Source organism: Cygnus atratus, chromosome 5 (genome assembly GCF_013377495.2).
Source record: "Cygnus atratus isolate AKBS03 ecotype Queensland, Australia chromosome 5, CAtr_DNAZoo_HiC_assembly, whole genome shotgun sequence".
In the NCBI taxonomy this organism is placed as follows: Eukaryota; Metazoa; Chordata; class Aves; order Anseriformes; family Anatidae; genus Cygnus; species Cygnus atratus.
Window position 1 is genome coordinate 29,531,205 of NC_066366.1, and position 118,367 is coordinate 29,649,571.

General features: G+C 40.6%; 1 protein-coding gene and 1 long non-coding RNA gene across 7 annotated transcripts in view; both read left to right on the forward strand.

Annotated features, from left to right (window-relative positions):
- The first annotated feature begins 1,037 nt into the window (after positions 1 to 1,037).
- Positions 1,038 to 87,007, forward strand: PCNX1 (pecanex 1). Of its 6 annotated transcripts, XM_035539516.2 has the most exons (36): positions 1,038 to 1,353; positions 9,608 to 9,816; positions 15,729 to 15,834; positions 18,692 to 18,737; positions 19,638 to 19,727; positions 21,420 to 23,120; positions 34,542 to 34,674; positions 39,529 to 39,713; positions 46,781 to 46,871; positions 48,607 to 48,664; positions 50,775 to 50,992; positions 52,063 to 52,216; positions 52,769 to 52,801; positions 54,135 to 54,306; positions 57,346 to 57,456; positions 57,915 to 58,006; positions 59,199 to 59,308; positions 60,730 to 60,835; positions 63,145 to 63,237; positions 63,641 to 63,791; positions 64,382 to 64,523; positions 65,946 to 66,123; positions 66,511 to 66,619; positions 67,216 to 67,345; positions 68,205 to 68,263; positions 68,955 to 69,170; positions 69,567 to 69,820; positions 70,751 to 70,981; positions 72,279 to 72,379; positions 73,643 to 73,793; positions 75,823 to 76,053; positions 76,398 to 76,672; positions 78,300 to 78,541; positions 79,618 to 80,054; positions 81,476 to 81,616; positions 85,222 to 87,007. In XM_035539516.2, the coding sequence occupies exons 1-36, from the start codon at positions 1,201 to 1,203 to the stop codon at positions 85,360 to 85,362; spliced, it is 7,050 nt and encodes a 2,349-aa protein (XP_035395409.1). In that variant the 5' UTR covers positions 1,038 to 1,200; the 3' UTR covers positions 85,363 to 87,007. The 6 variants fall into 6 exon arrangements, with proteins under 6 accessions (XP_035395409.1, XP_035395405.1, XP_050566921.1 ...); XM_035539512.2 differs by lacking the exons at positions 34,542 to 34,674; positions 39,529 to 39,713; XM_050710964.1 differs by lacking the exons at positions 34,542 to 34,674; positions 39,529 to 39,713 and having other exon boundaries at positions 50,790 to 50,992.
- Positions 87,008 to 105,828: 18,821 nt separating this feature from the next.
- Positions 105,829 to 118,367, forward strand: part of LOC118244857 (uncharacterized) — a 19,050-nt gene continuing 6,511 nt past the window's right edge. The window contains exon 1 of the long non-coding RNA XR_004777670.2: positions 105,829 to 105,936. This is a non-coding gene — a long non-coding RNA (uncharacterized LOC118244857). The remainder of the gene's footprint in view (positions 105,937 to 118,367) is intronic.

Below are 118,367 nucleotides of genomic sequence, written 5' to 3' on the forward strand. Positions count from 1 at the left end.
ATGCAATATTTGAATAAAAAAGATCAAAATTGTTTGTTTATAACGGGGAAGAGAACCGATAGGGTTGGGGGTTTTGCGTCCATCCCTTCTGCCTACTTTCCTGCTGGGGAAACAAACAAACAAACAAAAAAAACAGATCAACTACATCTGTTTTGAGTCAGTCACTTCTATCTTCTGGTTTTCCAAGAATAGCCAGATGCTGCCATTGGTTAGCTAACTGTTGGGGAGGAAAACACGGGCTGTGCCAGTAGCACAGTCTCTTGAAAACACAGGTCCAAATGTGTGCTCACTGTGAGTCATGACTGGGTGTTTCGCACTGCAATTCCTCCTCAGCACAAGCCCAGAAGGTGATGAGCTCCCGGCCTTATACCTGTTGGAGGGGAGAGGGGCTGGGTGGGGTACAGGACAGAACCTGGGTGGGCTCCTTCTGCCACAACAGCGACGGTATAATAATGTACCCTCAAAGCTAGTTTTCCCAAAATATGACTGGAATCAAGTCGTTTAATGAAGGATCTTCAGCATTATATATCTGTAGGTTGTAAGGTGCTTGGCAGTGCTCTCAAAACCTCTTCCCTAATCTTTCTTTCCACCTGATGCAGGGCTTTGGGGATGTGCTTGTTTAGGGGGAAAGCTTCAGGAGCTGGGACGCAGTGAGCATTAAGGGCCCAACTCTGATTTTGTGTGTGCTGGAAACAGTAAAAGAAGCCCTGTGGCGGGGACAAGGCACTCAAGGTGCTTGGTAAGGTCTGGTATTGACAGGAAATGGAAGTGCTCTGAGAAGGGGGAGGTGGCTATTTTCCTGTAATTTTAGAGAACCAACTGTCCGCGGTCGGACACGGCGACCCCGAAGGCCTTTTCCAGCCAGCCTCATCCCACCGTCCCACATCGTCCCCCCGCCTGCTGACAGCGGCCGCGCCGCCACCCGCCCGCTCCCCCCCTCCCCTCCGCGCCGCCGGGGGGCGCTGTGTGAGGCTCCGCGCAGGCGCGGTGCGCCCCCCGCCGCAAGGGCTGCCGGGCTGCCGGCGGCGCGGGGGCGGGCGGGCGGCCCGGGGCCCGGACATAAGATGGCGGCGGCGTTGCTGGGGAGGCGGCGGCGGCGCTTGCGGCCGTGTGGGCTGTCGCGGAGCGCGGGCGGTGCGCGGCTCTGCCCGGGCTCGCAGGGCGGATAGAGCGGGGCCGGCCGGGCGGAGCGGGGCCGCCATGGGCTCGCAGGTGCTGCAGATCCTGCGCCAGGGCGTGTGGGCGGCGCTGAGCGGCGGCTGGTACCAGGACCCGCACCAGGGCGCCGGGGTCAACGCGCTGCACCTCTACCTGTGGCTCTTCCTGCTCGGCTTCCCCTTCACCCTCTACATGGTGAGCGCCGCCTCACGCCCGCACCGACCGGCCCGCGGGGGCCTCGGGCAGGGCCGCACGGGGGGGTGGCAGCGGGCTTCTGCCGTGGCACCTCGCCTCCGCGTGTGTCCCGGCCTCTGGGGTTGGCATAGCTGCTGGCCCTCGGGTACAGGCAGCCCAAGAAAGCGCCGCTTCTGTGCGAGCTGGCAAATAGCACCAGCATTTTGGGCTGGCAGCTACCCCCTGCTCTTTATCCCCCGGCTTCGATGCCCGGCAGGGATCTGCTTTAGGGGCCGTAACCCAAAAGTTTATTTGGCCGTAACGTAGCGTGCTGGCGCTGGGCCGTGTATTATTGATGAGATGGTACTTTGGCGTTTTGCTTGCCTCCGGGCTTTAGTGTGTCCGTTTGGGAGATTTCGCCTTGAATGTACCTGGCGCTTGGATCGCAGCAATTAAAAATGCTGACCTTTAAACCTAGGAGTTCTCTTGGTGTTTGGACTTAGCTTCAGGAAGGGTACAGTCAGCTGTGACAGAAGGAGGCTCTTTTCTGCTGCCCGTTCTGCGTTGTACATAATTTACGAAGTACTAATATTTCACTTCAGGTTTCTCAGTAGAACAATGTGGTCATTCTAGGTGTGATGTGACCCGTCCTGGGTGTGACACAGAATGCAGTTTGCAAGTCAGCCAGGTCCAGATGCTCTGAGAACATAAAGTAGAAACTGCCTTGTAAAAAATATGAGTTAGTGAATGACACCTTGGAGGAAAAACTGCATAAGTGCAGTTGTGAAGATTTAGAGCTCTTGGGTCTTGTATTTGCTTTGTGAAAAAGCAATATTTAAAACTGGAATATGAAATGCTGAGAATTAGCTCCTGTGGAAGGGGAGGTTACAGCCCTGTGCAGTTCTTAATTCATATTGCTGTGTCTTGGAAAAGGTAGCTCCAAGGCTTTTTGTTTGAAAACTTTAGACTGCTGGCAAGGAAACCGCAGGCTGAGACAAACTGCTTTTAAAACCAAAGTTGATGTGACAACAGCTAGATAAAACTTTCCACTAAGCAGATCCACCCGCAATAAAAACTGAGAGTCTATATCTTCTCAGAGTTCCGCTGAAGATGGGAAGAAGAGAGACCTTTTGGTCTCAAATGCAGCTTTTTCAGAAGTAGTGCTCTTCCGTTTCGGCAGAATAGTCTGTTTAATTAACACTACCTTGCTGTGAAGGCTGCTTATAAAGGTAAAGTGAACGATGTGCTGCATGCGTGGGAGACTTTTGAAGAGGGTCTGATTTATATAACATGTCAGTCTGCTGTCAGCTGATAAATCTGGACCAGTGTTTGGATCTCTTGCTGCTCTTGAAGCAGCAGTTAGGTTTTGGTTGCTCGTACTATGGGGTAAACTTCAGTGTTTGCTTAAACTTGTTTCTTTCCCTGTGCACAGGGAAAAGATGAGCAAAAGCAAGCTGCTTCAGGTTTTGTTGAGGTCAGAGAAATTCTCTTGCTTCATAGCTCTGGACAAGTTAAAGATGCAACAGCAAGTGCCAACTTCCCTGAGAAAAAGTAGGGAGATTAGTCACAAGTTGAAGCAGATTGAATCATATTTGGCTGTTTTCCCTCTTTCCACCCTCTGCAGTTTAAGTGTTGTCTAGACATAAACTAAACAGGCAGAATAGTGATGGTCATCTTAGTCCTTCAGCATCTCTTAACTTCTTGTCAGAATAAAATGGGGTAAATGTTGCGTTGCTGTAGGACATACGTAAATAAGCAGAACTTGCTAAAAAGTCTTAGGTAATCGTAATCTGAATTCTGAGTGTGGCTCACTGCTGTGTAGGAGGGAGTTCCTAAGCTAGCTTCAAATGACTTGTTGCTGGCAGACAACCCTGTGTGTTTGAAAAATAAAGTATATATAAAGTCTTAAAATTCTGGCAGGTCTTACATTCTGTATAAAACTACCTCACGTAAGGAATTCCAAGATGCTGCTTTGATGCATGAGGGCAGCAGTAAGTGTAGTTAGTTCAAGTAGAATCCCTTCAGCAGTAGAATTTTGCCCGTAACTGGTTCTCAAGACTGAATGCACCTTACACGAAGCTAATCGCTTCTTTCAGGTATTATTTAATGCCAAACAGGAACGGAACGTGATCTTTTTTGACTGTGGTAATTCAGATGCGCTTGTTGCTTAAATACTTGGTTTATTGTACCAAACGTTGGTAATCTTTCATCTGTGCATTCAATCGGTTGGTCCCCTATCTTCAGGATAGAATTTGGTAGCGGTTGTGGTTACCAAGCTGTCGTGTATCTGTGTGTTTCTTGGCTTGTATATGCCAGTGCTCATAGGGCTGATGGGTTTAATGCGTGGTGCTAACCAGTTGAAGGAATTAGCAGTTAAATTCAGCTAGCCTGTTTTTCCTTGCTCTGTGATCAGTCTGCCTTCTGAGCTTGGACACATGGAAGTCTGTGGTCTGTGCCCTCAGTGAAGGAGAGCAGACACATAGATGCATATTACAGATCAGGATGCTCTTCTTTTTCATGTGTGTCTATACCTGCTTTGGGAAGGCTGTAGATAATGAAGGAATCAGGGTGTAGAGGAGGAGAAGTGTCTGCCTGAGTGAAGCTGCTTAAGTGTGTACTCTTGGATCTGTGGCTTGGCAGCATGTGTACAGTAATACTGCTTTCTAGACTAGTTGAATGTATCCTGCTTTGGTAGTTGTGTTCAGTAACGGGTTCAGCTGCACTTGTTCTGCATTTCTGTCATAAGAGCCAATCCCTGGTTTTAGATGAATCCAAAACTCAGGCTGGGAGGAGAAAATATGCCACAACATGAGGAAACTGCACAACTGGGTTGCAGAATACAGTGGTAGCGCTGGAAAAAGGTGCCCTAAATCCAGAGGCCGATGTTGTGCACCGGTGTTGCAAGGGGGAGGAGAGGGGAGGAGGCTACCAGAGGCTTCCCCGGTCGGAATGCTGTTTTCAGCCCCACCACGTGTGCAGGAGGGGGCGAAGTCTTGGCTCCCGCACCCAGGGAACTTCGCCAGTGGCTGATGATGAGCCAGGAGTGTACCTTGCTTGGGGTGATGGGCTCGTACCTACAGAGCTTGTCTCTCAGTCAGGCACATTTACACAAGAGTTCACTTAATAGACTTCTGATTTCCTGACTTGTGTACATAGCTATAGCAGTAGGTCATGCAAATGTAGCTTCATGCGAAAGTCTCCTCAGAAGGTCTTTTCTAGAGGAGTTCCTGAGATAAGTGTTGTTTCTTAAATGAAGAGTTCAAGTACTTGTGTGTATGATGAGAACCCCCGGTATCTCGCGTTGTTCTAAGCTACGTCTAGGGTCTTGGCTATTACAAGTTTTGTTTGTACGTTCCAAGTTTCAGTCAAAAACTGGATAACTTGTAAGTGAACGTGCTTCCAGATACCAGCAGTTCTTAAGGGTTCTGGCTGTTCATAAACAAATGGTGACAGAACCAGATCTGCTCTTTCTGGATCATCTTTCCTTTTCTCCGGTATGATTGTGTCCATAAAATACTGGCCTTAAATGCTGGAACTTCAGAGCGTTTCACAAGGTAACTATTATTGTTAAATGAATACTTGATTGATGGCACTTACATAAGGGCTTCCAATCTGATTTAGACTGGGAGAGATTCCTATGAATGTTCTTAACAGCTAACACACCTCTATTCTGAAAGTAATTGGGAAACTTCATTGTGTCTGTAGTGTCTAGCTAAAGCTAGATGTCTCTTGAGAAGATCCATAAAGTTGTCTTTGATTCTTCATAAGTGTGCAGCACAACCTGTGATGAAGTGGAACTTCCTCTGTGTCCTGGCACTTCTGTGTTTGAAATGGTGACTCAAGATAAAGACACCTTTGCGGTTTAAATGGGAGTGTTTTTAGAGTCCTGTGACTGGTGGTCTGAGGCTTCTTTTCTGGTCTAGGTTGACGACTGAAATCTAGGAGTGCTCAGGTGTTTGCCACCCACTCTGCCACAAAGCGTGTGCTGTGGTACAGCTGAGATGGCCTTGCAGCCCGCTGTTTCCAGAAAGGACAGCCCTACTCCTCATAACTGTGCATTGCTGCATCTTAACTTTGTTCATTGCTGCTTATTTATCTGATCAACTAATTTTACCACCACTGCATTAAACCTCAGGTGTTTCAGGAAGCTGCAGCAGTAGACGACTGGTTGCCAGTTACAGGTTTCTTTCTAGCTGGCTGTAGGAGCGAGTAGCCTGCTGCAGAGAGTGGGACTGTGCTTTTCATTGACAATGAGGTGACAGTACAGCAGACTTGTAGTTTTAGTTTAAATCACACCCAAATAATGCCTTGTAATGTGTGCGTTAGAAAAGGAGAGAGTAAAAATGGAGTGCAGTTCTCTGCTTTCTGTATATAGTTTTTATCATATAGGGGAAAGATGAAGGCAAAGTAACCAGTCTTGAAATAACTGATTTTTTTTTTGAGATAAGAGTCCACATATGTTAGTATGCATTTCATAAGTTGTCTTGAAAGGTATAAATTTTGAAAGTGAATGCTGAGGGAAAGGTGTTAGAAAGTTGGTGTCTTCCCTGCTGCTTTCTTCCCCACCCCATGTTCTTGACAGAACTTGACTTCCCTTTAAGGTACAGGGAAATACTTCTAGCTTAGAGTTTATCTAATTTTTTATTTGACTTGTTCAAACACAGGATGGCTGATGTTTTCAACAGAATGTAATTAAAGCAGGCAGTTTTTGTATGGTCATGTCTAGCTCTCTTTTCTCCTATAAGAGCTTCAGTTGTGACTGGTGCTGTTTGCTGTTTTTTTCCTGGTGCCGATGAAAGTGTCCTTAGTGATGTGCAGTAAAATGAGAGTTTCTGTGAAATACTGTTGCAGGTACAGACCTAGAGCTTGTTAGCAGGCACTCACTAGTTATAACCTGAGGATTTTAGTGTGTTGGGCCCAATAAAAATGCTTGTGAAATTTCTCATGAAAACAACTGCAATGAGAGCTAGCTGGAGACTTGTAGGGCTTAAGCATTCCTATTATAATCTTGACAATCCTGTTGTATAGGATACTCAGTTACACTGGTCTCATCAAATGTGGTAAAATGTCACACACAACTTAAATTATACTACAGTTATATTAGGTTGGAAAGGATCTTCAGGATCCTCAGGGCCAACTGTCAACCGACTGTCACTACCAAGTGCCATCACTAAATCACCTCCCTTAGTGCCACAACCACACGTCCCTTAAATACCTTCAGGGATGGGGCCTCCACCACTTCCCTGGGCAGCCTGTGCCAATGCTTGGCCACCCTCTCCATGAAGAAATTCTTCCTAATGTCTGATCTAAACCTCCCCTGGTGCAATAATGTCACTTTAAGTCGCCTTGGCTTGTGGAGGAAAAACCCCAAATGGAAGCTGGATGTTTATAAGTTTGGCAGAGAAGAACAGGGAAGGCACCAGTGGTTTAGGTTGAGGTGAGGTAACACTACCTCTTGAGGCTGGGATGCAGAGAAGTTGCTGGTACCATAGGTAGTGCTGCTGTACCACAGTGCAAGACTTAACTAAGCCATGATCAGATAGCATGTCCAGCGTGCTTTGCTCAAATTTCTTCTAATTCCAGTATATACATTCTATCCAGAGAGGAGTAAGTCCTAATAAATACAAAGAATGAAAAATATTGAGTTGTTATATTGTTTTATTTCTAGCTCTCTGCAGTCCTGTGGAAATGGGATGTGAGGAAAAAAGCACCCTTTAATTCTTTGTTGGGTTTGATGCAAGTTGCGTTCATTTTCCACATTTTGTATATTGTTCTCAAAGCTTTCCTTTGCAGAACAGGATGGTAGATTTGACATTTCACAGGATAAACTGGATATAGTGTGTGACCTTGCCGCTGATGGATAGGAGGAAAGAAATTTAAGAGCTCTCCAGATAGTTAGAAAGTATAGGCTTGTCTCTTACAGACTAACTTTGGTCATCTAGTGTTAAGCTGATTGCAGAAATGGCTTCTGAGCAGTGGGCACTTGTAAAGGAGAGGCCAATTGAACTTGTGTTTGTGATTTGGTAGCAGACGGCTTAGCAGGTACAGGAAGATTAAACATTTTGCCAGAGTTAATGGGCTTGCCCGTGCTTGCAGAAAGCTAGCTGCCTCTGAAGCTCTCTGAAGCGTTGCATTTCTGGAGGAAACCCTTGTTGTGTTGCTCCAGGGGTTATGGAAGCCGTTAGCATCGTTGCGGCTCCTGGTTGCTTATTGATGCCTTTTTTATGTGTCTCTGTTTCCTCTTTCTTCTCCTGAGGTGGTGTTTGGTAAGTGAATATTTCCCTATCCATAGGGTCTTGTCCAGCTCAGCATGAACTACGGCAGGCAAAATCTAAGTTAGCATGCCCCAGCTTAGTTTGCCTGTCCCCTTTCAAATGCTGTATTAGGTGTTGACTTGTTTTAGAGGATGGGATGTGGGTTAAACTTGATCTCTTTAAGAAAAGAAATCATAATAAGTAACCTCCTTCCTGATAGATTCTAGACTCAATTATTTATACTTGCTTGGTTTGAGAAATGTTGTGTTGATTGATTGGTTTTGCTTCCTGCCAGAAAGTCAGTGGCCAGATTAGGGATTGGTTTTGTTCTGAAGTCAACAGTCGATGCAGTATTTAGAAATATTTATTCCTTTATCCCTTTTGTTACTACAGTATTTTGTATTTAGAAATCTTGTCAAACAGTGTTTTTGCTAAACTCCCAGCTCAAATTACTTCCAGTTCTTTCAGGACATTCTCTTGAATATGTAGAAATACTAATGTTTTAATCACATATCTGTTAAAAGTGACTAAAACTGGCTCAAGGTGCAAGATGTAGAGGGCTTTCTGTCTTACATTCTGGTCATGTTCCCTTTCTGCAGGATGTGCGTGGACCTTTGATCACCATAAAGGCCCCTCAGTTGCTGAGGGTTAAATAGGGAGGGTGAAGAGATGTATGAAACGAGCTGGACTTAACCTTAGAATAGGAGTCTAAAAAGGCAGTTTACTCATTCTTCTCGTCTGCTGAGTTCATGTTCGTGCTGGGTAACAAACGCCGTTCAATTCCTATTGTCATTTGTCTGTGTATAGACTTAATGTTCAGAATGTGATATGAAACTGTACTAGCAGCAGGGTAAAGGACAGTGATGTAGCAAAATATTTGAGTACCCAGCCTCGTGTTGCCTTTGTGAGGAAAATGGTGTGTTTGTGGGTGGTGTCTGAGAATTAAAATTCATTTCTTTTAGTGACTGGGCAAATGAAGTGGCAAAAGTATAAATACAAATAAAAGGTAGAAGCCTTGAAGTGAAAACCGGAGTTTGACTAGTATTCTGAACGCTTTTCAAACAGCTCTCAGGCTGCGCTTAGTATCTGCTGCTGAAGTGACTGATCTGTAAAAGCCTTGTGGGTCTCAGCAAAAGCTATATGAGAAGTCTTAATTTTAAGTGGAATTTCCTAAGTTGAATTTAGGACTGAGGTTATTTGTATGGCTTTTGGCCACCTCTGACACAGCTGAAAAGTTCTCTTCAGAAGGTCTGCATTGGCTGCCTTTCCTTGGGCATGTAATGGTCTAGTACAAATGTGCCTTGTAGCATGTGGTCTTGCAGGCTGATGTGGGCTTCTGCCTCAAAGCATGAGCCATGAATGTAAACAGACCTCTTTTGTATGCAGGTAGGGGAAAGTTAGCCTTTTGTGACTGATCCATATCTCGTCATGCAAGAGTAGCTGTTGGAAGCTGACAAGCTAAGTCAAAACATCTAGTTTGGGTAGTCGAGCAATTAACTCCCATCCACCATGTTGTCACTCACTTCTTTTTTTCTCCAAAAAATGGAATTGATGTTATGTGCTAGCCCTAAAACAAAGTCTCACTCTGTGCTTAGCTTAGTCTTGAAGCTGCTTAAAATTTCTTCGTCTTACTTACTCATAAAAAGTAATTGAAAATATGGTGACATAAAAATCATGCTGGCTGTAGATCTCCTAGTCTTGGTCCCACGCTCCAATAGTCTCGGGAGAAGGAGAATGAGACTTAAATTTGGCTCTCAAACATGAGTGGTTGGTCTACTTAGCAAGCTACCGTGGTGCTTTGGTATCTTGTAGTCCGGTGTTTTTTAAAATCTTGCTGGACTTCTAATAATCTCCATGCAGGGTTTGACTTTATAGTGTGTGTATGGCTTTTTAACTTTAATTTTTAGTAAGTTCAGTATCTTCCGGATGAAGGAAACTGTTAAACTCTAGGTAGCTGTATGTATTCGTATGGACGTTTGACCTCATATTCACTAACTCTTCTTCTGCTCTTCTTTTGAAAGGCCCTTCCTTCTTCCATGATGATAGTAGCTGTCTACTGCCCGGTAATAGCAGCACTCTTTATCGTTTTGAAGATGGTGAATTACCGCTTGCACAGGGCGCTGGATGAGGGAGAAATTGTGGAGAGGAATGCCACTGAGCGTATGGACAGAGGTGCAAAAACAGAACAAAGCAATGTTTCGGCCAAGAGGAAAGACAGCAATGGGCCCAGGTAAGGTGTCTGCCAATGCTTGTGTACTGCTGGAAATGATAAACAGTTACACTTTCATCAGGTGTGTAACTGGAATGGTGATTAAAATAAACAGGCTTTCAGAACCACAGAGGTCTGCATCTATATTCCTCAGTGCTTAAGTGCAATATTAAAAACCAGACTTTTTTTACGTATTGGGTTTGAAATGATGGCTTCATGTTAATTTCCTGGTTCTTCCCCCAGAGGAGTTCTAGAACAGTATTGAAAACGTTGGAAGCATTGAAACAACAGCATGGAAAATATGTGCTGATTAGGTTGCTAAATACTTAATGAACACAACCAGAACAAGTAATCTTATTTCAACAGTAGACTTGTTTTTAAAAATTGTGCTGTCAAAGACTACATGTTAATCATTTTATCACCAAAATTAATGTCTGATCTGGATTTAGTTTACTTAGTTTTACAAAAGCAAGATCAGATACAATGCTTGATTCCAGTTATAGGCTTTCTTCAGGAGAACACTGTCCTCTCTACTTAGAAATTCTGGAATTGCTCAGCTCAGTAATGAAGGTGATGATTCTGAAGTACTGTCAATAGGAGGTGATTCCTTTCAACAGATCTTTGCTGTTGCCAGCATTAAAAAAGAGGCTTCCCTCCTCTGACCAGTCTACGTGAAGAGCAAAAGATGACTCATCAGCAAGGGCAACCTAACCAGTCTGATCAGACTCCGGATGTGTTGTGAGCTCTGTTATCCAGGCCTCTGCTTGGCTGAAGTTAATTGAGGGCATCCTAAGAGTTAGACTATATGAAATAAATCAATCTTGAATTCTTAGCTTCTTAAAGACCTTTCTCCTTTCTTCAAGTTTCAGGTACTAGTAGCTATGAATTGTTTTCAGAGTGAGGGATTTGGTAGACTGTCCTGACTCTTAAAAGAGTTGTATTTCTTAATTAAAAAAAAAAAAACACCAACACACCTCAAAACCATGAAACTTTTGAATAGAGGCACTATGCTATAAGGAACGTAATTAAAAGAAGCCTCTTATCCTGTGTATTAGGAGGCTTAACGAAAGGAAGTGTTCGTGTAGTGTTCTTTAAAATCTTCAGCATAGAAAGGAGAGGATTTCACTGTGCACGTGGATAGCTTCTCTAGGGATGGGTCTTAAGTTCTTCTGTATCTGCTCTCAGCTTAGTATTGCTTGCAAAAACCATGTCTTCGATTCCTTTAAAGCTGGTATACAGTAACTTACTGTATCAATCTTTTATAACCTGACCCTTTTTCCATTGTGTGTTTGGTAACTGAACCTGCTGACTTCAATTGTGACTCCATTGAGGTTACCATACACCCTACTAAAACTGAATTAAGTTGTTTTGGCAGAATGCTTACCTAAATGTATACTAATGTTGATTCTGCTTAATAAAATTCATGGAAGTAAACTAGTGGTCTGTTCTGTGTGAATGTAACCTTGCTAATGTGTGTTTTAGATGTGATCCTTGGATTTTTTTTATAAGCCATGTAGGTTTTGCTTCCAAAACAGTTGCCAGGACTTGGCAAAGGACTTTTTTGTACTACTATTGTGAATTACGTTTTGGATATTTCAGAATCTCTGTTTTTTTCTGAGGAGCAGTGATTGTGGGCCAAGTTACTACACTAAAGCATTTGTGAGCTCAGACATAGAGGTTAGTTTTCTGTGTGTCCTGCTTGCCAACTAAAGTTTCATTAACTTTATATGATCCTTGTTCCCACTTTCAGGTCTCTTAACTAGAACTGGGAACAAGGTCAATGCAGAAATTACGGAGTTACTTTTTGGTAAGTGGGATGTGCAGTATATACTAATCTTTGCCTGGAAGCTCACAAGAACACTGGGGTAACATTCAAACCAGTAGAGGAGATATAGGGTGAGTTTTGAATGTTGAGCTATTACCTTACTATTAAGTTAAATCAGAACAGTAATGGGAAAAACTTTTTTGAAGAAACTATGTATAGGGTTTTGTTGTTGTGTTGTTTTTTTTCTTTAATTCTGCTTTACTAGCATAGGAAGGGTATAAGGGAGACAGGTAATACAGTCTGCAAAGATGTACTAGATTTTTCACCCCACACAGACCCTCCTAGGGACCACTTCAGATATTCCTATTGATATTTTTGAAGAATTAAGTGATAGACTAGTTTCTGTGCAAGAAATGTGTTGAGGATTCTGTTTAGCTTCTAAGAACTGCTCTTTTTTCTTTCTGAAGTTTCACTTATGTGAAATAGTGCTTTCAGGTATCTGACAAAAATGGTGTGCTGTCATTTGTAGGCTTACGTGGGCTGCTTGTTTATCATCTGTTCACGTTGGTGTCTGAATAGAATCAAACTCAGGAGGGTTTCTAATTTTTCAAAAAAAAGCCCTTTAGCTTAGTTAAGCAAAGAACAACTTGCTGTTTCTTAAGAGGTGATTCTTTACCCTTTCTCATACTCATACTCCTTACGAATTTGAAATTCTCTAGTTAATATCTCTGAAAGAATGTTGTGTGTTTCAAAGACAGGACTGAGTTGTTGTCTTGGTTCTGTAACTTCTAGTGCGATTGTTGACTTCATACTTACTTGACAGGGTGGTGTTAATTACGCTTCAGCTTGTGTGAGGTTTCATTAAAGCAAACAAATATTGGGAATACAGGCTCCTAATCTTGCGTAGAAGAAACAGTGTAAGTGTAATCTGTTAGATAGTATCAGTGGACCCAAACAGATGTCTTAAAACATTTAACTTGTAGTCTTGCATTTGGGCTTCTTGTGTCAATGACTACTATGACTTACAGCAGGATAAAGAAAGCATTAACTTGGAGACATTGCTGTCCTTGACATCAGCCAGTGTGGGAGAGCTGAATTTCACGTGTACTTCTCTAAGAAAACTGGCAGCTGGAGCATGTGGTTTCTTAATTCATTGCCTTGACGTTGCATACACTGCTTAAACAAGTAGAGCAAGGAAAAAATAAAAAATAAAAACTATAATCTCTATAACTCTTGCTTATATCTCTGCTATTTTTATCTCCTTGCAGTTTTCTGTGCCTGGCAGAGCTCTTCTTGATCTTGGAGTTGTTTTGCTTTTTTCAAGTTTAATATTACTACTTCAAGCTTTAAAGAAAAAGTCTCTTGATACTTGAAATTGTTGTGATCTAGCATATTCAGTACATGCTGTGATTCTTCTCATATAATAGCAACTTTACCTTTAGCCTGGCCTCGTTTTTCTAGTCAAGTCTGGTCCATCTCAGTCTTTAACTGGGCCCATTATGGGGCTATCTAAGTGCCTGCAGAAAACAGTAAGGTGAGGAGGATATTTTTAACAGTGAGGGTTTTTAACTCCCCTCACCCAGCTTTCCAGAAGATGATGGAGAATACTTTCTTAAAGACATATGATTTAGGATGATACTGCATTTCAAGTATGATTTCATGGGTCTGCAGGATGGAAGGAAAGGAGCTCTATGGGCACAGGAAAGTGTTCAAAAGAAAAGAATGAAGCCCTTCCTCTGCTTTGTTCTGAGATCAAAATTGTTCGTTCTAAATTCTCTCTGAAAGTTGTAGTCTGAGCATCAGATTCTTTAGCTAATCAGCCTAAGTCAGGTATTACACTGAATTGATTTAGGCTGGCAGCTTCTTAAGGCTTTCAGTTTGACACGCTAATAAAATAGCTGCATATAGTAAACATGCAGGCTTTGGATGCCTCCTCTGTAGCAGTCTTGGTTGCAGGTAGCTGGACATAATTTATTCGCTCTTCTCAGTTTGTGTAGTAACTTCACTTCTGTTTCTTTGCTATTCTTTTCAGTTTGCAAGCAACCATTTGCTCTAAGGTATGAAGTTAGCAAACTGTTAGAAATTGGTTATAGGACTTGATAGCAGGAACAAATAGCAACTATGCTGGCAGTGAAATTGTCTCTTAAGGATGTGGGCTACAATGGCATTTGGAATCTTCTGTGCGTACAATAGTTAATCCTGGAAATCTGTACTTCCTGCTTGTTCCTGCAGACATTTTTGTTTTGTTTGTTACTAACTTCTGTTAATCCTTTAGTTTCTGTGTGCTGTCACAGAACACAGCAGCTGTGCGTAGACTCCTCTTGCGTTGTATTGTTGCTTATGCTGATATCTGGTGGTTCCCTCTTAAACAAAATTGCCTCCTTCCCTCACCCCTAACTATCCTCCCTAGTTCTGTGCATGAAAGCTGATTCATGTTGCCTTATTTTGCTATTTCAGAGGATGACCTTTATTCATTTGGAGTGTTTCTGAATAAATTATTCAAATGAGGAAGAAACTTCATCTTTTTGTGACAGGCATTATATGCGATTTCTGTAGAGATCATAACATATGCTGAACTTACACATTAAGTAAGAAGGTTTTAGTTAAAACTAAACTTTTTATTATGCCCTTAAATGTTCTTAAAATATTTACTTAAGGCATACTCTGGCTACAGCTGACAGAAATTAAAGAAGCTGAATTCTAAATCTTGGTTTTTTTTTTTTTTACCTGATTCTCCTTTAGCATTATTGATAAGATTAGGTCAGAAAGGGCTTGGTAAACAACCAGGAATAAGAGCATGCTTATGTCATGCTGCTGAGCTGTACCAAAATGGTAATTTTTTTTGATTTGCCGGAGTTGGACCAGGACCATATTGTTCTGCTGACTCATGGCTGGTTGTCTCTTAAGCTGGCTTATTTTTTTACTAATGTGATATATTCCTAACTTCAGACATTATTTTTGTTATCCCTTTGATGCAGGAACATTCAGGTTGTAGAGTTAGGTATTGAGTGGCCTCTGTATGATCTGGAATGGTTTCCAGGGTTGTGCGCCAACATTGTGCTCTTCTCTCTGAGATTATAACAGCTTGAAATATACTATGGTATAAATTGTGTTTCAGGTCCTTTAGTATACTGACATTGTTTATAATATCCTAGCTTGATGTTCTTGCGTTTAAAAAAAAAAGTTATTACATGTCGGATTTATTACATCTATGAGACGAGCTGTATATTAAGTAAGGCCTGCTGTGCTTCCTGTTTGTTTCCCATTCTCCAGAGGTAACACAGGGTTACATCTTTAGCTTCATTTTTCCAAATTGAGAAGGATTAGACACGGATTATTTCTCCAGCACAATGCTGGAGTGGACTTGTCACAGGCCCAGCTTGCTCTTGTCAAAGGCAGGTATTTACAAAACAAACTGAATTATGGTGAATTATAATTTGGGGATGTTGGTCTAGAAGATACTTTAAAATCAATATTCGTTAATCTTGAAATGGTTAAATCGCTGGGACAATATAATATATGTACTGCAACTTAAAATGCTCCTTGGTAGGGCATGCCAACTTTCTGAAGGAGGATTTTTCCTGGTAGGAAGAAGTGGCTTGTGCCCTTAAGCCCTCTATCTTTGTGCCTTTCCAATAACTTTCACTGATAGTGTGTGGCTACTTGGTTAACCCATCCTTACTTTTGCTCCTAGGTCCAGTCTAAGGTAAACTTTTTGATCTGGGTAATGGCAAATCCCTTCAATTTGAGTCTTTCCCCTGCTTTTTAAAAGTGTTATTTAGGACTCTTTCTGACTTCTGGATATTCACTTTTGGATAGATGATCCAAAAGCTATGTGTGTCTGTGTGTAGACAGAGAGAGAATTTCATACGCCAGCATTTCCAAATACCTATGAGTTCCTAATTCTTCACACTTTTGTGCTCGCCAGTGACAGTGAAGCTGCATGAAAGCAAGCAGTTTCTGTACTAGGAAATGAGGTGTTCCAGCTCTCCTGGAGGTTTCTGTATCACATTGGCAGTATTTACCTAAGGAACTGGGATTTATTTGAGCTCCTGACTTTTGAAAAGTTTTAAAAAAAAAAAAAAAAAAGCTTTGAATTGCTACTCAGTGTAGACAGACTTTTTCTATGTTTAACTGGTAGGTTAATTATTTTTAATCTTTCTCTCAGTGACCCTGGTGGAGGGATTGAGATGTCAGAGTTCATACGAGAAGCCACTCCTCCTGTTGGCTGTAGCTCGCGCAATTCTTATGCTGGAATAGATCCAAACAACCAGGTAAGGATTAATGCTCTTGCAGTTGTTGTTTTAGTACTGCTGGCTTTGTAACCTGTAGTGTAATCTTTGCTGATATTTTTCTAATTTAGTTTTACTTTCTTTTTTGATTGTACTAGGATCAGCAACTCTACCTTTCTGTATTTCTTAACTGCCTTATTGGGATGGCACTCCATTCTCCTAGCTGCATAGTTCTTGCTCATTCCCATTTTGTGTTTGTTCTAGGAACAGCTAGATTTTATGTGGCAACATAGCAGAAAGTATTCTTTTTGCTCTGTTAGCTTTCTTCTGATTTAGTAGATCAAAATGACTCAGAGCATGGTCAGATATAAATACCAAGACCTGCTGTCATGGGATCCTGTCATCGTTTTGGTATCAGTGAGTTGCTGTATAGCTCAGACTGTAACTTCATCCATGTGTTCTTTGTTTTCCCTCCCTTACTTCTGTTTGATCTGTCATTTAGATACTTTATTGGCAAACTTCAGTTGCACTGGTTTCTGAGGAGGCTTCTCTTAAGTCTTAGAATGTTTCCACTATTGATTATCTCTTGCCATGCTAAATTGCTTTTTGAAAGTCATTATTCCTGGCAGTTCAGACTCTGCAATGTAAAAACGTTGATTTGATAGAGCATGAAGCAAGATATATTGGTGGAAATAGAAAGACTAAAACTGCTAGTTTTTTGATAGCCCTAGCAAAATCTTCACTATTTTGATAACTCAGGGTCAGTTAGAAAGCAATAAATAGGGGCTGCTGTATACCAGATGGAAGGGCTGGAACTTGGCCTTTTTAGGTTGCAATGCAGCTTCATTATGCTCTATTTGTCTTCAGTTTCACTGGGGAGGCTGATCTGTTTCCTTATTATGTCTGCTAGATGTATGCATTTGACTTGTACAGTGCTTCCTGTGCTGTTCCTTTTATTTGGCTTGTGATGTTTAGCCAGTTGTGGCATCTTTCTTCTACCAACTCCTCAAGAGGATGAGTTGATTTGACTGGCCAGACAGTAACATTATGTTGACAGTGAGCAGTGCAGTGTTGTATTAAAGATATAGAAGCTATTTTTGGATAAAGTGGAAATCCTTGGCTTGGTATTACAACATTGAGTCCATCTAATTAGCTCTGTGCTCAAGCAGTATATAGTGTAGTGTTATGCTGATGTTGATGTTTTAGCTGCATAAGGCTTTGTTATGCAGCATAGGTAGGCTCTAAGAGATTTTTCTCGCTTGAAATGAGTGTTCTGTAGTGTTCAAAGGAATAGGAGATGATGGTCCATGTGGGATGAGATGAGTAGGCTGAGGTTCATGTTTCTTTGGCTGGGCTTTGTTTGGAATAGCTTTTTCAACGCTCAACAGTTTTGATGTTAAAGTGTATTGAGAAGATCCATGTTCTTTGCTGTGTGCTTTAATGCTGATGCTAGAACACAGTTAAAGCTACTGATAAAAATTAGTGCTTGCTAGTCCCCTGTGACTGAATTTGCAGCATCAAAAGGGTATGTGAACGCTAAGCAGCTGAGTTCTGTTCAACTTTCATGTGCTGACGCATTGCATTCATCTGTAGCATCTGAAGGCAAGGCATATTACTGAAGGGGAAAAAAGTTGAAATATGGCAAAATGACTAACTAAAAATGTGCGTGACAGTGTAGTAAAGAAAACGAATTAAACAAACTTCTGCTGCTCTACTGTATTACACGTAGCAAAGCTGTTCTGCTGTAGTATGGCTGAATAAAATCTGCACACGTGCTCAGATTTCTCTAAGTACAGCAAATTTAAGGCAGAACTAGATATATGCTTTTTTTTCCCTGAGTCGCTTGAATTAAGGACTTCTGAAAAACAGCATCCTAAAAAGTATACAATCAAGTTGAATTGCCACTTATTATTTTGAATTTCTCAGGGGTTCATTGCCTGCCTTTGAATGCCCTTTGCTTATCTGCTTTCTGAGTGATTTAATTATCTGACAGTTATGCTGTTTTTCATGCCAATCAAAGCTCTTTGAGAGAGGTGATACTGGAAATACTATTAAAAGAGAGATGAAGTTCTCTGTATTGCCCTGCAAAATACTTGCTAGAGATTATAGCAGGTATGTAGAAAGGCAGATTGTAATCCTAAATGGCTAGTTAGTGTTTAAATAAGGAGATATATGCCTGCTGATTGGCCTTTGAACACGGCTAAAAATCAGATGATAAAAGTTAAAATGTGGTGGTAACTAGTATCTAAGAATAATTCAAGAAATACTGCAGTCTTTCACTAAGCAGTTTACTTGCCTTGAAGCGACTGTAGTCTGTGTACTCAAACTGCTTTCAAAAGAAAAAACTGCAATTTCAAGAACAAGAGGGAGAAACAAGATACCAGAAAAATTATTAGGTTAAAATGATCTAATTTACTAATGTTTAGTATTCTAAATAGATGGTATTTACTAATTTGAACAGAAGTTTTATATTCAGGTGATATTTCCCTTGAGTGTTTTAGGCAACCGTGGATACTGCATCGAACGTTCAGCTTCATAACAGCAGTTATTAGTGTATCACCACACTAGTAATTTTTTTTTCCCACACAGGGTATTTTCAAGAAAAACTCCCAGATTACAAATTGTGGTTTTTAAAATCAACATAGTAAAATCCCTAAGCAAGTTCGTCATAAAACAAAGTAATGGTGAGGTAGCTGGATGCATAATTAGATGTCTTGCCATGTCTGTTTGCAGCGGAAACATCCAGAGGCAGAAACAACCCTGCAATGCTGTGCTATTGGTGGAAGCTTTTGTGCCTTTGAAAATCTCCCTTAGGTGTATAGACAAATGCATGCATAATAGGAAACAGTTGGGTAATTCCTGTAAGTTTACAGCTTTCTACGTAATTCCCTGTTTCTAGGTTGGATCTGGGTTCTCTCGTCTGGGAACAGCAGCAACAATCAAAGGTGAGACTTTTGGCTGCTACTTAAAATTGCTTTGCGGTAGCATTTCAAACCAATAATGTTGTTTACTTTGTTTCCAAATACTGACTACCTTGTTTACCCTCAAAACTCTTTTGGGGAGGTAAGTACAGCATTTAATAAGTGGAAGAAATCTACCTGGAAGCTAGAAATAATGTGCCTAAAACACTACGAGAGAATATCCTAGGATATGTGCTGTTTTCCCAGCAAAGTCTTATTTTTCTCGTAAATGCTGAGCCAAGGGGGTGATTTAAGTGGAGTTCTTCCTACAGTTTTGAGTTCTGTTTAACCAGTGATCCTTCTGGTATTGAGGTTTCAATGACTTGATTATTTCTGATTACTTGGCATCAAGCAAAAGTATTGTCCAGGACAGACATTATGAACTCCTCTGAGAGGAAAAGATGAATTGTTTCTGACATGGAAAGTTGCTCTTTTGTAAACTTGCTAAGCTGATAATAAGACAAAAGAAAACAAGATGTGTTTTTTCCCACCTTCCTGATTTTTTTCCTTTACTTTTTTATCTTTACAAATTTCATTACATTCTACCCCTCGTTTTTATTGCCGACAATGCAAAAAGGAGTATTCAAACAGATAAATGTTTAAAGAAAAAGTACTTATTTCCATTGGGTTTTAAGATGCTTTTCCAGTCTTTCCATTGGAGTTCAAGTAGCTGAATGGAAACAATTCTTATACACAAAAAAAAAAAAGAAATACGTATGTGATATTTACCTCTCTAAGATGAGATCTTGTGACTCGTAACTACTGTCATTTACCTTCACGTGAAGATGTAAAGGTAAAAAGCTGACAGGTGAGGAACTTGCAGTGCATGTAGATGTGTCTGTCAATATTTTGAGCACTAGTACTCTTCTTTCTTAAAATTTACAGGAGATACTGACACTGCCAAGACCTCTGATGATATCAGTTTAAGTCTTGGACAGAGTTCTAGCCTATGTAAAGAAGGGAGTGAAGAACAAGGTAAAATTTCTTCTTCCTGCATATTAAGCGTGGTGTTTTGTTACAAATGACCCTTAGCTTAACATGCTAAATATATTCATGCAATTTCTTGATAGAATCTAAGAAAGACTATCTTGAAGCTCTCTGTTTCTTCTCTTAATTACTTTTGGTTCCTGGGATACATAGCTTAAATCCTTCAAACTTTATTCTTCGGCTACAAGTTTCTTGTTCTGGCATTTTCTAGGAGATGATAAATGTTTTGTCTCCTTTCTGATGAAAGATAGCTATCTTATATGTCACTCGCCTCTCTCTCTTACTGAAAGTGGCCTGGGATTCATGGACTTCACTGTAGACTAATTGCTTTGCTTTCCAGTACAGCCAAAGGATATTTTCCAAATAAGATATGCTTTTTCAGTGAAGCAAATAAGCCTGCACAGAGTTCTGTTGCTGGCGCTCTAGACTGCTTCTAATATGCAAGCTAACAGAGTTAGTAATTGTGTTCTCCTGATCTGTAAGAAAACTGCTAGCTTGCGTTCTTTAGTTGTCCAGTTTTGTTTCAGACCTCATTTTCTATTTAGCTTTATTGCCAGGAAAAAGTCTACTCATACTAAAATAGAGCATAAAGCCATAGGGAAATCTTTTGTTTGCTGATTTTCAAGTACCTGTTGATTAGCAGGAAGTTAACTCTGGAAATACTGTAGTTCATTTTTGGCCAGCCTAGTTGGACTGCTAGGTTCCTTAGGCGTATCCAGTGATGCCTGTGTGATCCATTGCAGAAAGTATGTTTAAGATAAAATATTACAGGTGGCAGTGCTATTATAATAGGTAGCTTCTTTTAGCTCAGTAATGGAACTGTTTGCAAAGTGTTTCAAGTTACACGTGGTAGTACACTCTATGAAAAAGTTTAAGAATTATAGTAACTTAACCTGACCTCCAGATCTTTCTTTGGTACCAGTATTAAAAAGGAAAACACAGCCTGACTTGACACTCCCTCCAGGTGGACACTTAAACAGGAGACATCTTGTGATGGATAATGGAAACAATGATTCTGAGCAAGAACTGACAGCAAATACTCTGGATTTGCTTTAATAGAGCCAGTATTAGAAGTAGGATATCAGTTTTGAAAGAGCAGCCAATACTTGTTCTTTTCAAAACTAGAATTCATCACTGTTCAGAGCAATCTCAGTAACTCCCTAGAGTTTTGTTATAGTCCAGATGAACTTTATGAATTGTGAGCTTACTTGGTATCTGTTAAGAAAGGTGGTTTTCTTTTGTGTTTTTTTTTGACTTCAGAGTTGATGGGGATTATTTTATTTAATCGTTAATGTTTGTGAAACAAACAGTTCACTGCATGTAGGAGGTGAAACAAAATGCAAGGTTTAGAGCCTCTTGTAACTTAAATGACAAAAAACAATAACTCCAGGATACATAAAAACAAGGTCTGAGGCACACAAACAAGAGAAGTAGTAGGTAACTAATCAGAATTTGTCTTTTAGTAGCTGTTGAGATTAAGCAGGTGTTATGGGTTCTTAAATTTAGTCACTTGTCAGGTTTGCCCAGGTGTACCATATATGTATATGGTTATGTAATGTGTAGTACTTGCAAAGGGATTTTTCAATTTACTTTGTCTGATATGAACAAGCAGTTGTAAAATAAATTGTAGAATGTTCATTTAAGTTACACATGAATATTTCTAAATGTATACTCCAACAGATTTGGCAACTGATCGGAAGCTTTTTCGTCTCGTGTCGAATGACTCGTTTGTCTCCATCCAGCCTTCACTGTCCTCTGGACAGGATTTGCCAAGAGACAACAGTGATAAAGTGTGCCTCTCGAACAACCAGCTTGTGGACCAGTCTAAAACTAGTGCATGTGATACAGAAGTAGCTTCGCTTATAACTCTGCATTCTCACTCCTATAGAAAGGATCACAGGCCACGAGGCGTACCAAGGACTTCTAGCTCTGCTGTCGCTTTTCCAGATGCTTCATTGAATGACTTCCCTCTCTATCAACAAAGACGAGGACTAGATCCCGTCAGTGAGTTAGAAACTTCCAAGCCCCCTTCTGGATCCAGAGAGTCCTTGGCTGAGAACTCTTGTATTTCAGGAGTTTTTCAGTTAGATGACATACTGAAAAGTAGCAGCCCTCAACCACTGGCTAAGAGTGGGAAGGGTAAATCGTTGAAAGCAGACAAAAGCGTGGACAGTCTGAGAAGCCTGAGTACTAGAAGCAGTGGTTCAACAGAAAGCTACTGCAGTGGGACTGATCGTGACACTAACAGTACCATCAGTAGCTATAAAAGTGAACATACTAGCTCAACACACATAGAAAGTGTGCTGTCGGAGCACGAGGAAGAGTCTCCCAGAGAAGAAAAAAAGGATGGTAAGAAAAAGGACTGTGGTGTTGACTCAGAGGATGACAGTAGTTCTACTACTGACAAAAGGACTAGTAGCGAAAGGACTGCTGTGGAAGTGAGCTCTAACAGCGGTGTTCAAGAGGTGAAGGGTTCTAATGGATCTGATGAGCTGCACGGTCAGAAAGGTCTTAGTGCCTCTGCTTCAGAAGAGGCCAATAAGAACCCACATGCCAATGAACTGACTACACAAGCTGACAGGACACCTGGGAAGGCTGCCGAACAAAGAGATGAGCAGAGTGAGAAACTAGCTGTGCTAGTAGACTCAAGAGCTTGTAAAGAAACTAGTGGGAAGCAAAAAGAAGGAGATGTTCGACCAAAGTCTTCTAGCTTAATACATCGAACGGCCTCTACCCACAAGTCCAGCCGGAGACGGACAGGAAAAAAACGGGCTAGTAGTTTTGATTCAAGTCGGCACAGGGAATATGTTTCCTTCCGAGGTGTATCTGGTACTAAACCCCACAGTGCTGTGTTTTGTCATGATGAGGACTCCAGTGATCAAAGTGACTTAAGCAGGACATCAAGTATGCAGTCAGCTCACCAGTTCAGCAGTGATAGCTCTTCCAGCACCACATCCCATTCATGCCAGTCTCCTGAGGGAAAGTACAGTGCTCTAAAGACCAAATACGTTGCTAAAGAACGTGGGGGCACAGACGCTGAAAATATTCACAAAGCCCACGTAAGCTCTGAAGGAATTAGCAAAAAGCGATCTACACGTCGGACTTCTAGCACAAACAGTGCCAAGAATCGTGCCAGAGTATTGAGCCTGGACAGTGGTACTGTAGCTTGCTTAAATGACCCAAATAGTCTAATGGCACCAGGTAACATAAAACAGTTAACCACTTCAAAATCTGATTTGGAAGCCAAAGAGGGAGAGGTGCTAGATGAGCTATCTCTGCTGGGAAGGGCTTCACACTTAGAGTCAGTCACTCGTTCTAGGAATAGCTTACCAAGCCAGGCTACGTTTCCTGAAGGGGAAGAGCAAGAATCAGCAAGTGGAGGTAAGTAAATGGCCTGCCAGAAGTAACCTTGCCTCTCTTTGTTAATGAATTTAAGTTACAACTCTATTTAAATGTCTTTCTGTTTCTCTATTCTTGCCCAGTAAAACTGACAAAGCATTTCCATCATCCCCTCCTGGAAGATCTACAGAAATGTGTTAAATTCAAACAACTGTTATGAAATATATAGAGAGGTGTTACAGATTTGTTACTGGTGGTCTTTGTAAAATATAGCTCTGGTTTAACAGTTACTATTTGCGATTGCATCAGACCTGCTCCATTGTATTAGTCAAAATTTTCAATTTGTGTACTACTTCAAAAGCTAACAATAAAATTGAGACTATTTTTGTTTAAAAGATTGTTCAGGTTAGAAAACCGAGAACATAAAACTGCTTGTTTGAAGTGACTGTTGCCTCTTAGAGGGCCTCTAGCAGGTGGATGAACTCTGTAGAGGTGGTATCAAAAAAAAACGAAAAACCCTTACAATGCTGTGTCTTGAATTGTGCTTTCTTATGATGGTCTGATTACGAAACTGAATTCTCCTAGGGGTTTGGTTTTCCTTAGCTTTGCTATTGTTCAAGTTGGCTATACAATGCTGTTTACTTTGAGATTTTTTTTTTGGTCCTCATTATGAGAACACGCTTGCCTTCCTGCCTCAGAGAGAGGAGTGTAGCTTCCTCCAACTCTCTGTAACTATTGCTTTGCTTGGTGCAATGTGAGGACTGAAGTTACTTGTAGTAGCTAGTATTAATATAGATTAATAAGGGCTCTTTAAAAATTTTACTGGAGCTCAGTAGTTTTTGTTTATCACTTGTAATGTTTCAGTCTCCTTTCCTGGTTAGTCAGATTGACTGCCTTAACTGGAAAGCTCTCCATGTGTCCATGTCATGGAAGATAGGAAGATGTAAATAAGTTTACAGAGTGATACGGGTTTGCTAACTACCTCAGTCTGTCTTTAGGGATTGTTTGTTGAGCGAAATACCTTTCAGAAAATCTAGGTCTTGTTAGCTAAGGATACAAATGCTTCATAAAATGGTTTTGCATAAAGACATAAATATTCCTATGAAATTGTAGCTAAGTTATTGTCCTTGCTGCTTAGGCTGTCTAAGTATAGTGACTCTTGTGTCTTAAGAGACTTCAAGCCTTCAGCCAAGGAGGTAAGACCGATGGTTCTTTTATTCTCAACACTGGCTGAAGAGCAAACTGTAATCAATACAATTACTTTATGGGGGGAAAAAAGTGATGTTGGAGTCCTTCTGTGTATTGATTACTGATCAAATTTGACTGGTTTATGGTTACCTCAGACCTATTTGGATGCCTTCACTTCAAACAAAACCCTTCATGTAGGAATACTTTCTGACTTTCTGTTATTGCTAGTAAGAGTTTTGTGGTAGCTTTAAGAAAAAAACTCAGGTTGCTAGTTTAGTGCTAACTCTGAGCTAAACACTTAGCACATGTTTTTATTACACCTTGTTTAAAATTATAGGTCTTTGACTCTGTTTACTAGGAGTAGTTTAACTAATAAAAAGTCTGCTTTATGTATTTTACTGTTTTGACTGTATGCTTTCCTCAGCACAAAATTAAATTTCATATTAGTTTATTACAGCTTAAAACTGTTAAGGTTCTTTACTGATATGCAGAGGAGGAATAATATACCCTATTTTGCAGAACATGGCAACATCATTCAGTCATCTGTAGTCTGAAAGCATCAATGCTTGGTTGATTGGGGTATATTGCCAAATACTTTGCTTGGTCTTTTAAAGAGTGAAATAACAGGGAAGAACAAACTGAAACCATCTAATGGTAATCTCACAAATACATAATCTGTAGCAGCCTAAGCAGGGAAGCTTTGCTGTCATTCACATCAGTACATTTAGATTGCCCTTTGAATAGATTCCCCTTTGAACTTTGTTTAGGTATTGGTTATTGTGAAGTTGCTAGTCTTTTTCATTGAAAGCACCCAACTATTACCTGCCCGTAGGCTTCAAGGTGTCTTTTGAGAAACCATCTGGGCTCAGGTTCTCCAGACCTGATGACATCAAATAACTAATAACACTTGCTTATCATAAGCTTCCCATTACCAATAGAATAGGGAACATTTCCTTTATGATTGTAAGAAATTCTGTTTTTTTTTTTTCCTGAAAGCAGAAAACCACCATTTTTCTTTTTTAGCATTACTTAATATTTATGCGATCATGTCTAGCATCAAGACAGTAATTACTTTGAGTTTATCTCTTCATGGTCTGTCTGAACAACTTTTTCCTGTTGTCCTTTGTTTCTACTGGTTTGTTTTGGGACTGTTCTTTTGTTCTAACAAGTTCTTGATTTAGAAGGGAGGAAAAAATGTTCTGTAATGGCTGTATCTTAAGTTGCTTTCATCTGTAGTCTTACCTGTGGTTACTGTTAATCAAAGAAAATGTTTTAACTTTTTATTCAGTATTTCCCACTACTGAGTTGTCTTCATCTTTTGAGAGTGTTTTTAAAGGCATGTGACGTAAATATATATCAGATATGTGTGTTTATATAGAAGCTATTTGAGAAAATTAAGAAATTATTTACGTGTAGTGGGTGTATTGCAGAATAAACTTGCTTCAGATTTTCATAAGATTAAAGGATATTGGTTGGATCAGATTCTTAGAAATTCTCTGGTTCTACCTCCTGCTGAATGGTTTATTTAATTATTTTATATAAATTTTTGAATTTCTGTGGGTTGCTTATTATAGCTTTCTGAAACAAAGTGGTTACAGATGTACACTGGGTAACCAAAAGACTGATACGGATATGCTTTTCCCTTTTTCAGTCAGTGAATTTGTTCCCGTTTTTCAGATATGAATTAGGTGAAATTATAGTTAGTGATTTTACATTTAAGTCTTCAGGGAAGTAACTAAAGTACATTTTTGCTTATATAATTGCTAAAACGTGTTTAGTAATGGGTATGGCCTTTAATCTCTTACTAAGCAGGGTGCTTTATGAACCTGTACATGTGTTCCTTCAGCAGATAGAACTTAGCAGTTTCATTTTTATCTTATTATTGTGCCAGGAAGTGGTGGTTGACTCATTTCTTAAACGATGATAACTTGTGCATTTGAAAAGGAATTACAGTTCATTAAAATGCAGCCAAACAGCATTTGAAAATTCTGTACTTAAATTCATTAAACGTGGTTGATGTATAACAAAAAATGAAATGGAAGATGTCTTAAAACAGGTGCTTATTTTTACTTAGCTACTCCTACAGGTTATTTAGTGGATTGATGGGTAGATAGATGATGTGTAGATGTCTAAAAGTTCGGTTAAATGTCTAATGTTTTGAAAATATCACCTTGGTGCTCTCCTATGTCTGGCTTCTGTGAGATGTGTGCTACTTCTGGATTGCTGTCTGTAAACATTTAAAGAACCAATGTAATGCTGTATATGGCAAGGTGATGTTTTGTGAAACTTCAGCTGCTCTGAAGTTGTGCTCTCCTCCAGTCCTTTAACTGTAAAAGATGCACCCTTTACGTTGCCGCTTGCTTTTACAGCTTGCTGTAATTTGACAGATTTATTTACTTACTTAAGTACTTGAGTTACATACCTTTTGGAAATAAAATTGCATGTAATAACTTTTCTTTCTGTACATTGCATATTGCCATTGAAGTAACAGCTCATCCTGTTCCATATTTTGTGGCCTACAATACATCCCTATAAACAAGCAAAATAGGTTTGTGTGAGCTTGGATTAGAATCTTGGATTTTATATGGCAAATGGAAACCTGTTCAGCTTCTCAGTCTGCGTGTATTTGTACATAGATGCTACATGTATCTGCTTGTAATCACTAGATAATATCTTGTCGAAAGCAAAAAATGTTATTTGAGATTAGTGCTTTGCAGCCAATGATCATGCCAGCTGTTACCAAAATATCCTTTTTCCTACTACACTTATGTTGCGTCAAGTTTCAGTGATCTGGAGTCATTACTTGTGTTGTACAGCTTTTCCATGCTTCTGGTGGGGTTTGGCTGATGGGTTTTCTGTGTGTGGAATTAATGCAGTTACACAGGCTGCGGCTTCTGGTCTGTCTTCTGGATTATCAGTCCACGCTGAAACTACTAAACCAAACAGTTTTCCATGGGAAAAATAAAGCTGAAGAGTTTAGAAATGGTAGTGAATGAAAAATGTGCAGTGTTAATATAATCTAGTGGTGTGTGTGAGCTATTCATGTGTTCAGCAGGACCCTCCTGTAACTGGATCAAACTAAGCAGATTAGCCATCAGATAGGGTTCTTCTGCATGTGGGGTTCTCTGATTTGTTTTTTTTAGATGTCAACTGGCAGTGTGCTAGAATGTACCCAGCATTTGGATCAAGAATGAAATAGAAGAAAATTGTGCTTAGAAAGCCAAATATTGGGAGGTACTAACATTAACGTTTCTATCATTGCTTCTGTGTGCAATGAAGTAAATACTGGGTCTTACAGAAGTACCTCCGAGGTTTTTTGGATCTTAAGTCCCAGTAGGGCTGAGATGTAACCCTTCAACGTTTAAAGATGAGAACAGCATTAGGAGTGATGCACAAGGCTGGAATGAAACTCTGCAGTCTGCAGGTCTGCCACTTGCCAATGAAATGGCGCACAGATGAATCGTGCATCTACTAATTAGTCCATCACTAACGACCAAAGTGAAATGCAATGTTAGTACATTGTGTATGGGATTTTGTCTTGCCTGTTTTGTTTCCTCTGTGGTATTTATACATAGCATGAGGGCTTTCATTAGAAGACTTCTGACCACAATAACTATGATCTTTCCTGATATTTTGTCCTTCCATAGGAGGGCGGGGTAAAAAAAACAAAACAAACAAACAAAAAAAAGGTTTTGTCCAGCTTGTAGCAGTGGCTGCTGAGAGCAGTGTAGCTGCTTGCCAAAAGCCCTGAATACTGCTGGTAAGAGTCTGCCTGTTACTTGATGGAAGTGTGCTCCTTCAGTGTATCATGCACAGAATAGCAGATATTCCACTTAGTCTGTAGGACTGCATAAGTATTTTGAATTTCCCTTGACAAAAATGCATGCTGCAGCATTAGAGCATATACTAAAAAAAAAAAAAAAGGGGGGGGGGGTGCAAAATAAACTTTATCTTTTGTTTGGTTTCTTTGTTTGTTTTCCCTTGGGAATAGCGCTCACAAAATTTGACCTTGGTTAAATTCTCTCAGACCTCCCAAAGAAACCAGAAGTAGTGGTTCTTTCAAAATGCTTTGCATTGCTGTGGGAGCGAGTTATTTAAACGTCTTAGGTTGGTGGTGTTTGTGCATCTACTTCTCACAATCTTAAACTTGATTTGGAAAGAATGGCTGGATTTTATTGATAAACAGCATCTGTTGTTGATACATTTTCTGAGTATTCATCTCAAACAAGCTGCATAAGAATTTCTGATAAAGTTAAAAAAACAAACTGCGTCTACATTGAAGTTAGTAATCCACTGTTTTTCTGTCCTTTCATAGATGTACCTGGATTTATTGCTAGGCATACAGCCAGGAACAGTTTGGAGAGCTCACTGTACTGGAATGAAGTGCTACACGCTTCTGCCAAACGTAGCTCTGAGGTGTAATTTGATGGTGTAGTTAATAGAAGCCCATTCAAAGCAAACATGCTTTTCTGTATATGATACACTAATGAATACCACTTAATCTGGAAAAGCTGTGTGTTCTAGGGATTTAAAGTATCTTTTCCTTAAGATAAATCCAAATGGAAAGAATCAAAAGCTTCATAAAGATTAATGTAGGATAAGAACACTTGTCTGCTGCCTGAATATACTGCTACCTATTGATACCCGGATGTAGGGGTTATATTGGGCAGGGGATCAGACTAGGAGATCACTTTAGGCCTTTGACCCCTAGTACATCAACACTAGAGTCAAGAATGCTGTGTGAATAATACCAACTGTGATTAATAATGAAATAATGCAAGTGAGGAGTACGGTGAAATAGAAGAACTGAGACTCCTGGTTCTATCTTTGGTATTGGTATGGAAATTTGTCTATCAAACATTTTTATAGACAGACCAGCTTGGTTCAGTATTCAAACCAGATGGTTTCATTGTTGTGGTTATTCTCTGCTTGACAGTGTGTTGTTGCTTTTTGGATTGTTGTAGTGACTGACTTGACATAATTGAGATAAGGCTGGAAGAATATTTACCAACTTTCTTCATACATTTCAGCCACAACACTGAAGTCTTGGACTTTACTTCCATTGCTTCTCTTTAACTTTTCTACTTTTCTTTAATTTTGTAACTCTTTCCTTTCTAAATAGTATGCTGTTTTCCTCTGCCCTGTTTTCCAGCAGAACTTTGTATCTGAGGTGTCCCTCTACTCTTTAGTGTTTCTCCTTTGCTGCCCACATCTACACTTTTGACTTTCTTCAGAAATTGGTATTAGGTGCATCTTTTGTTAAATGTCCAAAGTAAGTGGTAATACTATAAACCAGTACTCTGCTTTTTATTGGGTAGGTTTAAGAAATCCTTTAAGTTTAATGGTAGATTTAATAATGGTGTATAATCCATCGTGACTATTAACTATACACTGAAGTGTATAGACTGAATTAATTCCTTTCGTCTACTTAGGCTTTTAAAATTGTATTAAGGCATATGAGAATAAATTTGGCAAGAGCATCAACTGTGAGAAAAATGTTAGCTAATAAATGCATGTGTGTAGGAAACCAAGCTGTGTTACTGCTGACAGACACAGAATGTGTTAATCTTACCTCTAACTTTTCTGAAGAGAAGTGTGGCATTTTTTTTAAGGTTTCCAGCACAAATAAGGTAGAGGTGCTTGATACAGAAGGACAAAAATTCGGCCATTGGGTTTGGCAAAGTGTGTTCAGGGTTAGAGGACAGATTTCATTCCTTATGTGAATGCATAAGCTGTAAACTGTTGATTTCAGAACTTGTTGCAAGTTTGTAGGGTTGGTCAATACAATTAGTTGAAAAAAGTTAGATCACAACTTCCAATTGGATAGAGAGAAATGAAATGAGCAAATATCACTTGGGCTCCATGCACAAGTCTAACCATGTTTAATTGGAATAATGTTGAAAACAATCTAGATTTCAAGTGATGTATTTTTTCTTCTGAGAAAAGCGAGTAATATTGCTTCCATTATGTGTGTTTTTTTTTTTTTTTGTCAAACTTTGGTCTCATTGGAAAACAAACCCAATTGTTAGCCATAGAACTCTATGGCTTTCCATATCAGTACTTTACTTCTTTCTTACCTTCACATCATATCTTTTCAGGAATTTTCTTACATGGGAAGAATTTATCTGAGCCACTGGGTTTGGCATTTTTTATTAGCCCAAATGAAATGAGCCTTGTTAGTGCAGTAAAACTTGAAAGTTCTGCTTTTTCATCTTGTGCCTCATCAGTTTCTATCTTTAAGTTTAGATTAAGAGTAGTTATATATAAACTCAGGGAGATGTAAATGTCTGTTTCGGATGTATGCATAAATGTTCCTTTGCAAAAGAAAATATTTGCATGTTGGTTTCTTAAAGCTAGTTGTACATCATGGTGTGAAACTGAGTCTTCCCTCTAAAACTGAGGAATTAAAGGTTTACATCAAAAACACATGTAGTATAGAAGGAAATTTTGGAAAGGTATAGCCCGCAAACAGGGTGGTTCAACCTGTAGTCAGATATTCCCAGCTACTTGGCAGAGGGATGCGAATAATTTGGTGTTCTAGAGTTTTCTCCACAAGACATTTCTGCCCTTTTATTGGGAAAGTATCACTCCAAATGTATAATGATGAAGGGATGTCCTCATGTCTTTTAAGTGTGTATGTGTAACTGCTGGGTTGGCTTTTTCCCAATCAGAATTGAAGTGAAAGAGCAAGTGTTGATTTTAATAAGTCTGTGTTCGTGTACACAGTTGTATTATCACAAAAATCAAAACAAGATCTTGCTTGATATTATTTTATTGGGAATAAACATGGGAGGGTTAAATTTTGTTACCAAGTTGTCATTAGGCCCCCACCTTTTATCTTACTGATCTCTGGGAAGTAGGTTTGTGTTTCTAATGTGCATTTTGTGAACTTCACATCTGATTTATTTTTTTTCCTAGTTTGGAGGACAGCTAATGTTTTCGGCTCAAATACAAATGGTGATATGCAGAAGAAATTCATACTTTACACTTCAGTGAAGTCAAGAAATTTGTTTCAACAACAAAAAAAAAACAAACACTAGAATAAAGCAGAAAAATAAACCTCAGAAACATTCTGTAAGCTGAAAGGCTTAACTTTTTTTTTTACGTTAGAAAAGTAAAACCTATGTTATCTCTCCCTATTAGATCTAAGTTTTCTACGTGATATAGATGCTGGGTCTTACCTTCTTGGAATCTAGAATAAATGACCGTAAGTGGTAACATCAGAGAAGCATGAGCTGTAGCCTAGAGATATATTTAAAAAGCTACTGTCCTACTGAGATACACTATTTAGTTTTTTTAAACATCAAAACATGTTACTTTATTATAGGAAGATTGCTTATGTTAAAACAAAGCAATTTCCCTCATGATTAAACAGCCCTTAGAGCATGTTAGTGGCTATTTTAGGAGACTTGTATTGAATCCTTCTGAGCTCAGGAGCAGCTGTACTGCTTGTTCCTCCTCCTTAAAGACAAGTAGAAACACAAATAATCTGTATTAACATGGGATAAAAAAATTATACATGTAAACTATGTGTTCTTTAGAATTAGTTTACCCCCAAAAAGATGTTTGCTTAGTTTAGTGGCTTCCACGCTTTAAACAAACCGTAATCCTTTCTGCTCAGCAGGCTTCTTTTGGTTTTTAAGTCATGGCCTCAACATGTAGCTTCTTGAGGTGTTGCATACTGTTAGAAGACTCAGAGCTCCTGGGCTGAAAAGTTCTCCAGTCTTTTGAAAAGAACAAATAAACTTGCTTAGTGATCTGGGATGTCACCAGCTACATTCATGAGTTGTGTATGTAGAAGATGTGTATTGAACAGAACCTTTAAGATAAATCCAAAATTTGTTGGCAGATTATGTAGAAAGCTACACCAAAACCTATTTTTAAAAGCTTAAAGTCAAAAAATAAAAATGCTAGTGAATGCCAGAGTTGTTTGCCTGTGCAGGTTTAAATTTAATCTCCTAGTGGATTAATTTTGATTTTTTTTGTTTTTTTAAATCGTCTGTTATGCTTAATTTTTTTCCTTCTTCCTCCCACCCCCAAGAGCATTGCCTCAGTTAGGTTAATGTCTACCTCTCTTCAGGAGGAAAATTTTAGTGATGAATTGGAGCTGTGTAGGAAGGACCCCTGGTGTTTCTATAATCTATGCTTGAGTTGTTGCAGAAGCTGATGTGTTTACTGACTAAAGGATATCAAAAGAAAAACAGATGTCAATGTTAAGTATGCTGCCTTGAAGAATTGCAGTTGAATCCTGCTTTTGCTAAGGAGCTGCAAATGGTAATTGAGATGTAATGGGGATGGTTACCATCTTAATGGTAATTGAGATGTTTACAGTTCAGTTAAGATCAGTCACTGTTCTTTATTCTGTGGTGCTTAACCATGGCTGATTTGTGTAAATGCATGGACTTGCTTTTGGATCAGTAGAAACTGTTTTCAGTATATGAGTTTTTATTTCCTGATGTATGCTCTGGAAAAACTGAACTTTACAAATTGGCATCTGAAATTAGGGGGCAGTTCTGGCCTCTTGTGCATTGCTTTAATCCACCAGAAAGAAAAGTAAGGTTTCATCCTGTTTTGTTTAGTGTTTCATTTTTCCAGTACTTCAGATGTAAGAGTCATGAAGCAATTAGGCTGGATATTAAAATAAAGTGTAAAGGTTAACACTTCATTTTTATTGAATTCTTGCTGAAATACCCTGAAAAGTAATTACCTACCCATACTTGGAATGGAAGACCAGTTGTGGAGGTGTGAGGAGAAGTTGATCGATCCCGTGTTTTTCCTGAAAATACAGGAAAGGATTGAATTAAGGATGTTTTGGTAATGAAATACTTGTAACTTTAATACTGGTCTTAAGGTAATCTTTTCATGTAGCTTCTTTGCTTTTAAAGCAAATTACAGATTGAAGTTTCATATGCAGTATTCAATTGATAACCTGTGGTTTGTGGATAGGAGCAAACTCTTACTCCATGCAGTCTTTATTGCTTGAGCTGTGGCAGTAGTACATAGCAGTAATAGGTTGCTATTCCCTGTAGACTAGTGTTAGATTCTTTACTAGTAAATTTTGGAAGTTTAATGACAGGTATATATTGTAACTTGAAGTGTGCTTAAGTGAACATGGAATAGTCTGCCTGTGATTTTTCTGGTCCCCTTCCACAAAAAGTTCTTTGTTCCCTGTGTTTTTTCTTTTTGTTTTGGCCTGACATAATCATTGTTTTTCCTAAGTCTAGTAACAGGCTTTTTGTCTACCAAGTTATGATTTTCCTCTTAAAGATTTTAATTTTCCCTTGGAATTCAGTTCATGTGAGGTTGTTTTCCTCCTCCAGTTGCCTGCCAAAACCTTTGTGACCCGTCCCTCTGAGCTCTCTACTAACCAACTCGAATGCAGAGCATTAGCTTTCTTGGTTCAGGAGGAAGACTTTGAGATTGTAGGCACACTGTGAAGCAGTCCAAATCCAGAATTGCGAAGATAATCCTGTTTAGCCTGAACTTTAACGATCCTAAGCGGGTCGGGGGTGTGTGTGTGTGTATTTGCCAAAACAAACAAAAAATTACTCCCTTGCATACGTAAATCCTCTTCTTTTTATAGTGTAACTTTACTGCTGGACCAAATCTTTTTTTTTTTTTTTTTGGGCAGAGAGGTGTTGGAAAAACAAACCCACCAGTCCTTAAATGGAAGATACTCTTGCTCATTCTTACACACCTGCTCCTCCAAACTGTAGTGTGACTGCTGTAAAAGGAACAACACATATCTTCATGCTTTTGGGGGGACGACCACCGTTTTGTCAAATTGTCCCCTGAAGAGATGTGATAAAGTAAACCTCAGCCCTTCCTGTTTGGCAGAAGTGATAAAACTGAGATGAGAATTTTGTAGCGAGGGGTAATAGACAACATTACTAGGTTGTCCTTTAAGTTTCTCCTTTAATTGTGTTAAACGAAGGAAATGGTGAGATCAGTCTCTCTTCCTGCCCTGTGTAAATAGAACAGACTTGGGATATCGGACTTTTTTTGAAATCTGGTTGTTTGGGTTTGGGAAAAACAAAACAGCTAGCTGTATTTTACAGAACCCTACATGCACGCACCCACCAATTTTTACTAACAGTTGTGTTTGGTGATCCTGTCTTCAGGCACTTTATTTGAACAGTGGGTGCATAAGCTACTTTTCTTGTTGCAAGCCAGTTCTTTAACTTGGGGAGGGTCAGTGGGGAGAAAGGAGTCTTAAGTTACTTTGTACATAACTAGGATGGGTTCTTCTTTGACCTAAAGTCTGTCTTGATGCAGCAGCACAAGCCAGCGAGGAGACTGTCACATTTCGCCGTGAACGCAGCACATTTAGGCGTCAGGCAGTACGACGCCGGCACAATGCAGGGAGTAACCCTACCCCTCCTACATTGCTCATCGGATCACCCCTCAGGTAGGGTATCTAAATGTTCCACCATATTTAGCATGCATGCAGCAGACCACTTCTCCTCACACCCACCAGTGTTGCCAGAAAAGCACTTTTTACTTCCTTCCCCACCATAACCTCCTTGAGCTGTCACTGCATGTCACTGTGGGCTGTTGAATTGTGCATGTATATGTGGCACTATTTTCAAAATGATCAGGATAGCCAGTCTCTAACATGTCATAGTTGATTTCAGATAAATAACAAAGTGAACTAATGCTAACAAACTCCATGTTTTTATCAGAAGCATTAGAAGCTTTCAAGCAAGGAAAAAAAAAAAAAAGAAAAGATTATTCACCGCTCTTCATTTTGCTTTTCTTTCGTTTAAGAGAGTAAGCCTTAGGGACTAGCATCACTTTTCATGTATATAGATAGTGAGAGATAAGCACTTCAATGAAGATAAATAATAAACAACAACAAAGAACTAAATTGTATATGTAAAGCCTCCAAATTTAAAATAAATGCAAACCATTATGTGAACATCCTGCAACTTTTTCCCAAAAAAGAAAAATAATAAATACCAATGCCTTTGTTAGAGAATGCACAGCATTGCTCAGTATTAAATCTAGTTGTGTGGCGCTGCATGCCGCTGCGAAGCTTACAACGTAGTGTACACATACATCTCGGGAGTCCGTAACCTTCACTGGCCCATTTGGTAATGATACTGAGCCCACTGGTATGTTACCCACAGCAGCTCTTTGTTCAGCCTGTGAGCTTGAGCAGTAGAAACGGCAACCTCAAGCTGTTTTCAAACTTGCTTTCTAAGTCTTGCAGTCCTGGGGTTGCCTAGATGCTGGAGAATCTGGCAAGCAGAATGTTGCCTGTAGAGGAAAGAAGCATTTAGCCATACATATGAGAGTAATTCTTAAGGTTATTCCTGCGTATTTATCATGCATATGCTGTATGTTCTTAATAATGCTACTTTGAATGCTGAACTAACTTTTAACAATAGGAGCAGTCTGCTTTTATGTTTGAGGAATATTTGTGTAATTTTCCTAACTGGAAGAAGCTATAGAAACTCTTCAGATAGAAGGAAATACTTTAAAATAGAGGATGGGGAGGAATTTTGGTGTCTTCATGACACAACTGTTATAGTCAAAGACACGTTTTTAGATTTTCCTCGGGCAAGAGGTTTGCAAGAATGGTTCCTAAAATCTGATAAATAAAGGCTTGGCTTCTTCCACATCAAGTGTTGAGCTAAATGTGTTTTTGCTGGCAAGTGCAGAGTGTGGTGGAAGTTAATCATGTAATTTCAGATAAATTAGTTAAGCTTCTAGTCTTGCTGAATGTAGCTTGTTCAACACTTGTGAATTACTTCACAGCGAGGGATTTTTGGACTTCTTATTAGATCACTTCTGTTCTCTTGCATTCTCTTTCTCTTGATACACTTTACTTGTTTTGTCTCTCTTTAAGAGGAGGGTGTTACAGCTTTGTATGTTGGTCAAATGAGAGGCTATACAGACTAATGTGAGCTACAGAACTGTACATTAGCAAGAAGACAGCAAGTTTTTTTTCTCCTAGACAGGTAGAAAGCAAGTAAAGGATTTGGCTTTAAACTGGGCTTTAGAGCTGCCTCCTGTTTGCGTGGTAGCACAGTCATTGAGGCTCCCATCCTTGAGGTGGATGTCGGTGTGAGACCGTGAGAAAAATGACTTTGACAAAAACTTCTTATTCAGACAAGATACTTGGTGAAAAAGCAAAACAAATATTCTAGCCTTGTGTTTCTGCTATGCATATTCCAGTTATCTACATTTGCTCTTTTTTTCTAAATAAAGAAACTGTGCTTTGGCTGTCTGGCATAGAGATGCACGTTTATCAAAAATACTTAAACATATGTCCAGAATCTACTACTGAGAGAGGTTGCTTTTTGTGCAAAGTGTTGTTTGTGATACCAAATGACTGTCCTGTGGCATAGACCAGACCAAATTGTCTTAGGCCGACCAGACACTGAAGTGCTTTCAGATTTGACGTGTTCTATTTGACCTGCAAGCTGTGAAATGTATCTGGAAACTTGCATTTTTTTTTACAGTTGTGACTTCTAGATGAGCAATCTGAAAAAAAATTTCCTTTATATGGGTAACTCAGTGGGAATTTTGTGTTGCTGGAAGAAGGAAAATGCACACAGAATTTTTAACCCCAAATCCTTTCAAAATACTACAACAACTTTACTGGCATATACCTTAGTGGTGAGCTGCTATTGCTAACCACATGACTTCCTAATACCGTTAGAAGTTTAATATAGGTTTACTAATCTATAGTTGCCGTGATTATTTCTTTCTTCGTTACTGCCAGCAAAACTTTGATCATCTAATCTCCTAGCTCCTGGCGTCAAATTGGGTGTCATGGAGATGGCCCCTTAGAGACTGATTTGCATCTGATATTTTTTCCTCCCCTGTTACTGCAAATGCTTCCTCTGTGGAAGGAGAGTCTTTTTAGTAAAAGAGACATAGGTATATAATGCCATCGTGATTGGCAATGATGGACACTTAAATAAAACCTGTTCTGGTAAATTCTGATAGTTCGGTGCTAAATTAGATGTGTACCTTGTCTAGTTACTTAAGCAAACAAAAACAGCAGAAACAAAACAACCAATTACCCTAAACATCAATAGTGTTGTGGCCACTTCAAATGTATGTATGGATTGGCATCCTGTGTAGTTAATGGTGTATGCATGTGTGTCTGCTAAGAGAACTTAAGTGGCTGTATCAAGTAAAATTTTATTTTAAAAATAACTTTAATTAGGCAGAGAATGTCTCTCTGCATATTTATGCCATCTTAATGCCAATGCTTTGCCTTGTTTTTGTTGTGACAGCTATGGATAACCACTGAAAGGACAACTTACATATCTTTTGGTACTTAGCTACTATTTAATGGGAGGAAGTATTGGTTAGCATTGTTTTGGTGTTGCTGATAATGCTTAAGGGAGACAATGAAGGCTGGCAAGTCTGTGAGCTTCCTTAGGGCTTCTGTTACCATGTAGTTCACTTGGAGCCTTGTCTACAACATTGAAGCACTGAATTAAGCTTCAGATTCAGATATGTTATGATGATAATAACTTGCAACTTTTTTACCTCATCAGCTGTGTGCATGTCTGCTTTATTTTGCATGAGCTTTTCTTAACACCTATTCTTATAATTATTTTCTTGTTTTGCAGTGATGCTCTAACAAAAGAACTGAAAAGTAGATGTACTTGCTCATAATAATTTCTAGAACATCAGATCATAGAATCACAGAATGGTTTGAGTTGGAAGGAACCTTAAAGATCACCCAATTTTACACCCCCCACCCCTGCCATGGGCAGGGACACCTCCCACCAGACCAGGTTGCCCGGAGCCCCACCCAGCCTGGCTTTGAACGCTCCCTGGGATGGGGCATCCACAGCCTCTCTGGGCAGCCTGCTCCAGTGCCTCACCACTCTGAGTAAAGAACTTCTTCCTAACATCTGATCTGAATCTTGTTTCTTTTAGTCTAAAACTGTTCCCCCTTGTCATATTGCTATTACATGCTTTTACACTGCCCATGTAAAAAAAAAAAAAAATGTTGCTCTCCGTCTTTTTTTAATAAGCCCCTCTTTGAGTACTGAAAGGCTGCTGTGAGGTCTGCCCAGAGCCTTTTCTTCTCCTGGCAGGTACACCCCCTGAACCGAGCAAAGTCTTGCTTTTTGGGCTTCCTTTCTAACTGTGACATCACACTGTAATCAGGGACATGTTAAAAGCAATTGGTGGTAAAGATGGTATTTCAAAAGGGAGTAGTCTAATACATTTTCTATAAATTGTTAACATTTCTTTATCTTCTTTTATAAAAGGTTTTCTTAATCTGATCAAGTGTCCTCCAGCTAATGACTGATGTAACTTCTTTAAATGTAGAAAATGGAGGATAATAAAAACATTAGTCTTGCAAAGCATATATATATTTCATATATATAACATTTGCATTCAGGGACTTTCCCCATGTTTAATATTAAGCAGTTAAAAAAAAAAACAAACACAAACTATTTAACTTCGTTAAATGGGTTTATAAAATAGTTTTCCTGTGTGAAGGTTATGTAGAGGATTAACATTTTCAGGCATTGTCTATTTCTGTCTGTAAGCTTACACATTTCTGTGAAGAACAAGTTGAATTTTAAACCCTGTTTGTTTGGTGTAGGTATGAGTCTGGGTATAGAAGAATTTCTTTGTAGTAGGTGTACTGAGTAATAAAGCTGCTGTCAGGCTGGTACTGCCAAAATAACTTTAAAATAGACCTAAAACTCTTGCCAATTAATAAATTGGTATGCATATTCTAAATACTTAAATATAAACAAATATAAATCTGGATCTCCTGGTTTAGCTGTGGTCCATGAGGTCTGCGCCATTGTCTGGTAGCAAGAAAGGTGGTGTTCTGACACAAACAACAAACACAACAGTTGATGCAGTCACACCTCAATGAGCAAAAAGGACCCAGGTATTGAGAGATGACAGGAATAGCCACTTGTGTGTAGAGGTGAGATCTTGGCCTGCAGTTAGGCCAACCACTGGCAGCTTGCTTTTGCACCCACAAACTAAGACTTGTAAGAATAACATCTCCCCAGCTCACCCTTAAGTACAAAGATCAATAACACTTCCAAGAAGCAGAAAAGGAACCGCGTCTCTGTAGCTACTGGTGTAACTCGTGTCCAAATGTGTTGTACGGGATTCGTGGGTTATCTTAACCCTAATAAATGGCTACTCAATGCTATACTTTTAACTTTTCCTCTTCAAAATTAAAAAAGACTTGTTTTTCTTCGCTTCCAGCTATTTCTCTTTCCTTCCCGGTAATGTCTCCCCCATCCGTGTTCTCTCGTAGCCTTCAAGATGGTCAGCAAGGCCAGCAGCCCTCCACGCAGGCCAAAGGGCAGTCCCGCCCCCCCTCCCAGGCAGCTGTGCTCAGCGCTAGCACCTCCTTGCTGGTGAGAAATGGGAGTGTCCACTTAGAAGCATCACATGCCACTGCATCTGCTGTAGGCGGTAGCAGTTTGCACGATGGACTTGGTATGCAGGCCTTATGTAACCTTGGTGACATGGAAGTTTTTAATACGGCAGCTATCTCGGTAATAACGCGGGGAAAAAGTTAACCTTAGCTTTGTTTCTGAATCCTGTAGGTGTGCTTCATAGAAGGCAGCATTGCTCACAAACTCCTTGCCTATCATAATCTCCAGGCACTTTAACAAATGCATGACGGGAACCATTCTAAGGATGCACAAGTAGCGATGCTGTGAGATCTCTCATGATTTGAACAGTATAATGTGTAATACATAAGTTTTCCTGCATTATCACTGATAGTTGGGCAGAGTCATACCAACTTCTGGTTACTGAAAGGATGCTCGTTGCGGTAGCTAGGAATCATTAATTTTCCATTTTTTTAAATGAGTCTTGCCTAGTTGTTCTTCAGACAAGAAATTGCCATGTCAAGGAGGGATGTGCACCTTAAACTCGGAGATTGAGGTGGGAAGAAAATCTGGACTTTTTTGTATCAAATGCTATCGTTTCATGGAGCCTTATAGTGCCCCTTAATTCTTCATGGTCCATTTTATGTAATATTCTTAACTGTTTATTAGCTTCTCTGCAGTTAATAAAATGGCTAGGGAGAGGGAGGTTCAGGTGGCTATGGTTAGTGACTGATTGGACACATGCTGATGCAGGGGCCGATATGGAAAATTCCTGGCAGGAATCTTTGCATTTACCTGTAAGTAGCCTGAATTGATTATGACTTCAGCATTAATAGGGAATTCCTGTTCAGATTGCTATATTGGCCATCTTTATAGCTGATGATCACTAGTGGCAGTACGTTGAACAGCTGTCAGTTGTGATAACATAAAAGGGAAGGTTAGATCACAAAACTGATGAGAAACGATTGTTCTGTAACCTTACTGTAACCCGATACTAAAAGATAATTGATTTGCCGTCATCTTTAACGGGGAAGATTTCAAGTGTTTCAAGGCTGTTACCCCTTTAAACAAGAGTTTGGTTAGCAAGTTGCCATTCTTCTTTTATGTTGTAGCTAGGAGGTATAGAATTTTAATATAAGCAAAAACAACCCTGAAGTCCTCTAAGAGGTTGTAGAATTTAGCTACAGATGTGGCAAATGCACACAACCTACTTATCTGATAGTCAGGTTTTTAGTTTCAGATTCTGTGGTTGTAGTGCTTCTAGATAGAAAAATCAAGGCTTAGTGTGCGTTTTTGAACTATGAAAGCTTACTACATAAAACTGCAAGTTTCTTTATTTGATTTGGAGACACTTGTTGTATGAAAGATTCATTGTAATACAACTGAAATTCAGCGATACTGGTTGTATCTGTTCAAAGTTAATGTTAAGACTTGCTCTTAAAGCTGCCAATGTTGTATTTGAAGTTCTTCAGTCTGAATTATTTAAGTGCTTATCTTACTATGTTTTAGTGAAAATTGAAGTGAATTCTCTAAGAAATTCACCGTTGTATTTAGGCCCTCAGGAAAGCCACTCGGAATAGAGTGCAGTGTCATCATTGGAAACCTGCATAGCTGAATTTTTCTGAAATCTTGTGTGCACTGTATTATAGGGCAGCATATTGTCATTGTAAGGCACAAAACTGGCAGGGTCTGCTCGGTTAAAATCTGATGTGTATTAGGAATTTATTCTTGTTTTGGAGCTCTAAGCATCTCTTTAGAAACCTTCACTGAGTGAAGGCAGCTTTTGTAGCCAAGATTTGGTTTTGTTTTAGAAAAATCAAATACTTCAGTTTCTACAATAGGCTTTAAAAATTCAGTACTATGGACTAATGTCCTCAAAATGTATGTTTTGTGTGATGGATGCTTTCATTAGGGCAGAGTAGCTGACAAAATGGGGCAAATTTTCACATGCTGAGTTCTTCCCTCAGGATTGCCAAGGAGGGAGGTTATCTTTCTTTATAGCTGGTACATGGCTTTTATCCTTAATCAGGGGTGAAATAAAACTACTGCTCTATTTCCCTCAAGTCTACAGACTATTGTTTTTTCTCAGTTGTACCAAGTTAGCTCACAATGATGACCCTGTTACTTCTCTTTAAAGAGTTTGTATGTATGGTTGGGTAGCAGGAAGGTGGGGGGTGGGGAGTTGTTCTGTTTTTTAAATTATATGTTGATGCTAATCAAAGCAATGCAGACAATAGGACCAATTTCTTTTTCCACTGGAAATCATTGGAACTGTCCAGGGCAGAAAAATATTGAAAATGGAGGCTGGGAAAGGAGATGGAAAACAAATGTGATTTGCAGCAACTGGAAATATAAGTGCCAAATACAGTAAATGAAGAAATACATCTCTCTATAACACGTACAATAATTTATTTTATTACAGCTCATCTGGAAGACAGGTCATGTAAACACATCTGCTTTTTTCCACAAATGCAGTATCTGCTTCTACATTTTTCCATTTATGTGCTGATGTAAAGCTGCATCTCTTAAGATATACGTTTGTTTTGTTTTAAAGATGAATGTCTTGTAATTTGATTCTCTTGGCTTATTTTAGGGAGGATGAACCTTACTGGGTTATACTCAGTCTGGTAGTGACTGTACATTCTTTAAAAGTTGCTGAGTATTGTGCTGAGTGAGGAAAGATGCTTTGAGGCACTGTTTTTAGTCTTCTAGGTTTGAAGTAGAAAGATTTTTTCCAAATTATGCTGTTGCTTCATGAGTGGAAGGAACTAGAAAGAGTGGAGAAGAAAGCTTGATGTGGAGCAGTGAATATAAAGTGGACTGTAAGAGGAATGCGGGACAGAAAGGAAAGGTGTTAAATGAAATGTGATGATTATAGGCATGATTAATGTAATATGAGTACAGTACACAACAAAATGTATAAAATGACTTAAATGACAGTCTTCAGCGCATAGAGTGGCAATACAAATATCCAAGTCTTGAGACATGCAGGTGGTGGGTGGGATTTTCTGAGTCCTTGCAGTGAAGGCAGTTAGAGTTTGTGAAGTACTTTGTAATCCAAGTACTGAACTACTAGAACAGGTGCTCGGTTTTTGAAACTGGGATGAAATAACAGGTTATTTCTCTTAGGTCTTATTTTATTAGGTATTATTCTTAGGTCTTCTCTTTTTCTTTACTGGGTATATTGCTTCTGTGATTAGAGATCTAATCATCTAGAACTCTAGAATTGCACTGTGATGTTTGGCTCTTCTGGTTGTATCACATACATGCAGGTGATAGTACCTCAGATTTACTGAAGTATTTGAGTTTATAAAGGCAGGTGGATGGTCTTGTTGAGGATCAAAACTTCCCATGCTGCCTCTAACAATACATATGTATGCTGACCAATTATTTGATTGAAACAGTTTAAAAGTATTGAGAAACTGATTCTATAATTAAGTAGACTTAATTTATTTGGGATGGATGGGGGAATATTTTCAAAGGTATGAGTAGAAGGCAAAAACTCATTTCCCATTGCTCCTGTTGAAAATATCCCTGTTGTAGTTTGTGGAGTTGTGCATAATAGACAAATTACCCTTTTAACAAACTTCATATAGAATAAAAAGAACTGCTTTGAAATGTCCAAACTGAGAACTCGTAAGTTTCAAAGGTCAAAATTTACCTTCAGCTGCAGTACTGAAAATGTTACTTCCTTGCATGCTACAGAGCAATCAAATTCTGATGGCTTTGTTGGTCATCAGGAATAGGATTTAAAAAACATTTGCATGCTATTTATTACAATATTTTAATGATTCTCATGTAGACTTCAACATGTGCAAATACTGTTAGCAACATTCAGAAGTTGTTTGAGAGGTTTGAAACAGCCGTATTTATTAGCTGGAAAACCAGGAAACATGTTGAAAACAGACAGACTACCACTTCAGGCAGATGCTGAGCCACTTAAGTCTTCCAGGTTTCATCTTTGTCCATGCGCTCACCAGCCTGTTGCTTTCAGTGAGGCCTGTAACTGTGGGAACGTCAGTCTGTGCAGTGTGTGAACTGTTATGTGGTTGTCTGTGGACTCAGAGGTGGGACACCTTTGTCCTTTGAAACAAGCAAGCTTGCTTCAAAGGAAGTGCATTCACCTCTTCTTCACCTCATGTCAAAATGAACGTGTATTTCAGGGTTGTGTGCCTGAGTGTCAGTGACTGGGGTTTGTTAGTTTTGTAACGTGCTCCAAGCAGAACATTGTTTGGGTGGCTTAGGCTGGGAAGAATTCACAGCTCTCCTTTCAAGGGGGGTGAAAAGTTACAAGCACTTCAGTTTAGCGTACAAACCTTGGCTGTATTTCTTTATTTGTAAAATATGGCTTTGTCTGCCTCTGTTCACAGCTTGATAAAACTACAGTCCTTAGAAAAAGAGAACTTTAAGCTGCATCAGTGTGATGCTATCAAAAATATTTCAGAGAATGCTGTGGGAGAGAAATCACTAGGGTGACTAACAAATGCTGGTATATCCATGCATGGTGAACTTCGTGAGCATTGGGATCCCTCGGAAGAGTTTGAGATTGCTGTGAGGAAACTGCTGTTACCTCACAACATGATAGCTATTCCACTGATGGGACTTGGAGTTCAGTCACAGTCTGCTGTCACACCTTATGGCTTGGTAGGGCTTGCTTCCTCAGCACCACTGAGTAGTTCTGTGATCTCATCTGCTTTGGGTGAGTTCAGTTTTTCTGGAGTGTCTTCTGATTTTAAAAAAGGTGGGGGGCAACTTTGTTTTATTGAGGAGCCACACTTTCCGTGACAGTGAGACAACTTTCATTAGGACGTCTGTTTTAGTAGAAGGGTGAATTGCAAGTCTGGCCAAACCTGAGTCCGTTTTGTAGTTTGTAATGCAAGCTATCAGAACTGAGTTGTTTGTCTGTCTGGAATCATCTGCTACATCTCTATTAACCAGTTTTGTTTTATCCTACCACAGCCCTGCAGTATTTGTATCAGCAACATAAATGCAGTAAACTTTGATAGACTAAATGAATTGGGTCTGAGGGAACTATAGATACTTCCTGATGTGGATTTTTTTTTTATGCTAAACTTTCCAAGGTTTGAAGCCTTTCTCAAGCCTTTGATGTGCATGAGTTCAGTAAACTTCTTCTGAAACTAATATACCTGATGTAGTATCTCAGCTCAAGAGAATGGGAAGTTCTGTCTTGTAACTAATACAGTCTAGTTTCTGTGACCAGCACTTCATTATTATAGAAATCAATTTAATTTCCAGGCTCTCAATTCAGTAGTGCAGGAACATGAAGAATGTAAAGTAACCCAGACGCGATTGTTTTTTTAGGGACTTTTCCCTCATAGTTTATGTATAACTTTGTCCTGACTAGAATCTGAAGTGTGTTATCTAAAGTCTTTGTTTGCTGTTGAATGTTTTTTGTTTGGTTGTTTTTTTAAGTGATACAATTTAGAAAACCTCCTGTATTTTTGAGGCTTTTAGTTGTGGGGAGGAAGGTTCCTAATGTATTCTACTAGATTAATTGTAGAACTTCAGTATCAACTGTAAAAACCAAAGGACACTTAACTAGTCAAAGATAGAAACCCCCCAAATACCCTAACAAATGAATTTTCTACTTTGTGTTTCCTCACAAATATCTGTAGCAGATGTAACTAAATACTGGGGGAGAGCTGTTGTGTTACTGCGTTCTGTACATGACTGCTGAACTGGGTAGCTCTCGGGTCAGAAGGGTCTTTTCTTTCTTCTTTTCTTTCTTAGCACAGCTGCAGTATGTGTCTAGCTGGTCTACAGTGCCCCCTCTGAGGGAAAAAAAAACTGTGCAGGTGTTTTCGATACGCCAGTATTTTTCCTTAGTTTCACCTATATATGGAACTTAATTGTCTGTGGATCTGAAGAGAATCTGGAGTAGGAAGCAGTGTTTTTTCTTTTTTATAAAGAAAACAACACTGAACAGAAGCAGGTTGTGTTCTTACAGACAGTGGAAAGATTGGAAGCTCCTAGCTTGTTAGGTATTTCTCCTAGGACTACATGTTACCCCGTATCAGCAAGGGAAAGGGCTGCAGGACATGCAGCTGAGAGATGTACACGGTTTTCGCTTCAGATGCTCCGCAGTGGGATTTCTTTTTTTGTGTTGTGTAAGCAGTTCTTAAAATATTGCACACTCTGCATTGTGAGTTGAGTGAAGAAGGCTTTTGAGCCGGAAGAGATGAAGAAGTTGGCAGGGCACCACGTATGAGGTGATTACAACTTCAGAATCAGCTTCCTGCATTCGGAGCTGGAATATATTAAACTGACCTTCAGGGGAAATTGCAGTGCTTATCTCTATGATCAGACTGTTGTGGAGAGAAGGGCACTGTAAAAACATCATATTGTGAGTAAGGTTTGAATTATAATCACAGGGTACTTCTTTGTTAATTGTATATTTAGGAGTAGACTTGATGTGGTTCCTTCAAAAAGCTTTTAATGACTTTAGGAAACTTACAGTTTCTGGAACTCCATTAACCATAATGGTTTATCTCTGTAGTTAGTTCACAGTCTTCTGATCTTACACTAAAGTGTTTGCTTCTGGTTTTCAGAATAAATCTCTGCCTGTCACTCCTTTTTTTTTTTTTTTTAAAATATTTTTCTAGAGGTATAACTAATGAAGCATGCCTGGTCACTTTTTTCCTCCCTTTGTGTTTCTTTCCGAATAGACATGTACCTCAAAAGAATTTTAATTTGGACACTTGAGGAATCTCTGCTGCAGTTAAATGCAATGATTCCTAAATGCTGATTCACTGATTGTTCTCCTGGGGTGGGGGTGGGGGGTGGGGTGAAGGCAGTGATCACGGCAAGTTGTTTTTCTGCTTATCCTCTAAGGAGGGGTGGAGAGGAGGAGCTTACATTGCATTTCTGATGCATTAACGGTGACATCTTGTAAATATGAACTCTTAGTTGAATTCAACTATTGCAGTTTACTGTGTAATATGTCATGTAAAATTGTGTGAAAAAAGTCTGAGTAGCTAACATCTTGTCTGCACTGGTGACACATTCATGTGTTACCACATTTTATATTCTGACATTGATATAAATTTAAATATCTAAATTGATCTCTAGTAAGCTAATGTGTAGAAACATACTGCTAGTGGGATTAAACGCCATGAAATTTTGACCTGTTCTTGACCTTTTCTTTAATAGGTAAGTTCAGTTCTACGCTCTACGAGACAGGGGGCTGCGACATGTCACTTGTGAACTTTGAGCCAGCTGCAAGAAGAGCATCTAACATCTGGTGTGTGTGAAGCCAGTCAAGAGTGGTGATTCTTGTCTTACTGTAACAAAATCTTTTTTTAATTTTAAAAGGTTATTTAGTATGAACTACCAGAAAAAAAAAAGAGTTTTCCATGTATTTTTCCTTTTGAAACCTAAGTGATTTTTAGTAGAAGATGACAGTAATTGCATAAATAATCTTCTCCACTTAAGCAAATCCTGGAAAATGAAGATTAATATTAGTTTCAGCAGTAAATGTCCAAACTGAGAATTTGACAAATGCATTTTTGATTGGCTTAATGGGAGTCTTCCTTAAAGAATTTATCCTAGGTTTGTGGAAAGTAGGGAGCTATTAACTTATTTAAAAGTGAACTTCCAATTGTGAAGCAAATGTAAACTGATAAATTTGTTCTTGAGTTCATAGATGGCATGAAACAATACAGGGAAGTCTTAACATGCCTGTGGTTAAAATTTGATTTACAGTTGAAATAGCCAGCTATGTACTGGAAAGTTCATCTGCTCTTGGAAAGATACGCTTCCTTTCTCTGTAGGGACAGGAGGCAGAAGGAGGAAAAAACAAGCCAAAGCATTCCCTTCAAAATCTGCTTTACTATCTAGAACTGCTCTGAAACTATTGCATCATGCTGAATGTTTAAAAACTCCTACCACATGTAGGTGGAATAGCTATCAGATTTAAGGAGTAATGGATTTCAAAGCTCCCGTCTTCAAATCTTTCCTGTGAAAGTGTGCAAGTGCTTCCTGTAGAGTGGAACTTTTTCCTCAAAGTTCTGTATTCCTTGCACAAAGCTGCCAATGCCTGCCTCTGCTGCTTGCATGTTCCAGATGCAATGGCTTTGCTGATGGCTGCTGTTATGAAGCTGTACGTGCTAATGGAAGGAACAAACTGTTCACATCCAAATAATCAGATCTCTGTTTTAGGGAGTAGTTGAGTTTGAGTAAAATAAAATTATTAACAAAGACTTTTTATCTTATGTTAAGGTAAGGAACTGAAGGAAGCTTGCATAAGTTTGATACCAGTCTTACAGCCATGTAATTTATATGTAAAACATACAGCCAAAAGCTATACAAAATTGGGGAAAAAAGCAGTAGTTGGATATGGACTATTACACAACTAGAAAAATTTCTTCTCATTAACAAATGGAAGTTGTAAAGTAATTTTATTCTTCTTTTGCTTAAAGTTCTTTTTTTTCTAAAGCTATTTAAGTTTAAGTAACTTGGTATGCTTGTGTTAAATATGTATTATTTTTGGCAGTTTTAGGACTTGGTAAAAAGAGCATAATTAACAAACTGTCTGTGAATATACAGCAGACACCTCACTCCTTTAGAGGTACGTGATGCGTGTTTGCACATGAGTAGCTAACATTATAAAACATCTTTGTTTCTTTAAAGTGGAGTAATTTCCATCATGATAATCCGTGTAGACAACTAATGGACTACCTGGTCAAATCACGTGTTCAGTAAGTTATACCAAGCATAAAAGTATTCTGATCTATAGCTACAAACTTTATCCCAGTACACAAGGCCGTTATCAAGGTTTATTTTCTTTCTTGGTTGTGTGTTAGGCCTTTACAAACTGGATACGTGTATTTAAAATACATGTGTTCTAAGGAAAAAGAGGAACACATTTTGCTAAAATTTGCAAGTGGTCAAAATTAGTTTAGGAGACTAGTAAATTAGTGGCCTTTTGAAATCAAATGTAGTTTTATAATATGAAGTCTTTCCCCCTGTTCTTATAGTGACACGGACTCTCACGTATCGAGTTCTACCTCAGTTCGCTTTTACCCACATGATCTAGTAAGTTTTTCTTATCTATTTTTAAGCATGCCAAAAATCAGAAGACTTTCCAGTTCTATATATCACTGATTAATCATTGTATGTAGTAGCTCTTTGTTCTTAAGAAGGGTTTTTGCCTGGATTTCAATGAGATAAACTGTTACTGTTTTGCTGTCTTCGTATATACATGCAAATTCATCTTTCTGGATGGTAGTTTTAAATTTAAACAGAGATTGTTTCTTCTGATCTAAAGCATGGTAATTTGAATCTAAATCACGTGGAAATTGAATATTCTGAGATACTTTATCATGGTTTCTGGAGATTGCTGGACAACGTGGATGGAGTTGTATTTCTGTGCACTGCTAAGATATGCAGGTCGTGGAAAGAATAAACTTTGTGTTTGTGTTCTGAATGAAGGAAACATTAGCAATTTCCCTGAATGGAGTTTAGACATTTGCCACTGGAATCTGTGGTACAAAGTTTAATTCTAATAGAAGGAGTGATCGGGAGAAAAAAGGCGGAGGCTTACACTGTTTCATACTGCAAGTAGCTTTAGAAAGTTATTAGTTTGGTGATGTCAACCTTTTATATTGTTGCTGAGTCCAGATGTATATGTGCTTGAAGTGTGCTACTGCTCTGTCACGAAAACATTGCAAATGGTCATGATTCTTAAGGTTATGATTCTTAGATTAGGAAGTTAAAGTGAAGTATGTGGAAGTATCTAATAACCTAGTCAAGAGGGAAGATGAAATTTTTTAGTATTTCTCAGAAGAATGAGAAACTTCCATTTGCCTGACCATGCTTTTGATCAAGAATGTCTTCACCTAGTGCCTGCCAGAACTTTGATTTCCAGCCCCCAATGTGTACCTGTTGGTTTGGCAATGTGGTTCCATTTGGGGAGGGAAGATGGGGGGGGGGGGGGGGGGCGGATTCTGTATAAGGTAAATTCATGATACTCTAAAAATCTTAGCCCATATGCTTAAAGGGGAACTTCCTAAATTTATTGCTAGTGTGAGAAATGTCCTGTTAGAGTGATTCTGCCATTTAAGAAATGAGGCTTTTAAAATTAAAAAGTTGTGAAAAAAGCACCTGCTTTTTGACACAGCTCATCTTAAATGGTGTGGCTTGTATTTTTTTAAATGCCTGTAGAAAGTGAGTGTTCCTGCTTGTTTTTTATTAGTATTTTTCTAGGAAAGAAATCAGGGTGAGCATAGTTATAGTACATTGCTTTAAGGAGTTATGAAAAAAGCTTCAAAAATGAAAATGTTTAAGATGATCATAAAATATATAATGGTATAATTTTGACACTTAAAATATGACATGAGTATTTAAATTTTACTCTTTGCTTTAAAAATCATGACAACTTTTCATTGTGATGTTTTAATTATAGTACTCCTTAAGAATAAAGGTCATTGCATTAAGTAGTTTCTTGGCCTGTTAATGAGATGTATAAAAGGGTTAGACAGCACATACATGCACACCATACTAATTTTTTTAACTGAGTACTCTCCTTAAATGTCCTGTATGGTGGTTAGTACTACTGTGAATTTCAGAGAACTCTGGAGTAACAGACTACAGAATACCTGAGAAACTGTACTCAATCATAAATAGTACTGGACTAGTTAGGGAAAAACTTCTGTGTGTTTCAGTATATTCTAAACTCAACGAGTTGAAGTTTGTCTACCAATGCATGCATATGTGGCTTTGTCATGCAAAACCAACCATTCAGCATGGATGTGCATGCAGATTAGGTGACTATAAGAAATGGGCAATAATTTATTTTAATTCAGATTTTTGTTCTTATGCATTATTCCTGCTTCTGTATCAGTTTACTTGTCTTCAGATTTGGAGTTTTTAGAGTAAATGGGATAATGTGCTTAGTCCTTACTTCAGTTGAAATAAGGCATATGCAAATGCCGCTGTTGTGTTGTATGCAAACTATTGCTGCTATTGCTATTCACTTGCCATAATGAGGACAGGAAAAGTAAGTAGAAACCACAGATTTGATAGTGTTTAACATAACTTCTTAAAACTGAGGCTAAATAATTCTAGAAATTTCTTCAAAGCAATATTTAGTAGAATACAGTTATACAATAAAAACAAGATTTTGTTAATCCTGACTTTCTTTTAGCTTTCTCTTCCCCAGATCAGGTTGAACAGGCTGCTAACCATAGATACAGATCTGCTGGAGCAGCAAGATATTGACTTGAGCCCTGACCTTCAGGACCACATGCAACCTCAAGAGGAAGCAGCTCAAAAAGTCAAGCAGTACTATCGGTTTTGGATACTGCCTAAACTTTGGATTAGCGTAAATTTTGATAGATTAACTCTTCTGGCTTTATTTGATAGGTGAGATCCTTGTATGTTACTAGCCTTCAGAAAGTAAAGATTAAAAAATGGTAACTGAACTGTGAGCTCTCATTAGAGAATCATACTTCACTGTACTCTGAAAGATGGAAGAACAATACAAAATACATTTTTTTTCTAAAATAACAAAAGCTATTCTCCCTCTTTCTCCAGCAATGCTAAAAAGAAAAAAAAAAAAAAAAGCCCCCTCACTTTGTGTGAGTTGGACAATGACATTTTTAGTAACACATCATTCATTTTTTGACCGATGTTTAATGCTGGAGGATGTTTCTCCAAAAACTAACTGAAAGGTGCTAGAAACTGGCATTCACTTGTATTGTTTCAGCAAGTAGATGAAAACTTATTTACTGTTTCAAAGCATTTTTCCAGAGGGTCATATAATACTGTAACCTATTATCACTGCCCTGTTTACCTAGTGGAATAAAATCAACATGGCCCTCCAGTTATCAGCTTTTGGAGTGTATTGAATATTCAAATTTTGGAAATGACCTTCCTTGAGGTGATCAATGCAGTAGTAATTCTGTCCCAGCAGAAATAATTAATTTTTTTATTCAGTACTATCAATGCTGTATGGAATTCTTTTTTTCCCCACTTCATATAGCTTATATATATAGTTTGTTATTCATGACTTCATAATGTAGGAACTGAAAATACTGTAACTTTGCTGAGGTATCATGTATGTATTTTTACTGTCTATGTATGTGAGGGATGGGCTAGTAGTCATCCTTTGTGGGGCTTGAATGCAGATTTTACAGACCATGCTTCTTCTGATTGTTTAAATTATTTCTAAAGTAATCTGCTAAAGTTATATTCTGCTTTTTAAAGGTTAATTCTGTAAGAAAGTAATTGCTGTCAGATAACATTGGAAATCCTGGTACCTCCTAGCTTTGCCTAAAAGTGTGCTCATGTAGTCTATGTTCAAACCTACTCGTAACTACTTTGCTAACAGCAGCGTATCACTTCTTAAATTCTGACCTTAGCTGTTCTCTTGCACCTTTTTCTAAACATAGTTAGGTTTTAATGCTTCTTTTTTTTCCCTCCCTCTAAAACAGGAATCGTGAGATCCTTGAAAACGTGTTAGCTGTCATCCTGGCTATTCTAGTTGCATTTCTGGGCTCTGTACTTCTTATTGAGGGCTTTTTCAAGGATATTTGGGTCTTCCAGTTCTGCCTGGTAATAGCCAGTTGTCAGTACTCACTGTTGAAGGTATTTTAATTTCTATCTTCGCTTTCTAAAAACAGTAGAAATAATCTAGGTTGGGTGTTGCAGGCTAGCTGGAGCTTTAGGTAAAAACCTATTTGTTTATTGTTTTAAAAACAAATGAGCAAATTTCAGCTACATGGACAGTTTGATGGATAGTCTCACAGTCATTTTACTAGAATAGTTCTTCATGTGTTTGTTAAACAGCCTTTTATTTGTTGTTCTCATGCACTTTTTTTCCCAAAGAAGAACAGAATCTTGTTGGTTAAAAACAGTCTGCAAGCTGAACTTGAAGCTTTAGTGTGTACATTCTTCTTTTTAGTGGGTACACCTCAATGCATTCACATTAAGCAATTGCATCTAAGCATGTTTTTAATCAGAATTTTAGTTATTTGGCATTTTTATTAAGTACTGTTAAGAGTTGCATAAGTAAGTTAGAAAGAAAGAAACGATATTTCTAAAGCTGTGATTGGACTATTAAGATGGAAAAGAAGTGGTGGGAGAAGGGGGTAAATGCACTCACTATAGAGTGGATAACTTTCCTCTTTCTTGTTTCAGAGTGTTCAGCCAGATTCTTCTTCCCCTCGACATGTAAGTCATAGGCATGTGCTGCTTTTACTAATCCTGCAGATATAAAACTTCTAAAGAGAATTTGATCTTTTTGGTTTGTTTTGGTATTTCTTTGTCTTCTCATAAGACAAGAAGTTTGTTGTCTTTCTCTTGATTCCTTTCTCGCATGCTATATTTTTCACTTATATGCTTTCTGTTTGTATTTAGCAAATCCTGGCCTTTCTGTTTTATCATGGAATGGTTTGAGTTGAAAGGGACATTAAAGATCACCCAGTTCCAACTCCTGTCATGACACCTCCCTCTAGACCAAGTTGCTCCAAGCCCCATCCAACCTGGCCTTGAACACTTCCAGGAATGGGGCATCCACAATTTATCTGGGCAGCCTGTTCCAGTGCCTCACCACCTGTACAATAAATTATTTCTTCTGAATATTTAATCTAAATCTCCCTTCTTCTAGTTTAAAGCCATTGTCCCTTGTGCTATCACACACTCCGTGACAGAGAGTCCATCTCCAGCTTTAAACTTGGCTTGTGCTGTAGAGCTGTATCATGCTAGGTTTTTGGATGAATCTTTAGTATTCAAGCAATTATTCTGAAAGGTATTCCTGATGTTGTAATTTCCTGTGGTAGCGTGAACTGACATAGCTTTGCAGATGTTTCATTCTGGTCTTTTGTAAATCACTCAGTTGTACTAGTTTGCACACAGCCTTATTTTTTCAATTCTGTTAGGCTGAGTATGCAATGCTCTAGTGAGCATTTATATTTGAGCATGGAAATGTTAATGTGCCACTATTGAATAATATGTTTATGTTCTATTGTGCATCTGCTAGATTGCCAAAACAATATTTTTGTAAAGTCTTAAGGTACAAAAAAGTTTTATTTCTCTGAAGCCTGTCATTCAAAATATAGGTATTAAGGATGTATGCTTTAATGGACACACAAATATAGATTGGTTTTCAGCAGGAGCAGTATCTGAGTAATAAACTCAATTGATTTTTTTCAAAATTAATATATTTTCTGTTGCTTATGAAGCCTAGGCAGAGGTTTGATGACATTTGGTATTGTAAGAAGCATTCTTTGAAGCTCAGGGGAGAAATAAGGGTAAAAATAACTTAGTTTAACTATTGTGTACTCATTATATATATATCAGAGCCACAAAAAAAATGTTGCTTTATATCCTGGCAAGGCTTTTGGGATTTTTTTTGTGCTGTTACCTCACCAACTTCCGTTCAATGTACAAGTACTTCATGAATAGAAATTAATTTTGGTTTTGAAACTGCCTGTAACAGAAGGGCAACAATTACTTTTCTGCTCATAATGAAACAAACGTGTTTTGTTTTTTTTTTTTTAAACAGGGTCATAATCGTATCATAGCCTATAGTAGGCCTGTATATTTCTGTTTATGTTGTGGTCTTATTTGGCTGTTGGATTATGGCAGCAGAAACATATCTACAACAAGATTCAGGTTGTATGGAATGGCTTTCACCAATCCATTGCTGCTGCTGTCAGCCAGAGACTTAGTTATAGGTGAGTGACTTTCACTGACTTGAATTGTTTGCTTCTCTGCAGTAGAGTATGTTTGTTTGTTTTTTTTTTTACACTTTGCGCCTTGTTGTGACACTTGCATCATCATTTTCTAACAGCCCTTCATTTAGTTTTCTTTGGAAAGAGTAACTTTAGTTTTTTAAAAAGCTAAAATAGAAGATTGATTTGTTCCTGTATATAAAATATATTCATCCTCAGCCCTGAACCTGGTGTTCCTTGTTCTTAACTTGGACCAGGATATGCTACCCTGTGCCTGGAGCTAGCTGCTCAGTAATCAAATATTTTGATTTGGACTCCCATAGCCCCTTCTCTTGTAGAGGGGCTTGTCACAAATAAGCGGGAGTTCTCTTAAAAGCAGGTTATTTGCATTTAACAGTTGGGTAGGACAGTATGGACGCATTTCTTAAATACCTTAGACAGATTAAATCTTAATGGGTAACTTTGAACACACCTGCTTTTCCATTGCAGCTCTTCAACTGTATGAAAATATCAGTGCATGAAAGAATATAGTAGTTAACTGTTTCAACTGCTTGCTTCTAGTTTTGGACAGTCTTCTGTCCAAGAAAAAGAAAATCTTGGTCTTAATTTGGATTTTTATTTTATTTTTAACTCTTAGTTGATGAACAAAACCTATTATTTCTCAGAATAATAGGGTCAATATATATCATTTGATTAATAACATTCTGAATTTCATGCCTCATGCGGTTTTACTTTGTTAGTAAATCTATATTTAAATGGCCAGAGGGGAAAGGTCTAAGCCTTCTATTTAGGAACAGCATTGTCTAGATATTTCCAAAGGTGCTTTTCTGGAGGTACTCATGCACTGCCATTCTTCATTTTGTATCTGTTACAGAAAAAGAATTTAAGCTAGACTTTTTTTTTTTTGGTCGTTCAGCATATAAAAACTGTCCTTACTTTTCCTATGTTTACGCTCTGACTTCAGAAGTTATCTTTCTCATCACCTTGAGTCACTACCGTAATGTAGACCTGCATCTCCATATATATTTTTTTGCTTTTATTTCTAGGTGATGTGTTGTATTGTGAAAGCAAGCTATATGTAAAAATAGCGTAGTCTTTTCCAGTTTTAAGAAGATGTGCTGGCATTGTCACCAGACTGTGTTCATCTTGATTAGTTTTTAATAATACTTGGCTGAAGCATTGAAATGCTTTTTAATCTTTGTTTTGCTTTTTGCTCTTCTTTGGTTGGTACCTTGCACCAGAACAGCTCTCCTTTTTTATTAAAAAAGAAAAATAAAATAAAAAAAAAAGCTGTTAGCCCTGCCCAACAGCCACGTGCACACTTTTGAAGCAACTCTTTAAGTTGCTGAAGCAGTGTTTCAAAAATCTTTGTGTGTATTGCAAAGAATTCTGGCTGGTAGCAAACACGCTATGTTAGCACAAAGGAAAAAATTCAGCTGCTTTTTTCCCAGTTCTCAGGTACAGCAGTTAGAACAACAGAAGTGCAGGGCAAGGCAGGCTTTTTGTTTGGATAACATCATTGCTGTGTCCTTACCAGCTGACAAGTGAGGACTGGTATCAATTATTTTGACGTATTCCACAAATCAGACTTAATGAATTTATCAAAATCTGCTCCACATTTAAAACAGGTGTTTTCTGTTATCTTATGTGGTCCTCTTTAGAGAGCAGTTCTACTAGAAACTTGAAAAGCTATGAGAAATGTTGGATTTTTGCTGGGCTGTTCAAATGTGTATTCCCAGATTAATTTTTTATTTTCTTCACTGTGGATCCAAGACAGCTCAACTTGCAAGCCTTCACAAAACAGCTTTTTAACCAGTCAGATAGCACTGTACTGTTTTTGTCTGCTATATAGATTTCCTCGAGTCATTATTTGAGATAGGGGTGTGACTTGAGAATTCTGAAAAATATTTTGTTCAGATCTAGGACTAATCATACATTTCTTAATTTGGATCAGTAAAAAAAAAAAAGGCAGAACTTTTTCTTTTTTTCCAAGCCTTGAGCCTACATGCTTTAAAACAGCTTTTAGTTATTTAACTTTACAAGGTAGGACTAGGAAAAGATAATCAGTTCCTCGGTACTCATCTCACTGCAGATTTTGCTAATCGGATGGCCTTTGTTATACAATCCTTCTATGGATATCAAGTTAGAAACGTAAAATTGAGACTTGTGATTCTCTATAACATCGCTGTAAGTCAGTTTCTTCCTTTTGGTCACTGAAGCTACAAGTCTGATTTTCATGGTATGATCGTTCTATCCTTTTGCTTCAGGACTAAGAGCTTATTACATGTGGATCTAAACGTTAACAGTTGTCAGATGATTATTCATGCATCTTTTATTCCTTAAGGTGGAAAGCAAGGGATATGTACAGGTTGGGACAGATGATTCTGTGTTTTAAAATTGCATCATTCGTTTATCTTTACTGTTTTAAATCCTGTAATTTACGGAGATTTTAATGGTCCATACCAATTTGCTCACCTGCATTTTAAAAGGTGTCATTTAGGATCGGAACAACATGGATTATTTTTCCACACAAATTCTGACAAAACAAGTAAAATTGTCAGATGATATTAGTGGCAGAAAACCTAGAGGTGAAATGGTTGGCTTGTCTTACATCAGTGGCTGTTGTTTGCTTGTGTAATTAAAAACAGGCAGCTATGCTCATGGAAACCTATCGTACAATGAATGAAAATTTACCGGTTTTGTAATCCGTAAGCATACTTGTCTGATCTTTGCTAAACTAAAACCAAAAGCCTGAATTGGCCTGTATGAGTTATTGTAGTGATTAAAGCTGATGTTTAAAGCAAAACAAATTCTGAATATTGGTCAACGTAACCTCTGTATTCAGTCACTTTTGTGAGTTGTTGAAGTACAGATTTACATAATGCATGTTTTCCTTTAAAATTATGGTAGGAGCACTTCAGTGATGTTGAGTTGAATGGTGTGTGGTACCATAGAACTTAAACTGAAGAGTACATTAACATGCTATGTTTTTCATATTAACCACTTTTTCAATTATTTTTTCAATTATTTTTTCTTCCACAGTGTTTACACTATGTTTCCCCATAGTATTCTTCATTGGTCTTCTGCCTCAGGTGAATACATTTGTGATGTATCTCTGTGAACAGCTGGATATTCATGTCTTTGGTGGCAATGGTGAGTGTGTTTTTTCACATTAGCAGCAAAAGCATTACATTAGGAACTGCCATCAGGTTAAAAAGCTAGTTAAAAAAAACTTAGTGATTGTACCATCTGTATTCCTGCCCTATATGTATGGAATACTACTGTATTTTTTTAAAAGGCTAAAGTTCTTCTGATTGATTACTGAGAGAAAATTACTATCCTCGTTAGTCTGTTGAAAATTATACTTGCTTTATTGGCTTCTTTTGCAGCTGTTAACCTTTCCCATGATAATGCTGTTGAATAAATGAGGAGATAAATGAAGCCGTATAAATCATTCTTTTAAAAATATTTTCCCGTATTGTATGTATATAGATACTTATGAATACATGCTATGGTTTGGGTGCTTTATATCAGAGGAGAGCTAGAACTAGGGGGCTGACCTCTTTTATATTCAAACCTAATGACATTCTTATTGATATTTTTATATTCAGCTACCACAAGCCTGCTTGCAGCACTTTACAGTTTTATCTGTAGTATTGTGGCAGTAGCGTTGTTGTATGGACTGTGCTATGGTGCCCTGAAGGTGAGTGATATTACAAAAACAATATAGGTTAAAGTCTTGGATTTTGTTCTACGCTTCCTTTTTTCTTAAATATGCAGAAAGTGAATTAGAAATATTAGTCTGATTTGGTAGGATTTTATGCTTAGTTCTGGTGTCAATGAAAAGAGGGAAAGTAGGAACAAAGCAGGTTTGCTATGAAAAGACGTGACTTGTTTATGTGCTAACAGGCTGGGTTTTTGCCGAAAACTCTTCATATTCTGTGTTGATTCTTGAAAAACAGCCATGTAACTGGCTTGTTTCTTGTAGACTCTACATGTATTGATGTGTTAACCTCTCAAGAGGGCTCACATTTTTTTCCAGTGGTGTAAACCGTAAACAGTATTTTCAAATTAATGTTTACTTGAAAGGAAGCCAGGAATGGTTTGTAGTGTCAAAGTGAAGATGTATGCCTACCTAAAAAAAAAAAAAAAAAAAAAAGTCTTTCCTTCCTTAAGATGACATTGTTTGAAACAGTATGGTGTTGGTTCTGTGTTAGTTTCAGGTCTTTCAGTGATCAAATGATCTCAGTTCACAATTAACTGTAGCATGTGCTCCTTCAAATTAGCCATGGCCTCGTTCTCTTCCACTGTGCAGGTAGTAAAAAGTTGTTAGAGGAAATACTCCGGTGATACTATCACCCACAGATCGTTAGCTTTCTGTGAATTTGTCTATTTGTCTCATTAGCCATTTGTAAACACATCTGTTAAAGACAGAAACTTTTAGCTAAGGATCGCTCTCTCCTCTTTGCAGATCCAGTGCGGGTTATGAAAATAAAATATGAACACTGGTTTCATCTTCATACAGCCCATTAGGAAAAAAAAATAACTTTAGAAACAGCACTGGGAATTTTCAGAATAATTGATGAAAATACAGTTCTAAGGACTTATGCTCTCAAGAAATGCATGAACTTCTTCATGAGGTTTATGAAAACTCATGACTATTAAATGATTGAGATGGTGTGGGCTTAAGGAGCATATACTACTATGTTAGAGTTTCTGATATATAGTTAGGCAGAGGTAAATACTGAATATTTTTTGACTGAAATTTCTGTTTCACATTTGTGGAATTGTAGTTATTTTTTTCCATTCTCTTTTTGTGATATATATAACTCTTGTATGGCAGATAAGTGTTAAATACCTTATCTCATTTTTATTAATATTTCATTTGTCTCCAGGATTCTTGGGATGGGCAGCATATTCCAGTTCTCTTCTCCATATTTTGTGGTTTGTTAGTGGCAATATCATATCATCTCAGCAGACAAAGTAGTGACCCTTCTGTGCTTTTGTAAGTAACTGTGCCCTTTCCATAAGGAAGAAGCAATTATCAAAGAGATACTAGTTATGATGATAAATACTAATCTGATAATCATCAGCATTATCAAAAGTAGTGTATTGGTTCAGTAACTGAATAAAAATTCTCAATTTGCACATGGTTCCTCCTTTGAAGTACAACCTTTCTTTGTGACTTCTCATGAGTTACTTATATGCCAAAGTCTGATTTTCTTTAATTGCCAGTCAGCTGCCATCTTTCTGCTGCTGCATTGGTGCTGAACAACCTGTAACCTTTCTGTAATTAAAGAGGTGTTGAAAGCACTAGCTTAGGCTGAAGCCCACGTGGACTTTTTGAACTGTGCTTTTCTCACTTAATTCACTGCTGTGTTCTTCCATTGAATATGTGCTCAAAGCACTAATTCATATTTGATCTCGGATACAAAACAGTAAGAATCTGTTTTGGTGATTAGTGCTCCCATCTAAGGTGGGAAAACGGTCATATTGCTCTTCTGAGTTGGAGTATTGATGAGAGTACTTCTGATTGAATTACTAATAATGTATGTAAAACAGAATAGTTCTAGTAGGAAAAGCACCTCCCATAGAACAGCCAGTTGAGGTTCAGTTGTCATGTATTTGGATCAGGCAGAGCTTGAACTTGGATTTAAATTCAGCCATAATGCTGGATGAAATAGAAAAGTAGCAGTCTGGAGCAGATAGTCAGGGGCTTCTTCTGTGGATGGGGAGATCAGGTTTTTATCTGAGTGTTCATACAGAAAGGAGATGGGGGGATCAAATAAATAATTATTTGCAATAATTATTGCAAAAGTAATTGCAAGGGACTCTGAAGCATATAGGTATGGCTAGCAGTGCTGCATATGGTCTTCTGAAAACTTAGGTGCAAGTTTTTGGGGTTTTTCGTACCAGCAAGGTCTGCTAAGAATGTAGCAGTTTAGTCAGCATAGCTAATTCGTGAATTAATCAGACTAACACAAATAATGCTTTTTTTTCCCTGTTGGAATTAAATCAGGGAATTCTTTGTTCCAATTGGTGTTGACAAATAGGCTCAAACTTTGGAGTATGTTGGTTTTTTGTCAGTTGCATGCTGAAGTTTAGTTTCATGAGCAGTGTGATGTCAGTTTATGAATTCAGTATTTGTCCAGTCACCCCTGTTGGTACTGGAGAAACTGCTGTTTGAATAAGATCTGGCTACTCATCTAAGTTCTATCTCTGGGGCCATTGTGCATCCAGAGAACTGATTCCTTTATAAAACTGAGATCTCGTCTTTGTAAATTAGCTCAGCCGTGTGAAAGCACTAATATGCTATGATTGCTTTTATTGCAATAAACCTTTAACAGAACTTCTGACTTTGCTTTATGTATTTTTAAAAGAGTAACAATGCTTTCTTTTCAATGGGTTCTTTTTTGCTTTTTTAAGCTCTTTAGTGCAATCAAAATTTTTTCCTAATTCTGAAGACAAAAACCCTGAGGATCCTCTGTCTGAAGTGAAAGATCCTTTACCTGAAAAGCTTAGAAACTCTGTGGTAAGTAGACTTTTATTTTGTTGTCTAAGCCTTTACTTATGTTGATCAGTATAGCATTAGTCTGGATCTTACTTGGCTCACATTTGTCAGTTACCATGGTGTTGATTAGGATTGAATATCAGAGCACAAAGATAATATTAAAGTCTCAGTAGCTTTAAGAATTTTAAGTGCAGTATATATCTTTCTCACATAACCCACAACCCATTAATAATAATTTCTTGAAAATATTAGTTATTTCTAGATAAAATATTAGATATTTCTGTAAAATATCAGATAATCTGTATCAAGGGAAAGAAACCCATTTTATATTATGGGAGGGGTTCACCCTCCTTGATAAGGAGGGTGGTGCTCCCACATCAAAGAAGTTGCTATTGCACATAAAAGAAAAACAGAAAAAAGGACTCCTAGTCCATGCTGTGCTAGGGGGTCAAGTTCGCTCTGTATTACATGCACATGTACATGCACGAATTCACGTACAAGCCTGCACTCCTGAGCTGGGATTTTAGAAAGGCAACCCATGAACTTTATGCAAGAAAATGCAGTATACAATACTGGAGAGAAGAAATCTTTAAGAATGGAATCAGTTGTAATGTTTTTTTAATTAAAAATTTAGCATTTGAGAGAGAAACTGCAACTGTATGCCTGCTTTGACAGGCAGCAGCTCACCCAGCCTAAGGAATTGTACTGGGTCGATTTCATAGTCTAAAAATGCATGCATCTAGTTATTAAGCCTTGTTCACTACAAAGGTAAACCTCTGTAAGCAGAACTTCTTGTGCACTGTTGTACAATTTTAGTGCTACCTATAAAAGTGACATTTCTTTTAAATCTGCAAATGAACCAATATACTATACCAAGAATATGTTTATAGTGCAATTTAAGTTATTTAGATGGAGACATGGAACAACTGGCATTCCCTAGTGTTACATTCAGTGAAGGATCACTGAATTTTCTTCTAGCTCATGTCAATAACAAGAGGTACTCGCTTTTTTTTTTTTTTGTGGTAGTGCACTGGGAAAGATTAATGGGAGTAATAGTATAGTACCTCAGTATTTCTAGTAATTGTGAGCAAAAGCTGTGTGTTTGTGTTCCAGAAGGGCAAAAACATAAAATGGTGGAAAGGCTCTTAAAGAGCAGATGTAACCTCTTCCATTTACTTCAGCACATTATTCTTTTTTTATGCAATGGAATAGTAAGTAAAAGACATAGGAAATTCAATTGTACAAAGAAATGTCAAATGGCTGTTTAACCTTGCATGGGTCCTGTCTCTAGGTGAGTAACTGTATAGACAGGCTTCTTCTCATACAGCAGGCAAGCACAACAGGATCTAATGTATAGAAACTGCAAGTAGACATTTAAAGTAGAGAAACTGCAGTCTTTTTACCATTACTCTGAGAGACAGACCTTAGGAGCTCTAACTCTCAAACTATATCTTAGTTGCTTGGAGAGTGTGAGGGCTGAAGGATGATCATGATGTATTCTTTCTTTCAGTATTTTTAAAAATCAGGATTTCTTGTCTTCTGAAAAATAAGCTATGTGCCAAGAATTTAGGATCTTGAAGCAGTAACTGCTGCGTGTAACTTATTTTGCCAGTTTTAGAGCAGTTAATCCCATAATGCTTTCCTGGTATGAAAATATTAATGCTGTGTTTAGAGGGGGAACAGGTCTAAACTAGGAAGATTCTGACTTCAAGTGACCCTGAGTATGTATCGCCCTCTTGTGACTCAGTCTGGCACTAATCGGTTTGTTGTTTTCTTCCCATTCCCAACAAATAGTTTCCTCTCTTAAGGACAACAGAAAATTCAAACTCATTCCTCAGGGTTATTTTAAAGCTATCCTTTCTCCTTCTGTAGAGGAGAGGGGGGAAAACAGAGAGAGCATTATCGTTTTTCCACCAGATACTTAGCTTTGTCTAGGCAGCTGTCTTCCAGAGTTCTTAATTGCTCCATAGCAATTCATAGATCATAAATGGGAAATTTGGTTAGCCCTTCCAACTCTTTCTTTAGTGCTATAGAGGGGATCCTTACACCCCTTCGTGGTCCAGAATGAGAAGGAGAGAAGATACTGTGTATATTAACTTCTCTTGTTCCACTTTGAGTAGGTGTCTTTGTGGTTTTTAACTTCCTTGAACTAATGCGCTTGGCCATAAGATTTACCTTGTGAAATTTCTGATAACTTCAGTGGAAGTAATTAACACTGGCACCATTCGAAAATCCTTTAATCGGTTTCACTGCTATTGCTGGTGAGGATTAAGATTCTGAAGAGAAAAACCGAAGTTGGTGTTTCCTAAAATTTTGTTTTCACTTTCCAGAGTGAAAGATTGCAGTCTGACCTGATTGTGTGTATAGTCATCGGTGTACTCTATTTTGCAATTCATGTCAGTACAGTATTTACAGTTTTACAGGTAAGGTGTTTCATCAAATCTGCTAGTATTTTCTGCATACAAATGTTCTAATGCTATATAATACTCGTGTGCATCGTTCTCCTGACTAGTTTTAGATGGTCTTTAAATATGTAGTGTAGTGACAAGTACCAAGTACAGGACAGGAGATCGTCACATTTCACTTTTGTGTTTGAAATCTTCCTCCGTTTCTCAGGTGTGTGGGTTTTTTTTCCTTCTGTATTTTTGAGTCTCTAGCACACAAAATGCCCTCTTTCTTAATCTCTTTCTTAATCTGTCTCAGATAAGTTAGTGTCAGAATCATTTTGGAATGAGAAAAAAATGCTCAAAGCTCTTATGTTATTAATGTAAGATTTTTGTTTTTTTATAAAACACCTAAATTTTGTTCAATTCTTCTCTTGTTTAGCCTATTTTAAGTTATGTTCTCTATGCATTGGTGGGTACGGTAGGCTTTGTGGCCCATTATGTTCTGCCTCAACTCCGAAAGCAACTTCCTTGGCATTGCTTTTCTCACCCACTGCTGAAAACCAAGGAATACTATCAGTTTGAAGTCCGAAGTAAGTATCATTAATGATACCATTCTTGGATTTTCAGTTATAGCTGACTTAACTTGTATTAGTGGTTTATATACTTCATATTTTTGCTTTATTATTTGATATACTCTAGTGGAGCATTTCGTGGCATATGATATAGTTATGTCTAAGTTTCTCAGATCATCATCAGTTCAAAGATATATAAAATACCATGTAATATATTTTCCTCATGCTTTGATTCCATGTGCTTACAGTATTTCAGAGCAGTTCCACACAGTCTTCAAAATCTGAAGTTTCAAAGTTTGTGATAATGATTGCCTTAAATAATTTTTAGCTAAGTTGGATTGTTTGTTCACTAGGTATTTCTTTAAGATACTGAGTCTTCAAGTTTTTAGAGGATTAGATATGGTTAATGCTGTTGGAGACTTGAGCTTGACATAGACCTGATTCTTATTGATACTGTTCACAGGTTGAGCAGTAAAGCTGTACTCTATCTAAATGAATAGGTTTTTTCTTCATAGTTTAATCATAAACGACTTGGATCAAGAGTTTTGATTCTGTTACTTGAGTTTGATTTGACAATCTGATTTCTTCTTTTTAATATTTCCTGATAGATGCTGCACATGTTATGTGGTTTGAGAAACTTCACATTTGGCTCCTTTTTGTAGAGAAAAATGTTATCTATCCACTGATAGTCCTCAATGAGCTTAGTAGCAGCGCTAAGAATATTGCTAGTCCAAAGAAACTGGATACTGAGTAAGTAGAAAAGGCTATCAAGTAGTCTGAGTATGTCTACTGTGGTGGGAAATAGTGAGTTGTGGACTCAGTAGCAAGATAGTAATGCTATTGCCTTAAATACAGCAAGGAATAAATACAATTTTTCTTTATATGAAAGCTTATGTAGAACAGAGTCACCTTGCTGGCTTAAACTGAATGGAGTATTACAGTTTTAAATTAGGAATCAATGCAAAGATAAATTATTCAAATCATAGTGTGTACAATAAAAAAAATCAGTGTATACAATAAAGATTGCAAATTGCAGAACTATCTAGAGGTGCGACATCAGAATTTCTGTGTTGATCTTGAGAGTCTGCAATATAATTACACAGACTGCAAATTCAAGATAGTGACAATACATTTTAGGTATTTTGTCCAGTGTAAACACACGACTTGTGTAACATCCCATCAGTTGGTGTGCCAGCTTGCAGTCCCTGTGCAGCTTTCCACACTCATCATGAAATTCCCAAGACCTTCCAGCCCCTTAATGCAGTTTCTAGCCAGATGGAATTGCACACTGCCTCTTAAATTGAGACTTGATTATAATTCCTCAAGCGGTGTATCTGACTGTCTCAGCAAAGTGAGTTCAATAATAGGCCCTGCGGTTTTTGTATCCAAGAACAGTGACCAGGTGGCCTCTTTTGATTTGAAGTTCTGTTGATTTAAAATGGAAGTACTGTAGGGGAAAAAAAAAAACACCTTAAAACTAAACCAATTTTTTTAGGTATGTGTGGTGGTGGTCTTTATTGCTTTGTTTTTAGTTTAATCCCTGGTCTATTAAGTTCTTGCATTAGGTTAATTACTTTTGTCACTCTACAGGGCTTTGATAGGAATATTGCTATTTACATAATGTTTTTATAACCATCTGATCTGTCAGTAGCTCTGGGAGGCGGAGGCTCTGGGAGGCTCTGTTGTGTTTCTCCCAGTATAAGTTAAATCAGTATAGTTGTGTAGGAAATAATCCAGTATTCAGTAACATTCTCTTGCTGATTAGTCTAGAGCAATTCCAGCATTTTTGCATCTCTATATTGATGACCTAAATTTAAGGCCTTATGTTCAGAGTACAGGGATATTTTGCCTTTGATTTTCTTTAGCAGGACTTTTTCAAATAATGCTAATCATCTGAACCTAAATTGGCTTGAGAATGCTGATAAGAGAGGCTTGGATAGTAACCTCTTCAAAAAAAAGTCTGAAATTGTCTTTAAAGAATAAATAAAACAAATACAGGCACCACCACCACCATGCAAGACAAATGAACAAAAGCAAATCCAAGTCTAAACCTTGAAAGCCTAAACCTTGAGTTTGAAGAGATTGGCATTGTAAGACAGCAACAATTTAGGTGGTCTATAAACCCCTTCAGACAGCAGATAAATAAATGTTTCTTGTGAATTTCCTTTACAGGTTGGGTGCTTTAATGATCACAATAGCTGGCTTGAAGTTACTGCGTTCATCATTCAGTAGCCCAACGTGTCAGTATGTCACTGTTATTTTCACAGTGCTCTTCTTTACTTTTGATTACAAAAGTTTTACTGAGACCATGCTGCTAGATCTCTTCTTCATGTCCATACTCTTCAGCAAGGTAACTAACTTCCTGTTTCTGATCATCCAAAAGGGAAAACTGGCTGTGCTCTTAACTGATAACTGATCCAATCCAGATCCATAGTCCTATTGGCACTTTAATCAACATGCTATAAGATCTTTAAGACTTCTCAAAGCATTTATGTTGGCTTGATACAGTATATGCATCTTTCTAAAACTGTCACGAGTTTCTGTTAGTAGAACAATGTAGTGCATATTGTGTCACTTGCTTTCTTATTGCATCCTTTTTGTAAGTCTAAAGGCTTCTGGTAGACCTAGACCAGAAAGAACTCTAGGGGAACGAGTAAACTCAGGATATACTGCTGTGCTACAAAGCATGTTGATTTTTAGCAAAATTACTTATTTTTCTTCTATTTCTTTTCCACAGCTTTGGGAACTCTTTTATAAGTTGAGATTTGTATATACCTACATTGCTCCCTGGCAGATCACATGGGGATCTGCCTTCCATGCTTTTGCCCAGCCCTTTGCTGTGCCACGTATCCTTTAAAAATGCCGACTTTTTGTGAAGTCATGTCTTACAAATTCTGAATGTTGCATTATAATGGCTATGTATTATGAGCTATATCTACTGAATGAGCAGGCTTATCCGATGAGCATTAATGAAAAACTGTACATGCTTTCTACCTTGCTGCAATGATGTGAGTTTTACACTAGCAGATAAAGCAGGAACAGAATTCTAACATAAAAGAAACATAAAGCAGGAGTTATTTCATTCTGAAAGTGACATAGCTTTTCTTCTGACAGTCATTTCCCTTTTTCAAGAGTCACTAGCTATATGATTTGGGATTTTGAGTATTGTTTGCGTAGACTGGTTTGAATGGAATATTAAGTTAGTATTCTTTGTAGTATTTTCAGAAAATTACCAGCATGTCCAATGCCAAACTGTCACCTATTTCTGTTTGTAAAAGCAAGAATAATGCCCTCTATAGCTGGAGATTGTAAAAATGTTGCTGCACAAAAATTTTTGGAGAATGTTTTGCTTTTACTTGGTGTTGCTCTGTACTTAATGTACTATTATAGAAGCTTGAAAAAAGTTTTAGCTGCTTTGCCTTCCTTAATCCTTATTCTACAGATTCTGCAATGTTGTTTGTCCAAGCAGCTGTGTCAGCTTTCTTCTCTACTCCACTGAATCCTTTCCTGGGAAGTGCAATATTTATCACTTCTTATGCCAGACCTGTCAAATTCTGGGAAAGAGACTACAAGTAGGTGAAATAAGACCTTTAAAGTTTACGTCCTTTTGTTTTTAAACCTGGAACTGCGTCAAAATAAGTGTTCATCTTCAAGAGCTGCTATTTTATTTTCCCCAAAGAAAATTGTTATGGGCACCGAATGTTTTGAATGAACTTGTTTCTGAAATAGTGTAGAAGCTGATCAGTATCTACTTTAGCTTCGTAGGTAACTTGTGCTAAGAGAGATGCAATTTTAAGTTTTTTTTAAACATCACAATTACAGTATTGTTGTTGTGGTTTAGCCCGGCTGGCAGCCAAACACCACACAGCCGTTCACTCACCCTCCCCCCTCCCTCTCCGGGATGGGGGAGAGAAACGGGAAAGTGAAGCCTGTGAGTTGAGATAAGGACAGTTTATTAAGACAGGGAAAATAATAACAATAACAATAACAATAATAATAATAATAATAATAATAGTAATAATGTGTACAAAGTGATGCACAATGCAATTGCTCACCACCCGTTGACCGATGCCCAGCCTATCCCCGAGCAGCCGGCCCCCCCACCCCGGCTAGCCACCCCTATATATTGTTCAGCATGACGTCAGATGGTATGGAATACCCCTTTGGCCAGTTTGGGTCAGCTGTCCTGGGTCTGTCCCCTCCCAGCTCCTGCTGCACCCCCAGCCTGCTCGCTAGCAGGACAAAGCGAGAAGCTGAAAAGTCCTTGGCTCGGTGTAAGCATTGCTCTACAACAATTAAAACATCGGCATGTTATCAGCGCTCTTCTCATCCTAATCCAAAACATAGCACCCTGCCAGCTACTAGGAGGAAAATTAACTCTGTCCTACCTGAAACCAGGACAATTGTAAAGTGTAATTTGTTTTATTTCAGCACAAAGCGTGTGGATCATTCAAATACAAGGCTGGCTTCACAGCTTGATCGAAATCCAGGTAACCTTCCTAGTCATTTTTTTTAATTATTACATATATACCACACAGTTTCTCTCTCTCGTTCATGAGGAACGAAGATATAGGTGATTTTTATAGTAATCGTGTTCAATTTGCCACGTGATTCTTCTCCAAAACTATTCTGTTGTGTCCTGTTACTTTCTCCTCAATCATCTCTCCTTGCTTTATTCTTTACTTTCCTGTACACTTTCCCTGTTTCCCCACTACCTTTGTGTGTCTCTGCTTTACTTCTCCTTCATTTATAATCATGGTGTGCATTAACTTTTTTATTCTTAAGTAACTAAACAGCCAAACATTATTTGAGAGTGTCTCAATGTCATGGTGATGGGACCTCTACAACAGTCATTATGGAGCAGCTTCTGTGCTCATTTGCTTTTGAACGTAATTATATGGAATAGATTGATGGGAAATGCATGAGTGAAACTGAAATAATAATTTGGAAAATGGAGGAGTGAGGAGTAAGAAGGAAAAAATGTTGGTCAAAAATCTTAAGCTTCACTTGATGTTAATTTGAAGTAGTTGTCTCGCAAAAATTGGGGCAGGGCGAGGAGGAACAGGGAGTTGATGACTTGTGTTAGGAAAAACGTAGCACATGAAGTGAATTGATAATCGACCACCAAACTTGAGATTTTTCTGAACATTTAAATGATAACTCCAATGAATCTTTCTGCAGGCTCAGATGATAACAACCTGAATTCAATCTTCTATGAACACTTAACCCGTTCCCTTCAGCACAGCCTATGTGGAGATTTGTTATTGGGTCGGTGGGGAAATTACAGTACTGGGGACTGCTTCATCCTAGCCTCTGACTACCTCAATGCACTAGTACACCTTATAGAGATAGGAAATGGCTTGGTCACCTTCCAGCTCAGAGGGCTTGAATTCAGAGGTGAGTGTGTTACACATACTTAACTGCCTATGCCACAAAGTAGCCTTCTGCTCTGGAAACTTTAGTTATTTTCGGTTCCATCCTGTGAATTAATGGCTTTGAAAATGATCTTCAGGGTCTCTTCATGCCTCCCACCCCTTGTGAGGAAAACTAGCTCCCTCGAACAGAGTTGATGCTACATCATCTTCGATTTTAGTGCAGTGGCGATGATAATTCATTCATTGTGCGACCTAACTAGAATATGCTATTCCACCACTTGTTCATTGGTAGGGAGTTGACCTGTTGTTACAGAAACATAATTGGAGACTGTTTTGGTTCTAAACACTTTTAAATAGAAGTTAACATTAAAACAATTGTATAAAGTGTTTAACTTTTTTTTTTCTGGTTTCTCCTAAGGAACTTATTGTCAGCAAAGAGAAGTAGAGGCTATCACTGAAGGTGTAGAAGAAGATGAAGGTTTCTGTTGCTGTGAACCTGGCCACCTTCCTCACATGCTTTCCTTTAATGCTGCCTTTGGGCAACGTTGGCTGGCTTGGGAAGTGCTTGTGACAAAGTATGTTCTGGAGGGTTATAGTATCACTGACAACAGTGCAGCTTCCATGCTTCAAGTCTTTGATCTCCGGAAAATTCTCACCACTTACTACGTGAAGGTATAATTCAGTTTAGTACAAACTTGGGGGGAGGTAGTCAGCATTACAGCCAGGAGCTGTTTAATGCCTTGAACTTCTAATAGTTTTTGTGAGAGGATCATAGAATCTGATACAAGTTATAGTAATATAAACAGCTTAATCAAAGGACAGAGTTTACTGTACTGATAATTACTCGATATTTGGGTGTATGAGTAGGAAAATGACCATGTAGTCTTGGACAAAGAAGATGCTATTTCTAGCTGAGGCTTGAGTAGAAACTGAAATTATTACTCAACAAACTATTACTCAAATGCAATAGCTGTGTTGTAAATGAAAAGATAAGTAACTGGTATGTTTCTCTTAAAGCCAAGCAACTTCAGCGTTCAAAAGCTGCCCATAGCCATCTTTGTGTGTTTTCTGTTTAAAAAAAAGTCCGATTACATCCACAGATTTTTTTCTGTAGACCTCACATAATCTATTTACCTACTACTCATAATCTGTTGTAAGCTACCCTTTCAGAGCTGAAAAAATTCATGTTGGAATATTTCCAAGGCACGTACACACAAGTGCTTTTTTCCTCCAAATAGAAATGTATTGACCTGTCTTGTCTTTAATGAGTTATTTTGAAATTTACTATCTAAGCGTCAATGTTCACTAAATAAAAACACCAGTTTACTTGTTTTTCTTCAAAATTAGTGAGCCCTGTCCAATCCATTTTTCCTTATTCCCTTGTGCATGTTTTCGAACTCTTGGTAGTCTCTGAAAAATACGCATGTATACAAACCTGTATTGTGTTTTCTGTGCCACCAAACTTGTTGCATCTGTGAGCTAAATAAACGCTATTGTCATATTTGTTTGTTATCAAGGAAATACATGAATGAGTTGAAAAAATTCGAGATTAACTTTTTTATTGCAATACTGACGCATGTATTTTTTTTACTACTGTTTCAGGGAATCATCTATTATGTCACAACTTCCCCCAAGTTAGAGGAATGGTTAGCTAATGAGACAATGCAGGAAGGACTGCGGTTGTGCACAGACCGCAATTATGTTGACGTAGACCCAACATTTAACCCCAATATTGATGAGGATTATGACCACCGTCTAGCAGGGATCTCAAGAGAGAGTTTCTGTATGATTTATTTGAACTGGATAGAATACTGCTGCTCTCGAAGAGAAAAGGTAGGTATGAATGTGTAAGGAAAGGTATTTGCTCTTCGAGGATTCTCGTTTTTTTTCCTTGTTGGCTTGACTTACTGTTTTATATATACGCAAAATTGAAGTAATGAATATATAATTGAAACATCAGTATATGGGTTATTGTTTTTGATCATCTGCTCTTGAGATTTGAATGTAAACTACACTGTATACTGCTTACAGAAGTTATGTCCACTGACGCCTTTTATAGTTACTAGGTCAACTGAATCAGTTGAAACTTGCTCAGCCATTTATATGAATAGAGAAAAGTGTGTTTGTAGAAATGATGTTGGGTGTTTAGATGCCAATGTTTCTAAAATAACCCTAAAATAGAAACCTGTCACCAGATTATAAGATGAACTACTACTTTATTAGCATTCATATTATACCTCTACTTTGACCCACTGGAACTGTTGGCTTGTGAACGATCATCCCATATCCAATTCTTTTCCTCTCTCCAAATCTTCCCACTTTTTAAATAAGGACACTAGTATGTCAGTAAGAAGAATGCTTTGACTCTACAAAAAGCTGTATGTAACGTTTTTTAAGTAGCGTTGCATTTGAGAATGAGCAAGAATTGCTTGAGATTAAAGGACAGGAATGTAATTTGATTTCACTTGTTGAATGATCTGCCAGAGGTTTCAGAGTTGAGCTTTACTTTTGAAGTGAGCAGATTAAGTAGCCCATTTTAAAGAAAGCCAAAGGAAGTCTTTTCCTTCTATTAAGTGATTATCTTGTGAAGCATTTTGTGTAGGTATTGAAAATCAGGTTTAATCTTTTAGATACATGCTACTATTTTGTAGGTCAGTATATACCTTACAGAGCTACAAATAAATGGCTTTGGGCTGAGGGTGAGTGTCTCCCTGAATAAGGTGTAGTCTGGGGAAACTTTTGATTAACTCAGAATCAGATACTCCCAACCACTAAATGAGAATCCACGTTATTCACTGAAAATATTTTGTGTTAATGCCATAATCTTGCTAATCAACAAGTTTTCATACAATATACATGGTATCCATGAGAAAAGTTGCTTACATCTGTTCAGCTTACTGTTTCTTTTTTCAGATATAGTATGGGTGTCTGCCTTTGCAAATATGCAGAGTATTTGCAACTTTTTTAAAAAGAATTCCTAATTAAAATTTGAGTAAGAGTGATCGGTGGGGTAGGTACATGCACATAGATAAATTTTTGTGTGGTTTTCTATTCCTTCAGGCAGAAACAGTTCTATGGCAATTCTTTCACTCCATTCACCCTCTTTTTTTTTTCCCCTCCTTACTGCAAGCCACTGGATTCAAGTAAAGATTCACCCCTTGTTACACTCTGTTATGGACTGTGTGTTCTGGGGCGGAGAGCATTGGGAACAGCTTCGCATCATATGTCTAGGTAATAAAATCTTTTTTCTAAGCTTGCCTTTCTCAAATTCACTCTGGATTCATAGGTTAGATTTGGATAAATACCTCTTCATGAAAGAAAATGAAATATAATTTCATCCTTCCTTAAGCTGGACAGATATGCTACGTAGCCTGTCTTCATTCTAACAGCCAGCAAAACGTAATCGAAGAACTGCAAAAGGGGGAACTTGAATTCAAGCATTTTGTTCTATAGAACTGATGAAAGGTGAGAGTTCTGGTGTGGGTAAGCACCAGTAATATCTGATGGAAAAACTCAAACCAATTGAGTTCTGAAAGTATGCTCCTTTTTGCTACTCCAAGTGTGTACCCTATTTGTAAATAAGGAGAAGAGGATGGCTTGTTAAAATGAAGAACACACATATCTTGATGGAACTTAAAGCAGACTACTGTGATAAGCTTCATGTTTTAGGTGGCTCTGTAGTGAACAATTTTGTACAAATCTCCTTCAGCTCAGCTCTCTCATGTGGAAACCTCTGTCTTGTAGAATGACAGTTTCAACTTGCTTTAGAAAGCCAATGTAAAAATGTTGGCTTTAGAAAGCCAACTGTGTGTTTCATGAAACTGCAAGGTGATGGTTTTTAAACAAAATAAATAGGCACAATCAGATGTGGAAGCTACTGGTTAGCTGGATACTGACTTCAAACAAACAAAAATAACCACTATTTTACTTCACTTTCACGGAAATAGTTTACTGTTTCTTTTAAGTACCAGTGAATTGCCTCATGAAGGTCTTGCAGATACACAGTCGCAAGAATTTTTGGAGCATTTGATTTTTCACTCTGTTAGCTTCATAAAAGGAAATGATCCCACTGAGTATGAAGAAGCTGCTGAAACTTGTATTCAGTGCTAAAACCATCCACAAGTGAAGCTACGTCTCCATGTCCTCTTTGATTGGTCCACTATGGTATACTCCCTGAAAAGTTTCATCTTTTAATAATCTCCAGAATAAAATCAGGCATTTTTCAGAGTTTGTTTACTTTAGTTCATATAAATACAGTCTGTTGCATATACGGTTTCATCATGTGTAGTGTACATAGACACCTCATGTCCAGGCTTTGTTTACACATATGTTTATGCATATGTTCCATCTTCCTCCGGTCTTCTCTTCTCTCTATAGAGAAGAATTGTGTGTCTTTCTGTACAGCTTAGTATTTTGTGCTCTTGTCAGTGATAATTGTGGAAACGTTAGTATTTGTGTTAATATTTGGGCTGACTTTTCTCTTCCTCTCAACAGTAATCTGGAATCCTTCTTGTATGGCCTACATGCCCTATTTAAGGGCGACTTTCGTATATCATCAATTAGAGATGAATGGATCTTTGCTGACATGGAATTGCTGAGGAAAGTAGTAGTTCCTGGAATACGAATGTCACTTAAACTACATCAGGTGAGAGATTTGCCAGGAAACTTTCTTCGGCTCTTTTTTATTTCTGTATATTCTCTCTTTTAAAGGTAAAATGTTGAGAGAGATACTCAGGGCACTCAGCTCTTATTGATGGGCTTGGATGACCATTTTCCCCAAAAAATTAATGTCTAAAGATATGTAGGCGGAGGTAGTGCTGTATATAAAGACAGCCAGCACACTTGGTCTTGTATCATCACATCTTACCACTGAGACATCAGATTAAAGTTTCCAGGGAAAGTAAGGGGAGAAAAATAAAAATCTAAAAAAAATAAATAAAAAAGGGGGGGGGGGAACAGAAGTGCATGTTACAGAAGCAGACAATTGAAAATGAGTAAACATCCCATATTGTCCTTTGTTTTATTACAGCTCATCCGGAAAGTGATATAGAGAAAAAGGGAATGCAGTTTATGCTCAGAGCTTGAAAATTACGTCAAATGTAGATCAGAGAATATTTCATACCTTGCTTCATATCTGTCTAGAGATAATTCTGTTATGAACAATCTATCTGATATTTTCCCTCCCTCTTCCCCTCCCCACAAATATGTATCTGGCTTACAAGGTTATCATGCTATTCAAAGCTGCGTAGCCCTCTTCAGCTGTCCAATGAGAGTTGTGCTTTTAATTCTTCTTTTGAAGTGTTATAATAACAGGCTCTTTAGTGTTATTCATTCATTCTGTAAGTAAAGTTTCAGGTGAGAAGAAACAGCTTGCATTTCAATAAGCTGAAATTGGGGTTGGTCTTTTAGTAAGTGAGAGTGAAGTTGAACAGTCCTGAATTCAATCTAGTAAGTCTGTTAACTAAGGTTAACAAGTACAAGAAACTTGAGCAATAAGTTCTTGGAGGTGTGTGTGTGGGGAAGCGTTGGTACTCTAGAAGAACAATGCTTGAAAGTTATAGCAACCAGGTAAATATTAACTGTGCTTTTTAAATAGTAATTGGAGTTGCAGTTTTTGCCTTCATTGCACATTCTCAAAGTCTCCCAAAGTTAGCAGTGATTGATTCAACTCCTTCACATAACACAAGGAACTCCTTGAATTTAACAGAACGCATATAAGTGTTAAAAGTACATGCAGCAAAATGGAATAATTACAAAATCTTGGTCGAAGGCTGCAGAAGTACACCTGGAACAATTCAGAAATGTTCTCAGTATATTTGGGCTACTGTTCAGAACGGGCTTAGGTCACAAAATAAAATGAGAAATATACAAACATTGAAGAATAAAAACGACTCTTCTGAACATCATTTTATTAATCTATGATGGGATTTTATTCACTTGCAGTGTAATACCATATATTGAGGCTTCGGGCAGGGTTGGGAATTTAGCTATTAGCCCCTCCATTTTTATCTGAGAGTAACATGACTGAATACTGAATTGAACTTGCAAATTTTGTGGTTTTACTTGACTGTCAGTAATGCAAGTTATGTGATAGTATCTGTTGCTGAAATAGTCTGTCGTTAAGAATTAGTGTGAACTTTTTAATAGAAAATACAGATAAAACTTCACCGTGTTTCTTCCTGTAGCTATTTTCATATAAGTCTTAATAGTGCTTTATCTTGGTGAGTTTTGCAGTTGAATACTTATGAGTAAGCAAAAAGGCTGCCTGCAAAAGCATTTTGGTTTCAATATGAATATATGTAATATAAAATAGAATAGGTTGTCCGGAGAATTTGTGGATGTCCAGTGTCTGGATGTTAAAAGGCCAGACTGGGTAGGCCTTTGAGCAACCTGGTCTAGTGGGAGGTGTCCTTGCCCATGGCAGGGGGGTTGGAACTGGGTGATCTTTAAGGTCCCTTCCACCCCCAAATCATTCTGTGAGTCTATAAATCCAGTGTAAAACTGAACTAAAAACAAAAAAAAAAGTACTTGAGTAAGTAATAGGCAGCTCTTTTCAATCACTGTTTTTAAGTTATAGGAAACAAACCTTTGCTGAGGTGTGAGATGTTTTCTTTTTATACATAGTTACATCTGAAATGTCAATCATACTTTACCAAACATGTTCTTGGAAACAGGATCACTTCACTTCTCCAGATGAATATGATGATCCTTCTGTCCTCTATGAAGCCATAACAACCCACGAAGAAAATCTAGTTATAGCACATGAAGGGGACCCTGCTTGGCGGAGTGCCGTTCTTTCCAATTCTCCCTCCCTACTTGCCCTGCGTCATGTGATGGATGATGGCACCAACGAATATAAAATCATTATGCTGAATAAGCGCTATCTCAGTTTCAGGGTCATTAAGGTAAGCTCTGTGTACATTCCACAAAATGGCAGTATATCGTGGTACATCTTGATTATACTAAACTGTTACGTTGACTCAGATCATTACCTTACTTTTACTGGCCTGTCATTGCTGGGACAGCTTCGTCTCATATAGAAGTATTTCATCAGGAAATCAGTTCCTGACTTGAAATCTGTCTGTCAGTTCAGCCTTTTAGTGAATATGAATGGTTGTAGTTCTGTAGTGTAGTTTTTCTACATGTGCACTTGTAGAAGCCTGTAAAAGGCAGAGCAGTCTGCTCATGCTGTCCCTGTTTCACTTGGACACAGCCTTTTCACTTGGCTTCTGTCATTTTTCTTTTGCAGGTGAATAAGGAGTGTGTACGTGGCCTGTGGGCAGGACAACAGCAGGAACTTGTCTTCCTGCGCAATCGCAATCCAGAAAGAGGAAGTATCCAAAATGCAAAACAAGCTCTGAGGAATATGATCAACTCTTCTTGTGACCAGCCAATTGGATACCCCATCTATGTCTCACCTTTGACTACTTCCTATTCAGATAGTCATGAACAGCTTAAGGAGATTCTTGGGGGAGCAATCAGCTTAGGAAATATAAGAAACTTCATAGTGTCTACATGGCACAGGTGAGTTGAGGAAAAATGGTGAGTTCTCATTATGTATTCAGGATGCCATATGTCATTAACTAGTCTCATACATGCCAGCCCGGCACAATGTATAGTATTCAGTTGCATAAAAGCAAGCTTTGACTTTTATTTCGAGTACATCTGTAGAATATGATGAGTGGAGATTAACCTGAAGATTAACCCTGGCAGAAGGAGTTGATCTTCAAGGCATACAAGAATTAAGCTATAAACTGAGTGACAGCTTAGAACAAAACAGAGGACAAAAGTCTGGGTGCAAGAATTACAACTACAGTTCTAATGTCAGATCTGATAATGAGACAATGCAACTCGTGTTAATTTTGTTTTGGTACTGTTAATTTTACTGTCTAATCAGAAAAGCAGAATTTCTGCCTGGTAAACATGCAGTGTGCAAGTGCCAATATTAATGGTGTTAGAGTATGCCTATACGTAGTAACTCAAGCTTTAGTTACTGTTCAAAATTGTATGAATGCTTATAAATATCCTGTGTCAGAGCTAGAACAAGTAACTAGTAATAATGTAATTTACTTCCCATTCACCTCCTGGTAGCCCAATACAAACTCTTGCTGTGATGCATTTCATAGGCCATAAGAACTTTTACTTGACTTCTGGCCCCTTACGACAGTGGCTGCAAAAGCAACAGTGGCAACAGTTCTGATGCTGTTCTGATGGTCATATTTACACGTAGACATCTACAGCACATCAAAACAGAACATGCTGCTTCACCCTGGAATGTGCTATATTTATTGCAGTCTGAGGTGTATGTCTTCTATCACCATCTGCTTGTCTGACTGTGGATAGAGCAACAGGTGAAAGAGTAACACAGAACAGTGTTTGGATCCAAGCTTTTCTGGATCGCAGGGGCAAATAAAATTGGAAGTGATTTCTTGGTGTATTTTGAGTGGGACAGAAAGTAAGTAAGAGTAAAAAGTAGCAATTGAAAGGAAGAAGGAATATGCTGTGTTCTGTGTCCATCAGAGGTTTACTAGTGCAAACAACATGGTGAAAAGCCGTTATATACATGGAGGATGTTGGCTAACCTGTCATCTGAATGTTCAAAAGTCACAGAAGACTTCATGATTCAAATAATTGCAATATGTGTTTCAGGGACATTCTCACGGTTGTTTGAAAGTAACAAGAAACCAAATAAACTAAAACAAAACCCAGCAACAATAAACATTGTTTTCCTGCTCATCTAAATAGACAAAAGACTTTTGCAGTGTAAGACTGCATGTATGAGTGGTATGTTAAAGAGCATAAATTTACTAAACTAATATAAAATAACCAAGATGTTCTTCCAGCATTTTATATTTAGAATTTTATCACTTCAGAGTTGGCTTTTTTAAAAAGCTATTTTATCTAAACTCTTGGCTTATCATAACTGTTACTTGGATGGCTGTCATGAAGAAAATGGCAATCTCCTAGAAAGCAACGCTTATACTTACAAAGCCTATTCTGAGAAAATAATATTCCCTAAAATCAGATAAAATTGTCTCTACAGATTGTGCTGAGTAAAGCCTTTTGGTTGTCATTATAAAGCACTTTTTTTTTTTTTAGAATCCTGATGTTCAGGTGGCCTGACTTAATGTCAATTGCATTATGTTTTCAGACTAAGGAAAGGTTGTGGAGCTGGCTGTAACAGCGGTGGAAATATTGAAGATTCAGATGCTGGAGGTGGGGCTTCTTGCACAAGTAACAATGCCACCATCAATGAGTCGCAGAGCAGCATGTCACAAGGAGGAGGGAATGCAACTACGGGGCAGGGACCTGGAGCAGTACAGCACCCTCCTGTTGCACCTCATCCCACAGCTCTTCCTGCAGCTCATCCACCAACTCATCCATCTACTCTGGGTAACGTTAAAATAAAACAAGATAATTTTCTACAAGTACAATCCTCTAGCCAGAACTGGCTTTTCTGCTCTTTGAATCAGGCCTAGGCTAAAAGAAAAGACAACCAGCCAAACCAACCTTGATGATGTTATTAACACCTGCTGGATTCATCTCAAACTACAGTGCTGTTTTGTGCAGTGGAAAGTTCCCAAATGGAGACATAACCAAGAGGAGTTTATTTACACTGCCAAAATAGTTCAAGTAACTTTTTGCAACACATCTCTACAGCTTGATTGATCTCTTAACTCCTGTCATACTGTCTGCTAAGGTTAAACTTGACACTTTTTGTGACTCTTTGTAGTTCTTATTTACACAGTAGACTGGATTGTCTATTTCCATAGTCTTTTAGCTAATTTTAGCTGAATCTGTACTGAGATGAAGTTAGTGAGATGATAAGCAGTAAAACTGAGAAGAAAGTTTACAAATGCTGCCTTTGCTTAAAGAATAGAACTGTGTATGGAGCTGAATGTACTGGAATTTTTTGATTTTTACACAACGTAATACAGGTCTGCAGCTGTCAAGAGGTATATGCAGTTGCTTAATATAGGAATAACACTAATACTCAAACTATTTTTTCCACGTAAAGTGCTTTAAAGTTTTCTTCATGTTTAAAAACAGTTTTTTGCATTAAATTCTGATCCAGTTTTTGAATGTCCATTTGAGCATCTTAAAGATGCTCTTCGTATTTTGAAACATGAACCTGCTATACTATCTTCAGTATTGGGAACTTTAATGCTAACACTTAGAAAAAGTTGTTAATGTGGAAAGAGCAAGGCAGAAGCATTTTTTGAGCTATTTGTTTTGCAGGGATTGTGAGTAGAACAGAATATGGGATTCCAAGATGTGATGAATGAAATGTACTCAAATAATCTGCTCTATAAGTGCAGCAGGTACCCTTTTGTGCAGTACCACTGTTTCAGCTATTGATTCAATCCATCAAGTTTGTACCTAAGTGCTAAAACTTGTGTGTATCATAAATCTAATGTGTGTGGGAGGCTTTATCAAGCCCTGCTGATTCTGTATCCCTTTATTTTTAGGCACCAGTCACAGTTCTCACTCTGTGCAGTCAAGCCTTGTCAGACATTCCCCTGCCCGTGCCTCGGTAGCTAGCCATTCATCTTATTGCTACGGCAGTCGTCATTCATCTCTTCGCACGTCCACAACAGGCTTTGTGCCTTGTCGGCGCTCTTCCACCAGCCAGATATCCCTTCGTAACCTCCCGTCGTCCATCCAGTCCCGCCTATCTATGGTCAACCAAATGGAACCTACTGGCCAGACTGGGGTCAGCGCACAGCATGGCCTGCCCTCTTCTAGCAGCTCCAGCCAAAGCATCCCAGCCTGTAAACAGCATGCCCTTGTGGGCTTTCTAGGGACAGACGGAGGAAGTAATGCTACTGAAACTCAGTCAGGTGGTAATGCAAGCCCTGCAAATCAAATGCAAGCCAAAAAGGATGACGTTATTTACAGAATCCAGGTGAATAGCCCGGAAGAACAAGTTAATCTATGCTTCCTTAGCCGTGTGATTTTGTTAGTGTTATCTTGTATGGTGTTGAAATCAGTGTTTTTAAATACATACACAGTCTGGAATGTCTTAATATGCAACTGTTGTGCAGTTACAACTGGAGAACGAATGTAAGGAAAAGCTTTCCTGGACAAGCAGCCTTCCTGCATGCTTAGACATCCCTGTTGACATTACCTTTTTGTTTTCCTGTAGTACAGCTTTGAGAATATTAGCTGAACTCACTTTTGTTCCATGCTTAGTCTGTTTTTATTCATGACAACATCTAAAGCTAAAGACCTTCATCTTCAGGGCTGAAAGCAACTAGCTTTTTTCTTTCAAACCAAGTAGGTTTTCCACAAAAGTGTAAAAATGCTGTCACGTTCATTTTACGTACATGTGTATTCTTTGGTTATTACCACAAGTCTAGATTACTGAGCAGCAAACGGTACTCCAATGACTAAGTTAATTATTGACAGCCTTACTAGTTCTTTGAAAATCCAGAAGTGTATACTTGCCATTCTAGCTTCTATTAGCCCCACATACATGTCTTTGGCAGTATATTTAGCAGGGAAACACCAAGTAGTAGTATTTAATAAGACAGATTGTGGCAAAGTTGACTTCCTTGCTGACATCATTTTAAATTAAGCTGCATCCTTAGGCATAGTTAACTAAGTTAATTAACTTAGATTAAGTTAACTGATTTTACAGGTCTCTGCTTAGTAGTTTTTGTTTGCAGGCAAGGGCCATTTTATGAAACTGCGTCTTCCTCAAACAGAGGAACTAAACCAAGTTGACATATGCCCTTGTATAGTGGATGTTAAGCAGTTCTTTCTGTTCTTACTTTCTGTCCTTAAATAGGAAGAAGTTTTCAGGAGTTCTTTCCTGCTGCTCCTGTGGAAATGCTCATTTACTTCAAAACAATGTGTGGGTCTCAGCAAACCATGCTAGCAGATAAATAGCTTCTCAGCCTACCAGTGAATTCTCCAAGCCCACGTTTAGGATACCAGTCTCTTAGAAGTAATGAGCCAGTCCTAACAGCTTGCCGTCACTAAACTCTTTGCTGCTACTGGACCACATACTGCTGATAGTTATTTTGTGACAGTTCAGACTCTTTCATGGGCCAGTGTGACTGAAAGAAGGGGTGAGGAGGGGTGCCAGGCAGCAGTGAACCAATATATTGTCACCTCTGCCTGAAACCATAGCCTAACTCCCAAAGTCTCTCTTGCTCGAGTTTATTTTTTCGTAGTCTGGAGCTTGAGTTTGCAACGTTGGAATCAGAAATTCATTTTTGTGGGGTTAAGTCAGTTGTCTGGAAGTATGCAAAACGTTACAGTTAATCCGTTTCTTTTAAATTTTGGCTGAACTAACAGTCAAAACTCAATTCCTACTTATAGTTAATGGATCCCAGTCAAGTACTGGAAGGGATCAACGTGTCAAAAAGGAAAGAGCTGCAGTGGCCAGATGAGGTGATACGGCTAAAAGCTGGAAGAAACAGCTGGAAAGACTGGAGTCCTCAGGAAGGCATGGAAGGCCATGTAAGTTTTTTGTTTAGAAGTTGACAAGCTAATTTAAAAAAAAAAAAAAAGGCAGTGTCTTGATTACATGGCAGTCTGCCTAGATGTCAAGGCCAATGACGCATGTAGTAGTAAGCTGGATCAGTGGCTGTCTTCTAAGTCAATGTTGCTGGAAGAGCAAGTCTAGAATTCTAATTTGGAGCAGAGGAATATTTCTGCAACCGTATCCAAAAGATACGAGATGATTCAAATTTTCAGCCACCTCTCCTTCCTTGCCTTCTTCCAGCTCTTGTCATGAACTGTTACCTCAGGCATTGTGTTTACTCATCCAGCCTTCATTTTGCTTTCCTTAAACTGTTAATCCCTGAGCAAATACTGAGGGTCAATTTACCAACCAGTCCTTAATTGAATGGTTAACAGTATTTGGTTTTGAAATTATTCTGATGAAAATCGAGCCAAGTAGATTAACTTGAAATGTCTTTGTTATATAATGAGTATATAATAGGTGTTTCCTTTCCTTCAAGAAGGAAATACTCTATAACTAAAACTTGCAAAAGCATATTACTTGACACCTTTTCCCTAGGGAAGCTACATCTGCATAGAGAAATAAAAATTCACTGTTTAGTCTGTCTTTAAGCTTAAAAAAAAAAGGCAGCTCTCAGGGGATTTTTTTTACTGAGGCATACTGCTTTTAGACACCCCCTCCATAAGACTAGGATTTACTTGTATGTAACATCTAGGAGTAGAATGCTGTTGTGAACATTGATAGTTAAGTTAGGTTTAGACTAGGCTTCTGGGATTTCCTTTTTAGCTATTGCAGATAAAGAATGTCCTGAAGATGATGAATGTAAAAGGTCATACTGAAATGTGTCCTGGAATCATGAATCATGTTGCCTAGTACTGGACAACTGTTGTATGTTTTTTTAAGAGCTCAGTAGCATGTTTTGCAAACTGCAGCATGTTGACATGTACAGTGATTGTTACTGAAAGATTAAGCTACTGTTCTGGATGTTTCTTACCTATTTTTGGTGCAGTATACTGGCAGGATTTTAGAAAAACGTCTTTTAACCTAAGAAGAAAGGGGAAAAGCACTGGATTATCCTGTGTGTGATTAGGAGGAGCGGATTTAACTTGATGACACAGTTTCCATTGCCTGCTTCAGCTGCCTGTAGTAAATGTAGTATCAGTAAAGCTATTAGTTCTTAAGATGGTCTTTCCTTTCTGATCCTGCACCTTCTGCAAACAGGCAGAACTGATTGCTACCTGTTGGAATGCTGCTTATCAAGCAGTTTACCAGCCAGAGCATTATTATATCAGTGTTCTTCATATGAAGCTCGGATGCAGAAAAACACATTTCCTGGTATTACCTATGTAACAATAATGGCCACATTCTGAGTGGCATATATATTTTCCTGCTGCATAAAAAAGGAAAAGCAGCAGTAGTCGAAAGCAGAAGTAAGCAAAAGGAAGGGGAAGAGAATGATAAAAGGAAAATGGTTGAGAAGAGACAGCCACATTGTTTTTTTCATGGGGACATAGGATAGGGATTCAGTAGTTGAATTATGACAAAAGGTTGGGAGTCACAGCAGTAAGTTGTGTGTGTTCTGTATCTGGTTTCTTGAACTGTATTAAGTGTCAAAATGTGTTTTAACTATTGTGAGGAGTAGGCTGTGTTAGTGCTGACGGTGACGATAAGGCCCTTATTTAATACTCATCTATATCTATGGGTGATAATACAGGGGAAGCTGTAAATTTGTGAACAGTATGTAGTCTTTAAGTTATTTAAAACTTCTCTACATAGTAGAGAAAGCACTTCTCTTAACTTCAATTCTTATTTTGCTGAGCATACAATCTAATATATATACACTACACAAATATACAAAGTTTCTTCAAGGAAATTAAATTTAGCAGATGTCTTTGGATTGGAGCTACTTCTTTTTCCAGGATTTTGAGGTATATTCTGATTTATATTTGAGCTAGAGAGCCTTTTTTTTTTTCCTGACACTAGCATGCAACCCTCAGGAGATTCTTGTCCCATCTTCACTATCTAGTGACATCATTTTGCATGTTATCAGTCATAGAAAATATTAAAAATGTAATCTTCTTACTAATGTCAGAGTTGCTCCTTTTATCAGCATTAAATAAATGCTAATCATGATAGAACAGATGGTAAAACTGAGTGTGGAGGGGGATGGTTGTAGGGAGTTATAATTTATGTACAACTTGTGCATATACGCACTTAATTTTTAAGGAGTTTTTTTATATTCAAGCTTTTGGAGTTATGCCCTGACTATCTCAAAGGCACCAGTTTTAAGTTGAACAACAAGGATATAGTACTTGGACCTTATTGGGAAATGATTTATATATCTGGGGATGGAATATTACTTTATAGGACAGCATATAAAGCTCATATGAGCAGAATTTGATAAAGTCAGACTCAAATAGATTGCTTAAATACCATGCTGTTGCATCAAACAAGGGGCAACTAAAGATGCTGTGCTTCCCTGTCTGAAATGTTCTCCCTGTGGATGCAGTGCAGATCACATGCCAAGGACAAAGCTATATCTCCTTACTCACTGTCAGAAATCTGCAGCTGTCAGCTGGGTTTAGGGAGGACTGGGAGGGAGAGGGGGGTTCTTTTAGATTTTATCTTGGAAGATGTAGGTTACTTGTATTTTTGTCTTTTTTTCCACACCTGTATCATTAGAACTTCTGCAAATTGTGTTGTCCTGGATTTTGTTTTATTTAATGTAATATATATTTTTTGCTTTTTTTTTTTTTTACATTATCTTGGCTTGAATTTAGGGTTCTTCCCCCACAGCTGACAAACTCAGTGTTTCTATAGAGGTGGAAATACTGAAAGTCATGATACTGGAACATACTTCTGGTTTCTTTAGGACATCCAGACTTTAAGGATGTAAAAGAGCTGAGCGGGGAGTTGGTCATACAAGAATCTGTATGGAGAAGAAACCTTCTGATGGTCAGTATCAGGCAGGATCCTTGGAAGGAGCAGATCACAATACCTGAATTCTTTTGGTCCAAGGAATTACATGATAGTAGTTTGTGGCAGTGTTTCTGAAACCTTACCCCTTTGTAATACATAAGCTACTTGAAGATATTTTAAAATTAAAAAAAAATAATTATTTAAAACATCAACCTAAAATTCACAGTAAGGAACAAAATTACACCAAGGGATTTGACTTAGAGAAGACAGATTTTACACCTAACTACAGGTAAACTAGTTCTGTGCCATTATGTTTTGCCAGACACTGAGATGATATTATTAGCTGCGAGATTATTACTTCAAAATGTCATGACTCTGTATGTGTGCAGTTTTTCCAGTTGTTATTCACTTTGACCTGTTTGGCTCTGATTTGGGTCAAGTTGTTTGTGTTGAAATTCAAATCCAAGGCTAGCTGTTGTCAGGTAAGCTGCAGATTTCCAGCCAGACTTAGATGAGTAGTTTATCGGTGGGTATGTGGTTATTGAAAAATGAGTGGCTAAGTCAGTACAGTGGTTGTATTATTGCTCCCTGTGCCCTGCAAGGGCCCTGTATTATTAGTCACAACTTTGAAATGGCAGCTCTGCCTATGAAACTCATGTTTTGTTTTATTTGATTTTTCCAGGTGATTCACCGCTGGGTGCCTTGCAGCAGAGATCCAAGTAGTCGGTCCCACATAGATAAGACCATCCTGCTGGTTCAGATTGAAGATAAATACGTTGCTGTTGTTGAAACTGGAGTCCTTGAACTTGGGGCTGAAGTGTAAATCTCTGAGACTTAAACTTCCCCTTCTCCAGTGGTTCAGAAAAGAGAAGGGTCCAGAAGCAGCAGCTCCCAGGACATAAAACTTTGGTCCAGTTGTAGGAAAGGACTTGAAACACAGATTTGTCTAAGTCCCTTTCCCCAAATAAACAAGTGTAAGAAATTTTTAAGTTGTTAGCTGCTGAAGAAACATTTGCATGAAGGATAGATTTGTTGAGACATATCTTTTTGTTTATAAATTTTGTTTATGCATTGCGTAATGCTTTAAATCAACAAACTTTTCGGTTCTAAGATCAGAGCACCTCATATTTTTCTAATTGTTTTGCCAAAAATTGCCATGTCTTGTCACAGAGCGTGTGGAATTCATCCACTTTATTTTAAAGAAATTGACTACAAACCTTCAGTTTGGTGAAACACAGTGTAAAGGTTTCAGGAGTGGCAAGAAGAGACTGAACAGATGTATAGATTCTTATTCCTTATGAGCTAAAACATTAATGAGAACTGCACTAATTTTTTTACAGCAATGCACTAAAAACAACCCTGAGATTGCTGAGAACATTTATTTATATATATAAATATAAGTATATAAAATACCATTATTTAAATTGCCTTTGGGATTAATCCCCTCCCTCTCCATATACATGTTGATGGTAAGGGCTGTGCCATGGGTTTGGTTCTATGTTCTGTATTTCGTACAAGTGCATTTGCTGCATTCTCTTCACAATAAATGGTAAAATAACAAATATATAGAAATGTACTTGAGTATCCCTGTACTACATCAGAATCTATTGTGGTGGCAGTGGTACCTCCGATCTGTACAACACGTCCAGCTTTAAAGTGGGCCCCAGTACACTATCTTTCATCTGTCCTCCCTTAGCTGGCTTTGTCTACCTTGCTTCTTTATACCCAGAGCTGGCTATGTTCTTTCACTGGCTCTTCTCTGGCAGAGAGTTGTCTGAGTTTTGTAGGGGAGGTGCAGGTCCATGATGACCTTCATGGATACTTGAAGGTTTTTTGATTCTGTTCAATTAAAAATAAAATAAAATCTTTTAAAAGGCTTTTATAGAAGGCACAGCCCTAAACTTGTATCACTTTTACCACCTTGCCTTTTCTTTCCCTTTAGTCTTCATTCTTTTCTATGACTTGAATTTTATTTTCTGTGATTATATATTCTATGTAAGTGTAATTTGAGTATTTATAACTGTGAAGTTGAATTATTCATGTGTTACATATCCTAGGTTTTATTGTATTTTTTTAAATGTGTGTATTCAGGGAAACACGTAACTCAGAACTATCATGGGAGTGTGAGAGGGAAACTAGTTTGGTTTTGACTTGCAGTTCCTATGACTCACTTCTCTTAATCCATAAGAAAAAAATGTACCTGTTGTGATTGTTTCCTGTTTCTGATCTGTAATTATGTAGGATTCTGTGCAGAATCTGCACACAGTCCTGACTAGCTTTTGGGAGCAGCCATCTTCTTCCCAGTCACCTTCGCTTCTTTCTGAGTAATGTAACCAGAAGAGACTTCTGATGTACCACAGAGGTTATTGGAATTATTTCTCTGACATCAGAGAAACCACGTCCATTAAGTACCTAATGTAAGAGTGAAATTATATGGCATGAGGAGGAAAAAAAAAAAAAAAGAAAAACAGCTACCTAGAAATTACTGGTGTTCTAACTTGAGTCACTGTATGCTTTGTAGCCATGAAAGGGTAATGGTGTGTGCCTGGTAGCTGGTCCATTGTTAAACCTTCCCAGTGAATTACACTGGGGCCTTGCTTACATCGTACTCTATGCAAATTTATACTCCAAGTACTGTGCATTTTCCAATTGCATACTACTATTTGGCTTATGTATATTCAGTCGTATTTAACCCTGGTAGAAATGCACAGTTCTGGGTCTGCCACCACTGAAATAATCTTGCTGTTCTACATAGTTTATCATATGTGCACATGATAGTGTAGTTAAATTCACCTCCTGTGTATCTGAAAGTGTAGTACTGTAAATGAACCTTGGTCAGCAGTCTGGTAATTTTGCTGTCAGGAACAAAGAATATGTGTATGTTTTAAATTGAGGATGTTTTACTTAAGGTTTTGTTGTGTGTCCTTTCCTACAGGTAAATTACAGGGTTTCCCGTATCATTAGGAATATCGCTTCATAAAGGTTCTTTAGGAATGAGAGATTGTTTGGAAATAGGCCCCCACTTGATATTAGTTGCAGAAAAGTTTTTTTCCTGTACTAAAGCCTTGAGGTAAACAAATGACTGAAAAACAAAATAGACACTTGTTTTATCTCTTATAAACTTGACTGAAGCAACTTTCAGTGTGTTAGCCCTGACACTGAACAACCTATTTCATGAACAACCTATTTCACAGTCTTCACTGTGAGATGATGGCAATGTCCACTGTCCTGCTGGTAATAGATGAGAAGGGAATTAATGACTTGGTAATGTAACAATTCTAGAGAATATGTAACTGCCTGGAATTAGGTTAGCAAACAGCAGATGGGAAAAAGGCTTTTCCTAAGGGACGAAGAGAATTGATAGGTCTTTCTATTTTTTTTAATTCTTTAAGGCTTTTAGTGTGTTGCCTTCAGGAGATGTATTTTAATGTGGCCAGTTGCGAGGTTAATAGATTATTTCAGATATTCAGCAAACACCTGTTGTGAAGCAGTTTACGCAGTGCTCCTACCTGTTCAGGATCTGCTCAACGGAAGTTACCTACTTGCGATTTCACTCTTCTGTAAGGCTTTGGAAAATTAACTTCTTTTTTCCTAAGTTTTTCTGCATTCTGAACTCTCAAGATTGATATGATTGTATGTTGGTTTGTGCAAGGTTTGCATCTTGGTTCCATTGTGAGAGTGACAAAAACATTTGTTTTCTTCTATCTCCCCCAGGATAGATCTGTCTGTGGAAAACTGTTCTAGATGGAGATAATATTTTTGTTGTCTTTTTCTGTTCCCTGTTTTTTGTCTTCACACGGTATTTTTCTCCTGTTGTGGGTGTAGAAAGGATGACTATTTTCAAAGTAGTCCTGTCAGTCCAGATTGAGCTCAGCATAGAATGGGTTTGTTTTTTCGTAAGTTTTCATGAAAACCTTTTATGGATGGATGAGTGCTTTAACTCTGTCCACTTTCATTGTGTGATAATCTCTTGCCATAAGAACATTCCAGTTAAGTCCTGTAGTATTAGCTTTCAGATAGATCCCCATCTGTTTTTTCTCATTTTTCCTTAAAGGTGACATCTATGTATACATACATACTTACTGCTTCCTACAACAAATACTCAATTGCAGAAAAGTGCTTAAAAGCCCCGCTAATTGGTTTGTGTCCATCAGTTTAAAAAAAAAAAAAAAAGCTGTTTAAGCCTTTTCATACTTGCCTGTGAAATCCTTTTTTTAAATGGTGTGAAATTTAAAACAAAACAAAAAACTGAAATGTGTATGTGACACTATGGATACCTATAATTGTGCCACTTACACTGTATGTGATAATTGTGCTGAATTCTCTTGTGATTCAGCATCTCTGAAGTTATTTCAGAGTAGGCAGGAGAACAAGGAGAAATATATATACATATACATATATATATATATATATATTTAGTTCCATCTAGATTGAATGGTTCCTATAGCCACTTTGCTGGGACATCTGGCATGTTTCTGAGTGGTGACCTCAGTTTTCCCACCAGCTGTGTAACTTATCCCCAAGGCACTCCTTAGCACCGCATTCACAACCCTTGTGGGAACTGAAGAACTCTTCTGAGAAGCCTAGATGACTGGTGAGGTGAAAGATGAAAACTGCTGTGGCACAGATCCATGCCCTTGGCTATTTGGCAAGTGGCCATAAAGCTTTGCCTGGAATAGGGTGGGGGGGGAGAAGAGATGCCTTACAATTGGATCCAACTTCAGATCATTTCTTTGATAATACACAACATCATACAACCTAGGAGTGTAGATAGAAAGATCTTTAAAGCAGTGTTTTTCTCAATTACAGGACTCTCCATTAACAAAAATGGAGCAGGATAGATTTCATTTCTTACAATTAATATTACTCGAATATTATTCTACTTATATTGGATTTGGGGTTATACCACCACAGGTTTTATGTACTTAATTTTATTAAGGAGTTTTATACCTATTATATAGGCATCTATTCTTTTCTTGTCTGGCTTAGTATTTGATAACCTAATGCAGTACATTCAGTGAAGCTGGACTCTTTCCAAAGTTACACTGGTAATTACTGGTGCCTTAGTAAAAAAAGTGGGTACATAACACCTTGGTGGAAAGTAAAGCATGTGGCTTGTTTCACCCCAGCATGATGTGCATATTTCCAAAAGGTGATTAAGATGGCTGCTCCAAAAGAGTTCAGGAGTATACATACATCACTCACAGTCACAAACACCTGAATATGAGCAGTTTGTATGACTTCTGGTATGTACAGGTTCAAAAGATAATCCCCATACACTTAATCCACAATGCTGAATGATGGCGATCAAATAGCTGGATATGTTAATGACTTACATAAAGATCCCCCCACACCAACCCCCAAAAAAGTGACAACAAGCTGCTGAATAGAAGGGAGTAAGAGGAGAGCAGAGTGTAAATGAGAGGATGGCTTTGGTTTTAATGGACAATGAAAATATATGTATTGCCTCTACCAGCAAATGGATACCTTGCCAGGGATAGGGATATATGTACCTGCGTGTCTGTGAGTGTGTGTATGTGCCTGCGTGTGTTACTGGAAACAGCCTGTAAATATTGTAGCTGTTGAAAATGGTAAAGGCAGAGAGCTTTTTGCAACATGTTGCAGCAAAAGGACAGTGTTGACAGTGGAGAAACACTGAGAAATAAAAAACTTTTTTCAAGTGTTGTCATTTATTGCATGTTACATTCTCCTAAGATGTCATTCTCACAGATGCCCTGTAAGATCTACTGAGTTTACTCAAACCACCCTTTAATGAAAGATTCTCTTCTGAAATGATTTCTTTTGTAGCTGAAAGGAAAATCTTGGTTTGTAGGTTTTTTTCAGATGTTCCTTTTCTACTGCACCATCCCTGTTCTTATGCTCTTACATAAGTATTGAGTACCATGTGCACCCGTTCCTACAGTTAGTGTTTTTCTTGTCTGTTCAAGTGCAGCTTCTGTATTTACCATAATTTCCCTTCTCTTTGAGTCTTTTTTTTCAAGTCACAGAACACTTAGTACTGGTTTATGCTTAGTAATTTTCTATTCTTCATACATCCCAGGAAAATATTTTCCCTAGTGTGTTCTAAGGGGTGTGACTTCAGCCGTTCTGCAGTCCTTGATCTGATAGCCAAGTGCAGCATTGTGTGAAGTCCTGCGAATGCTATGGTTGCATAAAGCACTTGTTGATACAGTGATACTAATTTAAAAATACTCAGCTGCCATCTGTACGCTGTAAGGTCTCAGACATCTCAAATTGCTTCATGCTAGCGCAGAGAATTACAATATCATCTTCCTGCAAGTTAAAAGTGAATCTTTCAAAGACAAGTGATTTATTCATTAGACAGGTCCAGGTGTTACAGAAAAATAATATTAACGTTGCTTTTTTCTTTCTCTTTTCCTGAAACAAAACATCCTCTTCAACTGCCTGGAACTTGCTTCTGTTTGACTGTAGTAGATGAGGTAGTCTGACAACTGCAACAGGTAGTCTGACAAGTGCAACAACTGCATTAGGCTTCCAGGTTATCAATAAAAGGGGGGAGCACAAATGTGACGAGTGGTGTCCCACCTGCTCTTAAGGAAACATGAGTCCTTTCTAATAAAAACTAGCAAGCGTAATGAAAACTTCAAAAGATCTGTAACTGATATGCTTGCAAACAGCACCTGAGGTTTCAGCTGTATTTTTAACAGGGACGATATCAAAAAAGGAAGGAAGAAAAAGATGTGAGAAGCACTTCTTCCTTTCTGAGGTAGGTTCCAGAATGATTTAGGGGTGGCAAACAAGAAGACAGATTTACGCTGTGGCCTGGTGTTTCTTGCTGTCTATGTCAGCCTAAAGAATGCAACTGTTTAGATAATAATAATTGGTGGACTGGATCTCAGTTAGAGGTTGGAGCCTACGTCCCAGTTTAGTTTTCCATGAGAAGAGCCTGATTCATGTGCTGCAAGACTGCATCTCTGTGGGAGCCAAGGTACTGGGAAGAGGGGGAACACTGCTTCAAAAACATCCTCCTGGGCAGCGCTAGCATGACCCCTATCACATGCCTTCCTTGTGGTGCCAAAGGTCATCCTGTAGTTTCTGTGCAATCAGCCTTGCTATGAAAAATAACTCTTGTATAGAAAGGAGTAGGTGACATTTTTTAGCAGAACATTATCACCCATACTTTTAGTATTTCTTGAGAGCTTTCACTTTGGGATGAATTAGCTTAAATGTATTCTGACTTGCCAGCAGTGTTTTGTTGTTATTTTTTGTAATTTTTTTCTCCTAAACAGTGGTACGGAACACCTTGTCAACAGTGTATGGCATTGATGAGGGCAGGTTCCTAACTGCTGTTGGATGGAAACTCAAGTTACTGCCCTGCAGGAAACGAGCTCACACAGCTCAACCCCTCGTGCAATAGATCTCTTTTAACTTCTTCCTGGCGAGTCAGCCTGCTGGGCTTTGCTGCGTAGACGGTGCACCGAGTTATGCTGCGACTGTGAGTATGGGCAAGCCTTGCACGGATGTGTGTTGGTCCCTTTTGTCTGCCTTTGCAGTTCGATCAGGGCAAAGCCAGGTTATTTTTCATTACCCAGCTGAGGTTCACGCTGGGGCTCCTATCGAAACAGCGGTGAGAGCTCATCTGCCTGTCAGAAACAGGCCGGGCGCGGTGGGCCGGCCGGCCCTAAGATGGCGCCGGGCCGGGGGGCTCCGGCCGCGCTGCCCGCCCGGGCCCTGGTCCCGTTCTCCCGCGGGGCCGCGCAGCCGCCGCCAGGGGGCGGCCGGGCCCGGTGCGGCCGGGCTTGGGCCGGGGCCCGGTGCAGCCGCTGCGCGGTCCCTGGCCGTGCCTGTGACCGGGGAGTTCCCACCTGCCTTTGTGCTTGCTTATCCGTCTGATGGTTATTATATATTTTTAATGGCGCTGTTTTAATCCACCACCCCCCCCGCCACCCAGGCCTCCAGATGTTCCTGCTAAGCCCCGCAGCCAAGCTGCCGGCTGCGTTCGCACGCGAGCGGCTGGTGCAGAGCGTCCCTGCTAAGCTGGGGGAGAGGAGCCCGAGGGGCTGAGCCCCTCGTCCCCATAAGCTCTCGAGCTGGCCAGCCTCGCTTGCTGCCATGTCCTCCCCTGGTAGGCCTGTGGTGGATGAGTGCTTGGCGAGGGCAGGGTGAGGATTCTTCCCTCACTCTGTCAGGCCATGCCTTGCAGCCTCAGAGGCCCTGAGGTGCTGCAGAGCCCAGCCATGCTGGCAGCCCTGAGGTGTGTGGTCCTGACTGAAGCTCTCCGAGAGGCAGAGTGAAGCTAAGTATCCCCCTGCTTCTGGTATCACTGTGCCTGTAAGTTCTTGGGCAAGTCTGAAGTCCCGAAAAGGGGCTTCTGCCATGGGCTGCATTCCTGGGCCATTCTTTGTCTGTTCTCTGTGGCTGGGGCGCATTGGCTCTCTTCTGTGATGGAAGAGGTCTGGCTGGGGGGCACCAGGCATGTGGGGAAGGGTGGCAGGTGGTCCTCTGCCAGTTAGCTCGGTTATCCTTGTAGCCAGAGCAGGACCAGTTCTCTGACTGGCACTGATCCTGTGGCCAGGGAAGACAATAAAGAAGAGGAACAGCCAGCAAGAATAAGGAAGACAGATCTACTGGGGGAAGGGGACACGAAAGACAAGGGAGGACCGCCTTCATCTTTCTGGTAGCAGCAGGCGATAAAGTGAGGGGCTCCTGTGTTGCTTCTCAGCCTCTTTACAGTAACTCCCCTAAGTTTCAGAGAACTGGAGGTGCATTCTTCAAATGGGCCAATTAATTTTGAATACAATCCTGGTTTAGCAAACACCGGTCTTGGAAACTACTAAAAAGTTCATAATAAGCCACTTTTTTTCACTGTAATGCTTCCTGTATTTCATGGTGCATCATCGTTCTCCTCCAACATACTTTGTCAATACCACTCCAACACTTTGGCAGCAGCGCATGTGACACCTACAGGCAGGGATGTTCCCCAGTGACCGGGACAATTCCCGTTCTCCTCTTCTCGCCCTGGGAACATCAGGGCTTTGGAGCAAAGCAGCTCTCCCTCCCCTGCGATGTAACTGCCATGGTACGTTAACTTCTCCTCGTGCACTTCATATTTGCCAGCGCTCTGAGTGATTAGCCCTTATTGTTCCCTGACACCCACGGAGGGAGGAAGCCGACTCCATCCAAAATGTCTCTTGTTGCCAGCACAGTTGCGAGCACATTAGCTCAGATGTGAGGAAAGCAAAATTCTTCGCGGCTTATCCCTCTGTGCATTGCAAGGCGACAGCTTTCCCTGGAAGAACAAGCGCTCTGAGGTATATTAGGAGCAATTACAGGCTACAGCTTCCCCTCTTGCTGTCCTCCTTAGCTCAGCGTTGTTCACTGTTAAAGGAGCGTTTTGTTCTGGAAAACACTTTCAAGACCATCAGGATCCAAGCTGACATCCATGCCCTGTGCCTGGCTGCAGGGAAGAGCCTGGCACTTAGTGCTTAGCAGCAGCGTCTGCCATGAGCCTCCCCACACGCCGCTGCCTCCCCTGCCAGCCTGGGCTGAGCCTCCAGCACTGGCCTTGCTTTCCTCTCGTTTTGTTTTGACTGAAGACCAATGCTAAGCCACCAGGTGGGATCAAGCCAAATGGTGATCGGGTGAAATCCCTGCAACTTTCTGCCCAGGCCTTTGCCCCTGCCTGTGGCGCTTTGCGTTGTGAAACCCCTCTCGAGCATGATAGCAAGTGGAAGCGACTCGTGCAATGAATAATTGCCTCCGAACACAGCGTTGGCTGCGATTCTAAGTTCATCTGTATGTTATGCTATGCTGCGTGACTCCGTAACTATCTTTGACACACCTGCTTTTCATTACAGAAAATGGGTCCCCTGGATACAAACTGCAGCCCGTGCCTCATCACAGGCTCTGCACGTGTGGGAGCAGCAGAGGCAGCGCAGGAAAGCCGGGCTGGGGCAGGGGCCATGGCACAAGGACCATGGCATGGGACTCCTGGCCGGGCGCCCACCCGGGGCTGCCTGCTCGCCAGGGCATGCTGAGAAGCTGAGCTTTGTTTTTCTGCCCCAGGGCCGAGCGGCGGCTGTGCCAGTTATCAGCGGTAGGGGAAAAAACACAGCTGACTTTTGCAGTTCGGCGTGGTGTACCAGCACGCCCACACCGATGTTTCTTTCCCGACAGGAGCCAAATTGCACAGCTTTATGTAACCAGCTAAATAAAGCAAGCCTTGGAGGAAGGTGGTAACGCGGCCCGCTTCCCCATGCCCGCTGCCAGCCCCCTGCCCACCCTTGGGCTGCTGCTGTCCCCTTGTCCCCAGTGTGGGCAGGCGTCCCTATTGCTGGTGGCCATTCTGCTGGTGGCACTGGCCACTTACAGCCAACACCTGGGGATGAGCATGGCTTCACTACCTCTCGTGTTCTCATTCAGAAACATGCACCTGCCCACGTGCTTCTCTAAATGGTTTTCCTCACCAGTCTTGAAGCTGCAGAGGATACAAATGTTGGCAGCGAAGGGAGCCTACCTACAGCTGGGCAGGGGACAGGCAGGTGCAGAGAGCTGCTGGAAGGCTGGCTGTGACTCAGCTGCTGCACCCGGGGCTGCTCTGCTGGGGAGAGCGGCTGTGCAATGGCTGGAGTGAGCAGCCAAGCACCAGGGCCCGGACTGCAGCCGGCACTCCCCTGCCCTGCTGCCTTTTGGATCATTTTGGCTCTTGGCACCTCCGTTTTCATACCTCCTCGTAGGTGAAAACAGCTTTATCCACCTCATGGGAGAGGAGCACTGTGGGAAGTAATTTCTATGTGTATTTGTCATGCTGTAAGGGTTTTCACAGTAATGCTGCAAATGGGAGCTTCAGAGCATCTCATCCAGGAGGCAGGAAGGGTTTCTGAGCAACCCCAGCCCCTCAGCACAGAGCATGTGTGTAAAGGGACACAGCTGCTTTCTGGGAGTGCTTCTCCCCACCCTCGCCAGGCGTGCCCCTCTGCCACCCCTCTTAGTGCTTCTGAAGTGTGCCCAGGGTTGCCTTAGTTCTCCTTACAGCGTGCTCTGTTTTCTAACCAACGGCTTACAAATAAGCTGTAACAAGGCTGAGGGAGAACAATGGCAAGAGACAGCCGTCAGTCTGTCCCTGGATGCACGCACCCTCTGTTAACTAACCTCTGTCAGCTGTGCTGCGAGGTGGGGTATGTGCAGGTGCGTATGCATGTCTACGCTGGCTGCATAAGATGCAGATTTTGCAAGGCAGAGATTGGAAAAAATGTTCTTCTTCTGTGTGAGACCGCTCATATCGTTCTCCTAATGGAAAAGGTGGTTTTGCGTGAGTTCGGACATGCCATTGTATGACGATGTGTAAACAATTTATGCATGTTTTGTGAACAATTTAGATTAAGTACTGTATATAATACCTTATAACTGAAGGCAGGAGGATTTGTAAGGTTAACTCAGATACAACGTAAGCATAATGCAAACTGCGCAATGAAATAATACAGACTCTTCTTCCCCCAGATTGCACTGTAAATGGGACTTAGGCAAGCATGCATGTTTTACCTGATGGAAAGATTTTAAGAAATTCAGATGTCTTTGGTCCAGATAAGAAGGGGGAAAAGCTATTTTGTTCTTGGCGTGGTGCTTTGTAACACAACAGCACACTGCCAGGCTGCTTTGCCACGTCAGGTGTGGATATCTGTAGGAGCACCTCTGGGCATCTTTTAGTCCACGTGTGCAGGCTTCTGTCTTCCCTTGCCCCAAGGTGAGCGGCTGCGAGCAGAGCTCCATGTGGGCGTGTGCTGAGGGCAGCACCTCACAGCTGCTCCCTCCCGAGGGATGCAGCTATTTCCACCTGCGAAACCCCTGGCTGTGGCTCCCGAGACCCGGCTTTTTCTCACCAGCTACTGAAGAAGTTACGTGGGTGAGATGGTGATGAAAACAAAGCAGCAGGAAGGAACAGAAAATGCTCTGTTCTCCCTGCAAAGAGCAATGCTTTGCTCCTTGAGGGGAGGCTCTAATGAGTTTTTATCACGAGCTTTTCATCTCTCCTCCTACCCAGCTGAAGGTTCTCCCACGGGATGACAAATTTGTGAATGGTCGGGGATGCTCGCCAAAGTTTTTCCAAAGCAGCAGCTGAAATTTAGAGAGTGTTGCTTCTCTAGCCAGGCTGACATTATTAAGACATGTTGACCTTCACGAAAATCGCTGATTAGCTGAAACGGGCAGAAAGCAGGCAGGAACGCAGCTTCCCCAGTGCTGTTGGCCAGTTTTTGTGTCCGATGTACTTCCTTTATTGCTCCCAAGCGATGCAAAGAAATTGATTTTTTTTTTTTTTTTAACGCTTTAGCTATCCCTCACCACCTGCATTTCTCTTGACATCACCGTGCTGCTCCGCGGGCACCTGGCATCTGTTCGGTCGCGTGCTGAGAGCTCGCCTAGACAAAGTGCTGATGGAGGCACCGGGCAGCTCTGCTCATCAGAGCTGCCTTGTTTCTTCAATCAGCAGCTCGCTGTGCCCTGCGCTGAGGGAGGATGACGTTGCAGTTCAGCCTGAGCCTTCCCTTCAGCATGCGGCTACGCTCACTTTCTGGCCGGTGTTAGGCCAGAGCGTCACCTTGCAGCCGAGCTGGCAGCCACCACCAAGGTAATCGCTCCCAGCTGAGGCCATGCAGAGATAGAGGGGCAAGCCGTGGTGGCCACACCAGTGCTCGAAGGAGCAACGTGGGCACCTCTCCCTGTGCCTCCCAGCGCTGCTCAGGGTAAGCGCCTCTCCCTGGAAGCTTATTTCTGTTGTGCCACAAAGTTGGATGAGTGCGTCCGAGAGATTTGGACGAGAGATTTGCTGCCCGCCATTGCCTGCTTGTTGTGTTTTTCAGAAGTGGTAGTGGGGGTGATGAGGAAGAGGAGTGCTCAGACAGGAGGAAGAAAGGGACTGCCAGTTTCTGTTACTGCCAGTGAGGGTGTGCGTCTCAGCGAGCCTTGGTTCTAACAGGTCTTAAAAGATAAGACAGCGCTTGCTGCTCGTTGTAGAAAAATACTTCCATGAGGGATTAAACTGAAGGCTTTATCAAGGTCCAGAAGGGCGTTTCAGAGGGAATGATTATTCCATGTAACCATAACAAATACACTTTCCTAGACACAAAACAAATTCGTTGTGCTTCATTATCAGTTCTCATACGTGATGTCTGAGTGTTTGTGCTGATGGTTTCGCTCAGGCTTTTTGCTCCTGGTGGAGGCTTGCTGTTACCCTCCCGGCAGGGCAGGGAAATGACGAGACTGACAGAGTGATCCACCGGGTTTTCTGTATTCATGAGGCTCTGTGCCCGTCATGGGGAGATGGAAATCCTTGTCACCAGGGAAGGACGTGGGAGGCTCGAGGCAGATCAGTTTGCGTGCTCTTCCTAATAAGCGCCACTTTTTCTCCTGTGGCCATGCAGCCTCCCAGAGCTAGAGCTGCCTGAAGGGCCAGGTATGATGAGCAGAGCTGCCAAAACCTTTCTGTGTCAGTGGAAAGCCCCTGATTATCACAAGAGGCTCTAAACGTAAAGGTGACATTCAAAGGATCATTAAGATAACAGCCAGGATGAATTCCTTTCCAACTTCACTTAATAGATGCTTTAGTTTGAAATCATCTTTCCTGGTGACTTCATCAGGAAAGAAGGAAGGAAAGGCCAGCACGTGAGACCTGAAATACGCAGCCTACTCTTTAATTAGGTACAGGCAGCTGCTTAAGAAAGCAATAGCTTAGCCAGGAGAGGTAATGAGATTAATGGGAGAAGTAACAAGAATGCTAATATATGTGACAAACAAGTATTTTTTTTTTTTATCTTTCACCATGAAAGCCCACCGGAGAACACAGCACCACCCCCTGCTGGATGGTTTTCCAGGACAGCAGGTACAGACAGAACCACCTCCACCAGGAGAGCCAGCTCCCCATGCATGTGGCTCTGTGGAATCATGGGGATCTGATTTTTTTTTTTTAATTTTATTTTTTTTTACTGCTAATTTTTCAGTTGTTGTCTGCTTGTTGGATGGGCTTCCCGCAGCACGCTCTCCAGTGCTCTCAGCAGGCTGGGTTTGAATGAAGCATGAGCACGGACCGTGTCCTTTCTGTCTGGAAACTGTCCCACACCACAGCATAACAGTCTGCCCTGGTTGGCCAAGCTGTAGTCAAGGAACGTTTTGTTTTTCCTGTTATAACCTTGTGACTTTTCCCAGAAAGATATATAGATGTGTGTGCATGTGTGACAGGTTCCCCATCCTGAACGTTAACCAGATTTTGCTAAGCCCTCTTTGCTGACGTCCCTGTTCCTGTGCATACCTCTAATATTTACTGATAGCTGGGAGAGCATTGTTGGCAGTCCAGAGGTGTGCTTTCTGGTTGGGATGCTCCATGACTGTCTATTGTATAGTAAATTAGTTATTTCACAATACATTCATATAAATGCCCTTTCATGTTCTTTTCCACCTACTTCTAAGCCTGCCCTGACACACTATTTTAGAATTTCATTTTGTGTTGGATTTTCCTTGGTTTAGAATTGAGTGGAAATGCAGTCTTGGCACTTTTGGTTCTTCCTGTTCTTCATAAGATCTGTCTGAAAAAAGGCCTTAAAATTGCTGGACTTCGTGGTAGAGACTGGCAGAAACAGCCCTGCTAACAGTCAGCTGCAAGGAGCAGCCGATGAGAACAACCTGAGCCTGTCTGCCTGCTGAAGCAGAGCTGTTATCTTGCACACATTCATATTGCTTTGTCCAACTTAATTCTGAGCGTACCAAGTAGTGGAGCTTCTGCCACTTCACTCTTGAGACATAGTTTTGCATATCTCTTCCTCATACTTCACATTTTCCCCTCCTATCTTTAACCTTGAATGCTAATTCCACCCTGGTCCATTCTGCTAATGGGCTCCTTGCTCTTCATAACATTTAAACCCTCTTAGGTCTTCCTTGTCATCAGCTGACTGTGCTACAAGCAGTAACTCTTTGCACCTTGGTCTTTTCCTGCTTGCAGCAAATTAAAGTTTTGCCACTGCCTTTAGGAAGCAACGCTATAAATCTTTAAACCCACCTCATAGGAAGAGTGACGGAAGTTGTTCAACTCACTGTTTGGAGAGGAAAAAAAAGAAGTGCAACAAAAAAAGTCAAGGAGAAAAATAATTTCAGCATGAATAGAACAGTTTGCTTCCTTCCAGGGAATAATATTTTTAATTATACATGCATAAAGATCTGATCAAAATGTTGGGTTTAAGCAAAAAATAGAACCGCTTTGTTTATAGCAGTTTGCCTTGATCTTCTTTGCAGTCATTCATTCCTTACTGTTCACTTTGTTCGTCTCCCTCCACCGACTTGTCACTACCCGAGCCAAGGAAAGGCTGCTCGGCCAGGCGGACCTCTAAATGCTGGCGGTGTCTGCAAGTAGCCAGGCTAATGGCCCGGATGATTTTGCATTGGCAGCTGCCTACAGCACACAGCTTTTTTCTGCACCGTTTTCTCCCAAGAAGCCACGATAGCTCGATGTAAGTACTGTACGGAGGTGCATGTGGAAGGAGGACAGGTCCCTCCGTGGGCTTCTGGCAGCATTGGTGGGGCTGGGAGCTGGCAGCCGCATCGGTCCTGCCGAGCGAGCAGGAGGTGGGCGTCTCTGCCAAGCCCCTGACCCATCAGGAGGCAGTGGGACGCCTGTGGCCAGCAGACGAAGATGAAATTGCTTTTAATGAGTGAACCACTAAGCTCTTCTGGACTCAGGGCTTTCGGCTTCCCGGAGACAGAAGCTGGCCTGAAAGGCCTCAGCGTATGGGCTGAGCACTCTGACAAATGTGCGTTTGCCCCAGCAGAATGGATTTTAAATGAATCTACCAGCTAGAACTGCAAGCTTAGGAGATTCAGCGAGCATGTGATGAGGTGGAATATATTTGGGCCTCGGTAAAATGTTAAAAAGGAGTTCTGCAAAAATCATTCAATCTAACAAAGACTTACCATTTTAAAGACTGCCCAAAGCACTACTAATAAGGGATAGCTGGTGGCAAAATGCTGCTGGAGAGCACAGGAGGTGCTGTGATGTGTGGTGTGAAATAGTCAGTAGCCTGCATTCAGCAACATCCCCATGCAGGAGCTGGGTAAGGGAATAACTCTTAACCGATTGCTGTCCCTGGAGCGTTGAACAGGGAGCAGTGGGCTCCCATGAGCTCAGAGAAATGAAATAGGGCTGGGAATAATGTGGGGAAATTCGAGCCAAATGCAGCATGATCCCAAAGCACGGCAACTCACTGGACAGGCCTGGTGGCAGGAGCACTGGCTTAGGCTTGGCAGCAAGCAGCAACTGATGCATAAATCTGCAGAGCGACAGACTCCCCCAAGATATTATTCTTTACTTATTTCCATGGTATCTGAGCACTGCAGAGATTATATAAATAGATGCTTTCTGGAGAAACTCTTCTCTCTGCTAGGGTATGTTAGGAATGTTAGTTACAAGCTTTTTTACTTCACAGTGGATGGGTGGGCTACATTGAGAAGACCAAGGCTTGTTTTTAGGCTCAGTTACAGCAAGATCATCCCATTCCAGGGCAAGGCGAAAAGAAGCTGTGTTTCCCAGGGATAGCAGGAGCCAGCAGGGAATTGCAATGTGATTCAGTGCCCCAGGCAGCACTGGCTTTGGAGGGTCAGGGTCTACATTTGAGGCAGGAAGAGCTGCACAAGCCCTGTGCCTTGCACAGACCTAACTGGTGCCTGTGAATCGTAAACCCTAAACTGGTCTGCTGAGCCCTGTCCTGAGTGTGTGCCGAGGAGGACTGCCCGGAGCACAGCGTGCCTTCCCTGAGTGTTGGAGGGCAATTAATGCCAAGGGGTGTTGCATCCCCAAAGGGCCTCGAACTTACGAACAGAGGCAAAGAGAAACTGCAGCCTCAATGATCTATAGATGATAAACGATGAGCAATGGCAGAGTCGTCAGCTCGATCCATGCCCAGCACTGACTGTTCCTGTGAGTACCAATAAGGGAAAAAAAACGACGATTTCATGCTGCCCTTGGATGTTCTGCTTGTGCTGGATGAACACTGAATTGCATCTGACTGCAAAGGGATGCTTAAACCTCAGGAGCTGCTGTTTGTATGCAGCCTTCACTCTTGGTTTTGTTCCAGTGCTTACATGAAAATATGCTTTTCAGAAGTGCCCAGGAAATGGAAATCACAGGAAGTTCATACTGCAGATGTAGCTCTTTTTTCTTTTTCTTTTTTTTTTTTTTTGGTGAAGTATGCCTCACAGCCCTAGGATAACTACAACAAGGTGACACAATCTCATCAGTTAGTGGTGAGGATTCACTGCAGGTATTCAGCTGCAGGGAGCTGTGGAAACAACACGGACCATGCCAATCCACATCTCCCAAAGAACACTTCACCAGAGTGCGCAGAGCCCTGCATTCCCAGCTGGCTGATCTCTTTCATGGACAGGCTGTGGAAGGATGACAAATGGTGGTGGCTTCCCAGGGAGCAAGTAGACTTGCAGGAAAATCCTTGCATTGTACTCATGCAATGCTGCTTGCCAAGAAACTTTGGAAACCTTCCTTCACGTTGTTTGAAAATGCATGGAAAATAAATGTGTTTTTATTTTATTTTATTATTTTTTATTTTATTTTATTTTTTTCTTCTGGGAAATATTAGCAATATACTATTTTCCTAACTAGAGAATGTTTTCTTGCAAAATTTTTTGCTGTTTCTCCTCATGCTGGTAGGACTTTTATTCAGTTCTGATAGGAGGAAGAGGAACAGAAAACCAGATCCTTGCCAGTGTTAATTCCATGTGGAGCCGAATGAAACATGGAGGTGCCATCTCCACGTGAGCTGAGGCTGAAGCCCTGGGTGGCTGCAGGTGCAGGCCAGGACGAGGCCTCACACACGGCGGTGCTTGCAGACGGAGCTGATGCCAGTTCTAGGGCCGGACAGCAGCACAGAGGCGAGAGTTACCCTTCTGCTTTGCTGCCTGGCCTGCTGTCTGACTGAGCACCTGCCTGCGGCCGAGCTTGGCTCTGCTACCCAGACTTTTGCTCATAAACTCAAGTCTCTGCCAGACTGCTCCCTCCAGAAGGGCTGATGTGACATCACTGCTGAGTAAACAAAAACCAATATCGAGTGGATTAGCTGGAGAGCGCATTCAAGACCACAGCTATAATGCCAGATATCTGAGTCAATCGAAATCCCATAGATCTCCTGTGATTAATAACCACTGGGATATCTAACCCATGCTTTAAAGCAGTTATGGGCAGGCAAGGAAAGCAAGGGTTACTCCCCAACAGTGATACTTACCTATGAGAAAAGAAAGAAAACAAAATGAGGCAGCACACCAGCCTGGAAGCAATGTGGAGCCCTGGTACAACTCATGATACCTGTCTGAAGTTAGATGCAGCGCACCCCAAGGCTTGTGGGGCTGGTGGGGATACTTGTATCTGCTTGGGCTGCCTGGTCCAGGGAGTGACCATGGTGGTGCTGCTGTAAAACCACCGGGGAGAAGACCCAAGGGACTACACCAGCATCTCAGTGGTACTTACATGAGCAGGACGCAGCCAGTTGTTGTATTAGTGCTTCTAGGCTTTCCTTAGGCGTGGGGGAAAAGTTAATTGCTGTCTGAAAGAGGAAGCTGCATTTTGTGGTTGAAAGATTATTTCCCAACCTCGTGGTTAGCAGAGGAGTCCCAAAGGGGCCACACAGGCCAAAGGAGAAGTGCATGGCAAGTGCAGATGAATAGGGGAAGTTGTGTTTGATGAATGCGTTCTGCTGCTGCTGCTGCCTCATGGAGCCAGATATGCTCCAACATGGTTAAAAGATGGATGGGTGCTCTAGGGCCGATGTGGATGTCTGGGGACACAGCTGAGGTTTAGGTTCTGGGGCTAGTATGTGCTGGAGCTGTACAAAGAGAGGAGCTTCAATGTACTGTTGCTGTCTGGGCAGCCCCGAGTGAGCCACCATGCACACCGGGACTGCTGGCAGCTCTGGCAAGGGGCAGCGTGGCTCCAGCCTCACTCGTCTCAAGCTTGCTCCAGGTGCCCTCATGGCATTGCCTCTGCCAGCACTAGGAGCTTGTTCCAACACAGGAGCACCTGAGCACTGCAAGGCTTTTTGCTCTGGCGAAGCAGAAAAGAGTTAACTCGCCCTCAGTTCTCCTCCAGAAGAGAGAAGATGGAAATGTTTCATACCGTGCTATTTTTAAATCGTTCAAGAAATGTATTGCTAACAGAAGAACAGCATAACTGACGTTTCCCAGAATCAGCTGGTGAAAGTGCACAACACAGCTCCTCTTGGGCAGCCCAGGCAAGGTAAAATGACTCAAAATAGATTGCAAATAGAAAGAAAAAGCAGAAAACCATTACAGAGCTCTGTAGGCAACACCCTGAAGTCCATTTTAGCTGTTAGCCATTGTACTTAAGGCAATAGAGAGCAATTAAACAAGGAGACCACTGGAAGGTTTGTTTCCCCATTGTACCCCCAAAATAGCTCCAGCTCCTTACCAGTGCAAGGTATCACACTGACAGGGGCAGAGATCAAAGGCATCTGCCCAGCTGCCACAAAATGCTCTGTAATGAGGGTCTTCATTAAAGTGAGAGGGCCCCCAGCCACTCCTGTGGGGTGGACTTTTGGGTGATGCTGACCTCTCTCCACCATGAACAGGGCTGAGAGCCACCAACTCGCTTCACGGAGTCCACCAATTGACTCACATAGTTCCCCTAGGGAGGCAGCATGCGGCATTAATTAATGGACATAAAACTTGCTCGGAAGCAGGCACAGGTATGACAGCTCCTAATAGCTGTACATGAAGGGCTCTGATATGTCCGTGTAACCAAACAGCGACTGCTACGCTTCGACAGCAGACTTAGAACATCTTTCTGAGGGCTTATTATTTCAGAGGGCTGCTAAGTATAAATTTTGCAGTGGTTCTCCCAGACTAATTTTCATGTAGAATAAATTCAAGTGTGAATGAATGTGGGCTGTTGCGTGGCCTGCATTAGCCAGGAGGTCAGGTGAGGAAATTAGCCCGTTCTCTAGTGACCTTGCAACATGGGAAGGAGAGCAGCCCCTTGTCCAGGCACACCAAGAAGTGATGGAGCAGGCACTGCCAGGGGCATGCTGCAGCAAGTGTGAGGAGCCTGTCACAAAACACCCTTCTTGGTGGAGTGGATGGTGACATTTCTACCCAGACCTTAAATGCGGCTTCCCCGTTTCACCTGCCTCCAGCGCTGCTGAGGTGAGGGATGGCTGGAGAAAGGGTCTCCCCTTTCTCTGTGGGCTGTCAGAAGAGCAAGCTGATGGGTGTGTGAGCAATATGGGCACATCTAGCGTGTGACTTGTGGGGCCTTCCGCACTTACAAACTGTTGTTTGCAAATATTTGTGGTGACAGCTAGCAGCAGGCAGGCGAAATGCATGGAGGTGGGGACATTTCCAGTCACAAAGAAGCAGTGTCAGCGGGTACCGGTGATAGCATAGATGTGCCCTTGGCCAAAATACAGCTGTTAGGAACTGCCTGGGGACCTGGCATGGGTTATACAGTGAGCAGCTGCCGTGCAGAATGCAGCAGGTATGTTTTGATTCAGCCTTTCCCTGCAGGGCAGCTTTTAGGTATAAGGAGTCTACTGACTACAGGACAAGTACCGCAAGTTAGGTGGAAATGGTTGTTAGAAGATCACTAACGTGCTTTATTCTCTGGTAAAAACTTTGTGTTCATCCCTTGAAAGGGATCCAGAAGCCCAGTGGTGACGTTTTTGGTATAACGGTGATGTTACTGCATCTGCAGCACTCTTGCCAGAGGGCGTGAGATTTGACGCTCCCCATTCAGGAGGCTCATCTGTACAAAACCAAAGTTTTCTTTTGTGATGAGGTTGCCTAAACATCTGATATGATTCTATCTATTCTATTATATAATTCTATAGCATATGATTCTATAATCTGGCAGGCTTCTGCAGAACAATCGGGCCTATCTTTCTGTCTGCTTCTGTCCCACATGGATTCCGCAGGTGCAGGCCGCCGTGGCTCCCTGGTCTGGTCACACACCAGTGGTGGCATGACGCTGGCTGCAGTTCCCCAAAGGCAGGGCTTTTTCTCCTGTGCCCACAGCCGAGTGATGTCCTCTCCAGGGAGCCAGCCTGGACAAACACTTTGTGTTCTTCTCTTTGGTCTAACACCGCCAGCCAAGGGAGGCCGCAGCTGCTCTGAGGGCACTAGGCCGAGGAGCAGAGCGGTGAGGTGGGAGGACGCTGCTCATCTCCGTCTAAATGCAGAAGCTGTTGCAAAGAAGGGTTAAGAAATTTGTCCAGGGCCCCAAAACACGTGGGCGGCAGAGCCACGAGCTCTTGCTCCCGCTTTGATCTCATCACTGAAGTCCTGTGGAAGTAGCAGTGGGAGGGACAGCTGAGAAGGACTGGAGTGGGAAATGCCATGTGTAGGAAAAGAGCGGGTAAGTCCAATTTCAGTCTACATCTTGTGTGTGCAAAGGGGGCAGTGGTGGTGCAACTTGCGTAAAGGGTGGTTTCCACAATTGGAAATATTTAATTAAGTGAATTATTTTCCTAGTAGTACTTTAAAAGGTTATATACCCAATTAACTGTGCATTAGACTTAGCCTGAGCCCCATTTTGATATGCTCAGTGGACTGTGAGGAATGTACTGTCAGCTTAAGAGAGACAAAAAAAGGTAGAAGTCAAATTGGTGGCAAATGAAGTTTCTGGCTCCTTGTCAAAGCACCCGCATGCCTCATTACCTTGGTTTAAAGCCAACAGACTAGCTTAACGGGGCTGTTTATTACTCCCTCCCCTTCCATCTCTGCTGAAAAGTAAGTTGTAGCTGCAAATCCTCTCTCCTACTTTCACGGGCACATACCCTTCCTCAGCCCGCCATGCCCGTGTGGCACTCGCACCCTGCTGACGGAGCCATTTCGCACCATGCCCAGTCTCGGTGCCAGCTGTTTCTGCTGGCAACACCATGACGTGGTGCCACTGGACGTGCAGCCAAATGATCCTGGGGAGAGGGAGGGGGTGTTAACGAGATAATAGAAGCGCATGCCCGCTATTTTCTGCCCCAGAGTAAATGTGGCTTTCCCTTGGCTGTGAAGCTTGTGTATCTGTTGGAAAGTGGCTCTGTCAAAGAGAAGAGTTGCCTTCTTTTTTGCTCCAGCCCTCACCACATGGATTGTCACCCTTTCTTCCCCTGTTTTCTCCATGCCCCATGCAGCACAGCCCCCTGGCAGGGTGTTCAGCTCCCCATTGTGCTCTGGCCCCTAGCAGCGACCAAGGCCATGAGGACACCACAGGAGATGGAGGCAAATGCGGGGTACCTGTCTGTAGCAGTACCTCCTGCTGCTTGTGCCTGTGTAGGGGGTGGCAACAGTTGAATGGCAGAAGAGCTTAGATTTAGGAAGGGAATTAATTGCAATGTGTCTTAAAATTGTCTACCCATCTTGTGTACGGCAAATTTTCAGTGGGTAGAAAAAGGGCAGACAACAGTCTGCTATATGGACAGATACAACCTCAACATTTAATTGTGGTCCCTTGATTATCTTTCCGTACTTCTTATCTCGGCCTTGTGTCAGCTGTTTGCAGCAGAAGCTTACCTTGTACGTGCCAGCCATGGTGGAGCCCAAACCACAAAGTACTGAGAGGTAGTAATAAGGGAATAGTCACCCTAGAGCAGCACTGTTTACAAAAAGCCAGAACGAGGGGTGAATATGCAGATGATTTTGTATTTGGGGAAGTGAGGCCTGTAGGAATAGGAGGACTGTTCAGACATAAGCTTTGCTGAAGTTCAGTGTAGCTGAATACAAAATTGCTTGAGCACCTTGACTCAGCATTGCTGACAGACGGGGCAGGACAAAGGTGGCTTTGCCTTCCTCACCTATTTCCCTTCAGTTTCAACAGGGACTCATCACAGCTGCAGGCACCACTTCGGTTCTCCTGAAGCATTGTGAAAGAATGCGATGATGTAGCTTTATTATTTTTAGCCTGTTTTGCTAAGGGAGTTACGCTTACGCAACTACGTCCCTGCAGCCCTACCCTCCCTGCCCCTCACACACATGCACTGGTACCTTCTACATCTGTAAGACGATTTTAAACAAATTTGAGAGGGAGCAGAGGTCTCAGAGCTCGTGATTCGGGCATGTGGGTAGACAAGAGACTCACGCTGGTGGGACCGCAGCAAAATCTTGGCCCCAGCTGCTCTGGGAGGCTGTTCCCGGCTGTATCCTCCGAGCTCCCGTGCTGGGACTTGCCCTCGCAGGTGCGAAGGTGGATGGGTGTGTAAGGGTCAGGGATGGGACAGCAGGGAAGGCTGCAGGGCAGAGAGTGCGAATCCGTGGCAGATCAGACTTGAGCAGTGCTGGTGCTGAGGGAGCTTTGTGCTTTGTCTGAGGGCGATTGGCGCCTTTAGTACGGGTCTAAAGCAGTTTGGCTGGAACAGTTCTCAATAGGAATCGAGTCTGCTTGACTGGATCAAGGAAACGCTGGTGGAACTTGCTGTGGCATGTTTGCAGTCCCTGTTTCTAGCACAGGCAGGACAAAGGACAACCTGATCTGAGGGAACAGCGAGTGTGTGTGTCAGCCATTCTTTCTGAAGAAAGTGAGCCTGAAAGCATAAAAGAAAATCTGAAAGCTTAGAGTCCCAGGCTGCATCCTCCCAGGTGAGGTTGGTTCTCTCCTAATGTGCAGAGAATGCTAAAGCTGTGAGACATTTGTTAAAACACGCACAAAGCCCCGGCGGGGTGAGAAGTAATTTGCACAGTAATTGCAGAAGGGGACGAGCGAGTGTGCGTGTGCCTGCTGCCCTGCTGGGACTTGTGCAATGTGGCGTGATAATGTCCTGGAGCTGCCTTCCTGCTTCTGTCGGGAATGACCCTAAAACCCAAGGACAGGACAGGTAGCAGGTGCCAGCAACCGCCCTCAATAAGGAGCCCAAGCTGAAAATCATCTCAGCCACCTCAGCTCTCCCACAAACGAGAACGACTGGTCTCCAGGGTTTGCAGAAGGCTGGTGGTGTCTAGGTTTCACTGCGCACAAAAATGTGCATCAAACAGCCAAGCAAATAGGGAAAAAATGAAGAAAAAGCTTTTATAGCAGTGGAACATGGTAGAAACAGCCCCTGGAGAACTGGGATTGTGAGAGATTTCACAGAGAAAAGAGAGAACCCCCTTGAGAGCTTATCTCGGATTTGGGTTATTTGAGAGGAAGAGCAGAGACTCGGTAGGTGGAGGTGGGAGCTTCCCTGCCCTTCACACACCCCAAGCCCTCCCCAATATTAGGCCAGCCTGGTAAAGCAGAGACATTGCTGCATGTGAGGTGCCTCCCAGGGGCACCCACAACCTGTCTCTGGTTTCTGAGGATTCACAAGCAAGGACGAATGAGTGGTGGGACTTTCTGGATGCAGAAGCAGGGTACATGGGCACCTTTGTCATTGTCCATCATGGCCTAGGCATTTGATACTTAACATCTGCCAGAAGAGTGATGGTCATTAGACAAAAGATTCATTGCGAACAAAGGATGAAGAGAGAACTAGGTTCAGAAGCATGTGGTGAGTTCATGACAAAAATCATTCAGCATGCCTACATATGGTATGCAACATTTGTTTATTAACCCAAGTAACAAATAAGTGTCATAATTTTCTCTAGAAATGAACCAAATTAGGTATTTGTCCTGACTGAAATAAGGTATACAACATATTGTGTCTTAGTGAATGTGATCACCACTGTAAGCTGTTATACCGGGCAGCTGATGGCAGAATTACACCTTGTCTTTTCCTCCTGCTATCAGTATGGTATCAGCTGTGTGAGCAGTCCAGGGCAGTCCTTGTTCTTTCAGCGTGGGCTTCTATTTCTCAATCCATGCAACCACAGCAGTTCAGCTTCTCATTTTTGCCTGAATGCTTATTTCAGCATTTTTCCCAGCACAGTGGTCCTGCTGGAGAACGGGGCTCTTTGAGGGGGAATATTTCTTTGACAGTGTTGGATACAAGGTGATTTTTTAAAGGCAGAGCCACAGCTAATACTATGTCTGCTTGGATGGTGGCATTAAAGCCAGCCTAAGTGTTTTTGTCAATTTTATAACTCAGTCTCTTTTTTATTTTTTGAAGTTACTATGGCCAATAGCCAGTCTTTCAACAATCACAACATTATTTCGCTCCACCAAGCATAAAGCTCAGAGGAAACTCAATTCCATTTGAAGCACCATAGTGTAAGAGAAAGAGACTCCTACCTTGAAACCGGAGCACTGCTGATTGTCTGCAGACCCAAGCTGCTGTGGCGTCAGTATGCACGTGCCCTCGAGAACAGCACTTGGATCAAGCTCTTTACGAGTAATCTCTCATTTTGGAAGCCTTGGTATTGGCATGCCTCTCTTGAAGGCTCTGATCTCTGTTGTCGAGCTCGCTGACAATTTTCAGCTTCTATTATTCTTGGCTGCTTCCAAAAGTGTGGCGTGTGTATAATCCTCTTTTTCTTTTAATTTTTGGCTGCACCAGCTTTGTGTAATTGTGCTCCCATGAATATATTAGTTGACTTTTATAATCCTGAGAAGCTCATAATCAAAGACTAATGTAAACTTACTCAAATATCAGCTTAACTATTACTTTTAAAGTAAGGCAAGCAACTATGTGAGAAATGTACTTGAAAACATTCAACTCATTCTGACATTGAGATTTCACAGTGGGCCAGATCAAAACTTATTAGAAATCTATTTAAGATGACACCTCAGTAGCATGAAGCGTAAGTGCCATTTCTCAGTAGCTAAGTGGAGTTCAAAGGCAGCCCTTTATGCATTGAAATGCCAAAATCTGATACAAAAATATTTAGACTACTGATCAAAATAAATCAAATCCTCTTTCCTCACTGTGACTGCAAAATATAACGACTCTTTTATAAAATTTAGACAATTTTGATGGCAAACTGCAGCTACTGGGCAATGCCATTTCAAGGAAGACAAAATAGAAGCCACTTAAAACAATCAGGTAACCAATGACTCAGGCAGATAAAATCAAGACATTAACTGAAAGCACAATAGCTTCTAAAGCCATAAACCACCACGAAGATCAGTTTCAAACTATTGTAGAAGACGTTACAGGCTGATAATGGAGGTACAGAGGTACGTGCCTCTTGCTATCAATGCTTTGCAAGAGGGGCAGTGTCTGAAGCAGGCCAGGAAGGGCTGACCTGTGCAAATGGGATCTGCTGGGATCTCTTCAGGCAAGGGGAACGGTGGGAGGTGAGGGGAGCTGTGGAGGAACAGACCCTTGGCTGGAGCTTCGTTCTGCTGTACTGAACCTCAGAAGCCACCCGTGCCAGCTGAGTGGTGTCCAGGCATGAACAAAAGGCAAGCTGTGACTGCTGGATTGGGAGCATTTCTGGGCTATGCCTCTAAAAATCAATCTTTTAACGTGTAGGGAAAATATGACAGAAAATACATGTTCCTCTTGCCATGGTTGGTCCACCTGCTCCCACACGCTGTTGAGGTGGCACGGCCGGATCCACAGACACCGTTCATTTCAATGAAACATCACCTCTGAGAGCCCCCGTGGCAAGTCCTTTGAGACAGAGTTCAGCTTCCTCTTGATGAGGCAAAAGGATGTATTTCTTACTAATGGGGTAACTGCACCGGAATGATATGTACTCTAACTGTGATTGAATGCAAAATGAGAAATGAGAATGCAAAATGAGTACATCCCCTTACGGTCCTACCCCCGAGTCCTATATAACAAGTTTGTCTCCCTTTCCCCTCACAATTACAATCCTGCTGGTAAAGGAGATAGATGTAGGCTCATTACCTAGCTGCATAATGAAGTGCATTAGCAGGACAGATGGACAGCTGGCAGTAGAGGCTGAAACAGGCTAAAATCCAAAGTGCTCTGAAATATGCCCTTGGGCTTTCTCCAAAGCCTATTTATTTTCATAAGACAATTTGAACATTCGCAGGGAACTTGCCTGCTTCCAGGTGTCATCGCTCATGGTGTAGCAGCCCCAACTGCGAGACAGCATCACCATCAGTGCCCTTGCCTGGGCACTTCAGTCGCGTTCTCTGTGCTACCAGTGGCCCTGGGGACGGGTGGCAGGGAACCCCGCAGAGCCCAGCCACCCCCTGAAGAGAGCCTCCTCAAAACGTCCTGTGGCCCTCAGACCTCCAAGTAGTAGTTAATTTTTTTTTCCTTCTTTTCTATGGCAGTTTTGGCAGTCATGTCTGTGTCTTTGTCAGAGGGAGAGGAACGGGAGCACTGACAGGCAGCACAGGGCTGTGTACAGACCAGCCAGGGGAGCTGAGTCCTATCATCCTACAGACAGCCTACGCAGCCTACAGTCTCTTTCTTGCACTGATTTTTTTGTTTTCCCATAGCGCGCAGTGATTTACTTGTAGCCCTCAAGGTACACGAAGCATCCTTTCCAGTCTCTTTAATCATTAGATAGCGATGTTTCTCACCACACTGCTGTTACACTATACAGAAGGTGCCTTGTACAGAGACGTGTGAGGCACCCTTCCGCTGCTGGCAGGGGCAAGATGTGCTGCCTCAGCACGGGCAGCTTTCTGCACTGTGCGTGGCAGGCTGCTGCCTTTTGCCAGAAAAAAGTGTAGCTTGCTCCACCAGTGGCAGTTTCTGCTGTCCTGAATATAAACGCTGTGCTGAACCCCGTGAAGTTCAGAGGCTACAGACCATCAGGAAAGTAAAGGGTCTGGCACGTAGCAAAGACAAGCTGGTAGCAAAATGAGTGCTATCCAGCTGTGGAAGAGAGAAGGTAGGGATAAGCGCTGTTGCAGAACCTGAGGTTGTACATACAACTGTAAGACCCCACCCTCTCCTCCCAGTCTCCCATGTTACAGAAGGTGGTGTCCTGGGGTGCAGTTCCATCTTCTGGACTCACACAGCTCCGTGTCCGAGCCAGCATGAGGGACCAGAGGCAGTGGATTGTCTGCCTCTCATGCTGGAGGCTCCCTCACCACGCCGCGGTGCACGGGCTGGGAGGTGTTTTTGTGCTGCTGGTGGTGCCAGCACCTTGCGCTGAGGAAGTGCAACCAACATTTACCATTGCAGGGGAAGCAGAAAGCACCGTCAATTAAGGCTGCTCATGAGTATGTGCTGGCAATATTGAGAACAAAAGCAAGCACTGCATGTGCACCATTCCACCCAAAGGCTTCAAAAAGGTTTGCAAAGCCTGCATTGCTGAATTATCCTTCCCTAATTCCTTTGCAAGACAGGCAAATGTTACAGCACCGTTCTGCAGACCACTAAAGTAAGCATGTCCCATTGGGGGCTGGTGGAGGATGATCCCAAAGCCATCACCTAGATCTTTTGTCATCACTTGACCATATGGTTTCTCAAATATAACTTTCTTTATCTATTACTTCAAAACTATATTTTAATTTTTTTTTCAACATTAACTTGAGCTAGAGCACAGGTGTTGCCCTACTTTAGCCACCATCTGCACACACAACCCTTCTGTAGCTTGAATCGGTTGGCTTATGTGGTCAAGCAGGCATCCTGCACTGCTTTACAGAGCGGCTGCAGGCTGCTGTGATAGACCACCTGTGGTCCTCCATGGCCATCCCAGTGTTCCCTGCCATGTTTCTAGAACGGAGAAGTTCTCCTGCAGCACTATGAGAAGCCCTTATTGTGCCTTTCAGCCTGCTACACAGCTGAGGTTCGTGCTAGCTGCAGTCCTGGTATTGCACAAGAGGGAGCACAGGGCTGGTACGGACCATTCTGCTGTCAAGGGTGCTGGGCTTGCTCAAGTGCTGTGACCACCAGAAACTCCAGGGGCCTCTGCTGGGAGGACTTTGCAAAGATACGACAGCCAAGAACAGGAATATCTATATCTCCATGAAAGGTTTGTGTTACATAACTGATTTGAAAAAGAATAAGAAAAAGGAAAAAAAAAAAAAAAAAGAAAAAAAAAAGAAACAGGATTTCTTGAAAACATTGCTCTGTAAAGCACTTTATTTGTTAACCTGAGCCTACAAAAGTATTAAATAAAATGGGGTGCTTGACCTTGGAATTTGAAGGTGTGTCTGGGGCACTTGTCTTCTGCCAAGTGTTTGGATGAAGTCCCTGAAATAACATAACCAGAAAAAAATGAGAAACTGGGTTTTACTTGGGGAGTGTGGAGCAATTAGCCTGCCAGAGGCAATCCTCTTCGTTACAATGAGTAAGTGTTTGCTGTTCCGAGTGAGGTATAGGTGACGTGCACTTTGCGGAAGACAAAGATGAATTATCTGGAATAAACAACAGACATTTGAGCTTATTAGGGAGCAGAGGGGTCTAGTAGTTTTATCTGCAGCTGACTCTGTGAGTCAGCTGGCTAACAATCCTGTGCCACGCTACCTACTCCAAAAACAGATTAGCTACATTTCCCCCTTACTGAGGCAGCAGTGCATAACATTGGATTCAAACCTCGTCAGGAGGACAAGGGGATGACTCAGGGTGTTTTTCCCCCCTTTCTTTGTTTTGATTTGTTTATGAAGTAGGTGTCCATGTTCCAGTCTGCTTGTAATGAACATGCTGATAGCAAGCTAAAAATAATTTCGGAGGAGGATCTTACAGAAGTCTCTGTAACAAAAAAAACCATACAGATATGTCACTGTAAACCAGCACTAGCTGAGTAGTGCTTTATTAGCTGGAAAGGGATAGGCAGTAATGAAGTGACTATAGTCCATATATTTTTTAAAACATTATTTGTTTATAAGATAGAGGATGTACTGATTCTTCTTTCTGATTTTGATCCAAAAGTTCACATTTTTCTCTTTTTCCATTAAACCTGCCCCAGCATACCATTTGATAATAATACCTTTCATGACTGCTTTTTTTTTTTTTTCATCCAAGCTCTTCAGTATCACTAAAGGATTGATGTGACTTGCAACATAGATCTTGCATCAGGAATAAGCTGAAGTTGTCTTGCTTTTCCTTAGGGGACAAAAAAATCAGTCTTTTGAAATATCGCCAACAAATAATACTTTCAGAAGCTCTCACATAGTTTGGATGCCAAAGTTATACTGAAAGTCAGTGAGGTTCAGGTTTCTAAATCACGCTGTAAATGTGATTTAAAGGCTTTAAGGGTGAAGCCTGTGTCCCTGCAGAGGATCTGGACAAGACTCTTTTACCCTTCAAGATCTGGGCAGGTTTTTAGCACCGAGAGGTGGGAAAGAAGTCACAGAGGGATGAAGAGGAGGCTCCTACCAGCTACAAGTGGGCTGCTCATAAGTTTTGGAGGGGATGGCTGAATCTGTGCTTACAAGGATGGTTTCTCTTGTTAAGATACGTCTGAAGATGCACAGTGCTTGGCAGTGTTCCTTACCAGTACGGCTCTGCGGAGAACTGCTTGGTGAGCCCATTAGCTCGTGTGCTTGTTTCCAAGTTTGTCTGAGTGTGGAGAAGGGTGAAGACGAAGCTCAACGGCTTAGAAAGAAAAGAACACAATGCTTCTCATTTGAAGGTTCTGATAATTAAGCCATTAAAGATTGCTGGGGTTAACAATACCATGTCTACAGGGAACTAATTACTCATACAATGGGAAAATACCATGACAACAACAAAGAAGGACATTTTATAGCCAAGTAGCAATGATAAGCTCCTGCCCCGAAGCATGCAGCTGGAAGGCCCAGCCTCTGCCCTCCCAACTCATTGGGATATCTCCAGTGAATAAGAGCAACATGTAACCCACACTTCTGCTGTCAAGGTGATTAGAAAGGATGCAGTAAACACTAATAAAATGTACAGACTAGAGACGTGTCAGCCAGTGAAGATAGGCTGCAGCCGCACAGCCTGCATGGCTCGATACTGCTCCAGCAGCAGAGCACTGGGCCCAGGGGCTTGCTGATTCACTCCTTCCTGTTTTTCATTTTGCTCCTTCATGGAGATCGTGGTTTTGTCTACAAGTCTCTCCGAGGGCATCTGCTTTGGTGTTCTTTTTTTTTTTCTTCTTACCAATACCCCCAAAGGACTTCCACTAATTTCCCTCTCTGAGCAGCAACAGCAGCAGAGAGGCTCTGATTTGTTTACTGGAAGCATGTTTTCATGGTGAGAATGGCATGTGTTCCTCTGAGACCTTTCAAAAGAGCCCCACCTAGCATAATTGCAGGATTTCAGATGAGCTCTGAATGCTAGAAGATCTCTTTTTACTCAGTAACCTAATATCAATTACATCTTCCCCTAACTATAAAAGCCTTGATTTTTAATTCATGTAATTTTCCCACTGAGGACAGAGACTATTTAAGGCATCTGCTAAAATCTATAAATGTAATTATTTGTTGCAAAAGAATTCAAAATGAATTTCTGTGAGGTGGAAGCTTAAAAGCCTTGAGGAGACTGGCGGTAAGGCATCCAACTTCATTACCTCTGTCCCTTCTGGTGGCAGTGTCAAGGGGCTAGGGAACAGGGAGATCCTGTGATACCAGCACGTACCAGCGGTTGCACCTCCAGGGAGATGAAGGACAGGAGAAATGCTCCCCCGTTCAGATGTTTGCTGTCGTATTCAGGGTGCTGGAGGGTATCTACCAGCACAGGTGCTGCAGTGCCCATGTATGAACCTGTTAGTCCACAAATTTGTCTCGTGCCTTCTTGAACCTGCTGACACTCTCTGGCTCCACACCCCACTGTGGCAGGGAGGTCCAGAAGGTCACCGCCCTGTCTGTAAGGGATGACTTTCTAAAATGTGCTTTAAATGGGCCTCCTGCTGGATTCATTGGATTCTCTGACCCTCGGCTTCTTGTAGTGTGAGGTTTTACGAACATCATGTTTTATCTGCTGCCTTGATAGTTTTATAAACCTGGATGAAATTCAGCCTCAGTCTTCCCTCCAAACAGGAGAGTGCAAGCCTTTTTAGTCTCATTTCAGAAGGCTCCATCCCCTCAGCTGTTTTATCTGCCCACCCCCAGTTCTGCTCTGTCCTTCAGACCTGAGCTGCATGTGGTGGCTATACTGCTGTGGGGGCACCGGCATGTTATATCGCAGCAAAACGTCACCGTCAGCATTGATCTCAGTCCTCTTCCTGGTGAGACAGAAGCATCTTCGTGGTTTATGGAGGGTGTCTGTACCTCTGTGTATGTGCCGGGACTAATAGCATGGAACTGCAGCTATCAAAACAGCACAAAACTTCCTGAAAAACCTACCAGGGGATATGTGGATATGGCCATTTATTCTGGTGGCTGTTGTTTTTCAAATGGGCTAAATAATAATAATAATAAAAAGAAGCTTGAAAACCTTCCTGAAGCTCTTTATTTTCATTTTTTTCATCACTGTGGAAAAATTACACTCACCAGGAAAGGGACAAACTCCAAATGGATGCAAGACTGCTAGGCATAATTTGTAATGAGGAATTTTAAGTCTCTGAGAGCTGGACTTCAGCCACTCACTGCAGCTCTCCCTCCTCCTCTGTGCCCCTCCGGGCAGCATAAGGGATCCAGAGACAGGCAGACACTGCAGTGACTGGGGACCCGGCGACAGGCTTCTGTTTGTGGACACCAGCTGGGAATCTGCTTCAAATTAATACCAACTTATTTGTCCTCTTAAAATGTTCCTCCAAAAAGGTAGCAGCCAGAAGCAGAACTCGTGGCAATCCCGCTTGGCTGAAAACCTGCCTTGTAGGCCTCGGGAGAGGGAGAGAGGCTCAGGGCTGCCAGACAGAAAGCTATTGCAGAAGCCACGCGGTTTTCCTGGCCCTCTCCGATGGATTTTTCCACCAGAAAAAAAGGTTTTGGCCTGCGCTCTGCCTGGCAATCTGCTAGGGACTGGTGAGTGTGATACCCCATATGTGAGTAGTCCTTCACAAGAAGAATGTGCGCTAGTGTTATGAAACCCCTTTGGCTTTGGAGGGTGACATTTATGCTGCGTAAGGACAGCAGGAATTCATTATTATTTGTTTAATTTTGCAGAGTTATCTGTGTCTCAAAGCTTCTCCTATATCACATTCCTGATAGGTCCCCATACAGGACTGGATGCAGTAATTAAAGCAGGGCTATTTTTTTGTGGAGCTCTTTGTTTTCCTGTTGGCCAGGAAGGATCAGCACTAGCTATTTAACCTCTGTGTTCAATGACTGTGCTGTGTTTCCATACGCAGACCTGTATCTTGGTGCTTTTCCACCTCTTGGTGGTTGGCTGGCCAAACGCATTCCCATCTTTCTCTTAGACGTTTATAAATATGCAGATACACTTCACACTAAGCCTGTCAAGATGCTCACCAAGCATCACACTCTTCTTATCTTCTTTCTATGGTTGCCCAAAGAGACTGATGCAGGATTGCAGTATCATTTCCTGGGACATATGCGAGTCTTCCACCATCCACGGGGCTGTGAGAACCAGGGTGAGCAGCTTCGGGGCTCACAGGCAGCTGAGGGAAGAGAGCCATATGAAAAAGAAATCATATGGAAGAGCATAAAGGAAAAGGTAACCAGTCGTGCTGGAGCTAAAGACTGGAAATTAGCTTTCCAGAAAAAACAGTGGAGAGAATCAAAGAGAAATTGAACTCAAACCTCACTTTTTCATAATTAAAATCAACTCTCCTTTACTTTTTCAACCAGCACTTAATCAAAGGAGGAGCCTTTGTCCATCCCCTCTCTCTTTTTTTTTTTTTTTTATTCAAGTTGCGCACTGCATCTTGACCACAAACTATTCCTGTCACAGTGATTTACCTTTCTGGTATTAGTTATGGCCTTTGCATCCATTTCCAGCTCGCTGGGCGGTGAGTTTAGCCTTCCGGCATTTAGGGAAGAGTCCAGTGAACACAAGTCTCACGGGCAGCAAACCCAAATGTTTAAAGAAGACAAAATTGGAGAGATTTTGAAAAGGGAGGAAAATACTCTGCATTTAGTTTCTGGGCATGAGCTTTTAGGAGTCATGTTACCCAGTCTATCCTCTCAACTTTGAGGGCAAA

Coding starts and splice junctions, on each gene's coding strand:
- PCNX1 (XM_035539516.2), top strand. CDS start 1,201: ATGGGCTCGCAGGTGCTGCAGATCCTGCGCCAGGGCGTGTGGGCGGCG. Junction 50,993..52,062: donor CTTCTGGCTTTATTTGATAG/GTGAGATCCTTG, acceptor CCTCTAAAACAG/GAATCGTGAGATCCTTGAAA. Junction 68,264..68,954: donor ACAGCTTGATCGAAATCCAG/GTAACCTTCCTA, acceptor ATCTTTCTGCAG/GCTCAGATGATAACAACCTG.